At 37.0% G+C, this 137,500-nt stretch overlaps 2 protein-coding genes across 2 annotated transcripts; both read left to right on the top strand.

The window, feature by feature from the left end:
• Positions 1 to 37,269: 37,269 nt before the first annotated feature.
• LOC142335250 (uncharacterized) lies at positions 37,270 to 38,579 on the top strand. The gene is made up of 2 exons (XM_075383671.1): positions 37,270 to 37,398; positions 38,050 to 38,579. Exons 1-2 carry the CDS (start codon positions 37,302 to 37,304, stop codon positions 38,295 to 38,297), a joined length of 345 nt encoding a protein of 114 aa, XP_075239786.1. The 5' UTR covers positions 37,270 to 37,301; the 3' UTR covers positions 38,298 to 38,579.
• Positions 38,580 to 38,744: 165 nt separating this feature from the next.
• LOC142358626 (vacuolar protein sorting-associated protein 33A-like) lies at positions 38,745 to 84,720 on the top strand. The gene is made up of 7 exons (XM_075410083.1): positions 38,745 to 39,229; positions 48,945 to 49,253; positions 58,688 to 58,851; positions 68,138 to 68,281; positions 75,645 to 75,857; positions 75,958 to 76,451; positions 84,363 to 84,720. The coding sequence occupies exons 1-7, from the start codon at positions 38,776 to 38,778 to the stop codon at positions 84,565 to 84,567; spliced, it is 1,983 nt and encodes a 660-aa protein (XP_075266198.1). The 5' UTR covers positions 38,745 to 38,775; the 3' UTR covers positions 84,568 to 84,720.
• The last annotated feature ends 52,780 nt before the right edge of the window (positions 84,721 to 137,500 follow it).

The raw sequence follows: 137,500 nt of genomic DNA, 5'->3' as shown, positions 1-137,500 counted from the left end.
GTCCAGTGAATAATTCGACAATGTAACATTTTATATCAATTTCGTCTCAATTCACTTTTCAATTAATTATTTTTCTCCAATGAACCAAACAGACGAAGCTCACGCCGGTATCAGTATTTTAGTCAATAAGGTAAACAACAAGAAGAGGCACCCATGGCGTTGCTTTTCAAATTCTACAGTGCCAAGGTCCGAAGTAATATTTTTTGATAAAGTTAGTATCAATGTGTTAATGATCATTCTTTGCTTCTCTATGCTCTTCTTATTATCAGAAAACCTTGAAGAGAAATCAATTTTGATTGATCTCTTATCAAGTTTAGTTGGTAATATTTTACCTAATCCTTCACTACGAAGAAAGTTTTTCTCACACATGGCAGGCCAATTTTAGAACCAAGTGGTGTTGGTAAAACAGAACTGTTGTTTTGAATGCTGAAAGATTCAACGTTTTATGCAAGCTTTGAGAAAATTTATCATTTTACAAAGAGTTCCAACCACTTTTCAAAGATATGCAACGAGTTATACCTGGGATTGAGTTTCTAAAATACTCAGGCTTCGATATAACTAAAAATCTATTGCATTGTCTGCTTATCTATGACAATTCATGCGAAGAAATCTTCAACGACAAAGAATTTGTAAAAGAAAGTCACCTCAAAACGTCATCGTAAATTAAATGTTAAATACGTCAAGCATAATTTGTTCCATTTGAACCAATGATCTGAATAGAACACACATAAATTTTTTAAAGTCGCTTTGTGACATGCAACAAATTGAATACCTTGTAAAACAGTTGAATTGTCTCCAATTGACAAAAAAAAGCATAAAAATTAGCAATTGCTGAGCCCTTTGGACATTTGATGATTGATCTCCACCCAAAAACCAGCCATGGTTTACGCTTTTCATCGCAATTTATTGGACCGGATCCTTTCCTTTTTTTAAATTTCGTCCCCTGAAGCAGTCATTACAACAATTGCAAACGAAAAAGAAGCATTTGCATTTGCTCAAGCAATGCGCAGATAAGAGGAGTGACAGCTCAATCAAAAACATTGCATCAGGGCAATTTCATGGGGTTTTTCAGTGACCGTGTGATGAACGTGTTCTCTGGAGCTGTACCAATCAATAAAGTTGATATAAAAAGAATCGAGAAATCACTACGTAAAATTGCAGACCGAGGAGTTGAAAAGAGAGAGAGAATCAAATTTTTTCAATCAGATTCTAGAATTCGTCTAATTAAACTCATTGCGTTACCCTGTATTGTGTTTCTGAAGCAAAATTCACACTGAAGAGTTTGTGTTCATTCCTCGCCAAATGTGTGCGAATTATCATCACCAAATTACTCAACTTCTCAGCAACAAAAAGGCCGAGAGAAAGCAAAACAATTATCACTGTTGCTTGCAGAGAAACAAGTCTCTACCAGCACCTTCTACCACGCAACAAGACACGCAACAGCAGACAGATAATATTTTAGAGAATGTCAACGGTGAGTTGAATGAGATTACAGATGAAGCAATTGATATAAAAGTTTCAACTGAATTCAGGGAAAAAATTTTGAGAGATACTAAACACCATGACAAAAAAAGTTCGAAAAAGCAAGCACAATTCTGGAAAAAAGAGAAGAGTCGGAATCTCTATCATTGGATCAAACATCAAGACTAAAGGTAAATAAATCAAGCACGGGTACTCTTGTCGCAAATTTTTTTACGATCTACAACAAACCCCGTCTGAGCTTTCACTCGAACATTACAAAGTCATGATTTTTCTAGATATCAGTTCACAAATAACTTGTAGTACAAATGCAAAAAAATTTCTTGCCTTATCACTAAACGAAAAGTCACAGATGTTTGAGGATGAACCAGAAAACAAAAAATCACGAATCTCGAGAACAGAAGAATCAAAAGCTTCTGGCGACGACGAAGGAAGCTTTGAGGATGCAAAAGACGAACACAAAATATGAACAATTCAGCAAAAATTTTCCGAGAAATCTGAAAGCTGTCGCATACCGAATAAACGAAATCTGGTGATGTGGCGTATATGGATAAAGTTGCTCAACACAACGATGGTGTCAAATATTTGCTGATGGCTATTTATGTTTTATCGCTTTATCTAATTTTTGTGCAACCAATGAAGGCTTTATATGCAAAAGATGCTGTTGAAGTGTTCAAAAAATGATTAAGCAGAAAAAACCAGAAAGGGTTCGGACAGACAAGGGATCGTTGACTTTAGAGTTCAAAGGTGAATTCAAAAAATTGTGTGAAAAAAAAGGAAATACATTTATATACAACCCAAAACGAAACCAAGTCAGCATTTGCTGAGAGGAATAATCGATTGCTCAAAAACATCATTCACAAATACTTGGAAGAAAATTGGACTTGGACTTATATTAAGGAATTTCCCCACTTTTTAAATACCTTAAACAATCGTTTCAATCGTGTTACCCAACTTGCACCTACTAAAATTTCTATCATCCCTAGCAATTAGCACAAAAAAGAATTAGACAAAATACGAAGAAGGAGACGTGGTTCGGATTGCAAAGCCAGACGAAATATTTAGGAAAGTTTATAAACAAAATTATGCAGACAAAGTTTTCACAGTATTCAAGGTTGCCACCCTCAATCCACTAGCATACAACCTCATAGATGCAAACAACGATATAGTTGTTAGTAATTTTTATGAACCAGGATTATTCCAAGTGGACGTCCTTCCTGTCGAAGACTAAACATGAGTATTCATAAAGAATTTACCATTGATTTGATATCAATACCAATAATACTATGACCAATCTTCGAAATCAACTAGATGCAACCCGACCATTACAGCTAGATGCAGATTGGCAAGTTGCCCTTTCTTCAATATCATTTCCATCAAACATCAACAAAAAACTCAGCCAAAATAGTTGCGTATGTCAGTTTTGGCGCTGAACTTGATGCTTCACAAAACCGCACAGAACATCTTCGAAGAATTCGAAAAAGTATAAACAGTTCAGTAGTGCTTTTGGAGGAAATTTTTTGAATCGCTCAATTGAAACAGTTTGACTATGATTTTGACACTGTAACACAAAGGTTAGAATTGAATTTTGGGTCTAACGAAGTTTTGTCATTTGAAGACGAAGAGGTTCCCAGTATTCTTGGTTTCAAAGGAATGAAAGATACTTCACATCATGGATTTTTTCATATTGGCTACAAGTCGGAAGATGCAGGCAACTCTTCGAACAGACATGTAGTAGATTTTCCACTTGATATCACTTGCGGATCGCAATTAATTTTTGCATACCTTGATATTATTGAACATCAAAGCGTTGATGATGTGAGAGCTCCAGTAGTAACAGTTATTGAGTCTGAAAGACGTTTGAGAAACGGTAGCATAAACACAGTGACACCCATACACCACAATCCTGCCCAAATTACAAACCAATATCATCAAACAATATTCAAAACATCCAGGTACAATTGAGAAACGAAACTTGAAAACTAATTCCTTTTTCTGGCACCGGAAAAGTTAAAGTAAGTTTGAATTTTCAAAAGTCAGTAATTTGAAATATTGACATAATACAGCAATCAAGCATCTCCATCAATGCCGCATTTTTTATGACACTACAGACAAAGAGGCAGCGGTTTTGCTGTCCCTGCTGCAGGTATTGCAAGAGTTGCTCTGCCATTACTACGCAAATTTCTTTGACCCGCAGCAAAAAAAATGGTCGTGATTTATTGGTTCAGGGAGCACCGGAGTTAATAGAAGTTGCAACCAAAAGGAAGTTAGCAAATCAAGCGCTGAAAAATATATTAGCCAAAACAGCTCTCAAACAATTAGGTCGATCTCTTCAATCACGTATTGCATCAGTTAGTAAAATAATTACACGAAAAAAACGACAATACACGAGACCTCGCTCAAATCAAAAACAAAAAATTTCAACCAGAAGAACCATTTCTCGAAAACCCCTCCGAAAAGGTGTCGTCTGGATTTCTTCTCGCGAGTGACAAATGCGAACTAATGTTGTAATGCCATCTGAAGCCACTCACAGTTCTTTTGACTTTTTTGAAAAATCACCTTTGCTGGTAACATTTGATTAATCATTCGAGCAAAAAACAGGACAGCTTTATTCGCATTCAGGATCGTCACTGCAATTTGAAGTTGTTTGTAACCGCAACAGTTTTATTGATGTGCAAAAAAGTTATCTGGAGATGAAGTGTCGAATACTTCAAACAGATGGAATGGATTTGCGATTCAGAGCTGGTGACGCTAACGCTTAAGATCTTCCGTATTTTGTTATTAATATCCTACATTCGCTTTTCGCCGACTGTACTGTTTCTGCAAACGGTATCAAAATTTCAACAGGTATTGTACACTATGCACATGAGGATGAAAAAACCGACACTATTCCGGCGGCATATATATTCCAGCAGCATATACAAGCATTATCAGATGTAAGAAAAAGAACAGTTCGACAATCTGCACGCATAACGTTATATGGAAAATTAACAGTTGATTTCTTTTCATGTGATATGCTTTTGGTTAGTGGAGTTACGTTACGCACTTCAATGTGAAAATCTCAAGTTGTCTTTGCCGTCATCAGCGAAGACGCAGCTAAACACTACAAGGTTAAAACAAATGAGGCTAATTTATTTATCAGAAAGTTGACGGTGTCAGATAATGTTGTCGGTGCGATTGAAAAGACATTATTAAAAAATCCGGCAATTTACTGAGACTATGAAGTGTTTACTAAAACATTATTAGCTACAACAGAACAACAAAGCTGGAAACCCAAGTATATTTTCACTAAAGAAACAATGAAACGAGTAGTCATTGTTGCATTATGCGTTGGTACAGCTATCATCAAAAATTAGTGCATTCATTCCATTATCAAAAATTTGGTTTAAAAGAGAAAACCATTTAACAAAATGGTTTTGCAAGGGCAGGAACTCCAATTTCAAAAAACGATAACAAAAGATTGTTCCACAATTCAATGAATGTGAGTTGTTGCGTATCTCAGTTTTGGCGCTGAACTTGACGCTTCACAAAACCGCACAGAACAACTCCGAAGAATTCGAAAATGTGTATACAACATTTCAGTAGTGCTTTTGGAGGAAGTTTTTTTAATCGCTCAATTGAAACAGTTTGACTATGATTTTGACACTGTAACACAAAAGTTAGCATTGAATTTTGGGTCTAACGAAGTTTTGTCATTTGAAGACGAAGAGGTTCCCAGTATTCTTGGTTTCAGAGGAATGAAAGATGCTTCGCATCATGGATTTATTCATATTGGCTACAAGTCAGAAGATGCAGGCAACTCTTCGAACAGACATGTTGTAGATTTTCCGCTTGATATCACTTGCGGATCGCAATTAATTTGTGCATACATTGATATAATTGAACATCAAAGCGTTGATGACGTGAGAGCTCCAGTAATAAATGTTATTGAGTCTGAAAGACGTTTGAGAAACGGTAGCATAAACACAGTGACACCCATACACCACAAGTCCTGCACAAATTTGGATTACAAGCCAATATCATCAAACAATATTCAAAACATCCAGGTAGAGTTGAGAAACGAAACCTGAAAACTAATTCCTTTTTCTGGCACCGGAAAAGTTAAAGTCAGTTTGAATTTTCAAAAAGCTATTTGAAATAGGGACATACTACAGCAATCAAGCATCTCAATCAATGCCGCATTTTTTCGGACACTACAGACAAAGAGGCAGCGGTTTTGCTGTCCCTGCTGCAGGTATTGCGAGAGTTGCTCTGCCATTACCACGCAAATTTCTTTGACCCGCAGCAAAAAAAATGATCGTGATTTATTGGTTCAGAAAGCACCGGAGTTAATAGAAGTTGCAACCAAAAGGAAGTTAGCAAATCAAGCGCTGAAAAATATATTAGCCAAAACAGCTCGCAAACAATTAGGTCGATCTCTTCAATCACGTATTGCATCAGTTAGTAAAATAATTACACGAAAAAAACGACAATACACGAGACCTCGCTCAAATCAAAAACAAAAAATTTCAACCAGAAGAACCATTTCTCGAAAACCCCTCCGAAAAGGTGTCGTCTGGATTTCTTCTCGCGAGTGACAAATGCGAACTAATGTTGTAATGCCATCTGAAGCCACTCACAGTTCTTTTGACTTTTTTGAAAAATCACCTTTGCTGGTAACATTTGATTAATCATTCGAGCAAAAAACAGGACAGCTTTATTCGCATTCAGGATCGTCACTGCAATTTGAAGTTGTTGGTAACCGCAACATTTTTATTGATCTGCAAAAAATGTTATCTGGAGATGAAGTGTCGAATACTTCAAACAGATGGAATGGAATTGCGCTTCAGAGCTGGTGACGCTAACGCCTCTGATCTTGCGTATTTTGTTAATAATATCCTACATTGACTTTTCGCCGACTGTACTGTTTCTGCAAATGGTATCAAAATTTCAACAGGTAATGGACACTATGCACACGAGTATGAAAAAAAACCCGGCACTATTCCGGCAGCATATATATTCCAGCAGCATATATAAAGAATATCAGATTTAAGAAAAAGAACAGTTCGACAATCCGCACGCATAACGTTATATGGAAAATTGGCAGTTGATCTCTTTTCATGTGATATGCCTTTGGTTAGTGGAGTTACGTTACGCACTTCAATGTGAAAATCTCTAGATGTTTTTGCCGTCATCAGCGAAAACGCAGCAAAACAATACAAGGTTAAAATAAATTAGGCTAATTTATTCATCGGAAAGTTGACGGTGTCAGGTAATGTTGTCGGTGCAATTGAAAAGACATTATTGAAAACTCCGGCAATTAACTGAGACTATGAAATATTTACCAAAACACTAATAGCTACAACAGAACAACAAAGCTGGAAACACAAGGATATTTTCACTAAAGAAACAATCAGAAGAGTAGTCATCGTTGCATTATGCGTTGGTGCAGCATTCATCAAAAATTGTTGCGTTCATTCCATTATCAAAAATTTGGTTTAAAAGAGAAAACCATTTAAAAAAATGGTTTTGCAACGACTGGAACTCCAATGTCAACAACCGATAACAAAAGATTGTTCCACAATTCAAGGAATGTCAGTTGTTGCGTATCTCTGTTTTGGCGCTGAAATTGATGCTTCACAATACCGCACAGAACAACTTCGAAGAATTCGAAAAGGTATATACAACAGTTCAGTAGTGCTTTTGGAGGAAATTTTTTCAATCGCTCAATTGAAACAGTTTGACTATGATTTTGACACTGTAACACAATGGTTAGCAGTGAATTTTGGGTCTAACGAAGTTTTGTCATTTGAAGACGAAGAGGTTCCCAGTATTCTTGGTTCCAGAGGAATGAAAGATGCTTCGCATCGTGGATTTATTCATATTGGCTACAAGTCAGAAGATGCAGGAAACTCTTCGAACAGACTTGTTGTAAATTTTCCACTTGATATCACTTGCGAATCGCAATTAATTTTTGCACACATTGATATAATTGAACATCAAAGCGTTGATGATGTGAGAGCTCCGGTAATAAAATTATAGAGTCTGAAAAACGTTTGAGAAACGGTATCATAAACACAGTGACACCCATACACCACAAGTCCTGCAAAACTTTGAATTACAAGCCAATATCATCAAACAATATTCAAAACATCCAGGTAGAGTAGAGAAACAAAACTTGAAAACGAATTCTTTTTTCTGGCACCGGAAAAGTTAAAGTCAGTTTGAAATTTCAAAAGGTTATTTGAAAAAGGGGCATACTACAGCAATCAAGCATCTCAATCACTGCCGCATTTTTCTGGACACTACAGACAAAAAGGCATCGGTTTTGGTGCCCTTGCTGCAGGTATTTCGAGAATTGTTCTGCCATTACCACGCAAATTTCTTTGACACTCAGCGACAAAATTGGTCGTGATTTATTGGTTCAAGGAGCATCGGAGTTAGTAGAAGTTGCAACCAAAAGGAAGTCAGCAAATCAAGCGCTGAAAAATACATTCGCCAAAACAGCTCGCAAACAAATAGGTGGATCTGTTCAATCACGTATTGGATCAGTTCGTAAAATAATTACACGAAAAAAACGACAATACACGAGACCTCGCTCAAACCAAAAACCAAAAATTTCAACCAGAAGAACCATTTCCCGAAAACCCCTCCGAAAAAGAGTCGGCTGGATTTCTTCTCGCAAATGACAAATGCGAACTAATGTTGTAATACCGTCTGGAGCCAAATACAGTTCCTTGGAATTTTTTGAAAATTCACCTTTGCTGGTAACATCTTATCAATCATTCGAGCAACAAACAGGACAGCTTCATTCGCATTCAGGATAATCACTGGAATTTGAAATTGTTTGTAACAGCAACAATTTTATAGATCTGCAAAATTTATCTGGAGACGAAGTGTCGAATACTTCAAACAGATGGAATGGATTTGCGATTCAGAGCTGGTGACGCTAACGCTTAAGATCTTCCGTATTTTGTTATTAATATCCTACATTCGCTTTTCGCCGACTGTACTGTTTCTGCAAACGGTATCAAAATTTCAACAGGTATTGTACACTATGCACATGAGGATGAAAAAAACCGACACTATTCCGGCGGCATATATATTCCAGCAGCATATATAAGCATTATCAGATGTAAGAAAAAGAACAGTTCGACAATCTGCACGCATAACGTTATATGGAAAATTAGCAGTTGATTTCTTTTCATGTGATATGCTTTTGGTTAGTGGAGTTACGTTACGCACTTCAATGTGAAAATCTCAAGTTGTCTTTGCCGTCATCAGCGAAGACGCAGCTAAACACTACAAGGTTAAAACAAATGAGGCTAATTTATTTATCAGAAAGTTGACGGTGTCAGATAATGTTGTGTGTGCAATTGAAAAAACGTTATTGAAAAATCCGGCAATTTAGTGAGACTATGAAGTAATTACCAAAACATTATTAGCTACAACAGAACAACAAAGCTGGAAACACAAGAATATTTTCACTAAAGAAACACTCAGAAGAGTATTCATTGTTACATTATGCGTTGGTACAGCATTCATCAAGAAGTGTTGCATTCATTCCATTATCAAAAATTTGGTTTAAAAGAGATAACCATTTAACGAAATGGTTTTGCAATCGCTGGAACTCCAATGTCAACAACCGATAACAGAAGATTGTTCCATATTTCAATGAGTGCATTAGCTTATGTAGAAATTGGCCACTGAACACCAATAAGTGAGTTTGCGAACCATTATATAATGGTATTTGATCTGACAAGCACTCAAGAGGCAACTCATGACTTTATTCATCCAGACCTCTCAAATTCATCATTGTCTGTTGAACTCAATTTCGATGCAGCGTTAGCTCATAACGTTGAAATTTTTTCTTGGAAAAAAGCATCTACGATATATATTGACTCAGCAAAAAGCTCATCTAGAAACGCTCTTCCCATGATCACATACTAATGAATGAAGACCAAATTCATCTTCAAGTGAAAAAGTGTGAACATCTCAAATTCAAATTAAGATGGGTTTATGCCGCTAACAATTATCCTCTAAACTTGCAAACGAACACTTTTATTATTGTTAATGCATCACGATCCAACTCTATTGGAACCCACTGGGAAGTGCTAGCTAAACAATATGCATACGCATTAATAAATTTCGCAGATCCCTTGGCTTTACCCAGCTTTGTGAATTGTTTTGCATATATATTGTTCGTTATTTTCATAGTGAGAAATTTCCAATTATACCTGATGTAAATGAATTAGAGTTAATAGCTTTTGTAAAAAATATGAAGTAAAATTTATTTAACTTTCAAACAGCAACACTTTTTGGATATCAATTTTTACAAAACTAAAAGGTTATGAAAGAGTTTGAGGTTTCTAGCACAAACCTCCCCTAACTGCTCAGCAGAATATCCATTATCTGATAAAGAGTTGAGGAGTATTCACCTAGCAAAAACTGGCAAAATTGTTTTGTAGTTACACCAGGGACTGTATAAGAACTTTTGTTGGCCATCGAAGTACTAATAGATTTCGCAGTTGCCTCCATCAAAAATGATGGAAGTTGATTCTGGTTCTTGGTAACTGAAAAAGTTGATTTTTAAAGGTGCTCAACAGCGACATTTGACAAAGTTCTTTTGCATAGGCTGAATAAGTAATTTGAAACAGTTTACCAGACAAGGTATCATCGCAAGTACATAAAGAGAATCGAATGTATTGTCATCCTGCGAACCCAATCCATACATAAAATGATAATGATTAGAGCCTAATGTGCAACCTTCGATAACTGTTGAAGATGAATGATAATCATATGCAAAATTTTCAATTGTTGTGTTTTCAAGTTTTGGTTCCGTCTCACAATTATTGTACTTGAAAAATTTTTATGGAATTTTTTGAAATATTCAGGTCTGTTTTCATACATTGCCTCAACCATAACGAACAAAAAAGGAGAAGCTGACGAACCAACTATGGATGCATAGAGAAAAACAGGAAGCAAATTAAAAACATATGATAGCAATTATTTGAAATCCTCATTGATTGTTACAGATGTTTTTGGTTTCTTCTTTTGGCGCTGACTCGATGTTTTGTTGGCCCGTTTTGCTGGACGATTCGATTGAAATCCCAATCGACTTGTTCACTGTCACTTTTGAAAAGTTTTAAGTATAAATAGGTGCCAGTGATATAAAAAGCCTTTACAGCAGTCCTAACAAGCCGTTATTCATTGAGCGAGAGATCCAGAGTCACTGTACTCAGCGCCCTTAGACAAAACATTACCCATAATGTTGTATATATTGAGCCAAATTGTATCAAAGTAATCTGAAATGATAAATGACTATTGAATTACTGTTTATTGGAATGTAAACAATTTCAAACCCCATGCCAACAAGTCTGGACAAGATAACAGTTGAACAGACAAATTCTCACTACGCGTGAAAACAAGTTTTTTATATTCCTCTATATAAGGTATGACGTTTATACGAAATATGAAACTCAAAAGATTGGAGAAAAATACCCTGAATCAGGACCCATTCAATGTAACAACTGTCCAAGACACTTTGAAAATTTCCATTCACTAATGCAGCATCGCCGGGAGAAGCATTATAAAGGCCATAGCGGAAAACAGTTTTACAAGTCCCGACCTTTAAATTTCAAAACTCGCAAGTTTTTATTAGCAGTGGATAAATTAGCTCGCCCCCTCGAGGCCAATTATATTTCCGAGAGTAACTCAATACAGCGTAGGTCAATATGACATATTTCTAATTATAGACATGAAGGAATAATGATGAAATGGTTATTTCAAAACAAAACAAATCGGTCTGCAACAATTTTTCAATCTTCCTGCCATTGTTCTTTCTCGTTGTTCAATGTAAGTTTTGTGAAAATTCTTTGAATCTTGGCACTTTTCACATTACTGCAAGTCTTTTGCTACTTAACTTTCTTCTAGAATTTGCTTTCAAAATTGAACCTGCTTTTCCTTTCAATTTCATACCATATAAATACAAGTTTCCATTTCTTTTGTTATAAAAATTGGTTCTAGACTCTGCTGTTAGGTCTTTATAAAAATTTCCTTCGAAAAAAAACTGTTGGCTTTCTTCCCGTTCAAATCCAGAAAATCAATACAAATAAAACAAACATCTCAATTATTTATCCATCACCTGCAATATGGCTGCTGGATATCTAAAAATTGCAAAAACAAGTGAGCGAGGCACTCTAACCCTTGAGCGAAGGTGTCACAACTTCAAAAATATTGTTTTTTTGAATGAAGATTTTGACGACAAGACAAAACTATGGCACACAAAAAACAGCTTTTTTGTTCCAGTTACTTGCATTGAACCAGTACTTGAATACACAAAACAGAATGATTTATTCCAACTTACAAAAACGCCTGAAAAATTGATAGAACAAGAAGAGTCTCCGTATGCTCATGAATCTTATGGATGTATTGCTCCCTTTCAAGCAGAAAAGCAGGATGTGAAAAATTTGGCAAAGCGAACAAGAAAACTTTTTGCAGACTACGATCATGACTGCATTTAAAGTTGGGAGAATCAATTGGGGCAGCTAGAAGTTGAGCAAATATCAGGTTTTTGGAAATTTGATCAGTCGCCAAGAGAGGAAACAAAAACCCCGGAATGTCTCCCGTTGCTTGCCAACCATTTTTTGATGATGTCAGCATTGATGAAACACCTCCCTTGAGCCAATGCTACGCCCCCGTCAAGAAGGTCATCAAGTTATCTCGACTCTAAAAATTTTTTATTAAAATTATTGTAAATAATAACCTTTGTAATTGTAGTTGTTGTTCCATTTTACAGCATATAGACTTTGTGTTTAATCGTGAAAACACTTCCTAATTCAGAAAAAGTCAGACGCTGAGCAAAGAACTATGTGAAAAATAGCTATAAACAAATATGCAAAAGTAGACCGGGTTAATTATGAAAACAGTTGAGTCTTGGATTCTAATATATCATAAAAAACAATCATTAAACAATTCTCACAAGTTGCTAGTATGCGGTACCAAAAATGAGAAAAACTTGGGTAGACAAATAAGTAGTAAATTTGATTGCCTACAATGAATCAACAAAAAATAGACAAAAAGTTAAACATACGGACTTCTGTGTTATTGACACAACATTCTGGGAGACTAGCTGCTCTCAGTTGCTGTTTGCGGAGCAGTAGCTATCAACTCCAAAAGTAATTGAAAAAGACAAGCACTCGGATTGGATGAGAGGTTTGTAAAATTGTTCGCCCAGCAAAACTTGATTTTTCTCATTTGCTTTTGCCCTAACTCTTAAATCATTTGTGTGAAATTCATCTCAACCTTATTATCAACACCGAATTAACAACAAAAAATCGCTTTCATTCTTAAAATTTTATTAATATTTCACTTTTCTATATTTCTTCCTGCTTGTCTCCAGTTTTTGTATCAGCATTGAATTCAGTAAACTGTAAAGTTGGCCCGAAAATCCTCTCAGACACACGCAGCCTACGTGGGCACATGTAGGTTATAGATCAACATCATGCGCAAACAAACAAATTTGTGTGTTATGAGTTTGTATTTGCTAATGAAAAAGTTGTCGAGCTGGAAGTGCATATGGATCAACAACACAACTCAACCCGCCACGCTATTGTCTCTACTCTATCAAATTCTTCACAGACAGCCTGAAATACCTGGAGCACATGAACAAAAATCATGGACTGCCCGTGTGGGATGCTGATCAAGAAAACAAACAAAACCTGGGAATTCTTCATTCCGAGCAAGCGTTCGGTGGTGTGTTGAAAAAGATTTGCTAAGTTTCATGCGTATCAAACGTGATGAGATTGAAAACAATGTTCAAATAATTACACATAACCATGCACAGAAACTACATTTCAGCGCCCTGGTTCAACTCACAAAGCTATCAACCGACGAAAATACTACCAGGCAGCCAGATCAGATCAAAATATTTATCAACTCGAAAATGCAGCGGGTTGATTTCACAGGGCCTGCCATGGGAGTGGCTGGACCGTTGATAGCATTGAAAACATTGAACATAGATTCGCTAGGTCAAAACCAATTGCTGCTACTTCCTATTTAGCTCTACCAATTGAGTCAGCAAAATGTCAGTACCTATTGAACATTCGCAATCGACAGTACGAGAAATGTTTTCTCTACTGTTACACGGCTCAATATCATCACTTATTTGGACCAGCGCTCATACCCCCCCCCCCCCGATGCTTCATGGAGTTAAAAATCAAATATTATTATGTACAGTTCAGAAAACCCAAGAGTAAAACAACCAGTTGGTGAATTCATGATGCCTATGGTGGTCCACCAAATGGAAAAATTTAAACAGCTGAACGTGGAAAGTGTTAGTGTTTTCTGGCAATCGAACAAAAAAGTGATTCCTTTCCGCATATCAAAAAAAATCAAAACTTTTAACGATTTTAACTCGGATTTGCTTTTGATTGTTGATGGATCAGTGCATCAAAATGTTCTCATTACAAATATAAAGGGACTGATCCATAAATATATTCAAAAACATCAGCGCATTGACAACCATTTGTGTCGAAACTGTTTCCACGTTAGCACATCATTCGATTGACAAAAGAGACATGAAGAAATATGCTATCAAAACACACAAGCAATAATAAAAATGCCAAAAACGGAGCAGCAAAACCTGGAATTCAAAAACGTTCAAGCTCGATGGTTTACGCCGATAGTTGGATTTTTTGATCTGAAGTCAATCATTGAACCCGTTGTTGAAAATGAAAACAGGCAACAGAACTCAGTTACGAGGGCAGTTGAAGAGCGCAAACCATGCAGCTATGCTTTGCTCTTCGTTGCTTTAAATGAAACAAAGCTCTTTTGTTCTCCCATCTCAAATGTAGTCCGAATGCCATGGTGGAAATTGTTCAGTCACTCGAACAAATTTCTAGTGATATTTACGACGTGAAACAGCAACAGAAAAATTTCTCTGGCGTGCCAACAATTAACATAGGTCAAGCTAGTTTGTGCTGGATTTGTTAAACCAAATTGAATACATCAGCACCACTGTCACTTTACAGGAAAATATCTAGGATGGGCTCATAATCAGTGCAATAAAATGCAAAACTTTTAATTGCGCGCCCCTGGTTTCCACACACTTTGGCAAACTTCAAACTTCATCATGTAATACTAGCACTACAAAGCTTGAGTGAGAAAAATACGATTTTAGTGGTCCCAAGGACAAGTAAGAATTTCATCTCGTTGCATTTCGGAGTGCATATCAAAACATCACAAAACAACAAAGGTGTTTGGACTGGCCAGTATGAGTATATAAGACTTTTGGACTCATTGAAATTCATGAATGCATCACTTGACAAGTTAGTGCAGAACCTGCCAGCTGATCAGTTCACTTTGCTTGAACAACACTTCGAAATGTGGCCCGACTCATCAGTCAATTTGTTGAAACAAAAAAGCCCGTTCCCGTATTGCTATATAGACAATATCAAAAAAACTAGAAGAGACTCAACACCTTCCCCGTGAAATGTGGACAAATAGTTTGCAGCGGTACGAGGTGAGAGTCACTGATGAAGAGTATGAGAGAGCCATTGAAGTGTTTGATTTGTTCGGATGCAAAACTGTCGGACAGTACAACAATTGGTACTTGAAAACTGATGTCGTCCCCCTCGCTGCTGTAGTACTATGCTTCAGAAAACTTTCTTATGAAACAGATGGGATAGATTGTTTCCAATACTGCACTGCATCAAATTTGTCAGGTGATGCCATGCTTGAAGTTTGCAACCCATAACTTTATCTTCTAACACAGAAAGGACACCTTGACATGGTAGAAAATTGGATCAGAGGAGGAGTTGGTTCCGTATACAGCAAACGCCTCTGTTGAGCAAACAACAAATTCATGCCTGACTATAAACAAAAAACATTTCATCATATATCATAATGATCGATGCCAATAACTTTTACAGTGGAATCATGCAAAAGTTCCCGCTTCCCCTGTGCGAGTTCGAGTTGTTTGACACGAGTGAAACCACTTCTTAATTCAGAAATTAACATGAAATTTTGTTGGAATTAAGTAGTTTAATTCATTTTAAAAAAACTCAGAGGTTGAGCAAATAACTATGTGAGATAATGCTTTTAACAAAAATACAGAAAAGCGGCTCAAAAAAATTTTGAAAAACAAATCAGAAGACTGATTGGTCTATAATTGGCCACTGATTCCTTATATTTTTCAAAAAAACGTTCATTTTTCCAAAATACATTGTAATTATTTAAAGAAAACACCGAGCTGAGCTGGTAATAGGCTGAGCTGGTAAAACATTGCAGGTAATAGTTTTGTTAAAAACGAAGCAATTCCCGCTAGCGTTGCTGTCAAATCTTCAACTTTTCTTGATTGTTTCATTTTCCGAAAAATTACCATTGGATTTTCCTTTGTGGATCTCAATAATTTTACAGACCACTATCCAATCCATTTTAAAAAGTACTACGGTTCGGTAAATAACAGACTAACAAAACTATAGAGAAAAAAATTTTTTGAAATGCACTATAAAAACTCAAAGACTTTCACGTCAAATTCATACTGAAATACAAATATTGTGGGAATTAATTAACGCTGTCATTTATTCATCCTATGAATGATTGCAAAACAATTTCCTGATAATAAATTTTAACCAATCACAGTTCATCGTCAGGTTTAACAATCAAATAAATTCATTTACAAAAGTATATAAAAATGTCTCCGAGTCTAGTTCTAAGATATTTTTATTATATTTAAAGTAACAACGATTTTCTAACAACGAACAACAACCAAGCAAATTTCTTGGTTATCAAACAGCACGTTGAACAATTTCGTTGATTTTATTATTGGCGGTAAATTGTCTATGATCGACATTGGGGAGCCTGACATTTTAGCTTTAATCGTCTGATTTTTGACTGAGCTCAAGCCAGCCGTTTTCTGCTCAACCTTTTCAGGTTTGCTTACAATTGACGCAATTAACAGAATCCATTTGTGAGCGTTGGAGCATACCATTATCTTGTCAAATTTGTCCGTAAGACATTTTGCTAGTTGAATACGTGAGTTTAAAGGAGCACTTGAGAAAACGCGCTTGAAAACTCGCTAATCAATTCAAGTTTTTCACAATTGCTTTGAGTTAGGCCAACTCAGAGAAGACATTACAAAGTAGAAAACAAAAAATATTGATAAAACGTGAAGTAAAGGAGCGGGTTCAAACAAAAACGTTTGATGGCCCCGTTGCAATTACCCAAAATCTTGCTTCAAATTGAATCTTTATGTGTAAGAGCTCAACTTTCAGCACAATTGCGAAATTACGTCGAAACATATCATATTTTTTTATTAAGTTTATGACAGCAAATGGGCTAAAATTATTGGGCTGAAATAATTAATTAGAATGTATATTGAAAAAGAAAAAAATTTGTTTTAGTCTCCACAGTCGTCAAGAGCCAGTAGGGGGCTGCTTTCAGAAATTTGTGGGCAATGTTTCAGTTTTTGTGTTATCTGTTTTGTGTCGATCTAGTGGCTCAGCTTGGTGTTTTTTTAAGTAAATAGGCTGTTTTTTGGAAAAAAAGAACGTATTTTGCAAAATATAAGGAATCAGTGGCCAATTATAGACCAATCACTCTTCTGATTTGTCTTTCTATATTTTTCGAGTGGCTCTTCTTCTGTAAAATCAATGGAAAGCCCCAGAGCACAATCGCTCCCCGCAGTACGGATTCACAAAAGACAGATCCACAGTCACTCATATGATCATGTTCCTTAGCGAAATAAAACAACTATAACAGTGAGACTCTGGAGGCGATATACTTGGACTTTCAAAAGGCTTTTGGTAAAATCTGTCGCCAAATCCTAAAAAGTCAAACTATTTGTTAATGGCATCCAAGGCGGTGAGTTAAAGCTTCTAGAAAAAAATTTCATAGAAGACAGAGAGTACAAGTCAGAAATGCGGTTTCGTCTGAGCTGGTTGTCTATTGTGGGGTACCTCAAGGGTCTGTGCTAGGAACGCCGTTATTCAATGTCTACATAAACGCTCTTCCATCCTGCTTTATGTCAAAATGGTTCGGCTACGCTGACGACTACCACAATTTTTGACAATAACGCACTTACTTTGCAAATTTATGCTACCAACGTGAGCAGGTGGAGCTATCATGGTGATGTTGAACACCGGTAAAGGCAAAATTATTTGTTTCAACAAACAAATTAAGCTCAAAATGAACGACAGGTACCTCGGCCACTCTGATGTAGAGAAAGGTCTTGGCGTCATGATCTCGAGGAATCTGACATGGTCTTGTCAGGCTGAGAGACGATTCGGTAAAGCTACTTATGCGTTTGAAATGCTCAAACGGAATATTTCAGCCAAGACGAGTTGGCTGTCGAAAAAGCAGCTGTATCGTAGTTATAGTTCCTGTCTCATACGGCAGTGTTCTCTAGAAACATTCTAAAGGTGACCTGAAGCTGAACGACAAAGTTCAGCGCAGAGCGACAGCGTGGATTATCGGAACTATTCAAGTGGATTACAAAGGACGACTTACGAGGCTGCGACTTCTCCATCTCACCAAATAGCAATGGCAATTTTAAACAAACTAAGCAAATTCCCTGGTTATTGAACAGTACCAAATCATGAAAATACAAAGAAGCAAAGCACATCGGCAATGGAAGTCATCCCACCTAGAACCAGATTAATATACTTGTAAAACGTCTGAGGGCAACATTAAATAACCTGATTAATGAGACATATGATAAGCAAAACTATAACAGAGATATATTTAATCAAAGCATTGGAGACTCAAGACAGGTAGACAAGTGTATAAATTGGTTACGCAAAAATAGAGGTATCATTATAAAAGTTGCAACTGTTTTCAAACTGAACAACTCAAACGACACCGATCTACCGGCGAATGAAATTTTGAAATTGTTGAAATGGTAGAAAATTGGATCAGAGGAGGAGTCGGTTCCGTATACAGCCAACGCCTCTGTTGAGCAAACAACAAATTCATGCCTGACTATAAACAAAAAACATTTCATCATATATCATAATGATCGATGCCAATAACTTTTACAGTGGAATCATGCAAAAGTTCCCGCTTCCCCTGTGCGAGTTCGAGTTGTTTGACACGAGTGAAACCACTTCTTAATTCAGAAATTAACATGAAATTTTGTTGGAATTAAGTAGTTTAATTCATTTTAAGAAAACTCAGAGGTTGAGCAAATAACTATGTCAGATAATGCTTTTAACAAAAATACAGAAGAGCGGCTCAAAAAAATTTTGAAAAACAAATCAGAAGACTGATTGGTCTATAATTGGCCACTGATTCCTTATATTTTTCAAAAAAAAGAACGTTCATTTTTCCAAAATACATTGTAATTATTTAAAGAAAACACCGAGCTGAGCTGTTAATAGGCTGAGCTGGTAAAACATTGCAGGTAATAGTTTTGTTAAAAACGAAGCAATTCCCGCTAGCGTTGCTGTCAAATCTTCAACTTTTCTTGATTGTTTCATTTTCCGAAAAATTACCATTGGATTTTCTTTTGTGGATCTCAATAATTTTACAGACCACTATCCAATCCATTTTAAAACGTACTACGGTTCGGTAAATAACAGACTAACAAAACTATAGAGAAAAAATTTTTTGAAATGCACTATAAAAATTCAAAGACTTTCACGTCAAATTCATACTGAAATACAAACATTGTGGGAATTAATTAACGCTGTCATTTATTCATCCTATGAATGATTGCAAAACAATTTCCTGATAATAAATTTTAACCAATCACAGTTCATCGTCAGGTTTAACAATCAAGTAAATTCATTTACAAAAGTATATAAAAATGTCTCCGAGTCTAGTTCTAAGATATTTTTATTATGTTTAAAGTAACAACGATTTTCTAACAACGAACAACAACCAAGCAAATTTCTTGGTTATCAAACAGCACGTTGAACAATTTCGTTGATTTTATTATTGGCGGTAAATTGTCTATGATCGACATTGGGGAGCCTGACATTTTAGCTTTAATCGTCTGATTTTTGACTGAGCTCAAGCCAGCTGTTTTCTGCTCAACCTTTTCAGGTTTGCTTACAATTGACGCAATTAACAGAATCCATTTGTGAGCGTTGGAGCATACCATTATCTTGTCAAATTTGTCCGTAAGACATTTTGCTAGTTGAATACGTGAGTTTAAAGAAGCACTTGAGAAAACGCGCTTGAAAACGCGCTAATCAATTCAAATTTTTCACAATTGCTTTGAGTTAGGCCAACTCAGAGAACACATTACAAAGTAGAAAACAAAAAATATTGATAAAACGTGAAGTAAAGGAGCGGGTTCAAACAAAAACGTTTGATGGCCCCATTGCAATTGCCCCAAAATCTTGCTTCAAATCGAATCTTTATGTGTAAGAGCTCAACTTTCAGCACAATTGCAAAATTACGTCGAAACATATCATATTTTTTTAATAAGTTTATGACAGCAAATGGGCTAAAATTATTGGGCTGAAATAATTAATTAGAATGTATATTGAAAAAGAAAAAAATTTGTTTTAGTCTCCACAGTCGTCAAGAGCCAGTAGAGGGCTGCTTTCAGAAGTTTGTGGGCAATGTTTCAGTTTTTGTGTTATCTGTTTTGTGTCGATCTAGTGGCTCAGCTTGGTTTTTTTTAGGTAAATAGGCTGTTTTTTGAAAAACAGAACGTATTTTGCAAAATATAAGGAATCAGTGGCCAATTATAGACCAATCACTCTTCTGATTTGTCTTTCTATATTTTTCGAGTGGCTCTTCTTCTGTAAAATCAATGGAAAGCCCCAGAGCACAATCGCTCCCCGCAGTACGGATTCACAAAAGACAGATCCACAGTCACTCATATGATCATGTTCCTTAGCGAAATAAAACAACTATAACAATGAGACTCTGGAGGCGATATACTTGGACTTTCAAAAGGCTTTTGGTAAAATCTGTCGCCAAATCCTAAAAAGTCAAACTATTTGTTAATGGCATCCAAGGCGGTGAGTTAAAGCTTCTAGAAAAATAATTCATAGAAAACAGAGAGTACAAGTCAGAAATGCGGTTTCGTCTGAGCTGGTTGTCTATTGTGGGGTACCTCAAGGGTCTGTGCTAGGAACGCCGTTATTCAATGTCTACATAAACGCTCTTCCATCCTGCTTTATGTCAAAATGGTTCGGCTACGCTGACGACTACCACAATTTTTGACAATAACGCAGTTACTTTGCAAATTTATGCTACCAACGTGAGCAGGTGGAGCTATCATGGTGATGTTGAACACCGGTAAAGGCAAAATTATTTGTTTCAACAAACAAATTAAGCTCAAAATGAACGACAGGTACCTCGGCCACTCTGATGTAGAGAAAGGTCTTGGCGTCATGATCTCGAGGAATCTGACATGGTCTTGTCAGGCTGAGAGACGATTCGGTAAAGCTACTTATGCGTTTGAAATGCTCAAACGGAATATTTCAGCCAAGACGAGTTGGCTGTCGAAAAATCAGCTGTATCATAGTTATAGTTCCTATCTCATACGGCAATGTTCTCTGGAAACATTCTAAAGGTGACCTGAAGCTGAACGACAAAGTTCAGCACAGAGCGACAGCGTGGATTATCGGAACTATTCAAGTGGATTACAAAGGACGACTTACGAGGCTGCGACTTCTCCATCTCACCAAATAGCAATGGCAATTTTAAACAAACTAAGCAAATTCCCTGGTTATTGAACAGTACCAAATCATGAAAATACAAAGAAGCAAAGCACATCGGCAATGGAAGTCATCCCACCTAGAACCAGATTAATATACTTGTAAAACGTCTGAGGGCAACATTAAATAACCTGATTAATGAGACATATGATAAGCAAAACTATAACAGAGATATATTTAATCAAAGCATTGGAGACTCAAGACAGGTAGACAAGTGTATAAATTGGTTACGCAAAAATAGAGGTATCATTATAAAAGTTGCAACTGTTTTCAAACTGAACAACTCAAACGACACCGATCTACCGGCGAATGAAATTTTGAATTTGTTGAAAAAATCAACATGTATTTTACAAATAACGGTTATGAGATCCCAAAAAAGTGTAAACAATAGTAAATTTAAAAAATCTGCGTCTGAAATAGCCCTTGTCAAAGAGTCTATCGATCAAGGTAACCTTCCTTAAAATTTGTGCAAAAATATTTCCCTTGCTTAAAAACGGCTCTAATTTTCATATCAATTATGGATTTCTATCGTTATAAAAATTTTTCAGTGAAACTTTTGAGAAGCCAATGTAAAGACGACGTTACAGTCATTTTGAAAAAATGGGTTTGCTTTTGCAGATATTATGGATTTATAGCAATACATACACAGTACGATTATCAAAAAATTTAGATCAAACTTTTAACAAGAATTAGTATCTTTCTTTGTTGATTTAAAAAAGGTCTCTGATATGTGGACCATGTAACTCTGATACCTAAATCAGAGTCTTACGGAATAAAAGCATCACGTTGAATCTGATTCCTGTGATATCTTAATGATAGAAAGCATCAAGTTGAAGTTTGTGGCATATCATCAACATGGCCTCCGTTCAATTGTAGAGTGCAAAGGGCTCAATTTTAGACCTCTTCCTGTTCCTCAAATAAAAAATGGATCCTCTTTTTCTTTTTACCAGTTCTGAAATCTACCTGTTTGCATATGATACAAGCGTAACATCATTTGCCTGAAATGAAGAGAAAGGCGACCTAAATAAATTTTGTCAATGGCTTAATGCTAAAAAATTAGCACTAAACTGAGACAACGCAATTCAAATCCGTTTTTGTTCATCAGAACGATTTTACAGACCGTTATCTGATCAATTTCAAAATGTACTTTGGTTTGGTTAATCATAAACTAACAAAACACTTTGTAGACACCAATTCTCCGAAATGCAATACAAAAATTCAAGACTGTTCTCGTCAACTTCATACCGATATGAAGACGTTGTGGTAAATAATTAACGGCGTCATAAAACCATCTTTTGAATGTTAGCGAAATATTTTCCTGGCGAAACTCTTGCGCAAATCAACGGCAATGTTAAACAAATTAAAGAAATAGCTTGTTCAAAAAGCAGTGCTAAATCTTGAAAAAAAAAGAAACAAAGCACATAGGTAATGGAATACATCTCAACTAAAAGCAGATATATATACTCTTGAACAGCTGTGGGCAACAATATTTTCCTGATTATTGAAGCTAACTAAAATTATTGAAGAGATAAGTTTAATCTAAGCATTTATTCTAATAAAGGTGTCAAGAATAAATCTGCAATCGCTTCCAAGCTGAAAGACTCAAACGAATGTGATCTACCATCGAATGAACGTTTTGTATAAATCAACATGCACTTTACAAATATTGGTTATGAGATTCAAACAGTCTAAAAAATGGTGAATCAAAAACATTTGTTCTAAGAATTGTTCCATGTTTTTGTTGGAAGTCACAGAAACAGAAAGTTCTGATGTTATTAACTCAGTTGATAACAAATATAGCCCGGGAAAGATTTCAAAAGCAACGTGCTAGTAGAGACGTCTAAAATATCACCTCTGCTGGCTGCTCCTGTTAACGAGCCTTTCGAACGAAGTAAATTTCTATCCTGAGTGCAAAGCTTCTTCCAATGTTTTAAAACTGCTGTAATTTTGGTATCAATTATTCGTTTAAATCGTTATCGAAAGTTTTCATCAAAATTTCTGAGAAGACATAGTATAGATGAGTTTATCGTTATCTTGAAAAATTTTGACAGTCAGATTCCAAAAAAATGATCATTTAGAGCAGAACACAGTAAGATTAACGCGGTAGCTTCCATTGCCAAAAGACTTTGAACGAGATTTACTAACATTCTCAATTGATTTAAAAACAACCTTTGACACTGTTGGCCTTGAAATTCTGTTTCTTAAATTAGAACGTTGCATTTGATTCAAGTCATAACTTAATGATAAATAGTATTGAGTTGAAGATTGTGGCATATTATCAACATGGCCTCCGATTAATTTTGGAGTACAACTGGGCTCATTTTTAGATACCTTTCTCTTCCTTATATAAATCAATGACCCTTCTTTATCTATGTAACAGCTTCCAAATCTATATAGGTGTGCAGATGCTACAGGTGTAACATCATTTGCCTGCCTTCAAAATGAAATTGAAGAGCACCTACGTATAATTTTTTAAAGTCTAAATGATAATAGGATAGCACTGAGATTAGACAAAACAGTTAAAGTAATATTTTTTGATCGCAATATTTTTACAGACAGTTAAATGATTCGTTTTGAATTTTACTACAATTTGGAGAATCATAAACAAACAAAACAATATAGAGACATAAGTTTTCGTGGGAGCCGCTGAAAAAAATTTAAGAATTTTGCCGTCAATTTTATACCAAAAAACAAGCATTGAATGAGTTAATTAACGGTGACATTTAATCATCATATGAATGTTTTCACAATACTTTTCTGTCAAAAAATTTGCACCAATCAGAACTGGCAATATTAAACAAGTTAAGCAAATTCCTTGATTAACAAACAGCACGTTTTTCAATTTCGCTGATTTTTTTATGGGCGTTAAGTTGTCTATGATCAAAATTGGGGATCGTGACCTTTTTTGCTCTAGTTTTTGATTTTTGACTGAGCTAAAGCTAGCTGTTTTCTGCTCAGCCCTTTCAGTTTGGCTTAGAAAGCACACTATTGACGCAATTAACAGAATATATTTGTCAGCGCTGGAGGGTACCATTATGTGGTCAATTTATTTTTCGTATACTTTTAATGATCTGTGGGCAAAATTAACTGCTCTGATTACTTAGAATAAGCAGAACTATTACAGACTTAGATTTAATCAGAGCTTTGGAAACTGAAGACAAGTGTTTAAACTATTAAACGATAATAGAGGTATCAATAATAAATCTGCTATTGCTTCCAAGCTGAGAGACTCAAACGGCACTGATCTACAGGCAAAAAAAGCTGGAAAAGCCAACATGAATTTTGCGAATATCGGTAATGAGATTCAAAAGAGTGTTAAAAATGGTGAAATAAAAAAATTGCCTCTGAAAATCAGTCTTTTTTTGTTCGAAGTGACAGAAACAGACATTTCTGATCCTATTAATGCGATTGATAACAAAAATTGCTCGATTGCTTGAGCGATGATTTCATACGCAACATGCTAGTAGAGACGTTTGGGCTAACGCCTGTGCTAGCTGCTCTTTTTAACCAATAATTCAAACAAAGTAAATTTTCTTCAAGTACACCGCGTGCAAAATTTTTTCCATTGTTTAGAAACGGCTGTACTTGTGATATCAATTATCAATTTAAATCGTTAATGAAAATTTTCGGAAAAAATTTTTGAGAAAGCATTGAAGAGAGGAGCTTAAATTTTTTTGTAAAAATTTGATTGTGATTGAAAACAGTATGGATTTATAGGAAAAAACAGTACGTATAACGCGGTAGCTTGCATTACGAACAAATTTAGATCAAACTGTAAACGAAAAGTAGTACTTTTTTAATTGGAGGACCACGTTCCATTTGATTCAGGCCATATCTTAGTGATAGAAAGTATCGCGTTGAAGTTTGTGGCATATCATTAACATGACATCCGATTAATTGGGGAGTGCCACAGGGCTCAATATGAGATCCATTTTTCGTCTTATGTAAAAAAATGAGCTTTGGTTTATCTTTGTAACCGCTTCCTAATCTATATATTTGCCGATAATACAAGTTTATCATCATTAGCCTGCCTGCGAAATGAAATTGAAGAGGATCTAAAAAAATTTCCTTATATAAATGATAAAAGGTTATCGCTAAGTTTAAACCAAGCAGAAAGTAAAATTTTTTGTATCATAATAATTTAACAGAGGAATATTTGAGTCCTTTTAAATTGTACTACAGTTTAGAGAATCATAAACTAACAAAACATTGTAGAGACACAAGTTTTTGTGAAATGCACTGAAAAAACTTCAAAATTTTGTAGTTAATTCTTTAGCGAAAAACAAACAATGTAGAAGTTAAATTACGGCGATATTGAATCATCATGTGAATGTTTTCAAAATATTTTCCTGACAATAATTTTGAACCAATCAGAACTGGCAATACTAAACAATTTTATCAAGTTCCTTGATTATCAAACAGCACGTTGTTCAATTTACTTGATTCTATTATCGTTGTTGAATTGTCTATGATTGATCTCGGGGAGCGTTACTTTTTTAGCTCTAATCTTGTGACTTTTTACTGTGCTCAAGCTAGCTGTTTTCTGCTCAGACCTTTCAAGTTGGCTTAGAAAGCACACTTTTGACGCAATTAAAAAAATCCATTTGTTAGCGCTGAGGGGTACCATTATGTCAATTTTGTACTTATATACTTTTAAACATCTGTGGGCAACCTTAGCTGCTCTGATTACTAAGACTGAGCAGATTTAATACAGAGATAGATTTAATCGAAACATTGGAAACGGAAGACAATTTTTAAAATATTAAGTGAAAATAGAGTTATCAATAATTAATCTAAAATCACTTCTAAGCTGAAAGACCGCCACTGATCTACCAGCAAAAATTTGTTGAAAAATTAACATCAAATTTGCGAATATCGGTAATGAGATTCAAAAGAATGTTAAAAACGGTAAAATAAAAAATTTGTGTCTGAAAGTGAGATTTTTTTTGTTCGAAGTGACAGAAACAGAGATTTCTGATCCTATTAATGCAATTGATAACAAAAATAGCTCGAGCGATGCCTTCATAAGCGACATGCTAATAGAGACGTTTGGACTAACGCCTGTGCTAGCTGCTCTTGTTAACCAAAAATGCGAACAAACTAAATTTCCTTCAATTATAGCGCGTGCTAAATTTTCTCCATTGTTTAAAAACGGCTGTACTTGCGATATCAGTTATCCATTTAAATCGTCTTCTGTTAAAATTTTGAGACGGCATTGAAGAGAGGAGCTTAAATTTTTTCGTAAAACTTTGATTGTGCTTGCAAACAATATGGATTAAGAGCAAAAAGCAGTACGATTAACGCGGTAGCTTGAATTACCAACAAATTTAGATCAAACTATAAACGAGAAGTAGTAATTTTCTTGATTGATATAAAAAAGGCCATCGATATGGTTGACCATGAAATTCTGTTAAATAAGTAAGAATGTTACGCAGTAAGAGGACCACGTTCCAGTTGATTAAAGTCATTTCTTGCTGATAGTAAGTACCGCGTTGAAGTTTGGCATATCATCAGCATGGCATCCGATTAGTTGTGGAATGCAACAGGACTCAATCTGACATCCCCTTCTCTTCCTTAAATAATTGAAGGAACTCTCTCTCTCTATCTTTGCAACAGCTTTGAAGTCTAAACGTTTGCAGACGATACAAGTGTTACAGCAATTCGCCAGCCTCTGAGATAAAAATGAAGAAGACCTACGTAAAATTTTTCAATGGTTAAATGGAAAAAGGTGAGCACTAAGCATAGACAAAACAGTTAAAATGAAGTTTGTTTTTTGAGTCACAGTTATTTCACAGACGATTATCCGATTCATTTTAAATAACACTACCTTTTGGAGTGTCTAACAAAACAATTGAAGCACAATTTTTTTCCGAAATGCACGAAGAAAGATCAAGAATTTTGCCGCCATTTCCATACAGAAATACAAATATTGTGGGAATTAATTAACGGTGACAGTGAATCATCCTTCAAAAAACTTTCCTGACAATAAGTTTTTACGATTCAGAGCTGGAGAAGAAAGAATTCTTATTTAAAATTAAAATTGACTTAAAAAACGAATCTTTTTAAACTTTGCGTTCATCGTCACAATTGACAATCAAAAAAATCATTTACAAAGTATACAAAATTGTCTTTGAGGTTAATTTTGAGAAGTTTTTTATATAGTTACAATAACAACAATTTTTTAACAACGAATAACAACCAAGCAAATTCCTTGGTTATCAAATAGCACGTTGAAGCACAATGTTTTTCTGAGATGCACCAAAAAAATTCAACAATTTGGGCGTCAATTCTATACAGAATTACAAATATTGTGGGAATTAATTAACGGTAACTTTGAATCATCCTACGAATGTTTTCAAAATAGTTTTCGCACAATAAATTCTTACGAGTCAGAGCTGGAGAAGAAAGAATTCTCAATTGAAAACTAAATTGATTTAAAAAACGAAAATTTTTGAACTTTGCGTTTACCGTCAAGTTTAACAATCAAATAAAATCATTTACAAAGTACATAAACTTGTCTTTGAGTCTAATTCTGAGAAGTTTTGAATACAGTTAAAATAACAATGCTTTTTTAACAACGATTAACAACCAAGCAAATTCCTTGGCTTTCAAACAGCACGTTGAACAATTTTGTTGATTTTATTATTGGCGGTATATTGTCTATGATCGACCTCAGGGAGCGTAACATTTTAGCTTTAATCGTCTGATTTTTGACTGAGCGCAAGCCAGCTGTTTTCTGCTCAACCTTTTCAGGTTTGCTTAGAAAGCATACAATTGACGCAATTGACAGAATCCATTTGTGAGCGTTGGAGGATACCATTATCTTAATAAATTTGTCCGTAAGACATTTTGCTAGTTGAATACGTGAGTTTAAAGAAGCGCTTGAGAAAACGCGCTTGAAAACGCGCTAATCAGTTTAAATTTTTCAAAATTGCTTTGAATTAGGCCAACTCAGAGAAGAGAATACAAAGTAGAAAACAGAAACTTTTGACTAAACATGAAGTAAAGTAGCGGGCTCTAACAAAAACGTTTGATGGTCCTATTGCAATTGCCCTGAAATCTCGCTTCAAATCGAATTGTCATGTGTAAGAGCTCAGCTTTTAGCCCAATTATGCAATTACGTCGAAACATATTATATCTTTTTAATAAGTTTATCACAGCAAATGGGCTAAAATTATTGGGCTGAAGTAATTAATAAAAATTTGTTTTGAAAAAGAAAAAGAAAAAGTCGCCATAGTCGTCAAGAGCCTTTAGAGGGCTGTTTTCAGAATTTTGTGGGCCATGGTTCAGTTTTTGTGTGATCTGTTCTGTGTCGATCTATCGGTCAGCCTCGGTGTTTTTTTAAATAATTAGAATGTATTTTGACAAAAAAGAACGTATTTTTAAAAATAAAGACAATCAGTGGCCAGTTATAGACCAATCACTCTTCTGATTTGTCTTTCTTCTAAATTGTTCGGGTAGCTCTTTTTTTCTGTAAAAAAAATACAATTTTCGAGAGCACAATCGCTCCACAGCAGTATGGATTCACAAAGGACAGATCCATAGTCAATCAAATGATCATGTCCCTTAGCGAAATACGACAACTATAACAGTGAGACTCTGTCGTTAATATATTTGGACTTTCAAAAAGCCTTTGGTAAAGTCTGCCACCAACGCCTAATAGACAAACTATTTGTCAGTGGCATCCGAGGCAATGCGTTAAGGCTTCTCGAAAGTTAATTGACAGATATAAAACTAAGTGTACACGTCGGAAATGCGGTCTCGTCTGAGCTAATTGTCCATAGTGGAGTACATTTAGGGTCTTACTAGAACCGCCGTTATTCAATTTCTACATGAACGCTCTTCCGCTACACTGACGAATGGTTCGGCTACACTGACGACTACAAAATTGTTGACAATAACGCAGTCACTTTGCAAATTGATGCAACCAACGTGAGCAGGTGGAGCTATCATGGTGATGTTGAACACCGGTAAAAGCAAAATTATTTGTTTCAACAAACAAATTAAGCTCAAAATGAACGACAGGTACCTCGGCCACTCTGATGTAGAGAAAGGTCTTGGCGTCATGATCTCGAGGAATCTGACATGGTCTTGTCAGGTTGTGAGACGTTCCGGTAAAGCTACTTAAGCGTTTCAAATGATCAAACGGAATATTTCAACCATACGAGTTGGCTGTCGAAAAAACAGTTGTATCGTAGTTACATAGTTCCTTTAATCTCATACGGGCATTTTCTCTGGAAACCATCTAAATGTGACCTGCAGCTGAACGAGAAGTTTCAGCACAGAGTGACAGCGTAGATTTTTTGAACTAGTCAAGTGGATTACGTGAGTGACTACGTAAATAAAAAAAGATGTACTAAAAAACGGGTTTCAAGATAAAATTTAGTTTAAAACTTGATTTGTTACCAGATTTATGGCTGAGACAAGGTTGATAGGTGTCAGAAAAGAAAATAGACCTGTGATTAGACAAAGCTCGGGCTTCGAGAAAAATTAACGAAACTGACAGATCTTTGTTGACCTGGTTAATTTACCACGATGATAGAACCAATACTGGGTACCAACCAAAGCGAAGATTGAAATTCATTCACTGAACACCAAATATTCCATCAGAGCTAACCACTCTAGTAAATCTCATTCTTTTTATACCAACTTTTCTTCACCATAACCTATTTAACAATTTATTTTCTAATTTGGCATTTTAACCAAGTACCACGCTCAATAAGCCAAAGACATAGTGTATTGCGCACGTGCGGCTACTATAATTACAAAGGACGACTTACCAGGCTGCGACTTCTCCCTCTCTCGTTGTATCCCGAACTCAATGCTGTTTTAGTGTTCTTGAACATTGTGAATGGAAGATACAACATCGACTGGACTCGTTACGTGCAGCAAGTCAGAAAAGGAAAGCAGTATACCCGAAGAAACATCAAAACTTTCATAACGAGAAGTTTGTCAAAATGCAAACAAGAGAGTGACTTCTGGCTGCGAGCCACAAAACTGGCCAATTTACTGGGTGCCCATCTTGGCACTTGCATCGAAGAGTTAGAAACATGCATTCAAGTAAATAGAAAACCGCCGCGCTGTAATGATGAGCGTTGTACTGATTTCTAAAAGAAATCTAGTTTTCTTTGAAAATCAACTTTTGACGCGAGTCTGATTTCTTAACGTCATTAACCGAAAGAATAATTTTGAACTGTTGTCGAGATTCGACAAGGAGCACTGCCATCTTCGAACTTTCAAGTAAGTACTCCCTAAAATTTCGAATATCGTAAATCGGTTCGTACATGTTTTTTTGATAATAAAAAAGCGTTCAAAATCAAGCGAATTTGAGTCCGACATTATTTTATTGAAAATACACCTTTGAAAATCAAGTTTTATGAGTTTTTTCAAGAAAAAAGTACAGTGTCAATAAGATTCAAAAGCTGCTGAGTTAGAGTGTCCGAAAGTAGTTCGAGTTTCGAACATAATTATTGAAGAAATTTCAAAAAAAACAGCAGATTTTATATAAAACGCTGATTTTGCGGCTTTCCTCAAAAACGCTGTTACCGGAGGCTTTTACAGGTCGTAATGATTTTGAAAATTATATTACACACTGCGAGCTCTTGTCACAACTTCAGAAGTGGCAAAGAAAGGAAACAGTAAACGGCGCCGAAACCGAAATTCATCAACGGCCGCATTATTTTGCAATAAGGCTACAAAAGTTGGCTATTGATTTCTATCATACACTTTCGGAGGACACTAGCAAGAGCTATGATGAGACCGTAAAAGTTTTCAGACAAAATTAAAATGAGAAACCTAGTTTTCCGTTGGAGGCTAGCTAGGAGAGTCCAGCAGCCGGTTGAAAAATTAACAGATTTTCTCGGTGCTTTGCAAACTATAGCCTTGAAAGCATAGCCTAGGTGTCTAATGAGATAAGAGAACATCTCATTTTGAGGCGATTCCTCTAAGACATAGAAAATAGCCAAGTGCGACTCAATCCGAGAAAGAGCTTGGGTGACGCGGATATGATCTTAGACAAAGCTTTAGAAAGAGCACTACATATTGAATAAGTCACGAGAATTGGGGAAGAGGATAACGAGCCGCTGGTTTCTGCCATCCAGTCGAATGAAAACATTCAACTAGTTAATTTGATTAACGATCTGCTGCGAACACTGCAGACTAACCAATCTAACAGGGAAGATAATCAAAAGTTTTCATCGAAAGGAGCGAGGCCAAAAGAGTTTATTCGCGGAAGTGAGCGTAGTTCAAGAGAAACCGGAGACAGAAATAGAAACAATAATAGCTATAACAGAAGCAGCGCTGATAATAGACGAACCATTTGCGACAGTAGAGCGCAATCGGAAAACAACAGGAGGCGAGAACAGAAGCCAAGATTGGTCGCACGGGAGTCGTACCGAGCAGTCAAAGACAGAGTTGAGTTCTGAGAGAGAAAAATGTCGCCGTTGGGGTCAGCGAAGTCATGCATCAAAGGAATGCAAAAATTGTTTTGAATGTGGGAGTCCAAATCATTTCAAACGATTATGCTCGTATTTAAACGAGAATTAGCTGATGATGGCAGGGCTTCATTTTCAGCTAGCTGCGTAAAAACTTTGTGTGGCGGAAACAGCCAAGCGGAGGCCGTGTTTGCCAAAATAATGTTAAAAGACAAACTGATAATGGCCTTAATTGATAGCGGAAGTAGTGTTAATCCTTTAAGCGACGCATTCTACCACCAACTGGAACAACCTAGTTGAAAAAATTCAATCGTGAGGTTTATCAGTGGTCCATGAATAGTAACTTAAATGTAAGTGATGAAAACCTCCATCGCTGCCTTTTCTCCACATCAGACGTTAAGCAGAGTCAAAGTGCTCGCCATAATACTAAAGGAATTATCAGTCGGTAAGCATTCCAAAAATTGGATGGAGAATACAATCATGAAAATATTATTCACTGGAACGATCAGTTTCAGCAACCATTTTTTTTTATCAAATGGAATAACAATTTTTAGGAATTTAGGAATTAAAAGTTTATACATTTGATTAAAAGCACACATAAATAAAAAAAAGATGAACTGAAAACCTTGGGTTTCAAGGTTAAAGGTTTAGTTTAAGTTTTGATTTATTACCTGATTAATTGCTGATACAAGGTTGATAGGTGTCAGAAAAGAAAATAGACCTGTGTTTAGACAAAGCTCGGGCTTCGAGTGAAATCAACGAAACTGACATACCTTCGTTGATTTGGTTAATTTACCACGATGATAGAACCGATATTGGGTACCGACCAGAGCGAGGATTAAAATTAATTCATTGAACACCAAATATTCCATCAGAGCTAACCACTCTAGTAAATCTTGTTCTATTTATACCAACTTTTCTTCACCATAACCTATTTAACAATTTAATTTCTACTTTTGCATTTTAACCAGGTATCACGCTCAATTAGCCAAAGACATAGAGTATTGAGCACGTGCGGCTACTATAATTATAAAGGACGACTTACCAGGCTGCGACTTCCTCCTCTCTCCTTGTATCACGAGCTCAATGCTGTTTTAGTGTTCTTGGACATTGTGAATGGAAGATACAACATCGACTTGACTCGTTACGTGCAGCAAGTCAGAAATGGAAAGCAGTGTACCCGAAGAAACATCAAAACTTTCACAACGAGAAGTTTGTCAAAATGCAAACAAGAAAGTGACTTCTGGCTGCGAGCCACAAAACTGGCCAATTTACTGGGTGCCCATCTTGGCACTTGCATTGAAGAGTTAAAAACATGCATTTAATGTAAATAGAAAACCGCCACGCTATAATGATGAGCGTTGTACTGATTTCTAAAAGAAATCTAGTTTTCTTTGAAAATCAACTTTTGACGCGAGTCTGATTTCTTAACGTCACTAACCGAAAGAATAATTTTGAACTGGTGTCGAGATTCGACAAGGAGCACTGCCATCTTCGAACTTTCAAGTGAGTACTCCCTAAAGTTTCGAATATCGTAAATTGGTTCGTACATGTTTTTTTATAATAAAAAAGCGTTCAAAATCAAGCGAATTTGAGTCCGACATAATTTTACTGAAAATACACCTTTGAAAATCAAGTTTTATGAGTTTTTTCGAGAAAAAAGTACAGTGTCAATAAGATTTTAAAGCTGCTGAGTTAGAGTGTCCAAAAGTAGTTCAAGTTTCGAACATAATTTTTGAAAAAATTTTAAAAACAGCAGCTTTTATATAAAACACTGATTTTGCGGCACTCCTCAAAAACGCTGTTACCGGAGGTTTTTACAGGTCGGAATGATTTTGAAAGTTAAATTACACACTGCGAGCTCTTGTCACAACTTCAGAAGTGGCACAAAGAAAGGAAACAGTAAACGGCGCCGAAACCGAAATTCATCAACGGCCGCATTATTTTGCAATAAGGCTACAAAAGTTGGCTATTGATTTCTATCATACACTTTCGGAGGACACTAGCAAGAGCTATGATGAGACCGTAAAAGTTTTCAGACAAAATTAAAATGAGAAACCTAGTTTTCCGTTGGAGGCTAGCTAGGAGAGTCCAGCAGCCGGTTGAAAAATTAACAGATTTTCTCGGTGCTTTGCAAACTATAGCCTTGAAAGCATAGCCTAGGAGTCTAATGAGATAAGAGAACATCTCATTTTGAGGCGATTCCTCTAAGACATAGAAAATAGCCAAGTGCGACTCAATCCGAGAAAGAGCTTGGGTGACGCGGATATGATCTTAGACAAAGCTTTAGAAAGAGCACTACATATTGAATAAGTCACGAGAATTGGGGAAGAGGATAACGAGCCGCTGGTTTCTGCCATCCAGTCGAATGAAAACATTCAACTAGTTATTTTGATTAACGATCTGCTGCGAACACTGCAGTCTAACAATCTAACAGGCAAGATAATCAAAAGTTTTCATCGAAAGGAGCGAGGCCAAAAGAATTTATGCGCGGAAGTGAGCGTAGTTCGAGAGAAACCGGAGACAGAAATAGTAACTATAATAGCTATAACAGAAGCAGCGCTGATAATAGACGAACCATTTGCGACAGTAGAGCGCAATCGGAAAACAACAGGAGGCGAGAACAGAAGCCAAGATTTGTCGCACGAGAGTCGTACCGAGCAGTCAAAGACAGAGGTGAGTTCTGAGAGAGAAAAATGTCGCCGTTGGGGTCAGCGAAGTCATGCATCAAAGGAAAGCAAAAATTGTTTTGAATGTGGGAGTCCAAATCATTTCAAACGAAATTGCCCGTATTTAAACGAAAATTAGCTGAAGATGGCAGGGCTTCATTTTCAGCTAGCTGCGTAAAAACTTTGCGCGGCGGAAACAGCCAAGCGGAGGCCGTGTTTGCCAAAATAATGTTAAAAGACAAACTGATAATGGCCTTAATTGATAGCGGAAGTAGTGTTAATCTTTTAAGCGACGCATTCTACCACCAACTGGAACAGCCTAGCTGAAAAAATTCAATCGTGAGGTTTATCAGTGGTCCATGAATAGTAACTTAAATGTAAGTGATGAAAACCTCCATCGCTGCCTTTTCTCCACATCAGACGTTAAGCAGAGTCAAAGTGCTCGCCATAATACTAAAGGAATTATCAGTCGGTAAGCATTCCAAGATTTGGATGGAGAATACAATCATGAAAATATTATTCACTGGAACGATCAGTTTCAGCAACAATTTTTTTGATCAAATGGAATAACAATTTTTAGGAATTTAGGAATTGAAAGTTTATACATTTGATTAAAAGCACACATATATAAAAAAAGATGAACTAAAAACCTTGGGTTTCAAGGTTAAAGGTTTAGTTTATATTTTGATTTATTACCTGATTAATTGCTGATACAAGGTTGATAGGTGTCAGAAAAGAAAATAGACCTGTGTTTAGACAAAGCTCGGGCTTCGAGTGAAATCAACGAAACTGACATACTTTGTTGATTTGGTTAATTTACCACGATGATAGAACCGATATTGGGTACCGACCAGAGCGAGGATTAAAATTAATTCATTGAACACCAAATATTCCATCAGAGCTAACCACTCTAGTAAATCTTGTTCTATTTATACCAACTTTTCTTCACCATAACCTATTTAACAATTTAATTTCTACTTTTGCATTTTAACCAGGTATCACGCTCAATTAGCCAAAGACATAGAGTATTGAGCACGTGCGGCTACTATAAGTACAAAGGACGACTTACCAGGCTGCGACTTCCCCCTCTCTCCTTGTATCACGAGCTCAATGCTGTTTTAGTGTTTTTGGACATTGTGAATGGAAGATACAACATCGACTGGACTCGTTACGTGCAGCAACTCAGAAATGGAAAGCAGTGTACCCGAAGAAACATCAAAACTTTCACAACGAGAAGTTTGTCAAAATGCAAACAAGAGAGTGACTTCTGGCTGCGAGCCACAAAACTGGCCAATTTACTGGGTGCCCATCTTGGCACTTGCATCGAAGAGTTAGAAACATGCATTTAATGTAAATAGAAAACCGCCACGCTATAATGATGAGCGTTGTACTGATTTCTAAAAGAAATCTAGTTTTCTTTGAAAATCAACTTTTGACGCGAGTCTGATTTCTTAACGTCACTAACCGAAAGAATAATTTTGAACTGGTGTCGAGATTCGACAAGGAGCACTGCCATCTTCGAACTTTCAAGTGAGTACTCCCTAAAATTTCGAATATCGTAAATTGGTTCGTACATGTTTTTTATAATAAAAAAGCGTTCAAAATCAAGCGAATTTGAGTCCGAGATAATTTTACTGAAAATACACCTTTGAAAATCAAGTTTTATGAGTTTTTTCGAGAAAAAAGTACAGTGTCAATAAGATTTAAAAGCTGCTGAGTTAGAGTGTCCAAAAGTAGTTCGAGTTTCGAACATAATTTTTGAAAAAATTTTAAAAACAGCAGCTTTTATATAAAACACTGATTTTGCGGCACTCCTCAAAAACGCTGTTACCGGAGGTTTTTACAGGTTGGAATGATTTTGAAAGTTAAATTACACCTTGCGAGCTCTTGTCACAACTTCAGAACTGGCACAAAGAAAGGAAACAGTAAACGGCGCCGAAACCGAAATTCATCAACGGCCGCATTATTTTGCAATAAGGCTACAAAAGTCGGCTATTGATTTCTATCATACACTTTCGGAGGACACAAGGAAGAGCTATGATCAGACCGTAAAAGCTTTCAGACAAAATGAAAATGTGAAACCTAGTTTTCCGTTGGAGGCTAGCTAGGAGAGTCCAGCAGCCGGTTGAAAAATTAACAGATTTTCTCGGTGCTTTGCAAACTATAGCCTTGAAAGCATACCCTAGGAGTCTAATGAGATAAGAGAACATCTCATTTTGAGGCGATTCCTCGAAGACATAGAAAATAGCCAAGTGCGACTCAATCCGAGAAAGAACTTGGGTGACGCGGATATAATCTTAGACAAAGCTTTAGAAAGAGCACTACATATTGAAGAAGTCACGAGAATTGGGGAAGAGGATAATGAGCCGCTGGTTTCTGCCATCCAGTCGAATGAAAACATTCAACTAGTTATTTTGATTAACGATCTGCTGCGAACACTGCAGTCTAACAATCTAACAGGCAAGATAATCAAAAGTTTTCATCGAAAGGAGCGAGGCCAAAAGAGTTTATGCGCGGAAGTGAGCGTAGTTCAAGAGAAACCGGAGACAGAAACAGAAACTATAATAGCTATAACAGAAGCAGCGCTGATAATAGACGAACCATTTGCGACAGTAGAGCGCAATCGGAAAACAACAGGAGGCGAGAACAGAAGCCAAGATTTGTCGCACGAGAGTCGTACCGAGCAGTCAAAGACAGAGGTGAGTTCTGAGAGAGAAAAATGTCGCCGTTGGGGTCAGCGAAGTCATGCATCAAAGGAATGCAAAAATTGTTTTGAATGTGGGAGTCCAAATCATTTCAAACGAAATTGCCCGTATTTAAACGAGAATTAGCTGAAGATGGCAGGGCTTCATTTTCAGCTAGCTGCGTAAAAACTTTGCGCGGCGGAAACAGCCAAGCGGAGGCCGTGTTTGCCAAAATAATGTTGAAAGACAAACTGATAATGGCCTGATAATAGCGGAAGTAGTGTTAACCTTTTAAGCGACGCATTCTACCACCAACTGGGACAACCTAGCTGAAAAAATTCAATCGTGAGGTTTATCAGTGGTCCATGAATAGTAACTTAAATGTACGTGATGAAAACCTCCATCGCTGCCTTTTCTCCACATCAGACGTTAAGCAGAGTCAAAGTGCTCGCCATAATACTAAAGGAACTTTCAGTCGGTAAGCATTCCAAGATTTGGATGCAGAATACAATCATAAAAATTTTATTCACTGGATCGATCAGTTCCAGCAACAATTTTTTTGATCAAATGGAATAACAATTTTTAGAAATTTAGGAATTGAAAGTTTATACATTTGATTAAAAGCACACATATATAAAAAAAGATGAACTAAAAACCTTGGGTTTCAAGGTGAAAGGTTTAGTTTAAATTTTGATTTATTACCTGATTAATTGCTGATACAAGGTTGATAGGTGTCAGAAAAGAAAATAGACCTGTGTTTAGACAAAGCTCGGGCTTCGAGCGAAGTCAACGAAACTGACATATCTTTGTTGACTTGGTTAACTTACCACGATGATAGAACAGATATTGGGTACCGACCAGAGCGAGGATTGAAATTAATTCATTGAACACCAAACTTACCATCAGAGCTAACCACTCTATTAAATCTTAGTCTATTTAAACAATTTTTGCTTCACCATAATCTACTTAACAATTAAACTTCTAACTTTGCATTTTAACCAAGTATCACGCTCAATTAGCCAAAGACATAGAGTATTGGGCACGTGCGGCTACTATAATTACAAAGGACGACTTATCAGGCTGCGACTTCCCCCTCTCTCCTTGTATCACGAGCTCAATGCTGTTTTAGTGTTCTTGGACATTGTGAATGGAAGATACAACATCGACTGGACTCGTTACGTGCAGCAAGTCAGAAATGGAAAGCAGTGTACCCGAAGAAACATCAACACTTTCACAACGAGAAGTTTGTCAAAATGCAAACAAGAGAGTGACTTCTGGCTGCGAGCCACAAAACTGGCCAATTTACTGGGTGCCCATCTTGGCACTTGCATCGAAGAGTTAGAAATCAGCCAAGGAGATGCCGATGAACATCTTTAAATTTTTCAGTTACAAATACGACTCCGAACGACCTTGTACCTGGAGATTTATCTGTGACTGTTCCAGCTGCAGTAGTACTAAAAATCTCAACTTTGACTAGAACTGCATAGGGACTTAAAGCTCCCCTGGACTTGACCCTAAATACTGATTTATCATTATTATCTCCACAGTCGTCAAGAGGCTTTAGGGGCTGTTTTCAGCAATTTGCGGGCTTTGTTTCAGTTTTTGTATGATGTGTTCTGTGTCGATCTATTGGCCCGTCTAATTGCCAATTGTTTTGTGATATAGGGGGGCCTGAGGGCGTAAAAGTTATAAGCCCATTAGGCTCGGTGGGGTGTGGGGGATAGATCTAAAAATAGCTCGTGCGACAACTGGGGGCGTAAATTTCATATGGCCACTAAGCTGGGGGGGGGGGGGGGGGGCAGAATAGATACTGTAATCGCTCAAAGAAAAAAAGAATGAAATCTTCAGGTTAATAATGACGCATTTGAGTGGTAGAAGGGTCAACCTTCAGCTTCTCAGAGAGCTAGGAAGAAAAGAATTTTCAGCATGCTTTGCAGATTTCAACGGGACAGTCTGTCTTGGATGGTGTGATGACTCTCTTCGTGATGCTCTTAATTTAATAGTTGAAATGTCCTACCTACAGGAGCTAAATGTTGTCAAAATGTTTTTGGCTGAGCAAGATGCTGTTGTTCCGAACGTTGCGCCTAATGTCGTTTTCATAACTAAGCCAAGTTTGGAATCAGTTCAGCTAATCAGCGAAATCATTTTGAGAACGCGGGACTATGAAAGGTCTTCCGATCATATAAAATTCCATATCATGTTCGTCCCAAGAAAGTGTTATCTGTGTGAAGAGAAAATGAGGCAGATGAATGTTCTGGACTTGTTGAAGGATCGAATATACGAATGCGCCATTGACTTTTATCCCATTGGTGAGTTCCCAATTAATTATAGCGTTAATTTGTTTATAGTCTGATAGTATACACCTATTGAAAAGCAATTGTCACGCAGAAAATTGACCACTCACAGCATTCAGATTGTTCTCAAGCTTTCTAATTTTGCAATTCATACCATGTAAACCGCCTGCAGTGTATAAAACTATCTAAGCCGTTTGTGTTATTTAAACCGTACACCTTAAGTGCCCCGAGGAAGTGTGTTAATGCCATTATTTCCCTAGCTTTTGCAAACAGGGATTTGGAAAAATTAATTGGCTAGACAAAAAGAGGAGCAATAAATTAATTTAATTGGCAAAACATAAAAATCAATTATTGCAATAATTGCAATTAAATTTGATGTTCCATCAATTATTTTTTTCGTAGATTTAAAGATAATTCTGCCTTGATATACCCAAAAATGTTCACAAACGGTTATATTATCAGAATTATTCAATTTTAATCAACGACAAAAACTATTTTTACACAAATCTACCAAATTACATGCGATCTCTGACCAAAGTTTGTGATCTGGGAACTTTTTCTCTAGTGGCGGGTTTGCGACCTGGCAAAATGCTGCTTCAATTTTCCCCAATTATTGGGCAATTAATTGGGTCGTTCCAATCAAATATTGCAATTAAAATAGAGTAACCAATCAATTATTGCAATCAATTAATTGCCAATTATTGCAATTACAATTAATTTTTCCAAATCACTGTTTGCAAATAAGAGGTTTCCAAAATATGAAAACCACTATAGCCCCAATCCAGCTTGCTGTCATATAGCGTATACCCCCCCCCCCTCCCCTCCGCCGCGCATTTACTGTAATATGCCATAAGGGGATGTAATTAATTGTTTATAGTCTGATAGTATACACCTATTGAAAAGATAAACTAAAAAGATAAACTATGTGATCAGATAAACTAAAAGTTTTAGCAAAGAGTCGTCGCAATTGACGTCGTTGTTTTCTTTCCCACTTGTGGTAAAAACATACTCGATCAAATTTTCGTTAATGATGACAGCATAGTTATCGACGTCAATTGCGACGACTCTTTGCTCAAAACTTTTAGTTTATCTGATCACATACCTATATTATTAGATCTTGACCTGAGTCCTGCTAAGAACGAGAAAACCGAGTTGCACAAAATTTTGAGCTTCTGTAAATGCGATTACGTTGGTCTGAAGGAAAATCTAAGTCTTGACCCTTTTAATCCTATTTGTTATAGCAACTGCGATCGGATGCTCAGCGAGTGGTATCATTGGTTATTCGAGGCGATCACTAAATTCACACCAAGACGGAGTAAGGATAGATCCAATTTGCCACCCCGGATCACGCCTGCGACATCACATCTAATGAAAAAGCTTAACACGCTACAGAGAAAACAGAATTCTCTAGCCAACAATGATTCGTTGAGACTCAAGATAGAAACGTCGAGAACCAGTCTAGCAGAAGCGGTAGACCTAGACCAGAAAAATTACGAATCAAAGCTTTTCAACTCACGAAATTCTCAAGCCATGTACAATTATTTTAAAAGCTTACGAAAAGGACCGTCCGTTCCGCCACAGGTTAAATATGGAACAAAGACGTAGCAAACTGTGATGCTGAAAAAGCCTCTCTCTTTAATAAATACTTCTGTTCAGTTTTCACCGTGTCATCGGTCTTCAAAAACGGTTTCAATGAAAATAGAATTTTGAACAGTTTTACTGTGACGGAAGAAGCAATAGTTGAAATTCTTGGGTCATTAGACGTATCAAAGTCATGTGGGCCTGATAACTTGCCTGCAGTTGTCCTCAGGAACTGCGCAAAAGAACTTACGAAATCCATCTTTGAGTTATTCAAAAATTTTAGGCGCCTTGGAACCTATCCTAGTGCATGGAAAATAGGAGCAGTTAGCCCAATTTTCAAGAAAAAAGGATCGAAAGCAGATGTTGTAAATTATCGTCCTGTAACACTATTATGCATTGTCTCGAAAGTTCTAGAAAGATTGTTGTATGGCTCAATTGTAAATTTTTTCAAAGGACTCATAACTGACTCACAGTACGGTTTTCGTGAAAGAAGATCAGTTATTCTTCAAATGATAACCTACTTAGATAAGATATACAAATTCTGTTCTGAGAACAATCGAGAAAAAAGCCCACTTCTCTTTGACTTTTCCAAAGCTTTCGACCAAATTGATCATGGAATACTTTTACGTAAGATCAATTGCATTGGAATAGGTGGCAAGCTGTTCGAGATTTTGATTTTAAAGAGTTACCTGAGCGACAGACTGCAATACGTGAAAATTGGAAATCTAAAATCGAAGAATTCGCCGGTCACCTCGGGTGTACCTCAGGGCTCAATACTTGGGCCCCTACTTTTTCTTATTTTCATTAATGACTTACCTGAAACTGTTTTCAACTCCAAAGTCTTTCTTTTTGCTGACGATCTCAAATTATTATATATTGAAAATCTTGAAAACGCACACGGAATCAAAGAAGATCTAGATTCAATATTGCGTTGGAGTTACGAAAATAACATCAGCTTCAATTTATCGAAATGTCAGTACATAAATTTCAATATCAAGTCGAGATTAAGTCCGGTTTTGGGTCAATGGTTGCTGGAACAATCGAGAACTGTGGAGGACCTTGGTATCACTATGAACGACAGCCTCACTTGGAAGGAACATGTAGAATTGCGGACTCGTAAAGCGAACAAATTCTTCCACCAAATTAAAAGAAACACATCATATCTGACGGTTACTGCAAAACTAAATCTTTATAAGAGTACGCTTATTCCAATCTTAATCTATGGATCTAACTGTTATATGCCTTCAAAATCTGACATGCGACTCCTTGAAAAATCTCAAGAAAAAGTTTTGAAATGGATCCTACCGAACCTTGATTATTGCGAACGACTGAGATCCCTGAACTTATTACCTCTCAACTATTACATTGTGCTAACAGATCTTCTCTTTCTATCGAAATTGGTGAACAATTATTATGCGTTCAACATCAGCGAGCATATGAATATTGTGCAAAGACGGTCAAGTTTTCGGTTTGTGTTGCCTGAAATCAAAAAAGAATTTCAGCGGTCAAATTTCTATCGAATCACATATAGAGCAAATATCATTGATTCAAATGTTAATTTCTTTCAACCAGTCGGACTCAAAAATCGAATCTTAAACTTGATGTGGAAGTACTATAATATTTATTTCAGCATCGAAAATTCGTGTTCCATAACATTTATCTGTCTCTGCGAAAAATGTCGGTCCTCAAACGAAATAAACTTAACAAACTTAAACTGGTATGATTCATCTATTTATATAATTTTTGCGGGAGCAGTCCCTCACGTTTGTGGAAGCCATAATAATAATAATTTCGTTTCGTGGGGGATTGAATGGGAAGTTCAATGCATGCAAGGTTTCACCCGAAGGGATACCGGGGTTGAAATTCAACCCCGGTATCTGACAATAACATACCAGGGGTATCCTTTTCACCTTTGATTCTCTAAATATGTTGGAACTGCCTGACTCTAGTGTTGCCTGTAAATTCTAGGTAGAAGATCATTGAACCCCCAGCTCAATGATCTTCTACTACTATCAAGTCTTCAACAAAATCTATCGACAAATACAAAACAGCCGGTGCTGCCTGGAAACAGATCAATGAGAAGAGACGATTACTCTGACTTAACGAAAAAACGACTCGAAAAATCTCGCGGCGAATACTTCTTTCGCACCCAAAGGATAGCCAACAGACTTCATCACAGCATTGACTTCGGAAATCAACACGGCCTAAAACACAGAATTCTAAAGCAAATGTGGAATGATATCATGATGCGGTACAAACCAGAAAACGTCTGCACGTGGCAGATCTGTTGTGACTGTCAACACTGCAGAGAGACATGGACTAATTTTCTATAACTGTTTTGATCGGGAGAAATCCCTTCTGTAAAGAAAATCCCCAACAACAACAACAAATAAAACTTGATAACTCTGAAATCATCCTCCTGACGTTCTACAACCCCCCAAAGGGTAGCTCATACCGTTACAACATAGTCGACTTCAACCTGCTCCTGAAAAGCATTCCCAAAAACCTACCAACATTAATCTGCTGCGACCTTAATTTTCATGAGACGAACTGGAAGACACGAGTTCAACTGAAACTGACGAAAAGGTGCTAGAAGTTTTTGAAGGAAAACTCTACAGGCAAGCAATAGACCTCCCCAAAATGTGCGCAGAATATACTAGATATAACCTTCTATCGCAATTGTAACGTGTCCAAAAGACCGTGTCCAATTGTAACGTGTTCGTGCAAGTTGCTAACTTCAAGTTTAGTTTTTGAGACTCAAAATTATTCTAAGTTGAGGACAAAAGTAACGCAATGAATAACACGCATGTGTTTTCAGCTAGGTAGCAGACTTTCTATATAGTTTCTGGCTCAAAATTGTAAAATTTGAAAAACTCAAATGTGCCTAAATTTGTGCGACAGACCCCCCCCCCTCGAGTAAATAAATGTAAAAAGCCTATTTATAACAGGAATATGTAACGGAATGAATAACACGTGTGTTTGTAGCTAGTTAACAGCATTTCTAAATATTTTCTAGCTCAAAATTGTAAACTTTATAGAAAAGTTCAATTGTGCCTAAATTTGTGCCCCCCCATTTCTCACTACTATTATTGTTATTGCAGTCTTCCCCTGTTAATGCTCTTTCTCAGGGTAGTTCTCAGGAATGTTGCGGTGCGCATTTGGTTTATAATCATGAATTTACATGTTTGAAAAACGAAAAGTAAATATTTATGAATTCCTGTTCAGATTCAAATAGGCTTGAATCAATAAGTTGCTGTAAAATGATTATTCGAAAAGAATTAACATCAACAACAGCAATAAAAACTGTCACACTGGCTGTTTTTTCCAAAAATCCTGGGCTCAGCTGGAAAAGCTCATTTTTTGAAATTTGAAGATTTATGCTTTCTCGGCAGTGAGTTAATCGTAACATTTAATAGCAATTACTGAAATCGAAATTATTAATTGATTATTAATCGTAACATCAATAAATATTAATTAATCGTAACATTAATTAATAATCGTAACATTTAATTGCAATTACTGGAATAGAAATTGTTTATTGATGAACCTCTCGTGAGCTCTAATGAGAAAGAGTCTTCATAGCAATTGAAAGGTTGGTCGACAGCTTACTATTAAAGGACAGCAGTTTTTCTTAAAAGGATAATGAGATAGTGGAGTACAGTTCTTGCTATTGTGATCAAAAAGTTTTAAAATTTCGTCAGAGTTGTAACTACGGCTTTAATTGGTGTCCTCGTCAGCGCTGGCATTTCCTTTTCATTAGCATTTCTAATTTTATGCTTCCAAAACATCTGAAGATCGAAGAGTAGCAATGGAAAGTTAATGCACAAATTTAAGCGTTCGTCTAAGTCGACCTAAGGCTTAGCGGTGCATTTCTTCCCAGTGTATTTCTGTAGCTATTCGTGACATTTCAGCTGCTCTTGCATTTTCTGGTTCACCAAAACTTTTTTTGCAAGGTTCTTTTTTTCACTGATTCTTGAAAACGTTTTCGAATTTGAATTTTTTTAACGATTGTATTGACAATAGACACGCTGTCAATTTGATGGCAGTGATATTCATTGAGTTGACCGAATTTACCTCTTAATGATGTTATTAATAGCCGCCCTCATCTTCTCAGCCGGCTATTATAGCGCTCCTATTTTTTACAATTCAAAGAATTTGAATTGTATTGGGGCGCTGTCTTTTTACGACTCGAAGAGGAGTTTTGGTTTTCTTAAGGTTTTTTTTTTACCGGAAGTACTATTCGTTCAGACGCTGTTTTGACCTAAAAGCGAAAGTGAGTAAAGTTGCCGTGTGAACTAATTTTTTCTGAGCGACAGAAGTTTTTTGATCATGCGCCGCGTTTAGTGAATGACTTATTGACTTTGAAAAGTAGTTTTTGACTGAATGGCACATATAGATAACCGTTTTTAGCCTTTTTTTCGTCTAAGTGGCCCAATTTTTTTTGCTTGTAATTTGTTTTTTTGTGGAATTAATTTTTATTCGATGCTCTATTGGAATGTCAACATCGGAAATTGATACCACAGTGTTTTGCAGAGCCTGAAGATGCGTTTCAAGTTCAAAATTGGCGCACAGTTCTTGACTTCTTAGTTAATTTTTGGCCTTTTCTCTATTAATTTCTTCATTTTTGGATCTTCTAACCGTCTTTTTGTCAAAAATCAGTTAATATGGCAGCTTCTTTTTGTTAATTCATATACTCAACGCCTCTTTCTACCCAGATGTAATTTTTTTTTATAAAATTGTACATATGAGAATCCGATTTTGGTATTTTTTCCCGATTTTTGTCAGTTTTTTTGTTTGTATTTTCGTTTTACTTAACCGAAAGAGTCCATGAGGGACTTTAATTTCGTTTTAATAAAAATTCAATCGTTTTGTGGCGTTAAGTTTTTGAAAAATAGTTAAAACTTTTTCAACAATGCAGTCTTAAAAGTTTTTTGACCATTTTTTTTTAGCAAAATGTTCCGATGTTTCGTGTTTTTCACTATTTTACTATGTTTCGTTCCCGTCAAGAGGATAGATCTTTGTATTGGATGGCTCGTTATCTTTTCTATGTCTCAAATTGCTGAACAATGAAATGTATTCGTTTTTTGTATGATTTGTATGTATTGATTTTTTAATTTTGATTTTTAATTGCTCTTGAACGCAGTTCATAGCAATTATTGTAAACGTGTGTGTCTTTTTTTATGCAAAATTTTCGCTTGACGGTTTTGACTTTTCGAGTGACTTTTACGCCCTTGACTTTTTGCATTTCGCGTGATCTAAAATTCTCTCTCAATCACAATTTCAAGCAGCTGAACTCAATTGGCGGCAATTTAATACTAAAAGTCAAATAAAAAGTGCGCCGAAACTAGTGTCATTTTTTTTACTTTAAATCTTAATAGTGGTATATGTTAACCTCTAATATGGTTATTTGAAGCCCACTATAGAACTTCTTAGTCCCATTTAGGCTACCCCCCCCCCGACTGAAGCAGGCTGCAATTGATTAGAGCTCCCACTAGTCGTTCAAGAGCAATTCTTCCGACGTTTAGTCGGTTATGTTTAAATTTAGAAAATCAAGAATGTCTTTTCGTTACGGTGTTCCTTACATTGTGTCCATTTTTCATATTTTAGTTAGTATCATTCTAGGTTTGTGCTAGCACCTACATTTATTTTCGGTATTTTTATTTTTTCAGTTGTTAAAAAATCGAATGATTTCAGCTTTTTCTTAGATTTTTGTCATTTCTTTGGTTTGCAATTGATTTCATTCAACATAAGGCAGTACTGAGAGTCTGCTAGCAAAGTTTCTCCAAAATTTCCACTTATTAATGGTTACTGCAAATTTTTTCCGACCTTGGTTTTAACTTAAACGGTTTTTTGCCTTTAAATATTCTGCTGCTTATGTCTTTTTTATGATCAGTTTAATTTTTGAATTAGTGTTAAATCATGTTGTCTAGCATATGTACAACAAGGAAGTATGTGTTTTTTGTCTTAATTGCAGTGATTAGAAGTGTATTGTAGTGGTTATCTGATTCTTTAATTTGAGCATTCTTTTTTGAAAAGATTCAACTTAGTTTCTAAGGTTATTATCTGGCGTTTGCTTTCGTGATCTTTGAGATTAGAATCATGAATTATTGGAGGGCAATTGATAGACCTGTTAGCTTTTTCAGCCTTTCAGCATTTTGGCCATGTTAATTATTTCAGATTTTTTTAACGTTACCAAACGTTTTCAATAATATAAAATTTTGCTGCGTTTTGTTTCTCTTGGTGACAGTGGTTTAGGTCACCAATTTTTAGAAAAGACCTGGGGGGAGGTAACAAGTTAATGGTTTAGTTGAAATGGTAATGGCTTCCGCTGCTTTTACGGTTTTTTATGTGAAGTTCTGGCGCGTCGAGTCGCTTCCGGAATTCTTCCGGCTATGTTTTTTTTTAAGATCTGTTCACACATTTTCATGATTTTTGAAGTCAAATTGGAGTAGTGATTTTGGTCACGCCGAAACAGGAAATGGAGCGAAAAAGCGAGTGGTTTTGCGGCGTGAAATTTTTTTGCTCTAAATTTAAAGTAGAGTGAGAAAACGGTGTTTGAACAAAAATTCGCTTTCTCGCTAGTGGTTTTTTGTTGACATGCGGCAATTTCACTTTGATTTTTACTGTTTTTTCAATTTTTTGGATCGGATTTTTTTCTAATTGGTTTTTCCAATCCATTCATAGTCCGTTTTAGGTCTAGTTTTTTTAGTCAATGAAAATTCTTTGAATTGTACGTCAGGACTTGTCCTGCTATGTTTTTTTTTAAGATCTGTTCACACATTTTCATGATTTTTGAAGTCAAATTGGAGTGGTGATTTTGGTCACGCCGAAACAGGAAATGGAGCGAAAAAGCGAGTGGTTTTGCGGCGTGAATTTTTCGCTCTAATTTTAAAGTAGAGTGAGAAAACAGTGTTTGAACAAAAGTTCGGTTTCTCGGTAGTGGTTTTTTGTTCACATGCGGCAATTTCACTCTGATTTTTACTGTTTTTTCGATTTTTTGGATCGGATTTTTTTTCTGAATGGTTTTCCCAATCCATTCACAGCTCATTCTGGACCCAGTTTTTTGTTAGAATCAAAATTACATATCTCACTAGTGGTTTTTTGTTCTCCCTAGCAGCATTTTGACATTGATTTTGTGTTTTTTTTTGTTTTTTTCATCTGATTTCTTTAGAAATGGTTTTCCCAATTCACCCATTGTCCGTTCTAGGTCTAGTTGTTTGTTAAGTCAATGAAAATTCTTTGAATTGTACGTCAGGACTTGTCCTGCTATGTTTTTTTTACTTCGTCGAATAAAAAAATGTTTCGCTTTACCTCATTTTGCCGCTTTTTCAACATTTTGCGTGAAATCTTTTTGACTTCTCTAGGCTAGTTTCTCTCTTCTCTCATTCTGCTAAAAGTGATTTTGGACATCAGTAGCTCAGCAAGGCAATTCAAAATAAACAAAGTCAGTATAAAAATTTGAAGTCAGAAGTAGAAACGGGATAAACCCATAAAGCCCAATTTTAGATGCGCGCTATTTGAACATCGTTCCTATTAGTCTTAGTTACCATCTCTAATGCTTATTGGTATTGATAGTAACCCTGTAGCCTCTCTCTAAGAAACAGAAGTATGTTCAACTACGAAATGCCATCAAAATAAATCGGACTTAATACATGTTTTTGTACAAAAAATCTTTTATTTTCAATATCTTCTATTCTTTCAATCCTAATCATGCTTATTGGAATCAACGGCGGCTATTTTCGGGCAATCTGCCGGGTATGTTTAGACAACGCAGTATGCTCAAAATTTTGAGCCATTTACTGAAATTAAAAAGGCTAATGCAGGACTCCAGGGAAAAGTTCTCAAAGCGCTGTCACTTAATTTGGTTCCCCTCGTGGGAAGGGGAAGATAATTTTGTCACCTCAAATTAAGATATCAATTCAAGTTTGAGCTTGTGGATCTTTTTTGGAATTTTGCTAGCGATTAACATTTGTTTGCTGTATAACACGAGACGAGGTATACCTCTTACTCTGTGATCTTAATTTGAACTAGATATTCTTTCAACTCCATATTGAAGCATACGAGCTTGTAAGTAGAGTAATTATTAAAGCGTCTAGAGCAATTTGTTCCCTGATAATTGTCCAACTAACTTAATCCCAGTTCGTTTCAGACAACGATTTCTTCTCAATGGAACTTCCTGAGAGCTTCCGCGAATACTGTATCGAAGAGGACAACTCATCCCTATTTGTTGCTGCAAGGGGGTTAAACAGTCTCCAAAATTTGTTGGGGACGATCCCCCGGATTTATGGAAAAGGAAAAGCTGCAGAATTGGTATTCCAATACATGGCAAGAATGCGTGGAGAGGTCTCGAGTGGTTCCTCCTGTTTGAATGAAGTGAGCCCGCTCTTTGACAATCTGTTGTTAATTGACCGATCAGTTGATCTTCTGTCCATTCTACCGACTCAACTTACCTACGAAGGTATCTTTGTGAATTGATTTGCGTTCTATGAAATTTCTCCCCGGAGTTAACATTTCCCTAATTGTAATGTAGAAAGGGTTACATGAGAGTTTTATTTCTGTTCGTGAAATGTTGAGTGGTCGTGAAACGGTAACAGCTTTGATAGATCTCAAAAATAGTTTTCATCGTTCGAATAAAGTATGACTCGCGCAAGCGTTTTCTACTTTCGGAATACTGAGACTAAAAATCGGGATATAATTATTTTTTCACGTTTTTGCCCAATATACGCTTCATATTCCGTTAATCGTGGATGTTAACGCCATCTATCTTATGAAAGCAGTTCATTCTGCTAGCCGTCTGTTCCTTAAGAGAATGATCCCGTGGTCAACTTCAACATGAGGCAATTGCGTACCTTGATAAATTGATGTTTCTCAATGAAAGCATTGGGTAGATATTATTACTTGGACAGAATTTGTGTAGTTGTTAATTGCTCTCAAACTAAGTTTGCAGCAAATACAGTCCCGCTGTTCTCTTTATGCAATTTTTCTTTTCTTGATTTTTTGTCTGGTCTAGATTTCGCTGACTATTGAATTGGCGTTACTTTGTCTCGAGAGACGGGATAAACCGTTAAATCCCTAGAGCAACCAGTTGCTGAGCAGCTCTCTTAGAGCCTTGATAGTTTTTAAGTATGAGCATCACGGAAACTGGTCAGTAGACATAAATTCATGGTCTGAAGGAAATTTGTTTTGGAGAGAAAATTTTTCGGACTCTCCACAACACGCTTTTGCTTGTGGTTTGGATACAGCCTCCACACTTATACCACTGCATTCTCGATTGCCCCCTTTCCCACTCCTTTTCTTACCCCTTTTGATAGGAATTGAAGGTTTCAAGTAGTTAATTTGAGTGAAATGCTAATTTTGAGATTTTTGATCAGTTTTGCTGATTTTTAGACGAAATTCAATGATTTTTTTGTCTGTTTTTTTGTTTTTATGCTTTAAGTGGGATTTGATTAGAAGCTTGTTACTTAAGGAGTAATCAGATACCAATTGATTAAAGCTTTCTTGCTATAAGTCATTTCTTTCTTAGGAAAATTGACAGAAAAATTGAATTTTAAACCATTTTTCATATTTTTTTGCAGTTTTTCTTTTCAATTGCTCTCAAACGAAGTTTGTAGCAAATATATTAGTCGTGTCGGTTTTTTTATGCGATTTTTCGCTTGACAGATTGTTCGTCTGACGCTTTTGACTTTTCGTCCTCAAAAACGAGAGAAACAGGTAGCGCCCAGCGGGCATTAAGTGCTCTTAGTGGCTTTCAGCTCTGTTTCAGCTCAAACTGTTTTGGAGACTTAATACTTATGGTGTGACGGGCGGTTCTTAGAGGTTGAAGACACCCCCACTGTTGACCCCCCACCATATTGATAGTAGGTTACTGCATTGTTTCTAGTGGTAATGGAATGGTTTCAACATTTTAACATCACGAATTTTACAAATCTTTTGACAAAAACGTGCAATTTCAAATTTCAAATTTGACATTTTTTTTCTTATTCAGGTCTTTCCGGACCCAGGGGCCAGAAAATATTCTATGGGGTTTGATAATAAGTTACTGACAAGATTTTAATGGTCATGAATAGTTTTTCAACTTTTTAATGTCACAAATTTTTGCAATTTTTTGATAAAATTTCTTTTTTTTTCAAGTTTTTTATTAATAGCCGCACAGCGATAGCTGGGGCTATTATTGGCCTTCTTCTTCTTGGTACTCAGTCCTGTGATGGACTACACCTCCTCTCCGTGCAGTGGCGGTTCTTATGCCTTGCCATGTTTGAAACTGATAGAGACTTGCCGCACTGGTCGCACGTTGCTGTTTTTGGTTGGTAGACTGTTGGGGTGATCTTCTCCCCGTGGGTCTTCATATGATTTTTTAGGGTGTTTAGGCTTTTAAAAACCCTCGAACATTTGTCGCACTTGAATGTCGTTTCTGCGGTTTCATGCATCCTCTTCTCGTGGATCCTAAGGCCACCTCTCGACTTGCATATTTTTCCACAGGATTTGCACTCCAGATCATGGTCGCTCGTTGGTGCCCAGTTCCTCTCGGTCACTTCTTCCTCTGATTTGTGTCCTTTTGATCTCTCCCATTTTTCCAGATGTTCCATTCTCTTGCGCACTTTCGCTTTCCAAGTCATTCTATCCGTAGCAATTTCTCCACAGCTAAGCCAATTCATACCAGCTTCCCGTACGAGTTTCCTCCAATACAGCACTGTTTTCTGTTTATGACCTTTCGTTTTCGGCCGATTTTCCAACTCTTCGTACCAGCCCAGGATCGCTGCTTTGGTTGTTCTTTGGTCTTCCATCCTCATGACGTGACCGAGTCTCTCTAGTGACCGCTTCTCTATCTTCCATCTGATCGACTTGACATCCAGGGAGTTTCTCACATCCTGCATATTCATGCCCGCTTTCTGCATCTCTTTGAGGGGTGGCCCGCGTTTGTTGGACCAAATGTGTCTGTAGCATTTGTCCATGAACTTTTGGAGTTGGTTGATCTCGCTCACTGACCAGCTCCGGGTGGCCGAGTCGAACAGGAGACAGCTTTCAACGCATACCTCCGTGATCTTCGCCTGGAACCGTTTAGACACCAGGGTTTTTCTCAGCCTAGTTTTTACCTTCGCCCAGGCGGCCCCTGCTCTCTTCTTCCTGTTTTTAGTGTCGTGGTTCCTCCCGACCCAGCACCCTAACATCCTGATTCCTTTTGACTCTTCATCGCCGAATTTGAGGTACTCCTCCTTGTCATCGTTACTTCTCTCCTCGAACCAGTTCATCACCTTTTTCGTAATTTCTACTCCGCTCTGGATCTCCTCTGACGTCCCCAGTACTGTTGTGTCGTCCGCGAAAAGAACTGAGTGGAAAAGCTCTCTCCTGGTTTCACTGTTCTTTTCCTCGCTCTTGTTCGGGAATCTGCTCCCCGGTTTCCATCTCCATGGTATCCCCACCTCCATTCCGCTTTGCTCCGCTGCTTTTAGACGTTCCTCTAAAGCTCTTCGCATCACTACCTGGTGATAGAGATTGAAGAGGGCCGGAGATGTCGAACACCCTTCTCTGAGCCCTCTTTGGGGGTGCCAAAACTCACTCTCGCCGTCCTGGCCTCTTACGCAATATGCTGTTGCCTCATGTAGCCCTATTATTGTTTCCATGCAGGGTCCCCTGAGTCCGTATAGTTCTAGGATGAGCCACATTGCTGGTCTGTTAACTCTCGGGTACGCTTTACGCAGATCCAATAGGCGACCTTGGGGGCCAGGAGGGGTTGTTGATGTTGATTCTTTATTGTCTTGCAGTTGTCTTCTTATCAAATCTTCTATGTCCTCTTCAATTCGAATTATTATTTGCGTGCTATCCGCCGTCGACCTGTTGGGCCTAAAACCACTTTGGTTGTCGTCTGTTAAACCTAAGGTTTCCGACCACCATCTTAAGCGTTTGGCTATTATCCTGGCCAAGATCCTACTTCCCATGGCCAACAAGCAGACCCCGCGGTAGTTGTTTGGGTCCTTTCGACTGTTCTTCTTGTGAAGAGGGATGATTTGTCCGACTTTTAAAGTGTCCTCCCAGGTGTCCGCAGGGGTGATAAAGAGTCTTTGAATTAGGGATATCAGGTCTTTCTTTAATTCCTCACACGCTTCTCGTATGTACGATATCCTGACTCCGTCTCTGCCCGGAGCTGAGTCCTTCACCTCAGCTATGCACTTTATGATCTCGTTCTCGTCTGGGGTCCTGTTCATGACATCGTTGGCTTCCATGTGTTTCGGGTCCAGCCTGTAGTCGCCCATTTCTCTCACCCTTTGCAGGATGTCATTTGGCCGTTCCTCGAAACGCTCTTTAGATACTTCCTCGAAGTGTTCTTTGAAGGTTTCTTTATCTATTGAGCCGGACTCCGCCGGTTTACAGCCTCGGAGCCCTATCCGCCTCAATGCCGTGTACACCATCTTCAAGTCACCTTTGTCCGCTGCTTCTTTGCACTCGTCGATAAGTTTCTGCCACCACTCTTCCTCGAGCTGTTTCAGCCTCCTTTTCATGGTACGTCGTGCAGCTTGGAGCTCCTTTGTGATGTCCTTGGTATTCTCTCCTCGAGAGGGCCTCGTTCCTCCGAATGACCAGGTCGCTTATCGTTTTGTGCAGATCCGTCAGCTCGGCTTCGTTCCCTAGTATCCAGGGGTTTTCCACTTGCTTTGTTGTCGTGCCGCATACCTCTTTCGCTGCGTCGGTCAACACCTTAGCCATGGAATCCCAGTCTCCTTGGTTGGTATACTTCTCTTCCGTATACTCCTTGAACTTAGCCTTAGCTGCGGTTGATCGAAGGATTTCTGCATTTATCTTCGGGGGCATTCTTCGTAGAACTCTGTTTGTCTTCAGGCCGATCCTTATTGAGATGGTAACTGGTTTGTGGTCTGACAAGGATAAATCCTGAGTCACTTGAATTTTCCCCACTAGGCGATGGCGGTCTCGTCCTCTCATTATGAAGCCATCAATTTCGTACCACTTCTTCGCCAGTTTGCTGAACCACGTCCCTCTTCGTTTGGTGTGGTAGAAAGAGTTGACCCATTGGAGGGACCTCTCCTCGCACCATGCGACTAGTTCCTCCCCGCTAGCAGTGGTTTTTGTCTCGAGCCCGCAAGGTCCGGTCGCTGCACTTCTTCCGTAATCTCTTCCGTTGTGCGAGTTGAAGTCGCCACCAATGATGAGAGTGGCTTCTCGAGGGCATCTCGAGATCGCTCTTTCCATTTCACTCCTGAAGGTTTCTATCGCTTGGGGTGGGTGTCCACTGTGTGGTTGGTAGGCTGATATTAGGTGCAGGTTACCTAGTTGAACTGTCGTCACTCTCTTTCCTAGGTCCATCCTTTTGTTCCCTTCACACCATTGCTGTAGGGGCCTCCTCAGTAGCGCAATTCCACAGTGAGATGAGTGGATGACTGCCGTTTGTCCATCTCCTTCCCCCAACCATATTACACCTTCGCTTTCTGACCGTATCTCCGTGATGAGGAGGATATCCCAGCCTTTTCCGCCCGCATACGACAAAGCTCTCCGTAGTCGCTCCCGGTTCTGCTGTCGCACCGCCACTCCTTGTAGGTTCCATGTGGCTATCGTCATGGTGTCGCTTTCAGCTCTGTCAGGAATTGGGATATTGGTCTTTCTCTTTTCATTTCGTCTCCTCATTCTTTCTTTCCGTTGTTCTTCGTTTCTCCTACTTTTCTTTCCGCGCCGTCTACCTTTGGGTCCGGATTCCGCGATCTTCCTCGCAGCTGTGCAAGTTGGGCACTCGTAGATATACTTCCCTTCCTTTGCTAGCTTGCGAATGTCTTTGGTGCTGATCCCGCTGCATTTCTGGTGCACCCACATGCCACACCAAGTGCACTTGATGCTGTTGCTTCCGACTTTCCTTTGACATTCTTTGCAGATGATCGGGCCCGGATTCCTTTCGATTCCAGCAATTAGCAGAAGTGTCCGAACCACACACGCTGGCCTCTGTAGTTCGGATGGCAAAAACCCAATCGCCGTCTCTGCCCTTGAGGATAATAGCCAATGAGTTTGTTGAAGAGGTGCTCGGGTTGGCGTCCCTTGCCACTCTGTCGACCGGAGGGAGGTGGATCGCCTTTTGTTTCCTTCGGGTCGGTCTCCTGTTCCTCCGATCCTTCGTGTGCTTTTGTCGCACTGGAGTAAGGCTCCGTGCGGTTCCGCTTGCACCGCTTGGAGGTACACACATAGCAAGCTTATTGGCCTTCTCTTGGTTTTTTTTATTTCGTCGTCATGATTTTTGTTACGACCATATGACGTCAGAACCACTTTTTGTTCGTTCGTTCATGCAATTTCAACTGAATTGCATGTGTGACGTCATTTTTCACTCTTAGTGGAGCGATTTTTTTTGTTCATGCGAGTGATTAAATGTTTGGTCACACTTGACTTACCTCACTCTCAAAAATGACTTCCTCACTTTGGAATTGACTTTTATTTACTTTAATTCAAAGAGATAAGGTCAAATGGGTGTGTGTCACTCTAAATGAAGGTTATTTGAGATCAGCTAATAGAGGCAGCGATAACTTATACAGATTTTTAATCAAAATATAACAGATCAGCCTTCAATGAAAAGACGAATTTTTTTGGTCTGTCTTTTTACTGTTTTTTTAGACTACCGATCTACGAATCTATTGCGGCTATCTTCTGGCAATCTGCCAGCTATGGTTTTTTGTCGTTTTTTAGATTTTTTCAGCCTTAAGAGCCAAGGAGCCTCCTCTAGGGTTTGAAAATAGGTTACTAAATAATTTCTAGATTAAGTGGAATGCCTTGCAAGTTTTTAACATCACAAATTTTAGCATATTTTTGATATTTGCCATTTTTTCCAATTTTTTAACATAGTCATTATTCAGATTCTTTGAAACTCAAAGGTCTAAAAAAACCTCCGTTAGGGTTTGATAATAAATTACTGGAATATTTTTGATGGTCATGGGTTAATTTTCAACATTTTAATGTCACAAGTTTTAGATTTTTTCATAAAACTTGCATTTTTTTGAAATTTTTTTGTCATTTCTCAGGTTTCTCTAACCTCAAGGGCCGCGGAACTTCCTCTAGCGTTTGATAATATAATACTGCATAATTTATAGATGTAATGGAATGTTCTTCAAAGTTTAAATTTCACGAATTTAAACAATTTTTTAAATTATTTGCTATTTTTTCATGGTTTTTGAAATTTTTCCGGCAACAGAGGACCCGGGACCTCCTCCAAGGTTTGATAATAAGCTGCTGCATAGTTTCTAGAATTAATGGGATTGTGATCAAAATTTTTTGTGACTCTTTTAGTAGTATTTGGATAAAAATTTTCAAATTTTTGGAAATATTTTGTTCCAAGCTTATGGATCTTTATGAGCCATTGAAACTATTTCAGGCTTCAAACAGGGATACCGGATAGTCTCTTGAGACAATGAAATCGTTCTAAAAATATTATTGTCTTGAATTTTAGCAAGATTTTGTTAAAATTTGCAATTTTCAATTTTTTTCATTTTTTTTGTCCTTTTCTGAGTTTAACGACCATTACTGGCCTACGAAATTTTTCAAGTCTCGGAGATAGGTAACTTGGCAGAACTTTCGAGACAAAAAGTGGTTTAGATTTTTCATTGCGACTATTGCGCAGTTCAAAACTTTTTTTTATTAATTTTGCCTTTTTCAGCTTTTTTTTCTATATGATTTACAAAAACTAGAAGTTTCAGTCGAATCCAATCATGGAAGATATTCCTCTCTCCTTCTCTCTCTCTCTCTTGGTTAGGGTTCTTTTCATTCTCTTTCTCGATCACCTTTTATCTCTCTATATCTTTCTTTGCTGATTCCGCACTTAGCTGCTGTTATGTGGCGAATGTCACCATCTCTGATCCTCATTATCAATGAGTTATAGTTGAATTTTTTTATCATAAATGATCTAACAGGCAGTTTTAGGAAACCATTGTTAATTTCTCACAAAAGCAATTTGTAGCAAATATATTAATCCTGTTTGTCTTTTATGCAATTTTTCGGTTGGCCGATTTTTCGTCTGACTCATTTGACTTTCGTATTCAGAAACGGGATAGAGGTGGCGCCCTGAGCACACTAAACCGTGGCTAGCTGTTGACAAAGCTAACCGCTCGCTGGTTGTTTGAGAGCAATTCGCCCGACGTTAGTGCGTTTGAAGAGAATTTTACACTTTTGGTGTCAATTATTATCTATTTTTACTATTTTGCCTTTTTCAGCTATTTTTCTATTCAATTTTTAATGGCATTTGAAGTGTTTCGTGGTTAGGATTAGTTCTTCTTGCAATTTTGGTGGTCTATCATTTTAATTAGTATTAACTTTGAATTGTTTTTCTAAAGAAAATCGAGTAAATTTTTGCCAGTTTTTGTCTGCAAGTTTTTTTTGCCTATTTTTTTCCAATTATGTGGTTCTCGCTGTCGCTTTTCTTGATCAATTCTTACTTGAGGGGATTTCTTTTGTTGTTACACTGAAGTTGATACAAATTTCTTAAGGTTTTTTTATTCTTAGCTTTTTTTAAGTTTTACAGAACTTTTCTGCAACGTATTGGCCGGATGACTGCTCCAGCAGGAAATTTGGTTAGAAGTTATCCAAATATTGTTTGGGAGGTTATATTTTACAGTTTTAGAGAGTTTTGGTCCATTTTTTGCAGATTATTGGTTTTGTACTTTTGGAGTCGAAACTAGTAGATTTTATCAGGCTTGTTTTAGTAGGCTTTTTGGTCATTTTCTTTTCACTTGTATGTTCTCCTGTTATTGTTTCAGAATGTTTATTGGTATCAAGTAGGAGGTGCTTCAGATCATTGAGTTTTGTCTGTTTTCTACCTCCGAGTCGTTTCTGGAAATCTTCCGGCTATGTCTTTTTTTAATTCGCTTTACCTTTTGATCACGTTTTTCTTTTTATCACGAATTTCACGCTTGACTTCTGATTTACTTCACTCACTGTTCCGAGCTGGCGTTAGTATTATGCTTATTAGCCTTCAATTTAGAAGCTGAATTAAGTGTAATTTAAGAATGTAACCGAAATGTAGAATTTACATACATCAAATAACACTTTGACACCTAGAAAAATTCTGTCAATTTCTATCTCTTAATTTTTTTCTTTTTCTGTTTCTATTCCAATATGCGGCAGGGGTGTCAACGGCAGCTATTTTCTTTTTTATATTTTTCGTTTAACCGATTTTTCGTCTGACCAGTCTCCAAGTATGCGATTAACAGAAAATGTTTTGGAGACGTAGACTCACGATGTGAAAGGTGGTTCTTAAAACCCCCCTACATCAGACCTCTCCCCCCTCCTCCTTCTGACTTCACCAACCCCCCCCCCCCCCCAATCCCAACCCCAGCTCGTTCAGGCCGTGAAGCCGTGGCCCCGTGTCCAAAGACCCCGTACCGTTGCCCCCCGCGCTGTGCTCACCTCACACCCCTTCAATTAAGCTAAGGCTAGCCTCACTAAATCGTAGCTACCCACTGACGAAGCCAACCGCTCGCGGTCGTTTGAGAGCAATTCGCATGACGTTAGTCGATTATGTTTATACTTGTTAGCTGTTTCAGCTTTTCAAAAATTTACTTTTTAATCATGTTTTGGTCGTGCTTGGGCTGGTGATATTAACGAGCAAGCTGTATCTACCTTAGGTACTATTTGGCAAGCTGTTTAGGCAATTTGTGTAGACATCTTCTAACAAATTCCCACCGAGTTCTAAAATCTATAGTTTGTTGGTAATCTATAATCTGTGAATTAAAGTTTTAATTCAATTGGTGAATCAGTTTTTTACGTTGAACAAAATGAGACGGTTGAAAATTATTTGTTAATCAAGTCAAGTTTGTGGTGCCAACTTTTTTGCCTATTTGCGTGCCTTTTTCTCATATTTTGAGGTCACAGTTCCTATTGATGTTTGAATTAGATTGGTTGTTCAATTTGTAGGCCTGCTAGATGAAACTGTGCGAATCAGAAGCACAGCAGCCAAGTTCCCATCGTGCATCTTCAAAAGCGAGGAGAACAATAAGCAGCAGTCCCAACAGCCGCTGTCTGATGCTCAAGAGACCAAGAAAGTCTTTCTCTCTTCTGCTGATCCCATGTTCACTGAGGCAAGTAATATCCAAAGGTGTTAAACTTAAATAAATTGTCTTCCCATTATTTAAACGAACAGGATAGCTAGTGTGCATTTGCTTGTGTTTAAACATGTTAAGTTGTCAAAAGGTTAGAGTTTTGGGGAAGGTGTAGATGCTGAAGGAAGTTTGTCGCTTACATTCTTAAAATATTAAGAATAATAATTATGCGTTTAAGCAGCTGCGAGGCGAAATAAATGGTTCTTGATATATAAATGTGATATGATTATTATATTATAGTAGTATAATAAGCTGACTAACCTCAACGGGGGGACACTATGAATTAAGACAGGGAATGCAGAAATTGTCTCCCTAGGGTGACACAAGGAGGACATTAACTGCAAATTCACAGTACATTTCCCCTAAGTGTCCCCCCCCCCCCCCCCAGGGGGACAATTTCTGCATTCCCTATCTTAATACATAGTGTCCTCTCGTAGCGGATCTGGTCAGCTCCGAATTTTTCAAAAAAAAACTTTGGGCTGATTGTAACCTTGTCCAAGTTGTTTACAATCTTGACCCGGTTTTTGTTGCGACTAATTGTTTACTGCAGCAAGTGTTTGTTTGAAAGTGTTCATAGCCAATTTTCCAATTTTATGGAAATTGTGGTCAAAAAATTTTTTGTTGTTTTTATCTAATAGATGTAAAATGGTTTGTGAGTGGTAAAGTTTGTCGGAAACAATTTTTTCAAAAATCTAACTTAGCCCCAAGGGGAGTTGAACTTGTATAAATTCTTTGGAAGTTGGGTCCAAAAAATATTTTTTAACTTTTTGTCTCTAATACACGTGAAAAGTTCTGGGACATGTTTTGTGAGTGATAAAAGTTGTTGGAAAGTTTTCTGAAAGTCTGTTATTTTTCACCCTGTATGGGGATATTAACTTGTAAATGGGATCAGGAGAAGTTTTAGTTACTTTTTGAACTCAAATAGACGTGAAAAGGTGTAAACCTACAATGTTTTTTGAGTGATAGAAGTTGTCGGTAACACCAACACACAAACAACATCAAAGCACAACAAGACCGGCCCCCTAACCAACACCCGTTCATACACACACGCACCAAAAACATACATAACTTCATACATAAACGCCCAGTGTTTTACACAGAAAGCAAATCTTATGTAAACACATTTATCGTACACATTTTGTTTATAAATGGGTATACAAATTGTCAAAATAAAAGAAGTCCCAATAACCTGTTAGTGGATGCGTTGAAAGAGAAATAACATATTGTATGATGTAGTAACTAGAGAATAAACAGATCAGGTTCAAACAGGTTCAGTGTTACAAACACTGAGCTTTTTTTTAAAAAAAAATTGACCAATCGGAGCGCAGGATTTTTTTTGAAACTGACAACCAATCAGGATTGGTTAAACAGTAGTCTGATAATCAAGACTCACACGCGCAGTATGCCTTTAAGAATAAACACAATTGGAACAAAAGTCATTAAAATCACTAAAAAATACTCACGACGTGATTTATTTACAAGCATTTAAAAATAAGTTCAACTATAAAAATTTGTTTAACCAGCAAAATGTCTGTAAAGCGAATGAAATGAACACTATAATTGGTACACTTTAAAACGAGAAAATTTAACCTGAGAAAACGTTTGTTTTACAAATAGTTTCTTCTTTTTACAAATAGTTGCTGCACAACTTGAAATTCTAGTAGCAAAAAAAATTGGATATGAGATTCAAGTTCTTAGGAGTGGAGACCGAAATAAAACGAGATTGAAAGCTATCGCCTAAAAATTACGCGGCATGACTGAAATTGAACCCGACATTGGCTTCGTGAACGATAATAATTTATCTAGAACTTCTCCACGGACGCAACAAAAAGAGCTCTTTGATCTCCAGCGTCATTCTGATAGTTATTTTGACTCATTGCCATTTTTTTATTCAACTGTGCAATATATGACATTAATTTAACTAACTGATCTCATTCCTCATCTATTAACTGATAGATCTATTAAACCTACAGTAATAAAGAAGTCAAATCAATTTTTGTTTTGGTTTTTGTGACATTAAGTTTCTCGATAGTCTGAACTTTCTCGGTGGAGCAACATCACTCGATTCATTTCTGAAACCATATCTATCCGAGGAGACATATTTTTTTTCATGTGAATGATGTGATTCACTGACGAAACTTGAATGTAACAGCTTCCCGGAGCCCTTGTTAAGAAACCCTGAAGTTAACTGGCTGCTTTCAAATGGAAAGGATGTACAATATAGAGATAACTTGTGTATTCCTCGCAACTTCCACTCATTTATTTGGATGCGTAGATTTTGAACCACAAGCAATGCAACTGTTTTACAATTTCGTTTCGGCAGCTGTTTGTGATCCTGAAAAATTCATGGGTGTTTCTCTTGATCAAATCCCAATAATTGAAAAACTAGTGGAACTAAATATTTTCATCTACGATTTTGACATTGATGAGGTTTAACTATTTGGTGAACTGGTTCAACGAAGCATTGAACAATACGACGAAGACATTAAATTGCTTCGCTATAACAACCATATCTGATATATAAATGATATTAACAAGTTCTTTAAGAAGTTCCGCTGTCCTTGCTGTGACGTCTTCTTCAATCATTCGGGAACTTACCGCCACTTGACAACTTGCATAGTACGAGTGAAAAAAACATCTATCCACGCAATGTTTTTTCGTTGAAAAACATTGTTTCAGAAACTTGAAAACTTTTCAATTACTTAGCCTGATGATTATTAACTTCATAAGATCTTTGCAATCTTGGAGTTTGAAGCAGTATGTAATAATTCAGTGAATATCAGTATTAAAGCTACAACATCATGGATTGGAAATCAATTAACAGTGCCTGTTTCAATTTTTTCCAATCTAAGGGAAGAACCATTTTTATGTGCAAAAGATGCCAATCTTCTTATTATTCCTTTTGCCGCACAACTTGAAATTCTAGTAGCAAAAAAAATTGGATATGAGATTCAAGTTCTTAGGAGTGGAGACAGAGATGAAAACGAGATTGAAAGCTATCGCCTACAAATTAAGCGGCATGACTGAAACTGAACCCGACATTGGCTTCGTGAACGATAATAATTTATCTAGAATTTCTCCACGGACGCAACAAAAAGAGCTCTTTGATCTCCAGCGTCATTCTGATAGTTATTTTGACACATTGCCATTTTTTTATTCAACCGTGCAATATATGACATTAATTTAACTAACTGATCTCATTCCTCAACTGTTAACTGATAGATCTATTAAACCTACAGTAATAAAGAAGTAAAATCAATTTTTGTTTTGGTTTTTGTCTACATTAAGTTTCTCGATAGTCTGAACTTTCTCGGTGGAGCAACATCACTCGATTCATTTCTGAAACCATATCTATCCGAGGAGACATAATTTTTTTCATGTGAATGATGTGATTCACTGACGAAACTTGAATGTAACAGCTTCCCGGAGCCCTTGTTAAGAAACCCTGAAGTTAACTGTCTGCTTTCAAATGGAAAGGATGTACAAAATAGAGATAACTTGTGTCTATTCCTCGCAATTTCCATTCATTTATCTGGATACGTAGATTTTGAACCACAAGCAATGCAACTGTTTTACAATTTCGTTTCCGCAGCTGTTTGTGATCCTGAAAAATTCATGGGTGTTTCTCTGGATCAAATCCCAATAATTGAAAAACTAGTCAAACAAAATATTTTTATCTATGATTTTGACATTGAAGAGGTTGAACTATTTGGTGAATTGGTTCGACGAAGCATTGAACAATATGACGAAGACATTAAGTTGCTTCGCTATAACAACCATATCTGATATATAAATGATATTAACATGTTCTTTAAGAAGTTCCGCTGTCCTTGCTCTGGACTTTTAAACCGCCACTTGACAACTTGCATAGTACGAGTGTAAAAAGCATCTATCCACGCAATGTTTTTTCGTTGAAAGAAACATTATTTCAGAAACTTGAAAACTTCTCAATTACTTAGCCTGATGATTATTAACTTTATAAGATCTTTGCAATCTGGGAGTTTGAAGCAATGTGTGATAATTCAGTGAATATCACTATTAAAGCTACATCATGGATTGGAATTCAATTACCAGTGTCTGTTTCATTTTTCTCCAATCTAAAGGAAGAACCAATTTTATGTACAAAAGATGCGAATCTTCTTTTTTTTCCTTTTGCCGCACAACTTGAAATTCTAGCAGCATAAAAAAATCGGATTTATCCAAGTTCTTAGGTGTGGAGACAGAAATTAAAACCAGATTGAAAGATATCTCCTACAAATTACGCGGCATGACTGAAACTGAACCCGACATTGGCTTCGTGAAAGATAATAACTTATCTAGAACTTATCTACGGACGCAAATAGCAGCTCTTGGATCTCCAGCGTCGTTTTGATAGTTACATTGACACACTACCAGTTTTAAGAATCGACAGTGGAAAATACGACATTTACTTAATTAACACTTATCTCATTCCTCATCTAATAACTGATAGATCAATTCAACCTACAGTAATAAAGAAGTCAAATCAATTTATATCTTTTGGTTTTCGGACATTCAGCTTCTCGATAGTCTGAACTTTCACGGTGGAGCAACATCACTCGATTTATTCTGAAAGCATATCAATCAGAGGAGACAGAAGTTTTTCTCCATATGAATGGTTTGATTCACTGACAAAATTTCAACGTGAAGAACTTCCTCCGCATGATTACTGAAAGTTTTCAAGTTTCTGAAATTGTAATCTTTCGCTGAAGGAGTTTTTGAGTTTCAAAAGTTAATTCAGTCTGGGAAAGAGATATTCCTCAAGGAAAGTGGACTGAAAGAGAAGCCCGTGACAGGATCAAAAAAATACTCTTTTGGAGGAGCTACTGAAGAAAGTAGGTGAAAACTTTGTGGTTTCCTTTTATGGTATAATAACAAAGACGTTGTACCAACGTTGACAGCAATGAATAAATTGATTGAGTTTTATCATAATTGAGACATTGATGCGTTGAAGCTTGGTTTTACACTTCCAAATTTGGCCAATATTTGTATTCATAGATCAACAAACTGGAAATTTTCTTCGTTCGTTGAAAGCGACAAAGATTTACATGAAAGAATTCAAAGTGAATTGACTGGTGGTCCTTCTATTGTCTTCACACGGAAAGCTGCTGTAGACAACACATTCATCCGGAGATCAAACAATATTTCTGAAGAAATAGTTAGAATAAATGCCAACCCATTATAATATCCCTTCATGTGTCAAGCAATGGCAACGGGTTTATACACTAGGTGGGAGTTTGATTCCGATCTCCCAAAGATTAACACTTATCTCATTCCTCATCTTATAACTGATAGATCAAATCAACCTACAGTAATAAAGAAGTCAAATCAATTTATATCTTTTGGTTTTTCGGACATTCAGCTTCTCGATAGTCTGAACTTTCACGGTGGAGCAACATCACTCTATTTATTCTGAAAGCATATCAATCATAGGAGACAGAAGTTTTTCTCCATATGAATGGTTTGATTCACTGACAAAATTTCAACGTGAAGAACTTCCTCCGCATGATTACTGAAAGTTTTCAAGTTTCTGAAATTGTAATCTTTCGCTGAAGGAGTTTTCTGAGTTTCAAAAGTTAATTCAGTCTGGGAAAGAGATAATCCTCAAGGAAAGTGGACTGAAAGAGAAGCCCGTGACAGGATCAAAAAAATACTCTTTTGGAGGAGCTACTGAAGAAAGTAGGTGAAAACTTTGTGGTTTCCTTTTATGGTATAATAACAAAGACGTTGTACCAACGTTGACAGCAATGAATAAATTGATTGAGTTTTATCATAATTGAGACATTGATGCGTTGAAGCTTGGTTTTACACTTCCAAATTTGGCCAATATTTGTATTCATAGGTCAACAAACTGGAAATTTTCTTCGTTCGTTGAAAGCGACAAAGATTTACATGAAAGAATTCAAAGTGAATTGACTGGTGGTCCTTCTATTGTCTTCACACGGAAAGCTGCTGTAGACAACACATTCATCCGGAGATCAAACAATATTTCTGAAGAAATAGTTAGAATAAATGCCAACCCATTATAATATCCCTTCATGTGTCAAGCAATGGCAACGGGTTTATACACTAGGTGGGAGTTTGATTCCGATCTCCCAAAGATTAACACTTATCTCATTCCTCATCTTATAACTGATAGATCAAATCAACCTACAGTAATAAAGAAGTCAAATCAATTTATATCTTTTGGTTTTTCGGACATTCAGCTTCTCGATAGTCTGAACTTTCACGGTGGAGCAACATCACTCTATTTATTCTGAAAGCATATCAATCAGAGGAGACAGAAGTTTTTCTCCATATGAATGGTTTGATTCACTGACAAAATTTCAACGTGAAGAACTTCCTCCGCATGATTACTGAAAGTTTTCAAGTTTCTGAAATTGTAATCTTTCGCTGAAGGAGTTTTCTGAGTTTCAAAAGTTAATTCAGTCTGGGAAAGAGATAATCCTCAAGGAAAGTGGACTGAAAGAGAAGCCCGTGACAGGATCAAAAAAATACTCTTTTGGAGGAGCTACTGAAGAAAGTAGGTGAAAACTTTGTGGTTTCGTTTTATGGTATAACAAAGACGTTGTACCAACGTTGACAGCAATGAATAAATTGATTGAGTTTTATCATAATTGAGACATTGATGCGTTGAAGCTTGGTTTTACACTTCCAAATTTGGCCAATATTTGTATTCATAGGTCAACAAACTGGAAATTTTCTTCGTTCGTTGAAAGCGACAAAGATTTACATGAAAGAATTCAAAGTGAATTGACTGGTGGTCCTTCTATTGTCTTCACACGGAAAGCTGCTGTAGACAACACATTCATCCGGAGATCAAACAATATTTCTGAAGAAATAGTTAGAATAAATGCCAACCCATTATAATATCCCTTCATGTGTCAAGCAATGGCAACGGGTTTATACACTAGGTGGGAGTTTGATTCCGATCTCCAAAAGATCAAAGCTCGTCAGAACAAGATTCGATAAGGGAGTGTTAATGGTAGGATGAGGTTCAGAGGAGTCCTTTTCTAAACAATCACGTCAGAAAAAAAATTCGTAACAAGCTACCCTTAAGCCTGGTATCCCTGCTGTTGCGGATAGACGAAGATAAATTATTCGGTTATGTACAATGCGACTTAGAAGTTCCGCAGGAGCTTTATGAACGACTCGCAAACTTCCCTCCAGTTTTCGAAATTATTAACGTTGGAAGAAACAATATTTGAGATTTCATGCGAGAAAATGCTGAAAAGAATGATTTGTTGAAGCCACAACGAATGTTGATTTCGTGCTAAAAATTAAACAATGGATAGTCATAACACCGTTACTGAAGTTTTATTTGAAGCTGGGTCTGAGATATACATTGTACAGAAATAAACAGATTAGTTGAGCATACGCCGCACATATGCTTCAATAATTTTGTGCTATCTGTTGTTGATGCAAGACGAAAAGATGAAAATGTTGAGTCGATCGTGGTTGCTGGGACTATGCTCAGGTTATGGATCGCAGTCGAAAAGCCGAAACTCTATATTAAAGAAAATCTCAAAGCCATCAATAATTCTGGGATGACTAAGCGTTGTCTAGAGATATCTACGAAGTTGAGTTGGTGAAAAACATAATTGAAGATGGTGAGCCAATAATTGTTGATTTTTTTTAAATCCTTCAGTATGCAAAATTGTGAATGATGGAGTTTTACTACAACTTCGACAAGTTCTGTGATGTAAAAAAAATTAGGCGAGATGGGCACTTATTTCATGTTTCTGGCACTGCCTCATGAAAATCTCCATGACTGCGTTCGACTGGAAGTGAAGAGCAATTGGGAAATAAGTAATGAGTAGAAAAATTTTCCCGCTGATTGTAAGCAATTTTTCCCGAGAAACTGTTATCTTGAACACGTGAAGCATGATAAGTGTGAGCCTGGATTGTTCAAGGAGGAGGTTCGATTTGCTGAAATGTCAAAATATTCTAGAAGAATGTTCCAGAATGTTCTCGAAGAAAATAATGATGGACCTTTGCAGAAGTACAGAAAAGTACTGGATGAAACAGCGAATTTTTTCTCAACTAACAGGATTCAAAACAATAAATCACCAAGTTCTCATGTATGAACAAACAAAATAAGGACTTTCGTTTTTCTACCCCAAAAGAATGGTGGAAGCAGATGGAATCCATATATTTTATTGATTTTTTCTTTGTTTGATAGTTTATAGGATTGTAATATGATTTTCCCAAGTGTTTTGATTGATTTTGTAGTTTATTGGTTAACCAGTCGTGTTACTCATTGTAACAGATTAGTAGTCGTTGAAATGAAAAATTATTTTGAAACCAGCTTAAATATGCAGAGTGAACGGGTATAATTCATTTCATCTAGGGTTACCATTTATGGACATTAAATTGCTGAAGACATTGGATTTTAAATAAGTTTTTCGGCTACTCTAAAATTGTCCTTATAAGGAAGTCATTGGAATGACAGGAATTTATTCGACCATCCAAAGTCTGAACTGATCCATATTCATTCGGGTAGTACCAGAGTTACAGTTGACTGTTTTGATATCTCTCTGGTTTCAAAATTTTCCTTTTTTTGATAATGATTTTTGTGGCGTACTCTTGTGTAAAGTACTCTTAAAATTCTTTCCATTCTGAGTCGAAAAGTTGCTATGACACATTAATAATTACATTAATTAGGTTGTTCCTAAATCATCCCGTATCGGTTAGTGCGTCATAGCACAAAGATTTTACAGCTATTCTCTTGTAAGATCTTATTCCTATCTCTATACACTGCTGCAATAATTCAGAGGTGACCGAACCGAGTCGCAATCGCTATAACCGATCTTATTACATGTAGGTGACCACCAACCCCCCCCCCCCCCCCCGCGGTGCAGCTATATATTACTTATTATGGCACCAAAAAGCTACGTGCAGCATAATTACTGCTTTTAAAGCATGCTTCGTGCTTCATAAGCATGAATCGCTCCGAGGTGTAAAAGATGTGTAAAAATAAAAAGTCTCAAGATAATTTTCGTTCTTTTTCTCCGCTTAAACAGAACAGATGGCTAAACCGCTTTGTTCTTGAACTGTTGGCCAAGTTGTTACGCAACGAGATGTCGGATTTTCATCGACGAAAATACACAAACAGCTGAAATTGAAATCAATATCCAATGCACAGTATGTATAGAAAAATAACAATCTCGAGCGAAAGACCCCCCACCACCAAAAAAATGTCGAAAAATCAAAAAAATTGTTGATATAATACGTGTTTGTGTTGTAGACTAGGGACAAAGACTACCGTCTAGTTGGTCCTCACTTGGTGAAGAAGCTGGATGTGATTAGAGAGACGTATCAGAAGCACAAGCAGAAGGACACTTCCATGGCAGAACTCAAACTGTTCACCAGCAACCTTCCCCACCTCATTGTGAGTCGTCAAATCTTTAAAACTGTTGGTGGATCTAATCCCCACCCAACCTCCGAGTGTTTTTCACAACTCCTCAGTTACAAATTTCGTATAGTTATAGAGCACTTTAATTTGTAAAAAGAAATAGCACGTGCGCCTGTGGGTTTTTGAGCTCTCCTAGTCTCTAAGTGCGCCACTCACCCAAATGCTAGCTGTTTAAGCCCACTCTAGTTAGTACCGACCTCAACCGCTTGCCGGTTGTTTGAGAGGAGTTTTCCCGACGTCAGTTGGTTAATTAATAGCCGCCGTCAGCCTCTCATCGGCTATTATTAAGGCGCTCTCCTTTTTTACAATTCAAAGTATTTGAATTGTATTGGGGCGCTGTCTTCGTTTTTTTTAAGATCTGTTCACACATTTTCATGATTTTAGAAGTCAAATTGAAGTAGTGATTTTGGTCACGCCGAAGCAGGAAATGGAGCAAAAAGGAAGCGAGTGGTTTTGCTGCGTGAAATTTGTGGTCTTGCTGCGAGTTAGAAAATGGTGTTTGGACAACAATTTGCTTTCTCGCTAGTGGTTTTTGTGCACATGCGGCCTTTTGACTTTGATTTTTATTGTTTTTTTTATTTTTTTTCGTTTTGTTGATCGGATTTTCTAAATGGTTTTCCCAGTCTAGGTTTACTTGTCCATTCTAGGTCTAGTTTTTCGTTTAGTCGATGAAAATTTTCACGTTTTGAATCAAGTAATTTTCACGTAGTGAATGCGGTCAAAGTCAAAAGAGCAAAATCAAAAAGAAACGGGATAAACATATAAACATATTCGCGGTCATTAAGTCATAGTGCCTTAGGTTATCAAAGTTCATTAAAGCGATTGCTGGGTGGCATTAGTATTATACTTAAAAGCCTTCAATTTAGAAGCTCAATTAAGTGTAGGTTTAGAATCTAACCGAATATGCAGAATTTGTACACGTAGTAACACTGTGACACTTAGAAAAATTCTGTCAATTTTATCTCTTGTTTTTTTCTCTCTCTGCTTCAATCCCAATGTGCGTCAAGCGGGTAAACGGTGGCTATTGTTCTGCAATTTGTCGGCTGTTTTGTAATTGAGCATAAATGTACCCGATTGGAAAGGAAATGTTTTATGCAAGCTTTAAGTTGATACAAAATTAAAGCTGTGGTTTGTCATCAGTGATCCATTGTTTTCTCAAGCGGACGCCAGGAGATGCTTGCAGGGAATAAAATTGTGGTTTTTTGGCTGTCCAAGAATTATGCTGATTTGATTTCTGGTGAAAGATTTTTTTCTCACTTTAGCATTTCAGTCAAACTTTTCGCTGCTAATCTGGGATTTCAGGAATTCGTCTGTGTTCGAGAATATTCCAATGTCATAGTTTTTGAGATTAATGATTATTGTGATCATTTTAAAATAATTGGATTTGCTAATGGCAACTCTAACAGCAAAAACAATTAAAGTAGGAATGAATTTTATTCATTACTTTTTTCGAAAAATTGTCTTTGTTCGTTGTTTAGGTTTTAGCGTTCAAGAAAGATTGGGCGAAGCTAATGGTTTTGAATACGTTGGTATCCAAAGTTTTTTGTGTCAATTTATTTCTGCTTTCTCTAAAGGTTTCGCTACTGAGTAGTTATTCGGAGATAACGAATTTTTAAAAATGTTCATTAAAACTAATGAATATGGCACTGTTTCTGAATTGAAATTTTCTATTTTGTATTGTTGTGTGATGTTTTGTTGGTCGGTGATTTTTTAAGTATGGTAAATTTTTTGGCACGATATACCTTGGCTGCTCGTTGGGCCCACAAGCTGTTTTTTGTCTTTTTTGGGTTTTGTCGCTTCTTTAATAGCCATAAAGTAATAACACGGCTTTTCTGGGTCTCATTGTGGTTTTTGCAATCCAAAAGTTTTTTGTCGCATTGGGGCGCTGTATTTTGAATTCCGTTTACCCATTTGTGATGTTAATTTATGAGTTCAAATGCAGTTTGTATTTGTAATCACTTCGATGTACTGAAAAAGCGAAATGCGAGTAGTTGAGATGATTTTATCTCGGTTATTGGGAGAGAATTTTCACGTGCGTGGTCAAGTTGTCCCGTTCTCACTGTTAATAGCCGCCCTCATCTTCTCAACCGGCTATTATTGCGCCCCAATTTTTTTTCAATCAAAAGGATTGGGATTGTACTGGTGCATTTGTGCGCTGTCTTTTCTTTCGAGATCTGTTCAAAATTTTTTCGGGTTTTTCACGTCAATGAAAACTCGAATTAGGGTGGTGTTTTAATTCAAGCTGGGTTTTGTTTTCAAACTACCTTTAAAGTAGAATGAAAATAGGTATTTAAAAGTTTTCGGTTTTTGCGAAGGAATTTTTGGATCTATTCTGTTCCCGGTCTCTTTTATGCGACTTTTCGCTTGGCCAATTGCTGGTCTCTCAAGTATGCGATTCACCGAACCTGCTTCGGGGACGTACATTTATGGTTCATTCTCTTCAATCCCACGCCCCCCACTTAACCCCAACCCCATCCACCTTATTCCAATCGTAACACAGCACCCTCAACCCTCCGCCGCGTTCAACAGCCCCTCTTTCAAGGCTCACCTCACGCCGCCCTTCAATCAAGCTAAACCCTCCCTAAACAAGCTATTGACGAAGCCAACCGCTCCCAAGTTGTTTGAGAGCAATTCGCCCGACGTTAGTTGGTTATGTTTAATTATATATTCATTAATGGCAGGTCTCTAAGTTGCTAATCATGAATAAGTTAATCAGTTTAATTTGCAGTTAATATCTAACGGTTTCTAATGTTGACAGTAATTGTTTTAAAAAAAATTATTCGCAATTTTCACTTCTGCAATTATTTTTTATCTTAATTGTTGTCAATCTCATTAATGACACGTCTAATCGTTTGTTTATTAGGCATAAATATTTCGAGTGCACAGCGTGTGTTTTTCATGACCTATTCAAGAATCATTGGTGAATTTTTTGCTGTTTTATTTTTCACTTTGTTGTTTGATCTCTTAGTCTCAGTAATAACAGGTGTCATCGGTTGTTAAAGAATGTTAAGTTAATCGAAATGATTGTTGAAGTTCTTTTGCTTGCATCGTTTGTAGTTTTTGTTGTCTAATCAGTTGGTGTCATCAATGAGGTCTTATTGGTTGCTATTGAGGTTTAACCTTATGGACTCAAGTATTTCTTTACGTAGATAAAGCTTTCACTTTCTGTTTTCAAAAAAGTATTAACGGTTTTAGAAGGAATTGGCAGTATTTTTTGTGCTCTTAGATGTTTTGTTCTCATTAATTACAGGTTTCAGTGCTGGATAATGAGGCTCAAATTAGTCTAATAAAAATTGTTGAGTTCAAAGCAATCGTTTTGTCGAAAAATAATAGTTCATTTTTAAGTCTTGCATGTATTTGTTGCTTTTCCACTTCTTATTTGCCTTCGGGTGCGGTGTAATTTTGTCGATTTTTGGCCCTAAACTTTAGCTAGCGTTTTTATTGAGTTGCTTAATGTTTGTTTGCAAAATGTTTACCCGAATTTGTGCACCTTGCTTTCATGGTTAATTTTGTTGTACTTTTTCAGCCAGTAGAGCTGATTTTTGGCAATTTTTTTCAGTTTTTGGTTCTTTTTCGCTTTGTCCGCTAAGTTGCACAATTTATGGATACGTAAGTTCAATTTTTTTACGAAGTCTTGTTATTGATTGTTCCCAAAACACTAGTTCTTGGAAAGAAAGTTTTTTATAGCTGCGAAGTAAGAAATTGATTTGTGTTGGAGCGCTGTCTTTTTTCTTAACATCTGTTCATACTTTTTCCTGATTATTGAAGTCAAACTGGAGTATTCATTTTGGTCACGCCGAAAGAGGAAGTGGAGCAAAAAGCGTTTGGTTTTGCTGCTTGAAATTTTTTTTGCTCGAATTTTGAAGTAGAGTAAAAAAACGTTGTTTGAACAAATTATCTTTTTCTATTGCGTTTTTAATTGCTCTCAAACGAAGTTTGTAGCAATTATATTAGTCCTGTCGGTCTTTTTTTATGCGATTTTTCGCTTGACCAATTTTTCGTCTGACGCTTTTGACTTTTCGTCCTCAAAAACGGGATAAACAGGTAGCGCCCAGCGGGCATTATGTGCTCTTAGAGCCTTTCAGGTCTGTTTCAGCTCAAGATGTCTTGGAGACTTATACTTATACTTATGCTGTGAGGGGCGGTTCTTAGAGGTTGACACCCCCCCCCCTTTGTTGACCCCCCCACCCCCACTATTGGCTCCACCCCCCCCCCACCGCGCTTTTGCCCCCCCCCACCCAGTGCTGCCCCCATCAGCCCCCGGTGCACCCCCCCCCCCCCCGTGGCTAGCTACTGACCAAGCCAACCGCTCGCCGGTCGTTTGAGAGCAATTCGCCCGACGTTAGTCGGTTATATTTTTTTTGTTGTCCTGCCACAATTTTTCGTGTTTTTTCATTTTTTTTATTTTATTTTTCTAAATCGTTTTTCCCAATCCAGTCGAGTCACCCAAATTAAAATAGTTCGCAACGTTGTTTTGTGTAGAAAAAATCTTTTTTTCTGTTCTTTCAATCCCAAAGAGGTATATGAAAATCAATGGTGGCTGTTTGCCGGCAAACTTCTGAATATTTTTTTCTTAATGATGGTTTCATGAATGCTATTAGTAGGTAATAAAAGATTTTTTTTAAACGACCCTGACTGAATTCTTTCTCAATTCCCGTGATTAAGATTTTGGTCACAAGTGATACCTTACTCTTAAAAATGATTTTTCCAACTTTCAAAATGACTTTTCATTCACTCAATGACATAAGGTCGAAATGAGTGTGTGTCATTCTAGTTCTAGGTATTTCGAGAGCAGCTGATAGAATCAGCAGCAAGTAAATAATTGCTCTCAAACAAAGTTTGTAGCAATTATATTAGTCCTGTTGGTCTTTTTTTAATGCGATTTTTTGCTTGACAGATTTTTTGTCCTAAAACGGGATAAACCTGTAGCGCGCAGCGGGCATTAGGTTTCATTAGACGCCCTTAGGCGCGTTTAGTAATCCTTGTAGTGCGTAGCTTGGTTAAGCTAGTGGGAAAGCCGTAGTTTAAGGATAAATGGTTATTTTTTGAGCCCAATTTTTCGTCGTTTTTCGAATTTTTGTTGCACCAGTCTAAAATTGAGGATAGTTAAAGTTGATAAAAGGCTACTGCATAGTTTCTAGGTGCAACGAAATGTTTTTCAAGATTGTAATATCACGATTGTAAGTAGTTTTTTAAAGTTTTTAAAAAAATTTTTTCAATTTTTTGATTTTTTTCCGGCACCAGCGACCTCCTCCAAGGGTTGATTATAAGTTGCTGCATAGTGTCATGAGTTCGGGGAATGGTTATCAATATTTTAATGACTCGAGTTTTCGCAATTATTTTATAAAATTTAATTTTTTTCAAATTTTCGGAAAACTATTATCATGTTGAAGTTCATGGATCTTTATGAGCCAGTGAAACTATTTTAGGCATGACATAGGCATACTGGATAGTCTCATCAGACAATGAAATGGTTATAAAGATATTAATATCAACAATTTTAGCAAGTTTTTTTTTAAAATTTGCGATTTGCATTTGAATCTTTTTGTCCTTTTCTGAGTTTAACGATCAATACTGGGCAACGAAACTTTTTCTGCCTTGCAAATGGGTTACATGACGAAACTCCAGAGACAAAAATTGATTTTGAACCATTTGCACTGCGAAATCTGGAAACGTTGCAACTTTCAGTTTCTCTATGATTTAATTACTAATAAGGCTAGAAAACTAGAAGTTGCAGAGTCGAATCCTATCATGGAAAATATTCCTAGCTCTCTCTCTCTATGTAGTTTTATCATTAATTTTTATTGAGGACATTTACCATAATTTCCATATGCTTCTAAAAGCCATAAGTGAACCTGCTGAATGTTTTCTGTTGATAGCTAATAGCTTTTTTTACCTTGACACAAAACATCTTTGGACATTTTTGTCATTACGTGTCCAGTGTCTGAAAAAGCCTGTTGATAGTTAATAGTTTTTTTGACCTTGACACAAAACATTTCTGGACATTTTCGTCATTACGTGTCCAGAGTCCGAAAAGGCCTGTTGAAAGCTAATAGCTTTTTTGATCTTGAAACAAAACATTTTTGGACATTTTGGTCATTACCTGCCCAGTGTCCGAAAAGGCCAATTTAAATAAATTTTGTGATTTATGGAATCCAGCGACAAAACGTGTCCCCACTTTTCACGATTCATATACCACTTTGGACGATGGATTTTAGGTACGCAGAACGTGGAAATAAGTTATTTATGTCGTGGAAAGGGCTGACATTTCGTCTCCAGTATTCACGTTACTCAATTCCATCATTTTGAGCATGTAGTTACCCCAAAATATTTTGCCGGAATTTTATTAGGAATTAATTGACATGAAACTTACGGACTCAATTACTATTGTGAACTGTGCTATAGGTAATTGTACAGTCTCTTATTGTCTTCTTAATACACTAATGGTATCGAGAGGCGAATTTCTGAAATAAATCACCCTTAATGCTCTTTCATTTCGTTAATTAGATACTGTAACCGTGTGAAAGGGTGGCGTGGAAATGAGTTACTTATAATGTGGAACTACTGACTTATTGTGTGGAAATAAGTGACGAAAACTTGTCCCAAGTTTTCATGCTAGTCCCAAAAACACCCTTTGTGAAAAGTGTTAGCACTTATGTCCAATTTTTAATCAAATTTAAACCATATTAGTCTATTGTCACTCGTTTCCACACACGCTTACAACTCAAATCTTAAAACATGCTTCGTGAAAAAGCCCGACAAAGTGAGTATGTATAATCGATTTTTCGGACATTGGCCACGCAATGGGTGATTTTTGAGTTTTTTTCGCTTTTGTTACGTATTTCTCATATTGTCAGTAATAACAGGTCTCATGGGCCTTTTAATGTGGTGTAAAATCTTACATTTAATGGAGTTTGGTTTTTTTTAGTTAGGCATGCTCTGTTTTTGAACAATTTGGTCCTTTTTGTCTTTCTTTTCGGTGTATTTTGAAGCTGTCGCAGCTGTTTTCTGGCGTGTTGCTACCTACGTTTTAAATCCGGTGTCTCAACAGTCTATTTTGCGGACATCGTCGGGCAATCTGCGAGCTATATTTGAAATCTTTGTTTGGAGAGGAGGCATGTATTTTGAAGCCTGGTAAATTATCTTATTTGTCACTTTCTGTGTCGTTTTGAAGCATATGTGAAGATCAAAATTGTACCTACTCATCGGTCTTCAAAAATAGCCGTCATCGTGTGATTTTGGAGCCATGTATTCAATTTAATCTTATGGCCCCTAAACATTGGGTCTGCTGGGTCTTTTAGGTATTCACTCATTTACAGCTAATGTAAACTTTTTCTAGGCTGAAAAGGAAAATGTGAGCAAGCACACAGCCATAGCAACTCTTCTGAAGGATAAGTCACAGACTATGGATTTCAAGGAGCACATAATCCAGGAACAAAACCTTCTCTTCATGGACGGCAGTCTCATTGGGGGATCAAGTGGACCCGTGGATCTCGACAAAGTCAACCCTTACGTTGAGACGTGCATGTCTAAACTAGAGCCGATCACTAAGGTGCATCTCGGTACAAAACAGCTATTTATTTTATAATGACAAAATTTGAAAAGTATTGAGGTTAGGCGTTTTCATTGGGTTTAACTTTCGGGGTTTGTAGGTGCTGCGCTTGATCTGCATGCAAAGTGTGCTAAATAATGGACTGAAGCAGAAGGTCCTTGATCAGTACAAGAGAGACATCATTCAGACATATGGTTACCAGTATCTTACCACTATTTTGAATTTGGAGAAAGCTGGACTCCTTAGTAGCCCAGGTGCCCGAACAATGCCATCCATTAAGAAAACTCTCAAGTTGATTGATTCAGAGTTCGACTTTCGCAATGCGACTGATGTTTGCAGTGTTTTTGACGGCTATGCGCCCATATCCGTTCGACTGGGACAATTCATCCGAGCTCCTGGCTGGCGTAGTATCGAAGAGATACTGAAAGTTCTACCCGGTCCAAAGATCGACGAGAGGCAGGAAGTCGCTTCAGCTCTCCGCAAGAAGTCAGAGGATCCTAGTGTCGTGAGCACCTTTGTCAATCCAGATTCACCCCAACTCACCCTTGTCTTCTTCATTGGGGGAGTGACGTATGCCGAAGTATCGGCTTTCAGGTTTAAGTCATAATATTAATTTGTAACATTAATGACCTTAAATTTATTATCATTGACTATTCTGAGTCTCAAATTGTGCTACAATGAGCTTTTAAACTGACATCAACTCTTTCCGAAAGGTTTATTAATTGCTCTCGGTATGAGAAGCAATTATTGTAAACGTGTGTCTTTTTACGACTCGAATAGGAATTTTGGTGTTCTACAGGTTTTTACGACTTGAAGAGTAGTATTGGTTTTCTATCGGTCTTTTTACGACTCGAATAGTAGTATTGGTTCTCTTAAGGTTTTTTTTTACCGGAAGTACTATCCTTTGTTTTTGTTTACAGGAAGTACCATCCTTTCACACGGCGTTTTGACCTAAGTGAAAGAGAGTAAAATTGCCGTGTGAAATAATCTTTTCTGAGCGAAAGAAGTTTTTTGTTCATGGTTTCGATTAGTGATTGACTTTTCAAATTGCATGACTTTTCGTAAGTGGTTTTTGACATAATGAGGCATATAGATAACCATTGTTTTTTCGTCATGTTGGCCCAGGTTTTTTGCTTATTGTCTAGTTTTTTGTATAAATAATTGTTAATAGAAGCTGTATTAATATATGAACCTCTGAAATTGATACATTGTTTTTAAATAATGCGTTTCAAATTGTAAGTAAGCAAATATTTGCCATTTTTAAATTTCATATTTGGCTTTAAATTTAATTTCTTTTTTGGATCTTAAAGGGGATTTTTTCAAAACTCAGTGCATATGGAAATTTTGTTTCGATATTGCATTCATTGAGTGCTTCTTTATAACATGAGATAGTTTTAATTAATAGCCGTCCTCATCTTCTCAGCCGGCTATTATTGCGCTCGCATTTTTTTTTTTACTTCGTCGAATAAAAAAATGTTTCGCTTTACCTCATTTTGCCGCCTTTTCAACATTTTGCGTGAAATCTTTTTGACTTCTCTAGGCTAGTTTCTCTCTTCTCTCATTCTGCTAAAAGTGAATTTGAACATCAGTTGCTAAGCAAAGCAATTCAAAATGAACAGAGTCGGTATAAAAAATTGAAGTCAAAAATAGAAACGGGATAAACACATAAAGCCCAATTTTAGATGCCCGCTATTTGAACGTCGTTCCTATAAGTCTTAGTTACCACCTCTAATGCTTATCGGTGTTGATAGTAGCCCCTGTAGCCTCTCTCTAAGAAACAAGTATGTTCAACTACGAAATGCCATCAAAATAAATCGGACTTAAAAAATATTTTTGTACAAAAATCTTTTTTTTTTTTCAATATATTCTATTCGTTCAATCCCAATCATGCTTATTGGAATCAACGGCGGCTATTTTCCGGCAATCTGCCGGGTATGTTTTTATTAGCCGCCGTTAGTTTCTCAAACGGGTATTATTTATACGCTCTCCTTTAAAAAAAATTCGCTTTACATTTTGATCACGCTTTTCGTTTTACATAAGTCACGATTTTCTCGGTTGACTTCTGACTTCAAGATAAACCGGTAAAGCGCGGTCATTGAGTTTTTTGAATTAGATTATCAAAGTTCATAAGAGTGATTGCTAGCTGATATTAGTATTAAGCTTAATGACCTTCAGTTTAGAATCTGTAGTAAGTATAGGTTTAGAATCTAACTGAAAATGCACACTGAATTAGAGAAGTATTTGACACTGAAAACAAACAGAAAAAGTTTAGGTCAATTTCTATCTCTTCTTTTCTTTTTCTGTTTCATCCCAATGTCCATCAAGTGCGTCAATGGCAGATATTTTCTGGCAATCTGCTGGAAATTTTAAAGAATTGTACACATGTTTGCTCGATTTGGGCAGTTTTTGTTCAATTTTTCTCAATTTTTTGTTGTTTTTTGGATTTAATTACTAGAAAGGTTTTTGTGCGTTGTCAGGGATCTTAATTATCTATTACTAATAGTTAAATTATTTTGTTGCGTTAAGTATTTGAAACTCGGCAAAAAAATTTATGAGTGGTTTTTAAAGTTTTTTTGACAATTTCATTGCAAAACTTCTTTTTCTCCATTTTTATCTTTAGAGGAGGATTGCTATATAATTTTATGCTAAACAAAGAAATGTAGTTGTTTTTCTACTTCATTTTTTTGAATTTGACTTTCAAAAATCAATAACTAGTTTTTTGTTTTGTGTTTTTGTTCCTGTCCTAATTCTCCACTTTTTAGCATGTCTCAGTCTATCGTTTTCCTGAGACCTATAGTTCTAATCCGCTCTGCTTTTATCAGTTGTTAAAATATAATGAGAAAAGACCTTTATCGCAGATTGTTTATTAATAGCCGCCCTCATCTTCTCAGCCGGCTATTATAGCGCTCCTATTTTTTTTTACTTCGTCGAATAAAAAAATGTTTCGCTTTACCTCATTTTGCCGCCTTTTCAACATTTTGCGTGAAATCTTTTTGACTTCTCTAGGCTAGTTTCTCTCTTCTATCATTCTGCTCAAAGTCCTTTTAAACAGCAGCTGCTCAGCAAAGCAATTCAAAATGAACAGAGTCAGTATAAAAAATTGAAGTCAGAAATAGAAACGGGATAAACCCATAAAGCCCAATTTTAGATGCCCGCTATTTGAACGTCGGTCCTATAAGTATTAGTTACCTCTCTCTAATGCTTATTGTTATTGATAGTAGCCCCTGTAGCCTCTCTCTAAGAAACATAAGTATGTTCAACTACGAAATGCCATCAAAATAAATCGGACTTAAAAAAATGTTTTTGTACAAAAATCTTTTTTTTTCAATATCTTCTGTTATTTCAATCCCAATCATGCTTATTGGAATCAACGGCGGCTATTTTCCGGCAATCTGCCGGGTATGTTCTAGTTTTTAATTGATTTCATTGGACATTGTGAGGCACTTAGAATTTGCTTGAAGTAACAATTAATCAGTTTGACTGATAATTACTTTCTACGAACACTATTGGGGCTCTTGGTTTTTTTTAACCAATTTTTTCCTTTGAATATTATGTTTCTTGTGTGTTTTTGTTGATTAATTTAATGGTTTTTCAACTTTTTAATTTTTCATCTTTTTGCGACTTTTGGCCCATTGTGTCGTCTAATTGAATTTTTTGTAATTGAATTGAAGTCTCATGCCTGTTGGCTCTGTTCAATACAAAGGATTCAAGTTCCTTTTGTTACAAATTTGTCTTTTTTAGCATTTTGACGAAAATTGAGCAATTTTAGTTTTTCTCCTTTCTGAGAAAATAGAGATGCTTATGAGCTCTTCAGGGTTCAGCTGATATTTTGTGGTTGGATGACTAGTTTTCATTGCTGGAAATAACATTTTTCGTTTGTATGTGTATTTGTTTGACATGAAAATTAAATTGAAATTCCCTAATTTTTCATGTTAATTTCTTGCAAATTTCTATTTTGTTCATTGACTTAAGACTGTTCATCTCTCTGAATTGATGCATTATGAAAGGAGCTATTTGAAAAGCTAGCTCTTACGTGGGATACGACTCCGAGTCGTTTCCGAAATTCTTTCGGCTTTTTTTATTTCTTACAGGAAGTAGTTTTGTTCATGAGGCATTTTAACCTAAAAGCGAAAGTGAGAAAAGCTGCCTGGTGAACAGAATTTTGCTAAGCGAGGGAGGTTCTTGATCATGCGCTGCGTTCAGTGAATAACTTTATGGCCTTCATAATATAATTTAATTCAGAAATAATTTTTAATAGAAGCTCTATTAATATGAAACTCTGAAATTGATACATTGTTTTTGAGCCTAATAATGCGTCTTCAATTGTAAATGAGCAAATGTCCCCCATTTATTTATTTCATATTTGGCTTTTCGAATTTAATTTCTTCAGTTTTAGATCTTAAAGCAGATTTTTCTTCAAAGCTCAGTGCATACGGCAATTTAGCTTCGATTTTTCATGCATTGATTGCCTCTTTGTAACGTGAGGTAGTTTTCATTTTATGAATTGCACACATGCTTGCCCGATTTGGGATATTTTTGTCCATTTTTTCAGTTTCTCTTTGTTTTTTGGGATTTAATTACTAGAAAGTTTTTTGTGCGTTATCAGGGATCTTAATTTTATTTTTACTAATAACTGAATTCTTTAGTTGGGTTGAGTGTTTGAAACTTATTAGAGGAGGATAGTTATATAATTTGGTGCTAAATAAAGAATTGTAATCGTTTTCATTTTTTTTCAATTTGATTTTTTAGGTTTAAAAAATCAAGAACTAGTTTTTTTTCGTGTTTTTGTTTCTGTCCTAATTCTCCGCATTTTAGCATGTCTCCATCTATTGTTTTCCTGAAACCTGTAGTTCTAATCCGCTCTGCTTTTATCAGTTGTTAAAATATAATGAGAAAAGCCTTTTATCGCAAATTTTTTATCTAGTTTTTAATTGATTTCATTGGTCATTGTGTGGCACTTAGAATTTGCTTGAAATGCCAATTAATCATTTTGAGTGATGATTACCTTCTACGAATTCTATTGGGGTCTTGGTTTCGTGTGCTTTTTTGTTGATTGAATTTAAGATTTTTCAACTGTTTTGCTGGTTGGAGGACTGGTTTTCCTTGCAGGAAATAACGGATTCCGTTTGTGTTTATTTGTAATACATGAAAAATAAATTGAAGTTTCCTAATTTTTCATATTGATTTTTTCTGGCAAATTTTCTTTTGTTCTTTGTTTAAGACTGTTGTTCTCTCTGCATTGATGCATTCTGCAAGGAGCTATTTGAAAAGCGAGTTCTTTCGTGGGGTAAGACTTCGAGTCGTTTCCCGAATTCTTTCGGCTTTTTTGTTTCTTACAGGAAGTAGTTTTAATCATGCGGCATTTTGACCCAAAGGCGAAAGTGAGAAAAGCTGCCTGGTGAACAGAATTTTGCTAAGCGAGAGAGGTTTTTTGATAATGCGCTACGTTCAGTTTGTGGCTTTATCGAAGAACGTTTTTGAGAACGGAGCAAGTAGATAATCGTTTTTCGTCCTTTTGTCTCAATTTTTTTAACTTGTGATTTGGTTTTTTGTTGAAATTATTGTTGATCGATGCTGCATTAATGTATAATGTTTTGAAGTTGATACCACAAAGTTTTTCAGTGCCTTATAATTATTTTCAAGTGTAAAATGGGAACATGTTTCTCAAGTTTCTGAAAGTTCAGTGTACATGGCAACTTTCGTTTGGCAATTCGTGGGTTGAACAACTTCTTGGGCCTGAGGTCTTTTTTCAATAAAATTAGACACATGCTTGCGTTTTTTGCATTTAAAAAATTGGCTTTTTTGCTTGTTTCGGGTTTTAATTAGTATAAAAGGTCTTTGTGCTCAGCCAGTATTTTCATTTTGCGTTATTAAAAGCATAAAAACTTAAAATTCATTTTTTTTACTTTACTCGATAAAACACGTTTCTTAAATACAGTTTTAGTATGTTTTTATATTTGATAATTTAAAAGTTTTTTAATTTCTCGAATCTCTGTAATCTTTTTTCAACTTTTTAATTTAATTTGAGTGGCGACTGTGTAATATGTTTGCGCCATGATTGCTAAATAATTATTTTTACTTATTTTTATCAATAGTTTTTGAAGTGTATTTAAAACAAGATGTTAAAATTGATAACAGAAAGGTAGAATGGTTTTCTGTACATATGTGTTTTTGAAAGACAGCGAGAAAAGTAGGTGTAAAAAAAATTTTCGGTAAGCGATCAAAATTTTTTGATCACGTGCGTGCGGCTTTTTGAAGGCAATTTTTTAGTTGCATGTCCAATTTGTTATCAGAATTGTTTCTCACAATAATGTCAACTAGTTGTTGTTTGTTTGCACGCCTTTTTGACAATGAAGCAAATATTACACTTTGAGGCTCGTTTCCAGCTATTTTACGTTTTGCCTGTTTTCGGCTGTTCTAGCAATTTGTGTTGTTCAATTTTTTATAGCGTTTTGCGGAGTTGTGTGGTCAAAATTAGTTTTTCTGGCACTTTGTGTGGTCTTTCATTTTGATTTAAATTAATTAAAATGTTCTTGAAGAAAACTGGCTGAATTCAAAGAAACTTTGCCGATTTTTTGTATGTTGTTTATGGTTTTTGGAATAGTTATGAGTTATTCTATAGGTTTTGCTACTATGAGGTGAAACTTCAATTCTAGATATGGTGCTTTTCACTATAATAAACTACACATTTTTCTGGATATTTATTCAATAGGTTGTAGTTTCCAATAGTCTTTTCGTATTTTCTGCGTTTTCAATTATACACTGATCTAGCAGCAGAAGTTATAAAATGTTTTTGCCTAATAGTGTTTGGGAACAATTTTGGAAGCTAAACAGGGCAATTTTTATTTAAATAATTCTAAAATTTTACTTCGCCGTCAAATATTGGGTGGGTGACTGATGGCAGAAGGTAATTAACATTTTTGCAGATTAATGGTTCGCAAATGGAATTCAGCTTTTGTATAGATTATTTGGAGGATATTGCTTTTCGGTTTTGTCCGTCTTCTCCTTTAATTTTCCTCGAGTTTCCCTTTGAATATTTTTTTGTGATTGTCTGCCAATTGTTATTATTCTGTTGCAAACTAACCAGGGGCTTTTAATAATGTTTTTAATCTATCAGTTTTTAATAATTTATCGGATTGCGTATCAGTTTATGTAGAATGTGCTTCAGTGAGGATGGTCACCTTTCTGTTTTGAGTCAGTTCCGGAACTCCTGCGGCTATTTTTTTTAACTAGATCAAATTTGTTCATCACTTGAATTTTGAATTTTTTCATGTCGAACATCTATCTCGGTTTTTGATTGTTGACTTCTATTTTCGAATATTGGACTTTAACAATAGCGTAGTTTGTAAAGTATAGTTATTGGGAACTGCTGGTAATCTTCCAGGTGAAGAGGTGACTTAGGTCGTTTTGAGATTTTTTGGTCCTATATAAGCCAACCTACTTATCTAAACTACAGACACCCCCACTTATCTGCCCCCACATCTACCTAACTGCGCCCCCACCTACAACTCCCCCAATCTACCTAACCCCCCACCTGCCCCGCCGTTACTACCACACCCCTACCTACACCCACCCCCTACGTCCAGTACCTACACAGACCCCTGAACAAATTGTGTCTGCTTTTTATACAACACTTTAATGTTTTTTTGCTATTTTTTTTCACGTGTCTATTTTTCGATGTTCTGATTCCTGTAAGTTAATTTAAAAGATTGTAATGCACGACGCTTTGAATCGTTTACAATATTCTAGAGCTTATGTTTTATGTAGATTTTTGCTTGACCGTTTTTGCGCGTTTCGAGAATAATCAGTGACTTTTTCACGCACTTCTTGATTTTCGAGCGATTTCAAATGCCCTCACTCGAAATAAAGTTTGTTGTTCAAACAAAACTTATTGTTAAGAGATGCGAAGACAAGGCCATGATAGCCGAGTGGTTAATGCCTCTACCGAGGTGAAGGAAGAGGACTCAGGAGGGCGGGGTTCGAAACCTATCTTCGTCTGATGTTTTGATCCCGTAAAGAAAAAATTATCTAGGATGCAGTCCCTGAATTAAATTGCCCCGCATGTCATTCGAGAGCAATTTTTTCTACTATAGTCGGTTTATGTTTATTTACAACTAAATTTGACAATCGGAGTTAACAGTAGTTTATATTCAATAATTTAGATTGAATAAACTCAATAGACGATATATTGGGTTTCTCTGCAAGATGTGAGAGCGTAGAAATAGTTACCCTAAGGAAAGATCAAAATCTAGATTTTTCTCTAAAGTACTCTGTTCTTGCAATTATCTGACACATTGTAGCACTCGACCAGTAAGTACCAAATTTAAGCAAATAAAATGGTAAAAGGTTAAAAGCATCTCCCTCACACCCTCTTCCCTCGTGTACGCAACGCCAACTGTTCGCCAGTCGTTCGACTTGAGTGCAATTCGCGCAACGTAGACTGTTATTTTCCCCCCTGCTGATTTTAGGACTTCAGCAATAATTCTGTACATAAAATATGTTAAGGTCTTTGTCATCGAATGATGAGAATGGGGCAGAGTTCATAGTTGGGTCAACTTCAGTCATCAATGGCAGTTCTTTCATTGAAGCTCTGATGGACGACTATTCACATGCATTTGACACGAGTGATCTAACCAGTTACAACACAGCAAGTGCCAGATCCTCCAACAAAAGATCTTCACTTACTCCCGGAACTTCCAGACGGCGATAGAAGCTCCTTAAATATAACTGATTTCATCTTAAATCTCTACTGATATATCAATTCATTGTCCAAATTCTATTTAATTCAGCTAGCTTAAAAATCTATTCAATGTCCGTTGATATCCTATCCTCCGATTTAAGATAATTAAATATCTGATCCAAATAGTTTTCTGTTCTTACGCATATTAATGCGCTAGCAATTAGGACACATGATCTGGCATATCGATGTTCCCTCCTTGGAAAATCTCCACTGATATTAATTTCTGGCATATGATAAGAGATGTCTCATTTTTTTGCACAAATTCATAATCTTAATTCTGAAAAGAGTTGAAATCGCAGAATCAGGATTTTGTACATATGTCTTTATTATAGCTGACAAGCGTAACTAAATTGGCACTTTTGGTTTTTACAATTCAGGGAAATTTAATTGCATTGCTGCGCTGTTTTTACGATGTTGGTGTTAATCAAGTTGTTGTGGTTATTTGATTTGTTCACATCGGAGTAGAGAAAGGAGCAAGCAAAACAGTTGCTTGAAAGCCGGACAGCGATAGCTGGGGCTATTATTGGCCTTCTCTTGGTTTTTTTACAATTCAAAGAATTTGAATTGTATTGGGGCGCTGTCTTTTTTTTTAAGATCTGTTCACTCATTTTCATGATTTTTGAAGTCAAATTGGAGTGGTGATTTTGGTCACGCCGAAACAGGAAATGGAGCGAAAAAGCGAGTGGTTTTGCGGCGTGAATTTTTTTCGCTCTAATTTTAAAGTAGAGTGATAAAACGGTGTTTGAACAAAAATTCGCTTTCTCGCTAGTGGTTTTTTGTTCTTATGCGGCAATTTCACTCGGATTTTTACTGTTTTTTCGATTTTTTGGATCGGATTTTTTTCTAAATAGTTTTCCCAATCCATTCGCAGCTCATTCTGGACCTAGATTTTTGTTAGAATCAAAATTACATTCTGGACCTAGATTTTTGTTAGAATCAAAATTACATATCTCACTAGTGGTTTTTTGTTCTCCCTAGCAGCATTTTGACATTGATTTTCTGTTTTTTTTTGTTTTTTTCATCTGATTTTTTTAGAAATGGTTTTCCCAATTCACCCATTGTCCGTTCTAAGTCTAGTTGTTTTTTGAGTCAATGAAAATTCTTTGAATTGTACGTCAGGACTTGTCCTGCTATGTTTTTTTATTTCGTCGTCATGATTTTTGTGACGACCATATGACGTCACAGCCACTTTTTGTTCATTCGTTCATGCAATTTCAACTGAATTGCATGTGTGACGTCATTTTTCACTCTTAGTGGAGCGATTTTTTTTGTTCATGCGCGTGATTAAATGTTTGGTCACACTTGACTTACCTCACTCTCAAAAATGACTTCCTCACTTTGAAATTGACTTTTATTTACTTTAATTCAAAGAGATAATGTCAAATGGGTGTGTGTCACTCTAAATGAAGGTTATTTGAGATCAGCTAATAGAGGCAGCAATAACTTATACAGATTTTTAATCAAAATATAACAGAACAGCCTTCAATGAAAAGACGAATTTTTTTGGTCTGTCTTTTTTACTGTTTTTAGACGGCCGATCTACGAATCTATTGCGGCTATTTTCTGGCAATCTGCCAGCTATGTTTTTATGCGATTTTTCGCTTGATCGATTTTTTGACTGAGGCTTTTGACTTTTCGTCCTCAAAAACGGGATAAACAGGTAGCGCCCAGCGGGCATTAAGTGCTCTTAGAGCCTTTCAGCTCAAACTGTTTTGGAGACTTAATAATTATGTTGTGAAGGGCGGTTCTTAGAGGTTGACGACACCTCCACTGTTAACCCCCCTAATGCCCCCACCCCACTGTTGCACGCCCCCTCACCATCAGACCCCCGGCCCCGGTGTACACCCCCCAACAATTTAACATCACGAATTTTAGCTTTTATTTGACAAAATGTGCAAATTTTTCCAATTTTTTCGACATTTATATTTTATTATTCACTTCTTTCCGGACGCAGGGGCCAGAAAGCGTCCATAAGTGTTTGATAATAAGTTACTGAAACAATTTTATTTGCCGTGGAATAGCTTTCAGTTTTTTAATATGACAAATTTCATCAATTTTTTTGATAAAACTTGCAATTTTTTCAGATTTTTGTTGGTTTTTAGGTTTCTCCAGCCTCAAGACTCGAGAAACATCCTCTAGGGTTCAAAGGTAGTGACTGTTTAATTTCTAAATGTACTGAAGGGTTTTTCCAGATTTCAACACCACGAATTTCAGCTTTTTTTTTACAAAACTTGCAATTTTTTGAATTTATTGTCAGGTTATTATTGCTATTGTCAGTTTATTTGTCATTATTGTCGTTTATTGACGTTTTTCAGCCTAAAAGAAAGTCTTCTTTAGGGTTTGATAATAAGTTACTGAAAAACGTTTTTTGGCCATGGATAAGTTACAACTGTTTTCACAAATTTTAGAAGTTTTTTTTTGCAACTTCTAATTTTTTCAGGTTTTTTAAATTTTTTTGTCCTTTTTTTGGTTTCTCCAACCTCAACAGCCACATAACCTCTCTAGAGTTTGAGCTTAGGTTACTGCATAGCTTCTAGATGTAATGGAAGGGTTTTCAAGATTTTAAGATCAGCAATTTTTAAAACTATTTGCAATTTTTTCAAGTTCTTTGAATCTTTGAATTTTTATCATTTTGTCAGGCACCAGGGTCCTAGGGACCACCTCCTAGGCTTCATGAAAAGCTGTCACATAGTTTCTAGATTCATGGAATTGTTATCAATATTTTAATGACTCCAGCTTTAGCACTTTTTTGATACATTTTAATTTCTTAAATTTTCGAAAAATTCTTCATGTTCCAAGTTTATGGATGTTTTTGTGCCAGTAAAACAAATAAAGCTTGAAATAATAATATTAGATAGTCTCTTGAGACAGTGGAATGGTTTTGAAGATTTTAATGTGTTGAATTTTAGCAAGATTTTGTCAAAATTTGCAATTGTTTTCAAAATTTTTGAGTTTTTGTCCTTTTCTCAGTTTAACTATCAGTACTGGCCAACGAAGTTTTTCAAGTTTTGCAGATGGGTTACTTGACATTACTCAGGAGAGAAAAAATAGTTTAGAACATTTTCACTGCAAAATCTGGAAGCTTTTCTTTTAAATTTTGCAATATTTGCAAATTTTTTAAATATCAGTTTTCTATTTGATTTGTTTACTAACAAAGCTAGAAAACTAAAAGTTGAAGAGTCGAATCAAGCTAGCGCTAGCTTCAATAAAACTTGGCTAGCTACTGACAAAGCCAACCGCTCGCCGGTTGTTTGAGAGCGATTCGCCCAACGTTAGTAGGTTATGTTTGGCCTTCTCTTGGTTTTTTATAATTCAAAGAATTTGAATTGTATTGGGGCGTTGTCTTTTAAGATCTTGGTTTTCATTTTGCTCCTGCCGAAACTGAAAGTGGAGCAAAAAGCGAGTGGTTTTGTGGTGTGAAATTTTTTCACGCAAATTCTGCAGTAAAGTAGAAACATTGAATGGATTGGATAAACCATTTAGAAAAAAATCCGATCAAAAAAAGTTAACATTGAAGTCGAATTGCCGCATGTGAACTAACAACCGCCAGCGAGAAAACCAATTTTTGTCCGTTTGGACAAGATTTCACTTTCTCGTTAGTGGTCTTTAGTTAACATGCGGCAATTCGACTTCAATGTTAACTTCTTTGATCGGACTTTTTTCTAAATGGTTTATCCAATCGATTCATAGTCCATTTTAGGTCTAGTTTTTATTCTAGTCAATATACATTCTTTGAATTGTCTTCAGGATTTGTCCTTCTATGCTTTTTAATTCGCTTTACCTTTTGATAACGTTTTGCGTTTTACATAAGTCACGATTTCCACGTTTGACTTCTGACTTACCTCACTCACTGTTTCAATTGAATGGATTTTAAATTCTTTTTTTGAATTGCGTAATGTAGTGAATGCGGTCCAAGCCAAAAGAGCAAACTCAAAAGAAAAGGGGATAAGTTTTTAAAGCCTGGTCAATAAGATCATCGCTGTTTTTTCATCGCTGTTTTTTCTAAAAGATTTTTAATAGCCGAACAGCGATAGCTGGGGCTATTATTGGCCTTCTGGTTTTTTTTATTTCCTCAAGATTTTTGTTACGGTCAAATGACGTCACAATCACTTCAAACCTGTTTCTTTTTCATTCGCTCATGCAGTTTCAAACTGAAATGCGTGAGCTTTCATTTTTTCAATCTTAGTGGAGCGAGTTTTTCTGTTCTTTTTTTTCATTTGCGTGATTAATTTTTCGGTCACACGTGACTTACCTCACTTTCAAAAATGACTTCATCATTCTCAAATTTACTTTTGTTTACTTTTATTCAGAGAAATGAGGTCAAGTGTGTTTCACTCTATGAAGGTTTTCTATGATCAGCTAAAAGGAGCAGCAGTAATTTATGCTGATTCCTGATCACATTATAACATCTCAGCCTTTAATGAAAAAAAATTTTTTTGTGTGTGTACTATCGTTTTGAGACTGCAGATCTGCGAAGCTATCGTGGCTATTTTCTGGCAGTCTGCCAGCTATGTTTTTCAGGTAGTTCAAGGTGCAAATGTTGTTCAAAAAATTTCCTGCACAAATATATTCTCAATGAGCAGCTTTTTTTTGTGTGATTAAAATTTCGGTCACACGTGACTTACCTCGCTTTCATAAATGACATCCTCACTCTCAAATTGACTTTTATTTACATTCTTTCAGAGAAATAAGGTCGAGTGAGTGTGTCAACGTTTTTCAAGAGCAGCTAAGAGAAGCAGCTTTAAGTTATACAGATTCCTAATCAATTTATAACATATCAGCCTTTAATGAAAAAAAATTGGTGTCTTTTTTTACCATCTTTTTGAGAGTGCAGATCTACGAAGCTGTCGTTGCTATTTTCTAGCAATCTGTCAGCTATGTTTTTTAGGTAGTTCAAGGTGCAAATGTTTCTAATTTCAAAACGGAGTGGGAAGTTGGTGTTCAAGTGAATTTTCGACGTCTGCACAAAAATATTCTCAATGAGCAGGTTTTTTTTACTGACACCATTTAATAAGATTTAAAGTTAAATTACGCCTATTCCGATGCATCTATCGTTTGACGTTTCACATGTCATTACTAGTGTGCAATCGTTTTGAAAATTGGTTTTTTCAAAAAGGTTTCTACCAATTAGACACTTGACAGAAAACAGGTAGCTATAGTTTCTGGAAGATTAGTAGGAGTTGAAAATCTTGTTTTTCATTGTTGATGAAGTGCTCTCTGGTTATATTTAATAGTGGTGGCTAACAAATGGCTGGCTTGTAACTATGCTCGGGACAGCAAGTTCCAACATTGTGAGAGACATAACTTGAAGAGTACAAAAAGCTGTTTATTTTCATCGATTTTTAGCCACCTGAAACCCACATTTCAGATGCAAAAAAACGGGTTGACAGATATTGCCGCACTAGAAGTCAATCCGTTTGTAACAAATGTCACTGAAATGCTAACTTCCGCGAGGTTTCTTGCTGTAAACTGGGTGATTGGACGTATGTTGAAAAATACACACAATACACAAAATCCAAAAAACAGTTCCTGATTGATGACTATTTATGAAGTTTACACCTTTCATATCAAGTGTAGTTGACGCTGACGCATTTGGAGCACATTAATCAATAAAAATCAAAAGCCAGAAAAGGTATTAAAAAATCAAAATTTGTGCAGCTTCGTTTAATTACTTAATTAAGCCCACAGGTTACGTGGGCCAAGTATACACTAGTTACCACCGTTTGAATATGCAATTATTAGGAAACAAGTCGTTATCATACCTGAAGGTGACACAAAATGTTGCTAGAACTCGTTGATGCTCAGACTGGGGCAGGTTGCCAACTATCGCCACCCAGGTTGAGGTCCCAGACGGAAAGTCGATATGTCCAGACCCAGATCAACGCACGACGGGGGTGTCGTGCGTTCAAATTTACATGGTCTGGAAACAAGGAAAAACGCACGAAAGTCTGGACATGAACGCACGAATAGTCTGGTGAACGCACGAAAGTCTGATCATGAACGCACGAATAGTCTGGTGAACGCACGAAAGTCTGATCATGAACGCACGAATAGTCTGGTGAACGCACGAAAGTCTGGACATGAACGCACGAATAGTCTGGTGAACGCACGAAAGTCTGATCATGAACGCACGAATAGTCTGGTGAACGCACGAACGTCTGATCATGAACGCACGAATAGTCTGATGAACGCACGAAAGTCTGATCATGAACGCACGAATAGTCTGGTGAACGCACGAAAGTCTGATCATGAACGCACGAAAGTCTGGTGAACGCACGAAAGTTTGGTGAACGCACGAAAGTCTGGACATAAACGCACGAAAGTCTGGTGAACGCACGAAAGTCTGGTGAACGCACGAAAGTCTGGACATGAACGCACGAAAGTCTGGTGAACGCATGAAAGTCTGGACATGAACGCACGAAAGTCTGGACATGAACGCACGAAAGTCTGGTGAACGCACGAAAGTCTGGACATGAACGCACGAAAGTCTGGTGAACGCACGAAAGTCTGGACATGAACGCACGAAGGTCTGGTGAACGCACGAAAGTCTGGACATAGGCACTTTCCGTCTGGGACGGTCTGGACATAGGCACTTTCCGTCTGGGACGGTCTGGACATATCGACTTTCCGTCTGGGACCTCAACCTGGGCAGCAAACAAATGATTGTTTTTATTAATGCTCATAACTACGCAATGAGCAATTGGCAATGAACAACATGTTGATTTCCAGCAAGTTTAAACCTAAAATTCATGAAGGGCGAGTGCATAATTGATATCAATATTCAAATCAACAGTGGTTCTTGGTTGCATTCTGTTTTTCATGTACTTATTTTGGGTCGTCTTTTTCTGCCTTATGTACTTAACTTGGGTCGTCAGTGTCCAATCATTTTGAAAACCGGCTTCTCAAAATATTTGGACACTTGAAAACACACATCTGACATTTTTATAGTTTTCGGATGAATTGTAAAACATTTGATTTCACCTTTAGGTCAACCAAGCAGCAAAGAGTAATACTCTACAAATGAAAAGCTAATTCATATAACTACAGGTGGCTACTACAACATTGAAAATAAAGGTCATTGTTGCTTACCAAAGAAAACAAACATTATTTAGAAACACTTCAAAACTGATATAGCAATTTCACTGTAGATAAATGTAACCATTGTTAAAATTAAGCTCTCGTTTAGTTTTGTTCCGGGACTTTCTTACTGTCATCTCATTCTCGACGTAAATGAAAACTTCAATTCCCTTTTCGAATAAACACTTCAGATGAGATGTCTTATATCGTCAGATTGAACCAATTCTAAAGGCGTAAACTTATTTTCACTAATCTGCTGTGTATAGGAAGCAATGCGAGTTAATGAATGAATCACATGAAGTGTAACGGCTGCTCTCCCAACCGGTTGTGGCGAGAAAAGTTTTACACCGCCCAGTTCGTTCTGTTTGGTTCCAAATCTGTCCGGATATTTTCTTTTTGCAGTTTGCTTTTGTGATTGTATATCCGCTATGTTCTTACCGTTGCATTACAATTCAATTCGTAATTATGTGCTAATCTCATTTTTTCAGTATCGAATCGGACTGGATTTGCTACAGATCACACAATACGTGATCTCTTTATGTATACCAGTTCAATCCGATAGAAAAACAAATCGCAGACAAAGATATATGTCTAAGACTTGTTTATGGAAAAGTACTTAAACTTATGTGGTTTTGGCTTTTGTACTCACGAGTTGAAATACCAGAAGCCGGGGTCCGTAACAGTTGAATTTCAGCTCCAATAAATCTTTGATACAAAACACAATAACACATAATATACTGCTCAGGAATAACTTTCAATACAAGACACAGTAACAATTTACTGCTCAAGAATAATTTAAACGCAAGACACAGTAACACGTTATTTACTGCTCAAGTCAGTTTATTGCTGCAATATTTTGTTTAGTTATATGGAGAAAGCCGTTTTCTGCGGCTGTTTTTGCTGTGTTTTGTTGTGTTGGTTTTGTTATTTCCACCTTTTTCTCTACATCACGTGACTATGACTATACTAAAAACTATAACTAAAGCTAGAACTATTACGATGACTAATATACAACTAATATTAAAGTGTTTTCCCTATCTCAGTTTTTATGCTGACGCATTTTCTGAAGCATGTTGTGAAAGCTCAGCCTCAACATCGCCGGTCCTGTTTTCCTTCGTGAAAACATCCTTGTCAATCGGTAGTATTGGAGTGAGCTTCACAACAGTCTTCCGTCAGAATCTTTCATGGTTTCTGTAACTCGACCAAGTGTGTAATACCCTCGTTTGTCACTATCTTCCACTACCCACACAAGATCACCTTCTTGAAGACTTCTGTCCGTTGTGGACTGCCATTCCTTTCGACGGTTCAACGTTGGCAAGTACTCTTCACGGAATCTGTCCCAGATGAGGTCTGCGTAAGCTTGTGTTTGTCGGAAGAGCTTTCTTTGATCAACAAACTGCTCTGCACCTGATAGATACGGTAAACAAAGGTTCTTGTTGCCAAGCAGGAAATTGTTTGGAGTAATAGCTTCTAAATCGGTAGCATCAGAACTGACCGGTGTCAGTGATCTAGCATTCAGCGTCTGTTCAACAAGACACATCTTAGTCGCTAGAACATCTTCCGTGACTGATCGATTGCCCAGCACTGCGTACATTGCCTTCTTGCAACTCCTCGCCAGTCTTTCCCACACTCCTCCAAAGTGTGGTGCGGCAGGTTGATTGAACTTCCATCTGATTTCTTGTTGACTCAGATGTTCTTCAATTTGCTCCTTGTTCCATGCTGCTATGTACACTGCCAATTTTCTTTCGGCTCCAACAAAGTTTGTCACGTTATCGCTAATCATTTTGACTGGTTTGCCTCTCCAAGCAATGAATCGCATAATTGCGTTTAGACAACTGTTAGTGTTTAGTTTTGGTACAATCTCTACATGAACCGCTCGTACAGTAAGGCATGTGAATATATAGCCACAACGCTTTTCGTTTCTTCGACCAGCCTTTACTGTGATTGGTCCGAAATAGTCTACGCGCACATTGGAGAGCACTGTTGATGCGACTAATCGTTCTTCAGGTAGATCTACCATTACTACTGCCTTTGTCTGAGCTCTTCCCTTTCGACATCCAATGCATTTGTTTTTGATTGATCTCAAAGAATTTCGTATGCCTAGGACCCAGAATTTTTGCTGAACTATATTTCTGACATATTCAGTGCCTTCGATATGGCTAATCTTGTGTTCATTTCGCAACAATAATTCAACCACATGGTGCTTCCAATGTAACAGTATTGGATGCCTGGTTTCGAAGTTCAATAGAATTTTACCTATATTGCCTTGGGCATGAATAAGTCCTTGCTGATCATTGAATGGTGAAAATTGGAAAATTCTGCTGTTTTTTGTATTTCCTTTTCAAACTTGAGAGATTTCATCTCTTCAGCGAACTGTTCTTGCTGCAATAGTCTGAAGAAGCTTGCTTGTGCACCCTCTCTATCTTCAACAATTTGTGTTTTTGTGGCCGGTTTGTTTTTTTTAATACGCGCTGCACGTAAGCCATTGTATTTTTTAGTGGATTAAAATTATTGAATCGTTCCCACTGAATCATCGGTTTTTTCTCCTCAATCTCTTCTGATAAGACCATTTGGTCGTTTTGATCGTCTGAAGCAAATGTTAAAGTCACCTGTACAGGCCATTGGCTCTCTGGTTGCTTGAACCAGGCCGGCCCAGTGAGCCGTTCGCTTCTATTAAGTTCGTCAACATTGATCGCTCGTGTCCCGATGTCAGCTGGATTATTAATACCACTCACATGATTCCACTGTGAAACATTAGTTGTATCCAAAATCTCAGCTATTCTGTTTGCAACAAACACCTGTTGCTTACGGTGGGAGCTGTGAATCCATTGCAGAAGAGTGGTGTAGCCTGACCAAAAAATATAACTGTGAATCTGTGAAACATGACGTTGATACTCGTAAGTTTGCACAGGTTGGTTCATTGTTGGTCGCCACAGAAATCTCAAGCAGCTTTTATCTCGTTCTGGAACTTGCAGAAATATTGGTTCAATATCTGCGGTTAAAGCTATTGGTCCCTCTCGAAATCTGAAAATTGTTCCAATCAATCCGTGCTATAGATCGGGTCCAGCTAATAGCTTGTCATTCAGGCTTACATTGTTGTACTTGGCTGCAGCATTGCAGATACGGCGGACTTTACCCGGTTTGTTGGGGTTTGCTACTGGATTTTGTGGTGGCAAATACCATTCTTTTACGAAAGTGCCTTTTTTCCGATGTGTTCAGGATTTTCACAAATCCCTTTTTAACATCTGTATCAATTGACTTTTGAGACAATTCTTTCAAATTTGTGTCTCGTTGGAATCTTCTTTCTAGTGAGTAGAGCTGACCTAGGGCTGAGCCTTAGTTGTTTGGAAGATTGGTTTCTGGTTCACTCCAGAGCATGTACACTTCGTACCGCTCGCCTGTAAACTTTGTCGTGCTCTCGGAGAACTTCTGAGCTTCTTGCTCTTTCCTTGATTGACTCGCTACTTTTACTTTCAAATTTCATCAAATTGAAACTTCTGCTTGGAAGTACACTTAAGTGTTTAACACTTTGTTTCAGTTTGTTGTAAGAATAGTTTGTATTTCCCAATGAAATCGACGGATGTACAAACGCTTCAAGCGAATGCACCTTTGAATGCAGTCCCTTTATTGTTAGAGGAACTTTTTCGGTCTTCAGATCCTTCGTTCCGTGTATGCCGGCTATATTTAGCGTTACATCGGTGCCTTGGGCTTGAAACTTCCCTTGAAGGCTTTGATGGATGAATGATACCGTTGAACCACTATCGAGGAAAGCATACTGTTTAGTCGGTTGCGCCCACTCTGGATTGAGACAGGAACTATATGAAGAAAGCTGGTAACTTCGTTACTTTGATTTATTGTTGCAGCGCTCACATTGACTGCGTGATTGCCCTCGTCCATTTGGTTTTCCGAGTGTAGCAATCTATTGGCCTTTTGGTACATCCATTTATACCACACGCGTTGACATTGCAATCTCTGATTGCATGTCCTTTTCCCAGACATCTATAACATAAGCGTTGCTTTCTCACTGTATATTTATATATATATATATATATATATATATATATATATATATATAAATATATTTATATATATATAATATATATATATATTTATATATATATATATATATATATATATATATATATATCGATCGTTAATATTCAGGTTTTTGAATTATGGGCGGTTCCAAATACGATGGGTGCCGTCTGCTAGCGGACATTGAGCGCTTTGTGCTGGCTTTGTTTCTTTTACATTGGAACTCGCACTAACGTTTGGCGATTTTGAGAATCGTTTTTCCCTGTTAGCGTTTGTTCGATCACCATCCAGTTCTTCAATTGCCTCTTGCAGTGTTGAACTTGAACGCAGGTCGCCTTCATAATTGTATTGCTTCAGTACATTAACTAGGTTGCTGATTGTTTTTGAGTAAATAATTTGGCCGTTGAGTCGCAAATTCGCATTGGTTGTTGTTTGCGCAGTGTGTTAAGCTGAGCGTCGACGACTAGGTAAGGTTGCCCAAACTTCCGTTCCAGGAGGTCTCACGCTTGAGCGTAGAACTCTTCCGAATAGCCCAATCCTGATATAGCTGACTTTGCTTTACCTGTCAACAGTTTTCAAGTGGCTCATTATTTTCTGAGTCGGGTATATCACGATGGTGAACCGTTGCTTTGAACATAATCGACCACTCCAGCCACTCTAAAGGGTTTCTGTCGAAGGGACTCAACTTCATCTTAGGTAGCTGATTGCTACTGCTTGGTTTATTACAGTTAAATTTTTCTTGATCTCGGGCGGGGCTGGCACGCTCTCCGCCTGGTGACCGCGGCTTAAGTACATCTTCGCGATTGACGCTCACTCTGGGATAATTGTTGTCGACCCGGTTTTGGAACGCTCGAAACTATAATCGTTCAAGTTGGGGAATTTATCCGAGTTATCGAGCCAACAGGAAACATCTTTGCTCTTCGGGGTTTTCCAATTGAATGGTGATCTACTTCGAATACTAGTGGCTGCGCTATCATCAGAATCTGATGCTCTTGCGTCAAGAGCTTCTTTATCGTATTCCAGTTTCAGTGCACCTTCTTCCTCAAAAAGTTGCACCTCCATTTCAAATTCTTGCCTTTTGAATTCGAATTCAGTTTTCTTCAACCTCATTTTTAAGGCAAAGTCTTCCTCTAGAGCTGAAGGTTTTTCTGCTCTTTTAGCTCGTTTGTCAGAGGAGGTGATTGAATTGTTGTCCTTGTTTGGGTTTCCTTTTTCAACAGTTCGTTGAGAAGCTCCAACAACAGACTGTGAGGTCTTAGCTGCAGTTGGTTCCGCATCGCCTGTCAATTGTAAGGTTTGATTCTGTTGATCCGTCATAATTGTTTCTCCGTGAATGTATGGTAACTAATCTGCGTTTAATGTTTGTTAGAATTTTAGTCGTTTGGCTTCGTGACGTTCAAACAATTCTGGATAACGAAGAATATTTGCTCGCTTCGGAAGAAGAGTGCAAAGGGAGTCGTCAAGCTTCAGTAGCTGTTGATAAATGGTCTTGAGTTTGCTTGATCTATCGTTGCTTCGGATTAGCTCCTGGCCATCCTGAGTTTTTACATCAAGTTGTTTTCAGCAGTTGCAAATCTGTCTATGCAAAATGTCTTGACTCTGTGACGGAGTCACTTCGTTTGTATTTTGGGACTGCAGCTTGAATCTCTACAGTACTTTTGTTTGTTTGCTTTAAATAGGCCTTGCTATTCAACTTCTAATGCACTTTGCCTGATTGGCTTTGCGTCGTTGAATTGCCTGTTGAGTTTTGTTTTATTCGTTGATGCATTCGGCACTCCTTTTGTTGAGTTGGACAGCAGTTTATATTTCACTGTCCGGGTTGGCGGAACAAATGTAAAGGCTGCTCTCCCAATTGGTTGTGACGAGGAAAATTTTACACCGCACAGTTCGTTCTGTGTGGTTCCAAATCTGTCCGGATATTGTCAAATCTGTCAAAATTGATATAACAATTTCAAGAAATCGAAAATTTCTCAGAAATCGAAATTCACTTCTCAAAAATTAATTGTCAGCCGAGTGCATTTTTAGCCAGTAGCTCCCGCCATTCATCTGCTTTTCTTATGCCGCAACGTGATCAGTTTTCTTTGCTTCTCTAAAATGGAGACTTTAACCGGTAGAACGTCAGATTTAAAATCAAATCTATGGCAGTTCAACACTTTGTAACATGAACAACACTGTAAGTTCAACAACTTTTCTTAATTATACAACAGAAAACGGGAACTAAAAATCAACATCTATACTGTTTTTAAAAATAGAAATAAAACTGAAAAATTTTTGAGTAACAAATGCATTAGCATTTCAAAAAACAGATGTAATAGGTAGTACAGTATTTTGAAAAATAACATCTGCTTTCCCTTATAAATGTAAATTGAGAAGTTTCAAAAAGAGGTCAAACAAGCTAGATAGTCACAGCTAAGAGGAACTTTGACCTAAGAAACAATTGCTATTGCAGGTTAATTCTCCATTTATCTAGACAAACGCATGCTAGATTGAAAAAGGAGAAAAAAATTGATTTGAACGCGAACTCCTTCAAAATTTTTGGTTTCAGAATTTCAACACTGAAAAATACTTTGCAAAAAACTATAAAAAAATTGCGTAGAAGAAGCAAAACACATGTATAACAACTTGAATTTTTTAACAGGCGGCCAAAGTTTTGAGGGAAGAATTTTTTCATAATATGTTAACCTTTTTGAACACTATTTTTAACAAACTTTAAAACCATTTGCTGTAAATTTGGCTTATTGAAAAATTTCAATTACGGGTCTTCGGAAAAACAGTTGATCTTGAAATCAATCAGTATAACTGAGATATCCAAATAATATCAGCAAACTTTAACCAGAAAACCATATGAACGGAAAACCGGATAAAAATTTTTCCGATGAATTTTGTCAAATCAACATTATTATCTGTGTTGAGCTATCAGTTGAAGAGAAAATTTACATTGGGATATGTCTCTTTTCAACACTTTGATTTCTCGTTTTAGCGATGACAGATTCCTAATTAGGAGAGGCGTCTGAGGAAAAAAGTGTTAATAATAGTGAGATCTAGTTTTTTTTTCGGTTCATTAGAAAAAAATAAAATAAAACCTTATTGCAGGAAAAATTAACTCTTAGTCTTTTTGTCGAATTTAAAAAATAAGTTTTCCTGCTGAACATCTAAATTGAAAGAAAAAAACATACGACGAGACCAGTAGTAAAAATAATTCGAGTATGCAAATTCAGGTCCAGTTCAAATAGAGGAGGTTACTCAAGCTATATCATCAAAAGGTAAGTCGCGATTTAGGTAATTCACGGTCGCCCTTAGAAGCGATCAAAAATTTGCTCTAGCGAATTGGTTTCGAGTTCAAATAAGCAAACATATACGGAAATTGAAAACAGTAAAGATCATCAATAATGCATCAATTTTTTTCGAAAAATCTAGTGCTGATCAAGTAGAAACACAAAGTAATTTCCAAAAAAAAATCCGGACAAGCACCTAGATTTGAGGACGAAATTGCTTAGCTAGCTATTTGATTAGATGAGTTTATGGCTCAACAATACAATATAGAAGGGCAGAAAGTTTTCCAAAATCTTATTATCTTTCGACAAAAAATATAAAAACCGTTTAAAAATATTCAGATGATCTAATTAAGCGTCTTGTAAAAACAAGTTGAACTTAACCACAACAAAAAAAAGATCAATCCAGTTGTGAGGAACAAAATTTAATAAAAAAGAAAAAATAATGGAAAAACAACTCGAAACCTCTCCATCTCTGCAAAACAAATTGGCAAAAGTTTTCAATCGACGATTAGCCAACAACTGAAAAGAAAAATTAGAATCAGATATGCACTTTTGGTCTCATGAAATTTTAAGAAAACAGAAAAAGGTGCAGACAACCAAAATTACAAGAAAGATCCTAAGAAATAAAAATTCACTTTTCAAAAGTTAATTGTCAGCCAAGGGTAATTTCAGACATTAGCTCTAGTCATGCATCAGCTTTTCTTATGACGCATTGAGATCATTTTTCGTCGCGTCACTAAATTGAAGATTAGAGCGAGTGAAACGTCAGATTTTAAATCAAATCTATGGCAGTTTAACATTTTGTTAGATGACAATTTTTATCAAGTAAACAACAATTTTATTTAAACAACAAAAATCTCTTGAATGACGACTTCATTAACAATTCAACGCAAGGTGGGTCTATAAGGTAGTACAAAATTTAAAATAATGCATTCTAGATAGTCACAGCTATTTCGCGATTTCTGTGTTCCAGGTTTGACCTTGTTATTTAACAAACTCTTGCTGCTGCTTGTTAGTTATCAAATTAAAGAAGCAAAGGTATGCTAGATTGAAAGAAAGAGAATAAAAATTGTGATTTAAAAGTGAATTGCTTGAAATAATTGTTGTTAAACTATCAACACCAAAATAAAACCTTGCAGAAAACTTTAAAAACTAAGTTTACGTAAAATAGGCACACATTCAAATGTTAGACAGCTAGAATCTCTTGTTGACTTGAATATTTTATCAGACGACGGGGGTAATTTTTTCCATAATCTGTTTAAACTTTTGAACTCCATTTTCAACAAACCTTAAAACCATTCGCTGTAAATATAGCTCGTTGAGAAGATTCAATTACGTTACTTTGGAAAATAAGTTTGTTTCCGAGAAATTCAGAATAACTGAGAGATCCAATTTTGTAGAACAAAAATTAACTAGAACACTAAATGGCAGAAAAACCAAACATAAACAAAACTCTCCAAAACTTTTTGAGAAAAATGCCGTAAAAACAACTGAATTTTCCAATTGTGAAGAACCAATTTTAACACAAAAGAACAATATTGGAAAAAACAACTCGAAAACGTTCTATCTCTACAAAAATAATGGCAATATTTTCCAATCAGCCGTTAACCACCAACTGAAAGGGGATTTAAGTTGAGTTATGCCATTTTGGACTAATAAAAGTTTAAGAAATTGGGTCAAGGGGAAGACAACAAAAATTACAAGAAAATTCCTGAGAAATCGAACTTCACGTCCTAAAAATTAATCGTCAGCCGAGATCATTTTTAGCCACTAGCTCCAACCATTCATCAGCTTTTCTTTTGCAGCAATGAGATCAGTTTCCTTCGCTTTACTTAAATGGAGACTTGAATCTGTTGAACATCAGATTTTAAATCAAATCTATGATAGTTCAACACTTTGTAAGATGAACAACACTGTAAGTTCAACAACTTTTCTAAAATAGACAACAAAAAACGGGAACTAAAAATCAACATCTATACTGTTTCCAATATAGAAAAAAACTGAAAAATTTTTGAGTAACACGTGCATTAGGAGTTCAATGCAAACAGATGTAATAGGCAGGACAGAATTTTAAAAAAAAAATAACATCTGCCTTCCCTTATAAATGCAAATTGAGAAGGCAGTTTCAAAAAGAGGTCAACCAAGCTAGATAGTCACCGCTAAGAAGAACTTTGACCTAAGAAACGATTTCTATTGCAAGTTAATTATCTATTTATCGAAGCAACGCATGCTAGATTAAAAACAGAGAAAAACTGAAAAGTACTTTGCAAAGAACTATAAAAAAAATAAACTTAAGTAGAATAAGCAAACAAATTTAAGTACAAAACAGATAGAATCTCTTTTTGACTTGATTATTTTACCCGACGACCAAAAAGTACTGAGAGAGCAACTTTAATCTGTTATTTTGGTTAATCTGTTAACCTTTTTGAACACCACTTTTAACAAACTTTGAAACCATTTGCTGTAAATTTAGCGCATTGGGACGAATGATTTACAATTCTTTGGAAAAATAATTGGTTTTGAAGTCAACCAAAATAACTGAGAGGTGAAATTGTGTTCAACAGAATTTAACCAGAAAACCAAATGGCCAAAAAAACAAATGTAAACAAAACTCTCCAAAATTTTTTGAGGAAAATAAAGTCAAATCAAATGAAATGGAGGCAGTCATAGTGTGTCACGTTGTTTCTCGGATTTTGGGTGGTATTTTAAGTTTTTCAATAATGATTTGGTTGTTTTAGAGGTAGTGCGACTAAAAAATTAATTTAGTAGTATGATTAGATTTGTAGTGAACATGTCTAAGATAATCCTGAGTGTGGATTACAAAATTGCAAGTAGCCAGATGTTTTTTAGGGCATCGATCAAATTTATAGTGAATTTCCTCTCAAATTAACAAAGAGGGCTTTTTTACCACAAAAATAATTGAGGTGGCTGCTTGAGGCTGAAATATCAATTTATCTTGTTCTACAATATTTTCAACAGAGAATGTTATTTTAGATTGTTTGGGCAGGTCAGGTGCTCTCTTTCTGTGTTTCTGTAACCCTATATGATAACCCCTATTTTTCTGTAACCCCTATTTTTTATTCTCTGTTTAGCTCAACTATGTAGTTGTTCTCCGTTATCCTGATCTCTAAATAGGGCGGTAACAACAAATGTGGAGGAAAAACAATTTTAGAAAGTACGATTGGATAGGCTCTTATTGTGTCTGCCTGTTTGCCAATAAACAGGTGAGAATTTTGATCTGGGTCTGGTGTTGTTGAAATTGAGCTTGAAGTAATTATTGGGGATTCTGTGAAAAGTGAGTGGTAATCAGCTTTGGAAAGTGACCGGAAAGCAATGGTTCTACGATTGAGACTGGTCCTTGTGGCGGGTTTCAGAGCTTGTTCACAATCTGCGAAAGAAATTGGCGAGAAATTTCTCAAGAGAAATTTTTCAAAGGATCTGCGCTGGAAGCGTTGGCCGCGACTACGCTAAAAAATTTTGGAGAAGTGTTTATGTTAGATACAGTGTGTATTGGTTGAAGAAGGAACAAGCTTTGAGTTTTAGAACAGTTTGCAATGTTAATTGGTGCTGTTCCGAAGATTGGGGAGTAGTAATTCTGATTACTCTGGTACTCTGATTATTCTGATAATTCTCATTATTCTAGTAATTCTGGTACTCTCAGCAGAGCAGGTAATAATGGTGTCTGTGGCAACACTCTTTTTGCTATAAAGCCTGATTATGTCAATAAAGTTCGTGAGTTTATTTGTCGTTGATGCTGGGTTTGCGTTTGGTGTACTTGCGTTTACTTTGATAGGTGGGTAATGAATTATCTACTGCGGGGTAAAGCTGAGGAGAGTTTCCATTAGGAGCGAGTTATATCTGCATATTTAGCGGAAGTAATGGCCAATTAAGGGTGTTACTTGGTTTGTTTTGCTTGTGGTTTTTTTATTAGGCAGAAGTAATGACCGAGTAAATGTGTTTCTCTTTTTGTTTTGCTGGTTTTGATTCCTTTTATTTTGTTTCATTATTATTGATGATATAGGGGGGTGAATTATTTGTTGGCGTCACTGTAGGAACAAGTTGGTGCTTGAGTAACCGGGTTAGCATTAGGGTTTGTGTTGGATTGAAAGTTAGAGGTCGGATATGTGAAGCTAAACTTTGCCCAACACTTTGACAATTATTGATAAATAAAATTTTTTATAGTTTGTATTTGATGGTACAACAATAATTACAAGATTCAACTGAGGCATAGTAACTCTGATTGCTGCCAAGGGTAATTCTTGTGCAGAAGACTGTGTTGATAGTTGAGATCTTAAAAAACAAGAGAGAATACAACCAAAGGTTCCTTAAGTGTGTAATCTTTTCTTTCGAAAGGAAAGAATATGGGGGGTATTCGATTTCCTCTTTTGCGTTGTAATTGTTCAATCATTTTTAGAACATCTTTAAAATAATTGATATCATACGATGCTGCGATTTTATGCCTAATTCAGAGTATATTCGAGATCTGTATCAAGTAGTTCTGAAATATTTTGGGTAGCTTGTCGTGGAAAGATCCGAATGTAGGATAGCGCAATTTTTTCGTTTTGAAATTATCAAGTTTAAATAAAGAACTCACATCATATGTCTGAATAGATAATGTGATCTACGTTGAAGAGGGTTTCGCAAAATATCATCTGCTTTGTTTTCGAATTCGTTATATTTCGGAACGTTTCCGCGTTTTTTTTGTTGTACAAAGTTTCAAATCTGTGTTCAGAAGATGTGACCAGGTTCTCTGTTGTTCTTGTTGCTAATTCTCAGTGCCGTGGACTGAGAAAAACGATTGATGAAAGAAAGCGGTGATTTTTTTATTTGTTATTTTAGAGACGAGGCTGTGCTCTTTCGCTTTGCAGCATACCACTTGCTAATGCAGGCAGGTGATAGTTTGTAGATCTGTAGGGACTGTGCCCAAGGTAGTGGTTTTTATACTGTACTGTGACCACAGCGTTTTTGTCGAAGATTAGAAAGGAGAGTGTGGGAATATAACTATGCCAACAATTCTCTTTTTTTAAGAAATTAAAAGTGAATATGTCACAAAGATGTTTGAGTTATTTGAAAAAGTAAATAGAGATTTGAAGTTAGGGTTTTGATATGAGAGAAGATGGTTTTCAAGATAGAGTTTAGAAGTGAGAGTAGTCAAAAGACAACAAGAGAAAGTTAGATAGACAGTTGAATGCCGTGCAGCAAAGACTGTGAAGTGATTTTAGTCGATACAGTTCGGGCTGACTGCAACATCTTCTCCTGGTTTAAAAAAGTTACCGAGCCATATGTAGTTGTGCTAATGGAGTTGAGGGAGTGGGGTTGGGGTGTTCTTATAACGATCCGTGGTTTTTAACTCAAATTTTTGGTTAACTTGTCTTCTTTCATATCTACGGTGAATGGCCGTCCTTTTCCTTTTTTCCTTTTCCTCATGGGATGATTTTGCGGATTTGCTAAGATAGCAGGTGATAAATTACTCCATATTGTCTTCTATTTTTTTGTTCCTATGACAGAATTTGTATTTGAGGGAGAGGATGAATGAAATATCCGGTTTTTTTCCCACTTTAGAGAAATGTACTGTTGTATTTTCCCACTATTTTATATATGTGGCATTTATTGTATTATGATAATTGGTGTTCGGTTAAATACTGCGAGAGACTGTTAATTCTGTGTATGTATAGTTTGTATTTATATACACAAATGAGGTTTAGTGTGTGAAGCGGAAACTTTAGATTGTTGTAAAAAAACTCTGCAGTCTTTCGTTGGTTGCTCTCATAAGCTGAAATCTCAGAAGAAGGGAAGAAGGTCTTCTGTATTTGATGGTAAGTCGGAGTTGTCCAGATGAAGCAAAACAGATTTACAGCTTGAGATGGTCGGTTTCTGGTGTTGTAGTTGATATGAAGGGAGCTATCAGAGAAGGATTTCTTCATTTGTTCTGGAATAAAATGGTTTTTTGGATAGTAATGGACAGTTTTGCTAGGTTGGCGAACTGTTTGTTTACTCAAAAAAGTCCTCCAGTTTATATGTTATCAGAGTAGGGGTTTTTACTTTTTTCTAGCGACCAACTTCTTTGGGCTGCATCTTCATAGAAATTCCATAGAGTACATTTTTTAAGTGGTTCTGTTGTACCGAAATGGTGGTTTATGAATGATAAGAAAAGTTCATTTTGGTTTAAATATTTGCGAGTTTTGTTATAGACATCTGAGTTTGTCTTTTCTATTTTAGGGAACCAAGATGCAAATGTTCTTTTCTGCAATTTCCTAATTTGTAATTTGTGGTTTTTGGCCAAGATGGTCTGTGTGTGTTTGTTTCGGTAGCAAATTACTGTATTTTCTGTTTTCTTTTAGAATTTCCAATATTATCTGTTGTGGAAGATAAATTAAAACTATTAGTTTGATACCAAAGACAATTTCATATGGGTAGTGTCCGATTTTTGTTCTAATCTAAATTAAAAGCCTAAGAGAGAGTTTTTACTCTCAGTGATCTAAGTGTATTATTGATTATCGAAAAAACTGCAAAGAAATATATTTAATTTTCTGTTGCTGCTTTCAATAAGGACATTAGACTACCGAGCATAAGGCGTCCGTTTAAATTGTAAGTTGTAAGCTCGGCAGAAATATATATAATTGTTTTTAATATTATCATTTCCATTATCTGTAGCTATGATAAACGGAATTCCAAATTTTGTAATCCAGTGACCAAATAACACATTTAATGCGTTGGCTGCATAATTTATTGGTGAGGGTTGTAAAACAACATAGTGTTAAAATGCGTCTACTATCAAGTAATTGTGCGAATTTCCGTCTGAAGTGCGTGTAATGTGTCTTTTTGTTTCCATTGAGATACGCCGGCTGAATTTTGGTCAAAATTCTAAAAGTGGCTGCTGAGGGGTCATCATGAGGTTTCGCATCCTTTGGCATTGTTTTGCCAGTTTGACACTGTGATCAATCCGGGGGGCTTTCTAAATTTTTGTTAAGAGTAAAGAGCGTGCTAAACAAATTTTAGGTAGTTTTTTTGTTTCTTTTAGAAGTAGTAAATTATTGTATATAATTGTTGGATACATATCTGGGTAAGTCATGAAAACGACGATATTGCTTAATGTCCCTCATTTGCTTAATATTGGGGTAATAGGGCGGTTTTGATATTATTTCCAGAGTATGTTTGGCAAAAAAAAACAAGATTTTGTAGGTTTTTTTCTTGGAAGAATGGCTCTTTTAATTTGGCTTGCTCTTAAAAAAATTATCTAATTCCGGGGATTTATGTACGAAATCATCACTTGCTGAAATTGAAATTTTGATAGCTTTCATTCGTTCTGCAGAATCGGCTTGTGGTACGCTTGGCCAGAGAAGTTTGGTTTTCATTTGTGTATAGGGTGACATCCGTGTGTTGCTTTACTGGGTCATTCTCTCCGCGAGTACTCTTCTGTATTGATTATTGTTTTTTTTTATTTTGTAAGGTTTCTAATTGTTTTGATTGTATTCACTATAGGAGATTGGTTGGGTGTTGTTCTCTTATTGTATTTTAAAGAAATTATACTTTATTTTAAGGTAGATGGGAAGGTTTGTTGAATATATTGTTCATTCTGTAAATAAGCTGTTAACGTATTCGTTTCAGAGAAGATAATGACAAAGTAACGGAAAGCTTTGTTGGTTATATGTAAGAATTTAATGGATTCTGGTATTTCTACTGATTTAAGACGCTGTTTATTCTGTATAGTTGATGTCTTTGTGCGACTCAGTCAATGAGGAATTGAAAAGTTTTATCTTTTCGTCCAAACAATGTGTGAACTTGCAAGCTTCATTAGAATGAGTTGAAACTCGTAAACTCGCAATTTGGTTTGTTTTTTGTGTGTAAACATAATTGTAATCTGGTTTGCCAAATCTATGCAATATGATATTCTGTTGTGACCCTTGTATAAGGAATTCGTACTCCGATAGTGCATTAATGATTGCTGATCAATCTCTCATTATAGTAGAAAGCCTGACTTCTGCTGTGGATAACAAACGGGAGTTGGTGGAGATTAATTCCATTCTCTCAATTTTTTCGTATAATGCTGCCCCAATATCATAGTTTGATGCGTTACATAAAACCGAAAAAAGTTTTTCAGAGTTGGGAATAGCGAGACGTAGTGTATCGTCTTTGAGTTCTTTTTGTACTGGGTCGAATCTCTCTTTGTACTGCTGTAATTCTGGTGTCTACTTAAAATTGACTGAATTGCCAAGCTGTAGCTAGAATTGTCTCAAGACTATTTGTAAATTAAAATTATGCTTTGAACTAAATGTGAGAAATCCAACTCAGTTTTGTATTTCCTTTTCTTTTTTGGGCGGCTGAAGATTGAGAAAACCATCAATTTCTGATTTCAAGTGTTATTTATGGTTACTTTGTTTGGTGTCCAAAAAATTTCACTGATTTTTAGAAAAAAAAGATTTGTCTGGGGCTTTTTTACGATTTTCGTCTTTGAGAATTTTGTGGTGTTCTTTTAGTGTTTGCAACATTGTGTATGTTAATTCGTCTTTTCTAAGGATGTCATCTAAGTATGTGATTATTTCTTTTTTATTTAAGTTTTAAACTTACTGCTGATAAAGAATGAGAGTGATGCTGTGTCATTTGGGATTTTGTTGTGTAGTTTTTTCAAACAGTATTGTTGTTCAACGATATTAAAATTTGTTATCCGCTTTGAAGGTTTATCGTGTGGCATTTGGTTGTTTGCACTATTCCTATCGGCTATTGGGAAAACTAGTCCTTTAATGCGTGTTAGTATAATTTATATTGGCTCTATTGGTTGATTGTATTTTGTCTCGTCAACCACTGAGTGTAATTAATGAGCTTCTAAAAACGATTTTTAGAGACTCTCTTTGAATGAGATTTATTACTGGATTAATAAATGTTTACCGTTTTGAATGAATCAGTGCTTAATCAAGCAATTTTGTCAAAATCTGTAAGAAAACCAATTAACTATTGCTCTCTCTTGAAATTGAATGGAATGCGCATCGCACGTTGTTTCTTTAAACTACTATTGCTTTAAGCTGTAGGTTAAGTTCTTCTTTGATTTTTCCAACAACAAATTTTTTGCTCTTGCTTAACAGTTCTCGTATTGTATCAAAATAAGAGCTAATTGTTCAAATTATTCTTTTTTTGGTTTTGTTTGCTCAAAACAGAACATTTGAAGAAAATTCTCTTCTTGTTTTGTGATTGAAGAAGCGTCTTACGAAATATAAAATTCTTTTTTTGTAATTTTGGTTCCTGTGCTTGTTGTTTAGTTAGGTTTAAACAATATGTTTCTTGAGTATATCTGATTTACTATTTGATTTCGAAATCTAAATTTTGAAATTTTGAAAACTATGCGTCCATTTATTCTGTGATATGGTTGACGCGATTGTTTGCAGTGTGATAATATTGAGGAAATGACTTGTTTTGCGTATCCAATTAGTACAGTTGTTAGTGTAATTGAGTGACTTAGACGTTTTCAAGTAAATATTTGTATAAAAAATGGTTATGCTTTTTCTAAATTATTAATATCCCTATTAGAGAAAAATATTTTAATACATTCGTATAAATGAAAGATCTCATTTGAATAACAGGATTCCGTTGAATAACGGCTTTTGCATTCACATGCAGTTAATGAATTTGTTATGATACGGTGTTCTAAAGTTTGGACTTATGATTCATATGAATCGTAGAAATTCAGTGATTTGTGTTTAAAGTAATGTTTAAACTCAAGTTAGTGCTCAGAACATCTGATAGCTTCAACATATTTTTGGGAAGGTTTTTCCCCAACGTTTTGCTTTTTGTGATTGATACATGAAAGATAAATGCAAATATTGTGTTTTGGTATTTAAGATTCTTGGTAACAGCTGGATTAAAGTCAAGTTTTACTGTTCCGTTCGGCTGTAAATTTTTTTAAATTGCTGCAGAGAGAAAAAATGTGGATGTTTTTTATTCTGGTTTGTGATACTCTTTTATTTTTTTCCAAGTGTCGTAATTGAGTACTTTGAGTGTAGCACCAGAATTGACTAGTAATTCAGATTCTTTATGCGGTGTGATATCATCTTGTTATGACAAATTGTTCTTAAAGTACATAAAGTAATGACTATTTCCCAAACGTTGCACTTACACGAAGTCGGAAAAGTAATCTCCCGTGAGATTAATACATTCATCCTGACAATTAAAGTTTATTTTTTCTTGTGTATCTCGGCTTAAATTCAAGAATAAATTATTAAACTGTCGTTCAACCAATTGCTTTTTTGAATTAATTTTTGTTTCTGTTCTTTCTGTTTGAAACGCTGTGTTGTCTGTTTGCTCTTGGCCCAATAGTGAAATAAGGTAGTTTAGAAAGTTTCAGTGACGATTTTTCGAAAATCGTTGTCGAGAACAATTATAATCTTCACGATGATTAGGTAATCGTTTTCGTTAAGTAGAGGTATAATTCATAACCTACTCGTTGGTTTGAAGTTTTTTATTCCACAATTTGGTTTGTTATTTGAAAAGCTGTGTAGACATACTGACATGACTTCTGTAGCGAGAAGAGTCTCATTTCTTTTTACTATTGCATCTTGAGTGGTTGTTAAATGACATAAAGTTTGGATTGTTTGAGTGCCCGTGTCGTATTACATTGATACCATATGCTATGTCTTGTTCAATAGTTCTGACATCATCTACTGTGAGATTGTCAATTTCAGTGCTTAAATTTTTGATTGTAAGTCAAAAAATTTTGTTTGTTTTGATCTAATCTCGATCAGTATGTGTTCGTTTAAAAACGTCCTGTTAAATGTTTTCTACAAGTTGTGCAAATAGAAGCCGTGGTTCAAGCCCTGTCAATTTATAGTTTGCTGTCCTTTTTGGGCTATTCGTGCTATCTGTAATTCCATTGCTTTGACTAAAGTATCATTCGTCTGTGCCTTTCTCATGTCTGGTGCAATATTTATATACGCCTTTCATGCCATTTGCTAATTTCTGAGAGCAAATGTTTTTATTTTTTCGACAGATGCACGAGGAATACCTTCTAAAAATAATATAGATTGGTTTTGTGATTAATGATTATAGAATAATTTCTGAATTTCTCGGCATAAAGTTTTCCAGTTCTTTTTGATTTCTAACGGTAATTGTGAATACCATCGTTGGGTGGGACATACTATTTCTGTTTGCATCACTGCAATTCTTTTTCGGAATCCATGCTGCATGAAACAAAAATTTTTTTGTTCTGGTCCTGCTGTCATGGTCATATTTGCTTTGATGGCTTTCAGAATATCTTCCGTAGTATACATTTGATCTTTGCCATTAAATGGTCTTAATGATTGTTGCATTGGAACTGGGCCTCCTTTATTGGGTTTCACCAATTGTGAAATTCTTCTCACTACGGGAAGAAGTGCTTGAAGTGATGTCGCTTGTAAATATTACGGTGTGGGAGCGTTTGTAGTTGTTTGATTATTTTGGTTGTTAAGTTGCCTAACAAGATTCACTACTTGTTGTGCCGACTTTTGTAAGTTTTTTTCATTGGTCAGAGTTTGTTGTGGCTATTGAATTAAAGTGTTTAAAATTACTGGATCAGTTTTAAAATGAAATGAATTTTGTTTTTGTAAGTGAGGTAGTGGTGTAGGTAATAGCGTACGACAGTGTTCAATTCCAGGTTTGCACCTTGTGGTAGGTCAGTAGAGTTAATTGAATGTGGTCAAGATTCTATTCCTGATAGTTGTTATTTTGTAAATCAGTGAGGGAAAGGGTATCTATAGTGTGAGCTGAAATCATAGTTCCATCATTTAGCAGTTTGGAAATAAAATGTGTTTCAGTTATTTCATTTGGTGTAAAAAAGTGAGAGATAAGGCTTTTCCAAAAACGGTGTAAATTCCGCGCTAGAAGTATAAGTATTTCTAATAATAATTCTACGTCCTGTAAATCTGCATCTTCAACTGAACTTAAAATTGTTTGTATTAGATGATTAAAACCTTATGTTTCTTGTCTAGCTATTTAATGTACGCTTTCTTCCCATGGTTGGGTACCGGCTGCGTTGAGTGCAGGTTTGAGTCTTTTGAGAAACTCACATGATGATTTTCTAATTACGCTTTATCTCTCAGCGGTGTGTTTTTCTTAATGCACTCCTCTCATGAACTCAAATAATGCATCTGATAGTAGACAGAATAGTGTTTGAAAGATAGGGAGAACGGTTCCATTGGTGATAAGGTTACCATTTAAAAGTATTGAATTTTTTGTTAGTTGTTGACCGTATATTTCTATTAAGTTAGAAAGAAACGCTGTTCGAGCAATCTGTAAAGCCTTCTCTGATTGTGAGAAAAAAAATTTTTTACTCTTTACTAAAATAGCAAGTTGTAACATGTAACGTTGTATTTAAAAGTATATTAATTTGATTTACATTGTGATTTTCTGTAACTTTGAAATGTTTTGTTTTTATCAATTGTTCGTTCTTTATCTTAGTGTAGACGATTGGCTGCTCTCGGAATAAGTATCCACTGCGCTCGGTGTTTCGCTTTGGTTATAGCTCATTGTGACTTTATTTAAATAACTTATTTGTTTTTTTACTGCTGAGCGGTGTGATAGGATTGTGACTTTTAGTTAGTAAAACTAAGAGAAAAAAAACAATTCAGAGGAAAAAATTCTAAGTCTAAGTTTCTCCGGAAGAGATATATTTGTGTTTTTTGTGAGTTCTTATTACGGTTAAAGTCTGTCAACTCACTGGACGCACCAGGTAAGGCGGACCCCATATCGGTTGGTTTTACAGCCTTAAAGTATAAAGAGTTATTCTGCGCGCGAAGCATTCTTACCTAGTTCTCTCAGAATAACTGAATCTGTACAATACTGAAGATGAATTTCAGTTATTACGGTTCATAGTATACATAGCACCGGATTAACGCAGGAGATAGACTCATAGTGCAACGTTGGAGATAGACGCATAGTGCAACCATCTACTATGCTAGACTGACTGATGTCGGGGGTGCAAGCGCTATAAAATAGAGAATAGAGTCTTCTCAGTCTCTGATTGGTTGAAGGTGCGCATTCAGTATTTCTTCGGGTAGAATATCTGTTATCACTTAATTTCAATACCATACTACATTTTTCAATGTATGCTTTTTTGATTGTTGTATCGTTCACAATACAAAACATGAAGCCAATAAGTCATCCGATATAAAATGTGTCTGATGTTAAAAAATTTTGATGCTTGCTCATGGTTTGAAAGTGGGTTTTTTGTTAACATTTCAATCCTCATTAATGTTTTGCTTCCCTGTTGGCTTAGTTTCTTTTCTAAACACAGGCATTATTTTTTGACTACTGCTTTTATAATAATATAATTAAGGACAAACAGACAAATTTATTGAAAACAATTTTAAAATGCACATGACGAGTTTTATGTGTGTGTAAAATTGTTTTTTGACAATAATATGACTATTTATCTGTCTTTTACTGTTGCAGTCAAGAGTTTAATTTATTTCAATCACAGAAACATTAGTTCACAAATTTTAGAAATCTGTATTTAAGCTATAAAGCGCAGAGCGATTTTGAGAAAGTAAAAAACTTTTACGAGCATTGATAAATTTTCAAAATATTGCCGTTTTCAACAAAGGGTTTCATACCGAAGCGCATCATTTTATTATATAAAGGTATTATACTGAAGACCTGTAAGTTTATACTGCTGTAAATAAACTCTTTTTTCACACTGTTGCTATGTTTAGCATTCAGTAACTCATTTCAATTAATACTCTTATAATTTTAATGTAAATCCTGCGCTTAAAATTATTGAACATACCAATAATAAGTCAAACCAATGAAATTGAATGTTATTGTAGCGGTTTCTAAGTTTAATTGATATTGATTTATTTCAAAATAACTGAGTTGAATCGTCTTATTATTGACATGCCACCTTTTTGATGTTAAACCTTTGACTTACTGTGCTCTGAAGTAACTTTGACTGAAATGAGATCGCACTCTTTAATGTTCCGACCCACTTTAGTGGATCTGTATACTGGAGGAACTATATACTCAACTGGGTTTTTCGCCGATCGACTTTTTCTGCTACTTTCGCCGATCGATATATTCAACTCAATTTTCGCCGATCGATATATTCATAGTACAGGGTTGTGATTGGTATCATTATAATGATACCAATCACAACCCTGTACTATGAATATATCGATCGGCGAAAATTGAGTTAAAAAATTTAACTGTTAAAAATTTAATAAGGTTTCAGATTTTTTTTTTAATTTTAAGAAAACAATAAGATTTCCAGTTAAATGTTAAAATCAGGGGACATGCTTCCTTTTGCTTTTAAAATTCAGGATCTTTGGAATTGAATCAAACCAAATGAAGTAAGTTTTATTTTTATTAGACCGGTTGGAACGCAATTTCAGAAAAACATAAATTATTTTGATTCCACTGTCCATTTTTGTGCACAGATAATTTGTTTGTTGCTAAAAAGAGATATTAGAATCAAAATCATTTAGCATGTTCGCATGTTTTTATGAAATATCGAAGATAAGATTTTCTTTTTTAGGACGTTGAAGCTTATTTTTTGATTAACAAAAAGTTTTTGCTTAATTTTTTGTTTTCTCTGAGAATTTCATTGCTGCGGATCAACGTCTCCGATGACGCGACAACATATTATCTTAAGCGTACCTGATGATTAGCTGACACTTTTAACCAGCCGACATTTTGAAGCATGATGCTTAGTCTAACTTATACTTTGTTGTTGACTACAATTTAAGTCCAAGGGTGTACCGGCTGCTCTCTTATCAAAGACAGGGCACGTTTTACACCGACCAGTTTGTTTGAGCGGTTTCAATTCTGTCCGGATATTACGTTTTCGCGTTAACTTTTGTGAACTGAATTATCTGCTATACTGTAGATTAACGTTCCGTTACTTGATACTCAATTAGTCCCAATAACTAATTGATCAGCTTTTCTGTTCGACAATTTGCTTCGCTCAAAATACAAAATAACTCTACGTTAAAACAATCAATTTTTGCTTGAGTTTCGTTAATAACTCAAATCGCAAAAACAAAGTTCAAATTAGTTGGAAGTAAAATCCTTGGTAATAGACCTAACAATTAATCGAAGCAAAAAGTGACTTGATTACTCAAGTAACAAAATAGCGGGAACACTTATAACTTTCCTTTTTCCTTTGGTGAATTTCAAATTCTCACAATTTCAACTTATTTCTAGTTTATAATTGATTCCAATAACGCCAATATGATACTATTCTCAGCCAGAAACTGACTTTTCGAGAATCACAATTACATCTTAAATGTTCAATATGCAATTTCACTAGACTTCTCAAACTCTCCTTGTTGAATCACAAAGATGACTATCTAACAATTAACTCATTAACAAAACTTTTTAGACCCACAAGGCCAGCCCAGTTACATGCTGGCCACTAGTATAACCACAGTAAAGCCATAAATATCTTTTCTCTCATTCTAGCTCTTTCTTCTCTGATCAAAGTTTTTTCTCAACAAAATTTTTATCGTACCCACACGATTTGCTTTATATGCTTTATGTTGTGAAAACAGGCATGGACTTTTTTTTGTAATTCCTGAGTTTCATTTCTTGATGTTTGATCGCAATTGATATGCAGTAACTTGAATTAAAAACCAATGTTTTGAATGTAAATTTTGGGCTTTAGAATACGACACTATGGTTACAAAAGGCTGATTGCTGCTCTATTTGTGCTCATCAAGCATGGCTGGTGTTAAGAACGCGTGAAATGGTGTGCGAAGTTTGTTTCGCGCCTTCTCCGCTTTGTTCTGTTACTGCTTGATAAATAGCTACGCTAAATATGTCAAATTAAATTTGCCTTGATAAAAAAACAAGACAGCTCAATCTAAGATCGAAACTCAGTGACAGCATGTATAGAAACGATATCAGGGAACAAGTGATTTCGAGGCCAAAAGATCAGAAATAGCCCCGAATTGTCGAAAAAATGGAGAGAAAATAGTAAATAATAAGGTATAAAACAGAATAACCTCATTTTTTCCTGACCAATGACTAATTTTTTACTGCAATATAATTTTCAAAAACAGAGTAAGACAAATGTTTCCAGAAAATGTATGATTATGTCAAGTTGGGCAAAAAAACTCAGTTTGAAAAAAAGAGTTTTCAGCCAAATGGTATATTATCAAGCTCAAGAAACCATTTCAGTTTTGCCTTATTTTATTTTGATGTAACGTTGCCTTTACCGGTGAGTTCTGGAGAGCTATCGATTATTTTTGGTGCTCAATATAGTCAGAGAAAAACATGTTTGATGCCCGAATGCTTTAAATTATATTTAGAAATTTCGACAAACAAACGACAAAAAAATGCCAAAAGTAAAACAGTAAACATATTTTGGACAAGACTAGATGGATCTGTAAAGGATAGGATATAGACCTCATATGAGCCCAGTTGGAATTTTGTATTGACTCAAGACGTCAGTAGAAATCTATGGTAAAACTATTTGAGTAGTCTAATTGTAAAAAAAAACCTAAAGCCGTTACTAGCAACGCGCTACTCCAAACCGAAGTGCAACTCAAGTTTATTTTATGTTTTGCCGATTTTATTTTTTGGGTTTGCGTAGCTCGTAGCTTTTTGATTCGAGTCCTTACTGTATTGATCCTAACTGTAACATTGATTTAATGATAAAAAGCATAATTACCTGCTTACTGTTGAAAACAAAATTTGTTACCGAGTAAACTAAATGAGCAGTCTATTTAAAGAGCTATTTAAATAAAGCGAGAATCTATCCAGCGAGAAACTTTATTACGTCATAATCTCTTAACCATGTAAGCCTTACAAAAAGATTAAATGCACACAAAATACGTTCTATTTGGCATAGAAAGCTCGGAAAAAGTTCGTTAAACATAATTTTCGTTGAGCCTACTAATATAGTGAATCGATTGCGCTCTTTTTAGGCTTAATATTTTTATGTTTCGAAAACGTATCGGTGACCAATCTGAGTCGAAAATCGACTCAGACAAAATACCTGCTAAAAAAGATCGAGCTAGATTTGCCGGGCCATTGAGAGGGGCCTTTGGCCTTTTGCGTTGATAGAATATAGTTGGATGCGATATAGATTGTACGTTTGAATTTACCTTCGAAAGTCTGATTATTAAATTTATCAGCTTTATTTCTGATACCGCGACCTCATTACGACTCATGAACATGTTAGCCTAATTGTTGTGATAAATTCGATAAATAGAAGAAATAGTTCCATCCATGCGTACAAATTTAACCCGTGTTTGTGACCACTTTAGTTGAGTAGAAGCTGCTTTCTCCTTGGGAAAGTGACTGAATTATTCCAGTTCTAATCGGAGGAGTTCAATTGAAATTCTAAAAACGCTACTATTACCCTTAATATTAGCTTTCTTATTACCTCGCTGCTTTATCCGCATGCCCGTCCATTGCCCTGGTTGATCGAAATTCATGTCAAATCAACTGAACCCTCCCTACTTTAGCTCTGCTCTGTCCTACTTTGATTTCTTTTGTACACTACACGCCTGTGCACCACACTGAGACCTATAGCAAAAGGGGGCGGGAATCCACTTCAACCGCTACTCAACCCGAATAGTGAAGAAGCTTTTATTGGGGTGAGTGTTGTTCATAAATAGAGACTACTTCGAGGAAAATTAAAACCAGAAGCGAAGAGGCTGTGGATTTATTTGATTTCGAAATGTACACCTGACTGTGGACAATCAACCAGAAGTAGAACATGACGAATGCACATGGGAGGAGAGAAGCAGCAAGAAGAGAACAAAACCGCAGCATCGAAAAAAAACTGTAAGACTCTTCCAAAGGAAAACTTGCGAACACAAATGTTTATTATTGTATATTGATAGAAAACTTTTGTTCTAACCGGCAAATCTAGCCCCCCAACCCATTTTCTATCCCATATAACAAATTTTTTCAGTTCACCGGTCACCGATAACCCACCTCTCACAAAAAACAGATTTTGACAATTTTGGTCAAAATCAAGAAATAATCAAATTGCGGTTTTTTTTACAGTTCTTTACTTAAAAGCGTAGCAAAAAAAACTTGAAAAAATTGACCAAACTTGAGAAAAGTTTGCAATACTTCATTTAGAGCGTCGATAAATTGCAGATCGAACATTTGTATAAAAAAGGGTAGGGGTAGAATTTAGAGTTTGGTCGAAATTTTCAAATTTTGAAAAGAGAAAAAAGATAACTGATTTTTTTTCACAATAAGCGCTTATTCTTCGTAACTCGTGAAAATCGTGCCTTTAAGATCAAGGTTCGGAGTTTGAGCAAAGCTCAAGTCAATTATGTTGTAAAAAACATTATATGGTTTTTATATTAGCTGCAAGTTCACTGCATCACGCCATAAAAACCTTGCCTCAAGCGTTACAAGACCATTATAAAAAAGGAATTTACGCATTACCGGGTCTGAGTTTTAATCCTAACGCTTTGAAAGTCCGAAAAACCGCGCAATTTCAATTGAGTCACTTCTTCCGTGATAAAAAGAGGCTAGTTATATGGCATGATGTGGTGAACAATTCATTGTCCCGTCATCGCAGTAACAACAATAAGCCTTTAACACCTTCGCAGCTTATTGAAGTGCTTGAAAAGTATCAGGAGCGCATAGAAGCTATACTGTATTGCCCCAGAGAGGGAACTCCTGATATTTCTGATCAGCTCAAGCGTAGTACTCTAGTTACTATACACTTAGTGAAAGACATTGTGTCTACACGTAAACAGAAAGATCTTAGTTTACTCAAAGAGTACAGAGCATTACACCAAAGGCCTGCGCTTGAGCTGAAAACACTGACCATAGTCTTAACTCATAAGAACAACCTCCGGTCCTTGATAACACGGTCCCGACCGAAAAAACTTTCCAAGCGCCGTCGAAAAACGCTCCGCAACCGCCATGCGTACGAGGAGGCGGAACTTACTCAAGCCTTTAATAACCTAAATGTCTAGTAGTCTTGCGTTGTTGCGCGGGTTAGTTTGTGGTTGATTCCTTCCAATAGCGCTTTACTAAACGTTTCGCTCTCCCCATTTTGAGTTATTCACTACCGTCCGTTTTCCGCAGGTTATCTGGGTTCATTTTCCATTTCCGTCCTCTTTGTTTCCGTGTCTTCTTGTTTCTTTCCATTCCCCGTTTATTTGTTGTATGATGTAGTATGTTGAGTTTTGCTGTAGTAAAATTTCGTTCTGCTAGTATGCTGGTCTGTTGTTTAGTCTCGTTCCTTGCTAGGGTGTGACTTAAGTTCATTCTAGAGTTACGGCTGGTTTGTTTCGTGACTTTCACCACACTTGTTTCCTAGCAATTTGTTGTAGCTTTATTAATTTTCGTAGTATGCCTTTTTGTTGTCTGGGTAGGGTGGTTTGCTAGGGTGTGACTTAAGTTTGTTCTGGAGTTACGGCTAGTAAATTTCCTGACTTTTCGACTTTGGTTATACTACACCGTTGCCGTAAATTGTTTCATGTTTTGATGCCGTTGATAAAGCCCCATAATGTTTTGTGCTAGTTTACCTGGCAGTAGCTCCTCTCCTTCTTTCTAGGGTGTGACTTAAGTTTATTCTGGAGTTACGGCTAGCTTGTTTGGTTGAGTTTGTTGCTGTGGTCTGCTAGCATTGATCTTCCCGCCTCCTCGCTTGTGGTTTCCGCCCCGCCCGTGCCGTTTTCCCGTTTCGTCGCGCGCCATCCGCCCGACGTTTCCGCCCCGCCCGTGCCGTTTTCCCGTTTCGTCGCGCGCCATCCGCCCGACGTTTCCGCCCCGCCCGCGCCGTTTTCCCGCTTCGTCGCGCGCCATTCGCCCGACGCTCCCGTTTGTCCGTCCGGTTTCCCGTCGCGTCGTGCGTTATTCGTTCGGCGTCTCTTCCCGTCTCCCGTTCTGTCCCTTTTTGCGCTTCCTGCGCACCGTTCTTTCTTTCTTTCGCCGGGTACTATTGTACTCGACGAACATTTTTGCTCTTTGGCGGTTTGCTAGCCAAACCGTCACACGGGTTCGGTATAACCCATTTGTGTTGTGCTGTTGCATGTCTGTGTACTTTATAATAGTACTAAATTAAACTTGTGGTTCCTGTTTTTCTTAAGATCATGACAACTTTGCAGGACAAATTCAACAAACTTTATAGTGCAAGAGCAAAATTAGAGGCTGAACTTAATAACATCTATGGGGAAATTAACAATGCTGTTGATAAGCAAGACAGGAAAGTTAAGATTGAACGTCTGATTGTGAAGTGCAAAGACGCTTTTACTAGAGTAGTTGATAAGAATGAAGAGCTCTTTGACCTGGCACAAAAGACTGAAGATCCAGACGCTGCCTGTAAGAATCTTGAGAAATGGTTAGAGACTGTAACAAAGAAAACCGATGAATTCATTGCTGCTGCTCGAGGGTATATCAATTCGGTCCATGACAAAGAGACAGCAGAGCTGTATACCTCTCACCAATCAAGATCAGGTTCACATATGACTTCCTCAAAAAGATCAAGTCAGCGTCAACGAGAATTAGAATTATCAAGACTAAAAAGGGAGGAACTTGAGAAACAACATGAGGCAAAACTCCGCATTGCTAGACAACGTCTTGAAATTGAAAAACAAACGAAATTGCGGGAATTAGAAATTGAACAGCTTGAGGAAGATCATCGCAAGGAAGTAGCTGCTGCAGCCCTTGAGGAAATTGAGTTGATGACAAAATCATCAGCGGACGGGTCTGGTACAGGCAAAATGAGTGGGCTCTTTACGGAAAGAAGTTCAGTCAAGAGCAAGAAACTTGTTCAAGATTGGGTTAATTCGTCACCAGCCGGGAACATGGCAGATGTTGCAAACGAACCGAGTTTGCACTTTTCTGGTTCCATCGCCCAATCTAACCAAGCAATTGTCCGACCTTCTTCAGCTCAACTTCCAAACTCACACTTCAATCTCAATACACATGGTCAAGTTGAGGCCAACATCAACCTCCCTGTCCATGAACCAAGTAGTGGAACCAATGTAACCAATGATGCACATGTTGCAAACAACATCATGCAAGAGCAGCGACAGCCTCAATATACGCCTCCATCACCACCAATAAACTTTGGTATGCCAACTCAACTAAACGCCCCAAACACAGCCAGACAACTGTCTCAAGCAACAATGCACTTCGATGGTTTACAGTTAGATCATCAATTCCCTCGCAGGTCGAGCATGCCGGGACAGTTGAATTTAGTCAGCCCTTCGCGTTCACTACCTTTAAACACACTTGTTAATGCTCCGCTAGCACTTAATCCGCAACAAGCACACATAAATGTACCAGCCCCTCCATCCCCCGTTCTAAACCCCGCACCACCGCATTTTCCGCTAATCCCACCAGCATTCCGCTTTCCTCCTTCCCCGCCTAAAGCACTCCCACTACAAGCCACTAACCCCGTGGCGAATAATGTCAATCTGTCACCCCATTCTCCGCCTGCACCATTCATTTCCTCGGCAAACAATTTCGTGCCTCAATTAATTCATCCACCACCTCCACAAAAGACTTTTCAGCCCCAAAACTTTGTACCCATAACCCATGCACCTCCTGCTCCTCCAGATCCAAATGTCTGGCGTTTTCCGGCAGCAGTCCCACCAAATGCATTACCACTTGTACGTACATCTGCAAATCTATACACCGCACAACCGGCCCCGTTAATCAACCCTCATATATCTACATCGCACCGCTCCCCTCATGCACCAGCAGCAGCAGGCGCTCAAAATTACGTAACATCAGACTTCATGCAAGCGAATCCATTTAGTTCTTCCACAGGTACCGCCCCCACCTTTGTCACTCCGATCATTCCGCCAACGTATGGAGCTACCGTTCCAAACCCGTTGTGTTGGGGTGGCCCGCCGCATCCCACACCTTCGGCTCCTTCTTTGGACTCTGCGGATTTGATAAAGCAGTTGGCGGACGCAATTACTTGTAAGAAGAACGATCCACTGCCCGAGTGGAAGTTGGCACAATACAATGGTGATCCCCTGCAGTGGCACGAATGGTTCGGGCAATTTAAAAGCGCCATAGACGCACAGTCCTTGACTGATGACGTCAAGTTAACATACTTAAAAACCCTTGTAACTGGAAAAGCTAAAACCGCCATCGCTGAGTTCGCATACTGCGGTGTAATGTATAAGGACGCACTTAAGACACTCGAACGTAAATTTGGCCAACCACAGGCAGTAGTCAGCGCACACTTAGAAAAACTCAGCTCTTTTCCACCACTAAAGATGCACAATAGTGACAACATCATAAACTATTCTGCAACAATTTCCAGTCTTGTTGGGGTCTTTAAATCACTTTCATATGACGCGGATCTAAAGAGCGCCTCACTTCTCAACACGGCTGTGCAAAAATTGCCGCCCAATCTGAAAGAGTCTTGGTCACTCTTCACAGTGAAGAAACATTGGGTTAAGCCAACACTCCTTGACTTCAACGATTGGTTGAAGGAGAAGGCCGAGGCACATGATTTAATGAAACAAACTTCATCGAAGGCAAGAACTGAGGATAACACCAACTCAGTAGTAAAGACCAAAGTAGCCTCAAGAACTTTTGCTGCTAACACACAAACTAAGGGCACTCAGAGACCAGCCTCAACATCGGCAACGCCTGCAACCCCTCGCTGCATTGTTTGTAAAGGTATCCACCGCATCTGGGAGTGTAGGGTATTTAAAGAAAGGTCTCCCACTCAGCGAGCAAAGGTAGTGGCTGAAGCAAAACTGTGTTTCTCATGTTTGAGAGAAAAGCATATGTTCAGGCAATGCCCAAACCCCAGGAAATGTAGAAAGGACGGTTGCAACAGCTCCCATAATACTCTTCTCCATGGAGCTGAGAGGGTTTATCCACCAAAATTACCTCCAAACAACAACAACAGTAATTCTAATGCTGGCACAAATCAAAGTAAACTCCCTAGTGTCCAATCATCGAGCAAGATCACCACTTTGTCATCTGTGAGTAATGTGAAAGGCCTCCTTCAGGTGACTGAATTACAGTTAAAGAGCTCTACCGGTAAAGATACCACGGCTTTAGTTTTGTGCGATACCGCTTGCAGTAACTCTTGGGTGTCCAATGATCTTGCAAATAGACTTGGTTTGCACGGTACAGCATTGAAACTAACAGTCAAGGGTATAAATACCGAAGAGGTCGTAGACACTGAGTTAGTTGAACTAATTGTAACACCACGCGACAACCAAGCATTTGAACCATTTAAAGTCAGCCCTTACGTAAAGGAAAATTTGAATGTAGGCGCCGATGTCATTAACATTAAAGCACTTCAGGAAACATACCCGCACCTAGCAGTTCTAGACCCAGTTACATATTGCTATGCAAACATCGAGATGATACTTGGACAGGATGTGTATCATGCCATCCGCCCGTTAGAGTACTTCGCTGCCGACGAGAAGTCCTCGCCCTTCGCTGTTCGCTTGCCCATAGGTTGGGTTCTAAGCGGCCCTCTACCGTCGTCTTCAGGTTTAGTCTCGACTTGTTTCAAAGCTAATTTGGAGCAGGATTTTGAACTCGCTAGTCAGGTAAAATCTTGGTACGACATGGAGTCGTACGGCGCACTTAAGCAAGTAGACCCACGATCCGCATCGGATGCACGTGCGCATGAAATTCTTGAAAACACCACCGTGCATAATGGAAAAAGGTACGATGTCGGAATGCTATGGGCTGAAGATAACATCGAACTGCCCAACAATTATTTCTCAGCACTTGTTCAATTAAAGTCTTTGGAAAAGCGGCTAACGAAAGATCAGACATTAAGGGAAAAATACTCGAATACCATCAAAGAGGACTTAGACAAAGGCTACGTAGTAAGGGTCAAAGATGCTCATAAGGTGGAAAGTCGCTCGGAACGAGAGTGGTACCTACCACACCATCCGGTTGTTAACCCGAACAAGCCGGGTAAGGTTCGTAGGGTACTAAACGGAGCAGCAAAATTCCATGGCGCATCTCTTAATAAGTCATTACTTACCGGACCCGACCTACTACAAAACCTAATCTATGTACTCCTACGGTTCAGACAACATCCATTTGCCGTATCCGCCGACATCGAGGGAATGTTCCTCCAAGTTGGAGTGTTGCCATGTGATCAACCATCATTGCGCTTTTTGTGGCGGGAAGACCCCACATCAAATGTTGTGGTACACCAGTATACGCGCCACATCTTTGGGGCAAAAGATTCACCCACCTGCGCCAACTACGCACTTCAGCGCACGGCACGCGATAATGCTAAGGAGTACCCAGAAGCTGCGAAAGCCGTCCTTGAGAACTTCTACATGGACGATTACTTGGACTCAGTGGAATCCCCCGAGAGGGCCCTCATTAGGTCGAAGGAATTGGTACATCTTCTCCATCTAGGTGGGTTCAAGCTTACTAAGTTTGTAAGCAATGTACCAGATCTGGCTGACCGAATTGATGGGTCTGCTCAATCCACTGAACCGAAGGTCATCGTTTCATCCAAGGAGGAATCAATGCACGTGCTTGGGCTTAAGTGGGATCACAACAACGATACTCTGGTTGTGAGCAGGGGTACTAACAGCACCATCACGAAAAGTTTAACACAGCGCTTGGTCCTAAGTCTTGTGTCAAAGGTCTACGACCCAATTGGTCTTGTCGCACCGTTCACTGTTGGTGCTCGGTTAATCTTGAAAGACATTTGGCGTGTCAATGGACAAAGTTGGGATGACGAGTTACCTAAAGGCACAGTTGACAGATTCCTTGCCTGGTGTGTTGAACTGCCGCGGTTAGCTGAGATCACTATACCGAGAAGTTACTTTTCAGGACCATTCCAACATCTTGAACTCCACATGTTTGGTGATAGCTCGCAAGACGTATTCAGTGCAGTAGGTTTTCTCAGGGCTCAAGTAACTTGCACCTCCGGGGAGATTAAAACAGAGCTGGCGTTTGTCTTGGGCAAGGCCCGTGTTGCACCTATGAAGGTAATGACAGTTCCTAAGTTGGAATTACAAGCCGCTCTCCTCGCTGCCCGTTTAAAAAGGGAAATCTGTCGAGCATTAACGGTTACTGTGGATAAAGTCTTTATGTGGACAGATAGTACCATCGTCTTGCAGTGGATAAACTCAACAAACAAACACCCCATCTTCATTGCAAATCGTGTTAGTGAAATCCTGGAGAACACCAGCGTTGACCAATGGAACCACGTCGCCACTTGTGATAATCCGGCAGATGCTGGCACGCGTGGCATGTCCGCTGAAGTTTTGCAATCAAGTAGCTGGGTGAGGGGTCCTGACTTCTTGAGAACTAAGCAATTCCCTTTTGTGCCAAATACTGACGTCGTTGATAACATCAAACTCGGCGTTGTAACCAAGGAACAAGATGATGACTCCATCTCATCTTTAGCCGCATCCGTAACCAAGCCCCCTAAGGAACAAAGTATCAATCTAATCCCGTTTGATAAGTTCAGTTCTTATCAAAAATTACTGCGTGTCACCGCCTATGTGCTCCGTCTTTTACCATCTCATGAAAGTTACCGTACCGTAGACGGCAGCATAGCCGATCCTGTTGAGCTTGACGAAGCCGAGCGTCATCTCCAGTACTTGGTTCAGGAAGAGTCCTTTAGTACTGAAAGAAAGGATCTTCTTGACAACAAATCTGTTAAGAAGAGCAGCCGCATTGCTCAGTTTACTCCGTTTATTGGGCCTCATGGTCTCATCCGTTCTTCTGGTCGACTCCGACGGCTAGTGGAAATTGACTTTGACACTAAGCATCCTATCGTGCTGGATGCGCGTCATACTTTTGTTAAACTGTTTCTGCGGCATACTCATTTGAAGAACCATCATCAGGGCATTGATTACTTAAGGTCAAAGGTACAGGAACGTTATGCCATCCTAAAACTACGTTCCACACTGCGTTCCATCAAATCAAACTGCGTGTTGTGTAGAAAGTTCCGTGCAGCAACCATTCAACCTATCATGGCAGACCTCCCAAAGGAGAGACTGGCATACCAGTCTCCTCCCTTTACCAACACCGGGGTTGATTACTTCGGCCCATTCTACGTCACAGTTCGTCGGACTACCGAGAAGAGGTGGGGATTTCTCTTCACTTGTCTCACTACTCGTGCTGTCCATGTTGAAGTTGTCCCGTCCATGGACACTAGTTCTTGTGTAATGGGAGTGGAGCGGTTCGTCTCCCGTCGGGGTACTCCTGCTATGATTTGGTCGGATAATGGTACGAACTTCATTGGAGCGGAGAAAGAGCTCCGTGAATGTGTGGAAAAATGGAATACGCTTAACATTGCCACCGAACTTGCACATAAGGGCATTAAGTGGAGGTTCAATCCACCCAGTGCGCCACACCAAGGTGGCATCTGGGAGAGGCTAGTTCGAAGTTTTAAAAGAGTACTGTACACTATCCTCGGTACGCGTCGCCTCACAGATGAGGTGTTGAACACTACTTTTTGTCTGGTTGAATACGCACTAAACTCACGTCCCTTAACGCCCGTAAGCGCCGACCCGTCCGACCTAGGCGCTATAACACCTAATCATTTTCTACTTGGTAACCAAGCAACCAGAATTCCGTCTATCGTTGGCGTCGACGAGTTCGATCATCGTAAGCGATACGCCCGTGCACAGTCATACGCCAATGCAATTTGGGCACGTTGGCTCAAGGAGTATGTACCTGCGTTGAACCGTAGATCTAAGTGGCAGACGCCTGCCGAGCAGCACCTCAAGGTCGGTGATTTAGTTTGGATCGTTGAAGAAAGCAACCCTAGGGGTTACTATCCAACCGCTCGGATTGAGGAACTTCGGTACGGCTCCGACAGCGTCGCCCGCTCCGCCGTCTTACGCACGTCATCCGGATCGCTCGTCCGCCCACTCGTTAAGCTTGTACCGATCCTCCCAACATTTTCTTCCGGGCCGGAGGATGTTACCGAGTAAACTAAATGAGCAGTCTATTTAAAGAGCTATTTAAATAAAGCGAGAATCTATCCAGCGAGAAACTTTATTACGTCATAATCTCTTAACCATGTAAGCCTTACAAAAAGATTAAATGCACACAAAATACGTTCTATTTGGCATAGAAAGCTCGGAAAAAGTTCGTTAAACATAATTTTCGTTGAGCCTACTAATATACTGAATCGATTGCGCTCTTTTTAGGCTTAATATTTTTATGTTTCGAAAACGTATCGGTGACCAATCTGAGTCGAAAATCGACTCAGACAAAATACCTGCTAAAAAAGATCGAGCTAGATTTGCCGGGCCATTGAGAGGGGCCTTTGGCCTTTTGCGTTGATAGAATATAGTTGGATGCGATATAGATTGTACGTTTGAATTTACCTTCGAAAGTCTGATTATTAAATTTATCAGCTTTAAAATTTGAAATGATATTACCTGCTGGACAGCTACTGTTTTATATTTCCCAACTTGACAAGGAGTAAAGTAATTTTGGGATGCTCTACAAGCAGTGTTACGTCACATTTTTTACGCTGTGAGTTTTGATGGTGGAGTTTAAGTTGAAAAACAGATTTACTCTTAGTTCTCCGCTGTAAAGTTTTCAAAAAGACTGAATTTGGATGTGGTTCTACCATATGAGATAAAAACATCAGAGGCAATTTATTTAACCGTTGTTATGAGATAGAATGATTCAAGTAGTCAGCATCATAATCAATTGATAATCAAGAAACGTTAAATTTCTCAATCGCGGACATTGTGAAACTTGTTTTATGATGTTCAGAAGTTATACAAAAAAGTGTGACAAGATTTAATTGAGCGTGATTAGTTGAGTTGGGCCACCTCCGCGGAAAGACTGCAAAATAGCACCATTCATTTTTAAAAACATTTATAAACAAAGTTAAGAAATAAATGAAGTGAATTTTTCAACATGCGATTCATAAAACAGTCTTGGTTGATCCGGTGGTGCTATTAAATTCACTGTGAATGTAAGCTGCACTTCCTTAAGAACATCAGATTATTTGAAGACTCTTGAAATGCTATTTTTCAGAATTCAGTTCACTGATTCAGTGCAGAGATGCGATGATGCAGCACGTTATTTCTCTGAACCGAAGGATGCTTTCACTGAATATAAGAGGAAACATTGACTAAATGATTGAGAATCTTTGTAACATACAATGATCCTCAATCATTTATCCAATGTTCCCACTTATATCCAGTGAAAACAATAGTTGTTATTTTTATGGTTGCGAGGGAAATAAATAGGGAAGGCGCGGAGATACATGAAAAGACAAGAGAATGGGTTATAACAGATAATCGAGTTCGAGAGCTCAAGGCCATTTGGTGTAGTGGTTTGTTACTGCATTAGGCTTGCAAGAAAGATATGTTAGTTCTAGTCCAGCACTGGTCCATATATGCTTGGACCCCCTAAAATAGTTAGTCTATTCCATGGTTTGTGGTTATACTTCATGACTGGACTCAACGTGGCTAGATGAAAGGATAACTGTTGTTTCTGCTGTGACTACTTTGGTTAAACGGTAGTGGCAACCTTGCGGAACACCACGAGCACCTTCACCTCTGTGTCTGTGCATGATTTGATACAGTTATGCCAACATCTTGCCTGCTGAGTTCAATACAGTCAGGTCAAGCAGAACTAATTTAAGAATTTATATAATTTCAGTAACTCACTGAAACTCAAACATTCGAACAATTGACCGAAACATCTGAAAAGTAATAATCATAAAATTAGAAATTGGTAAACAAATCTACGAGCAGATTCTGAATTCCGACATTTAAATTTGAAAGGTATTGAAATGTTTGATAAAGTTGTCTGATGATGTTCTGAAATGGTTTCAAATATTGATCGGTAGGGAATTAAATTTGTACAAATTTTTCGCCAGATAGAATCATTTTCACACTTTTTTCTGTTGTGGGTGAACAGAAAGAGGTTTGAACGCCTTTCAAGCCTCCTGGTACTTACCTTTTTCTGACTCTGTTGGGGAGAGACTTCTGGAAGAAGTTTCAGATTATGATGGGGTCAGGTAACGGGGCTGCAGCAGCCGGGTTAGGTCAACAAGGGAGCAAAAGTGATTTTGAGTAAATTGGAAGTGTTGTTGTTGTTGTTGTTATTGTTGGGCTATTTAGTGTAAAACTTTTGAAGAGAGAATGATGAAAGAAAAGTTTTCTCGCGCATAGCAGAGCAGTTGGGAATAGATATGGATGGAAAAGTGGGAAAGGGGAGAATAGTGTGTGAGAGAGAGGAGGCAAATAATAATAATAATAGTTATAATAAGAGAGCAGGTTGTTTGGAATCTGGAGGCTGAATTGCACAAATGGAGCAGAAACAACAAAGAGAGAAAAATAAAAAGTGAGAGAGTGAAAAACAACACAGAGGGAAAGGGAAATGTGATAGGGCCACTAATGTTTGCTTCCCATTTTGCATAGTTTGTTTTCAGCCCCAACAACCCCCCCCCCCCCGCCCAGCCTCCTTTATTCCCAACGAATTTCTCCCGCGGTGTCGCCCCACTTTTAACGGCCTCTCACTAACTTTGCCGTAGCAGCACTAACTTTGGCTACCCCAGTGAAGGCTGGGCTGCAATAGCGGCGTGCCTTCAAGTGAGTCATAATGGGGGGCTTTTTCCATGATGACTGGAAGGCTCTTTTTATTACAACTTCCCGCTAATGCAACCGACACCACTTCCAATCTCTCACACTACAACTACTATTTCACTACTATCATCAGGGTTTTATTACAAGTATTATTAGGAGCATTACTAGTATTATTACGATTATTATTATTTGAATTCCACAACTCCAATACCATCACAACCATCCCTAGTGTGTGACTTTTAAGGGGGGTTATACGTAGTATATAGTATTATCTATAGCTATAGCTAGGATGCAGTGAATGATGACGCGGTCGCGCTTTGGGGAAAGTGGAGTTGTTTGTTTATTGTTTATTGGTTGTGAACAGGTAAACAAAAGCAAGTGTTTCTCATCAGAGAGGAAAGCAATTTTATAGTAAGTGAAGCGTATTATTAAACCCAGGGCTCCAATGTGGGGCGGATGCGCAAATTGCAGCCAGCCAAAACAGCCACCCGACTTACCTCAATTCCACTCAACTTCTGCGTGGGATAATTGGGGAGGGAGGGGGAAATCAAGGCAGTGGGGTGGGGGTTCAGTTGTAGGGTCGACTCGAAGGTTGACTTTCTATGAGTGGGTGACCATGCGGGCTATATTGGTTTGTGGATTGTTTGGGTATTGTGTGGGCAAAATGGCGCCACTGCGACGCATTGATCGAAAAGTTGAGAAAAATGATCTTCAATACAGGTATAGAAAACGGGGAAATATAAATTAGGTTTTTATTGTGTTTAGGTTTTCCTGAGGCACGCGAAAAAGATAATCTGAAAAGTGGACACAATTAACAATTGTACAAGTTTGAACCGACGTGAAAAAAGTTATTGAAAGCAACGAGGTTTAAATGTCAAAGTTTGAAATATGTTTAGTAAATTAGATAAGCCGCTCAGAAAAGTTTGCGGTGATTTCCTGTGAGCCCCAGAAACACTTGTTCAACATGTTTATGATGAGAGGAGTGAAAAGGGGTGAAAGAATGTGATCGAATGGGTAAAATTGAAAAGTATATTAGTCAGATTAAAAATATTACTGCCGCTCTGTCCCTAGTTTTTCACACTGGTATGGTGGCTGTGTGGAGGGAAAGAATGAACTAAAGTGGAATGAAAGCAGAATTATCAAACACTGAGCGAGAGAGAGCGAGAGAGAGCAAAAAAGTAGGCAAGTGATAAACTAAGTGCAAAAGGGGAAAAGTGATGAAAAATTGCGATAATTTTTATTATATAAACACAAATAAACAAACTAACAAAGCGCGCGGGAGAAAGAAAGTGAGAGGAAAAAGGAGCTAGCTGCGAGTGAAAGAAACAGCAGCAATCTAACATCAAAAACAAACAACAGCTCCACAACCAACATTGAATTCTTATATTTCTGCTGCTACGACTGCTTTTACTCACAGAGATAAATATTGTAATGCAAGAAAAAGAAGAGAAAGAGAGGTAGGTGCATATCAGCCAACCAAATTTACTTATCACGTTTTATTACTTTTAAGGCAATCAAAGCTATTATTAGTGCTGTAACTACTGCTGTTACTGATATTTACATCGTTACATCTTTATCACTTTTTTTGCACCAGCAAGAGAGGGCAGGCATGTTGCTACCTTTCTACCACTCCGGCTGCTGTTAAGTCAGTTAGCTGAGAAACAAGTCGCGATCGTTACAAAACTTGAGTTGAAAACAAGAGACGTAAAAGATGTCAATTTAACGCTGTAATTTATCAAGTGAAATTTGTTTTATTTCTAATTAAAAGAGCGCTTAATGTTGTTGATGATGTTTGTTTGTGGGAAGAGCAGCAGTTATTTAGCTGAAAGTGAGAACAATACCAAACAAATGACTATACTAACTGTTAAACAGTCGTTGCGGGTAAGAGTTGTTTGGCAACAGAGCTTTATTCACTTGCGTTTGTGTTCAACTTGCGCTCATTAAATCACACGAAAAACAAGCCCCAGGTATACAAGAGGAAAAAACGGCTCTCTTTAGATCTTTTTATCGACGCATGGAGAAAATTACAAATTTCCTTCATTTTACAGAGAAAAAAGCTAAAGAGAGCAGAGGGAAAAGTTAGCTCATTAGAGGCTAAATAGTATAATAGAGCTTAGTTGAGTAATAAAGCGAATGTGCAAGGCAACCTCAGCTATTTGTTTTGTATTGTTTTTATTTGTTGGTAGCGCACTTTTTAGTTTGCTGATTGTTTATCTGAATGAAAAGAACAGAGCCGAGCGCGCGTGGATGTTTGTGAACGAGTGACGATAAATGTGAATTGAAAAAAAGGTGTCCATATGGCGAGAAATTAGCAATATTAGTTGCGTTGTTTGTTGTAGTTGTGAACAAACAATTGAGTGAACACATTTCAAAAACACTTGCACACAATGGTTCCCCCTCTTTTGACCAGCGGGGGAGCCACAGGGGGTTAGAATAACAGAACAGAACTGAACAGAGCCAAGCAGCGCGGCTGTGAACTTGAGAACAAAGGCACCAATACAAAACACTACAGCAGAAAAAGAAAAAGAACAAAAATGGACGTTGTAGTCTTTTGCCAGCCGATTCTGGCCCATGTGTTGTTGTGTGAACTAAGGATAGTGAAACTTGATAGTCCAGTGAATAGCCGCATTAGTGGGTTGGGGAAGAAACATATGGAGCACTAATACAACACTCTTTTATGTCTCTCTTATTCGCTCTCTATATCTCTCATTATATACTTTAAAAGACATCACATGCCGCTATCCTCAGCTTTCAAACCATTTGTTCATACATTTAAACTCCAGACAAAAATTTCACAGAAAAGTATGCGAAAAGCAACTGTTTTTATTGCTGATTAAACTGAGAAGGCCCGAAAACTGATGTGCAAAATAGATTGAGGAAATTAACCATATCACTATCAATTAACAACTCAGCTTTTAGCAAGAGTTTAAAAGCTCCGAATTAAGGTTGAAATAATACGGTCTGAAGAAAAATGTCAGCAGGTTGAAATGACTGCAGGCCGAAAAATGATTTACTCAGATTTATGTAAATAATATTGAAATGTTATTGATTTTCTTGTGCCTGGTATAAGAATTAATTGACTTCTGCTGTTAATTCCCAGGGTGAAAAGATATTACTAGATTCGATTAGTAGCTAGAATAAAATAAGACCAATTCAAATTATCCTTTTAATGAATTATTTTGGGACAAAATATGCATACAGATGATATTGTCAGGGATTTATTTTAAAAATTGCGCCGCGAAATGTGATGTTGACATTTTGTTTAAAAAAATTGAATTGCTAATGAACGCAATGACATAAAGAAAATCGAATATTGATTTCTTGTGCAACTCTAACATTGTTGCGCAGATCGAAATGAGGACCAAAACATGCTGTGCCTCGGTATGAACTTTTGTTTATTGTTTTGACAAATTTCATTCACTTCCAAGTTCAATGAAAATCAATCAGAAACAAAAATAAACTCAGAAGCTAAAGAATTTCAATTTTCCCTGTGGAAGGCACATTGACACAAAATTCAAAAGTGAAGGAAAGATGAAAAGTATAAATTTGAACTAAATGCAGTTTTGGTTTGAAGTATGATCAGATGTGTTTTTGTTCGTTCTCTCATACTCGGTGTCCACTGTTTATGTAGACTGGGTGACTAATGGAAAATTGAGTGGATAATTGCTACATAGACATAAATACTTCAACATTGTATACACTTAAATGAGTCCAAAGTAGGTCTGGCTCTTTTGGACTAAACATGATACTCCATCATATGAAAGAACAAATGCTGGCCATGATTAAGATAGGGATGATGATGATGAAAAGTGGTTGACCCCAATGCGTGTGACAGGCAGGCCTGGATTGTGGCGGCACTTCAAAGACACCGGGGTGCGTGATTAAGGTGCGCATCCCTATTTGGGAAAGAGGGAGAGAGGGGGATTGGACAAGACAATACATCACAACACAAAACAAGAGAGCAGAATAGACTTAGTGGTCTCTTCCTAATGAAGGAATGAATGAAGGAATGAATGGATGTATGAATGAAAAGAGGAGAGAGCAGAATTCACAACACAACTAACACGAAGAGAGAGAGAGAGAGCGAGAGAGTATGAACAAGAGAGAGATAGAAGGGGGACATGAGAGAAGGAGATCGAATTAAATTAAACTCAATAGACGCCATACCTTCAAAGCCAACACCGGCCGACACGCCGCCACTTGCCACGTACTCCACTTTTACTACTCTTTCCACGCTACTGGCACCCCCCCCCCCCCCCATCCCGACCCCAACCCCCTCCCTCACATCCCAATCTATACTATCCCTATCTGGCCATCCATCAATTTGTTCACCCCAATGTTTGTGATGTTTATTACTTTGCATATTAAACGGAGGGAATAGTTATAATAACAACTAGCCAGACGGCACTGCAGAACAGAACTAACAGATATAGAAGTCTATACAGAAGCATCTTCCTTATTCTCAACAAGTTCAAGAGCTCCCATAGCTTCTGAAAACAATGGAGTCACAAAATGAGACAATACGCCTAGGATCATTTTTATGTAATACCAAATGCGGTTCTTCTTTTCACTTCGATTCATTAAAAACCCCTCAAGTTTTTACATGATATGTTTGCAACCCTGTATCATTTAGAGGGATGGAATGATATAGTGGTGAAGTAATAGGTGCTAACTGGTAATGGCTAAACTAATAGGGGTGAAAAGTCGGGTCACGTTACATCGCGAAAATGCCATAACATTGCGAGTGGGACTACAATGGGCGAATTTTCTTGAAAATGAAAAAGTTCTTAATGAGGTGAATTGTAATCAAACAATAAGCTCTGAATTTAAGCATTTTCTAATGTATTGTAAAAAGTTTTTTAACATGATCATTTATAATTGAATTTCAAAACACCAATTTTGGAGTTAAATCAATTCTTGAAAAGAGAAAACAGACTGGAATTATTTTACACCCTTTAAATCTCAAAAAGTAACCAAGTGCCAGGAACATGCATTCCATATCTCTACTACGAGGCTGCACTTAACAGTCCCGCTTTCTCCAGCATCGGGGGACTTGTAGTTGCAAGGGAGGAGGTTTCATTCCATTGCAACCAAAACAATGGATGAAGAGAATAATGAGGAACAAAAGAAGTGCCGGCCGGTGCCTTGTGTCAGTATTATTATTTTTATTACAACTCAGTCTCTGATCCAGACGATGCTCCGATGCTTTTTATCCTTCAAATCTAACCCCCTCCCCTCCCCTCTCCCCCTCCCCCTTACGCTGCATTCCCTGCATGTTGTGGTGTTGCCTCTTTTATCTGTGACTAGAATGAGCAACAACAATAACAACAGCATTGCAGTGGAGTATTAGTGGTGATGTTGTTTTGTGTTTGCGCGTGGTATGTGCTGTGTGTATGCCGTGGTCTCTTTTTCATATGAATAATTGATTGTGACAGGCCTGCTAAGAGACGGACAGCTCCGAGAAATGCTAAATTAATAAATGTTTGTGTACATTCCTCAGAAACGACCACTCTTTCTATTCAGACCATAATGGCCCCATGCTCCACTATTCAATTTTATCTCTTAAATATCATATAATAATTCCTATCTTTCTGCTCATATTTATGTGTGTGTGTGTGCTCCGTCTATCTTACTCCTACTACAACTTAGTTAATCTACCACCAGTACCATCTAAAAGAGTTTTGGAATTCTTTTTTGTTCTTGTTTTTCATTCCTCAAAGATACACCAGACCACGCGACTTATACGGAAAGAGTAAGAGTCGTAAAAGCTGGAAACCTCTAAAACTCTATATTTTGGAAAAGTGCTTTTTAAGAAATACGCATTCAATTATTTTGACAAGTCAAAATCGCTATGCAATAAAATTCAAACAAGCAAGCGCGCGTACGGCCTCGTAAATATTCGAAAGCAATTCGGTAGCAATAAAAGCCTTAGTTGATATAAACTGGCGGTGTCAAAACCCATTAAAACAACTTAAGACATCACTTTGGAGGATTAATGATAAAACAGCTCATTATAACTGAAAACCAAAATGAAGATGAAGAATGAGCTTAATAAAAATCTCAACCTTGTCGAAAAAAACGATGAGAACATCAAAAAAGATGATGCATTACGAAAGCGCAGGTCAAGTAAAGAACACCTTGGTGGAATTAAGGGTGGCTAGTAGTGGATTCATGTCTGCAAACAGTTAGTCACTTCTCAGTTCGATAAAACATAACGTAAGAAAAGTTCAGTCTGAAGACAATAATGTTATATTACTGTGCTCAGACTGAACATTTCTCACATTAATCTTAACCGAAATGAGAAGTTACTAGATGTCGTCTAAAATGATTATCAGTTCGAAGAACTAGAGAGATAAGAAAAGTTTGTGCAAAACGCCAGAAAGTGAATTTAAAAATGTTATCCGAGTCGTGAAAAGAGTATATATTTAAAATTTTTTTCCTTGGCACTTAATTTCTTTTAAAATTTGGTTTTAAGCAATAACTAGTATATCAATGACTATTTTTTAACTACCCGAATTAACTTCAAATGGCTTCAAGATCTTCCCATGTTTTCTTCAAAAATTTTGCAAAATCTTGAAAGATAATCACACTTTTTGTAGATATGCAAAAGAGTTTAAGTTCGTTTGGGCATAATCATCAAATGCACAGAGCAATATTTCAGTAACCTTTTCAATGTGCTCTGCCAAAATAATTTATCCGGATGCAAGTGGCTCAATGCAACGCAAATACGAAAGTTAGCCTTTCATGCCACTTTTGATTTTCTTTTGATATGCATTAATTTTCTAATTAAAAATGCTATAAAAAACATGGGTAAACTTCTTACATTATAACAACCCTTCTAGAAAAAAGTATTATCCAATTTTGAATAGCGTCAATAAAGCACAATTAAAAAAACTGAAGAAAAAATCGCTCGTTAGAGACACAATTTTCTTGTCGAAAATTGTGAAAAAATCCTGCTTGATTAGAGTATAACATTTGTGAAAAAGGTGACATCGTTTCTAACTGTTTCTTGAATCCTGGGACCTCGTCGCTTTTTTCTGTACAAAATGCTACGTTATACATTTGAAACACTTAACTCTAAATAAATGTTTACAGAAAAAGTAGCAATTCCAAAAACCTCAAATAGAAACCAAAATCGATTTTAAATAAAATCCACCGAATGATCAGGACTAAAAGCAGTCAATTCTTTTTCTTATATTGGGTGTTAGATGTTTTAAAAGCAGAATTATCTACCTAAACATTTCTTAATTTTCTGCTATTGTAATTAATTTACATCAAAGCTAAAAATTTTTGTAATCACAAATTGATTATCAGTTTTTCTTATAAAATCTATAAATTTCGTAATTCATTGTCAGATTAGATTTCAAGATTGCAAGATTGATCACAAAAAGCACACCCAAGTAAAAAACTTTTGGTTTTTACACCTAAAAAATTGTCGGTATCGTCGGTTTGTTTCTAGCCACAACGACGAAAGTTCCTACGATTTTTTTGACACCATCGTTTTCGTTCGAAGTTTAACATAAGAAAGTTTTGGCATTGTCATTTTTAAACGTAAGAGCGATTCAGTTTTGTCGTTTCGATATAGTTGTGACAAATACTTGGATCAAGTAAAACAGATTCAATAGTCCATCTGATAAAAAAAAATGGTCGGCAAGTTCGGTTTCAAACGTAACCAACCGTCAACGAATTTACTTGCAATTTTAAGATGTGTGGCAAAACTTGGTGAATGTGAAATAATCAATAGAAATGTCGCCAATGTTCAACAAGTGTGTAAAAATTTTAATTTCAAAAATAACCAGGAAATTTATATTCGCTCAACTAGTTTTTTCAACGAGCTAAAAAAAATTCAATAATTTTGTTATTTTTTTCAGAAATTTGTTTTAAAAAGCACGTTTGAATGGCTTTCGAAAAGAACGCTATCATAACTTTTGACTACATTATAAGCCGAGAAATAAAATTTTTCCATGAAAAAAACCGACAATTTTTTACGTCTGAAACCGAGAATACCGACACGATCTCTTACGCTCGAATACCGAACATACCGAATACTCTAACACCGAACATACTGAATTCCTCTTGCGTTCGAAACCGACAATACCGAACAAACCGAACGTACCGAAGCTATCTTACGTTTGAAACCGAATATACCAAACGTTTCTTACATTTGTTTGTCGTTTTTGTTCGCTCTTCTCAACTAGGGCAATTTAGCAATGAAAAAACTTGACAACAGGAACTGTAGCGACACAATGCGAAAAATATACATATGCGAATGCTCGAATGCTAAAAGTTGACATGAGCGAGGAGAACTTTGATTAGGTGTAATAAGGTTTAAAATTTACGGTCAAAAAGTTTTTGTGTACAGACAACGATGGAGCTAACTCAAATCCAAGATACAGATGTTTTGTAACTTCTATTAACAGTGAATGCATGAGTTGTTAATCATCTATCCTTGGATGCATGTTTAAGAACCTTTTCGTATTTTAGAATGAAAAAAGCCATGCAAATTTGTGATTATGTTGAGTGTGTGTGTATGGTGATTAAATACAATGGGTGGGCGTTTGTATGATTGGTGTTTAAGTTTGCGCCTTAAAGGCAGATTTGAGAAGTGGAGGTGTGTTAGTGTGATTGACAGGTCCAGATTAGAACACCTGCTCTGGCCTAACAATTCCCATCTCACACTGACACAAATAACTAAAACTAATTCTGTTGCAACTACTCACTCCCTCCCTCCTCATTCCTTCCTATTGTACTGACAGGATAGCACAGGTTAAAAACACACATAGTAAGTATGCACATGCATACGTACACGGAAGCAGATAGATATGCTTATACTGAAGTCTACGTAGTCGTTAGGAAGGAAAATGAAGTGTGAAGAAATATTGTGACATAGGTCATGAGGATGAAGATCTGTGACTTTTACTGAAATCTGATTTTTGGTGTTGGCAAAACAGTAAAGAGGATCACAATTCTTTGGAAATAAAACATTTTTGACTTTATTTTCTTGGAAGTGAAGTAAAAAATTTATTTCTCTACATTTCTGGGTTTGATTAA

The sequence above is a fragment of the Convolutriloba macropyga genome, chromosome 2 (assembly GCF_964194025.1).
Source record: "Convolutriloba macropyga chromosome 2, txConMacr16.3, whole genome shotgun sequence".
Taxonomy (NCBI): domain Eukaryota; kingdom Metazoa; phylum Xenacoelomorpha; order Acoela; family Convolutidae; genus Convolutriloba; species Convolutriloba macropyga.
This window is presented reverse-complemented; position numbering and strand designations above follow the sequence as displayed.

Bases quoted from the DNA above. Each gene is read 5' to 3' on its own strand.
- LOC142335250 (XM_075383671.1), top strand. From the start codon at position 37,302: ATGTACGTGATGAAAACCTCCATCGCTGCCTTTTCTCCACATCAGACG. The intron at 37,399-38,049 runs GTAAGCATTCCA...ATGCTGTTTTAG, and splicing joins ACTAAAGGAACTTTCAGTCG to TGTTCTTGGACATTGTGAAT.
- LOC142358626 (XM_075410083.1), top strand. From the start codon at position 38,776: ATGACGCATTTGAGTGGTAGAAGGGTCAACCTTCAGCTTCTCAGAGAG. The intron at 75,858-75,957 runs GTGCATCTCGGT...CGGGGTTTGTAG, and splicing joins AACTAGAGCCGATCACTAAG to GTGCTGCGCTTGATCTGCAT. The intron at 76,452-84,362 runs GTTTAAGTCATA...AAATATGTTAAG, and splicing joins GCCGAAGTATCGGCTTTCAG to GTCTTTGTCATCGAATGATG.